Below are 141,915 nucleotides of genomic sequence, written 5' to 3' on the forward strand. Positions count from 1 at the left end.
CCTTGACGAAACAAAATTTATTGCAAGCAAAATTTAAATAGCAAATCTTATAAGAAAGCTTTTTCTTGGTATTAGACCTCCTTGGTTCTGGCTTTCGTGCGTGGACGCGTTTTTAAAATGTCAATTGGTATTATTAGTTGACTGCCACGTAGTATATGATGGGCATACGGCGTCTTTTTCATTGTGAAACTGTGTTTTCTTATTGGCATGAATCGCACTGAAGGCCTAGACTGAAAATGCATGGGCTGCGGCTGCTTAAACCTCTGTATGCTGAAGTAGTTCAATTTTGGAGGAATACAATTTACATAAGTTGCCTAAACAACCATGCATTTACACTAGAGCAACCAAGTCACGTCTTATACACCGATGAGCCAAAACATTATGACCACTCACAGGTGAAGCGAATAAAGTTTATCATCTCCTAACAAGGCCACATGTCAAGGTCTGGGTAGATTAGATGGTAAGCGAACAATAAGTTCTCATAGTCAACGTGTTGAATGCAGGAGAAATGGGCAGGAGTTAAAGACCTGAGTGACTTTGACAAGGGCCAAATTGTTATGATGAAACGACTGAGTCAGAGCATCTCTGAAATGGCAAGGCTTGTGGGGTGCTCCTGGTCAGCAGTTGTGAGTACCTAACGACAGTGGTCCGAGGAGGGACAAACCACAAACCAGCGACAGGGTGTTGGGTACCCAATGTTTTATCAATGCGTGAGGGCAATGAAGGCTATCCCGTCTGGTTTGAACCGACAGAAGGTCTCCTGTGGCAAAAGACAGAAAATGTTGTCAATTTGACACGTGCCACCTACCTAAACATCGTTGCAGACCATGTACACGCCTTCATGGCAATAGTATTCCCTGATGGCAGTGGCCTCTTTCAGCAGGATAATACGCCCTGCCACACTGCACACATTGTTCGGTAATGGACTGAGGAACATAATGAAGAGTTCAAGGTGTTGCCCTGGCCTCCAAATTCCCCGGATCTCAATTCGATTGAGCATCTGTGGGATGTGCTGGATCAATTAGTCTGATCCACGGCAGCTCCACCTCACCACTTACAGGACTTGAAGGATCTGCTGCTCATGTCTTGGTGCCAGATACCACAGGACGCCTTCAGGGGTCTTGTAGAGTCCATACCTCGACAGATCAGCACTGTTTTGGCGGCACGCAGAGGACCAACAATATATTAGAAAGGTGTTCATAATATTTTAGCTCATCAGTGTATGTCTCGGATTACTATCAGTCTCAAAAACATCTAGGAGTGCATTTACGCTTGGTCTTTTCATGATTGAATAGCTATCCAATCAGTAAAATCACACTGAGTGACCAAATGTAAATACCTCCTTACAGAAAGATAGAGAGGATGTGATTGGATGTTGATGACGTCATGCATTTCTTCCACACAACATATATAATCAAATCATTAATTACAGTAATGGGTTTCATGCTGACCGGATCACCAACTAGTTATAAATTAGGTACAGCAAGTCTCCACCATTTTTATTATAAGAAATGTTTCTTGAAAACAAACACAGACAGAAAGTGGATCCAAGTAGCTAAAATACAGGAAACAGCACCATCTGAGCCTCCTCCGACTGGTCTTCTGGCTCCTGACCACAGCTGTCTATTAGTTTCTGAGCAATCTCATCTGCCTCTCCCTTCTGATTATGGTCCACTCCTCTAGTTTTCTTGGTTTTACAAACAGTAAAATACTGAACAATTTTAAAACAGATAGCAAATTGTTTAAATAGTGCAGCTACAGTAAGAACACAAACTCTTACACTAGAACAACTTGTCCAATTTTTAAGTTGAGTTTAGGAAATAAACCAAAGCAAATGTAGTACAGAATGCAAGGCAGAACTAATGTCAAAAACTCTCAGTGATCATGTGACATTTAGCATGCATATTGCTTAACAAGTTTATTATTGCTTAACAAGTATAATGCATTTGAGGACAGGATTGTGTCTTGGATCAAAAGGAAACACTGATTTATATCAAACTAAGAGTGATCATTTGATAGATTAAAACTACGTATATAGGCCAACATTAGCTTGAGAAATGATGTAACGGAAATATTCATAGCATATTAGAACCATTAACAGCACTTCCTTTAAAGAAAGATAAATGCACAGAGAGAGGGAGGAGGACAGCAGCTCTCCTTGACTGCATTTCAAGATGACCAATGCCTTCAAACATGTTAGTTGTTGATGATTCATAAAATGGACGATCTGTGGTGACTTGGATTGATGCCAAATGGGGGTTACTTCCATGTCAAACAGTAAAGCCTCCAGTGAGGACCAAGGCACAAGAGAATGTGAGTGTTTTGACATTTCCTTCTAAGTGAAACCATGAAACAAACCAAAAAACAAGAACAGTGGAGGAATGTTCCATCTAACTCTACTAGTGTCTTTGCTCATCCACAGCGACGGAAGTTCTCCTCAGAATGCACAGATGAGAAGTTTTGACATGTTTATTTACTCAAGTTCCACGAGTAGATCTCCCTCTCCAACTGTATCTCCAGCTTTACAGTGCACACTCTTCACCTGAACAAGAAGACACATCACATGAGAAAGTTCCAAGCCTTTTGCATATTAAAAATACTAGGGGTGGGTAAAAACACAGATTTTACGATGCATCGCGATCTTCATTTCTTAATATGAACTAAGTAATTAAAGTAAATTACTTAAATCCCAAGATTGATCTTTTACTCTATGTGCAACCCTCTACTACAATGAAAGAAAATCACTCGCATTTTTTCGTATTTGGCAACTTGCAGGTAAATGTTAGATATAACTCACCAGTGATTGTGTAGGTGAGTGGTGAAGTATTCTACACACTACAACGTGAAGATGGCTTTTTAATTTATCCACTTGGGAGAGCGTTTTCGAAAAGCACCGTTTTTGCTGTCAAAAACGCCCTCTCAATGTGGATAGAAGGCCAAAACGTAGAGAAAAAGATGTGTTTTCAAACGTATTAGTGTGAACGTGGCCTGCGTTTTGAGAGTAAAAGTTGTTCCGTGTAATGTGTGTCCAAAAGATATCCATGCAACCCATTTGTCATTGAATATGATCTCTTTTAATACCCTTCCTGTTCTTTACAGTCAGTTGTTGATAAAAAAAAAAAAAAACACATCTAAATCTAATCATGCATAGCACGGATGAGGTTGAGCTGTTCAAGACTCATTAACATGCTGTCATCTACAAATGCTTTTTACAGAAAGGCCGGTTTTGTTAAAGAGACAGTACCAGTTTTTAGCACGTGTTTCAGCAAATCAATGTAAATACCTGTATATAGTACAAATTATGCAATTAAACAATGAACATGTAACAAAAAATAATATATGCAATATAATATTGTATTTACTGATTTAATACATGGATTTGTTTATTTTTTTTAAATAAAAATCTGACCAAAATGATAAACTAATAAAATATAATTAGTAAAATTAATATATTTTCATAATTTACCTAGTTAGAAGGTCCCCTGTATAATTAACAGTATTAGCTGGGAGAGAATTTCTTTCATATGTAAAAGGGAAATATACCCGTATGAATAGATATCGAATCGATCTTGTGAATCGGAATCGAATCAGGAAATCAATGGAGAAAGTATTTTGAAAAGAAATGAATGCTTTTAACAACAAGCAAAACTGCTCTGAAGAACTACTCTACCCATGATCCAGAAGAGAAAAATCCACCGATCAGAAAATCACGACAAACAAAGTGCACCAAATGAGCCCGGCAGCAACCACCTACTTCCATGACGCACTGTGAATGATGCAATCGAGTCGGGCTCCCTACACTCACAAACTACTTAAATATTTGCATATATGCAAATATCTTGCCATAAACTTAACATATTGTTTCTGTACTTATAATCAACAACTTTAAATCACTAGTATTATATTTTCCCACCATTTTTAATACGATTACTTCGCTCGTAATGCTTCATGAGACTGCAGTTCATGCCCTCAGTATAGAAGTACACCGTCTTGTATCTCCAGTCAGAATTCTGTCTTGTCCGATTTCCAAATAACCTCTTGCTTCAAATCAAAGTTTGTAATGTTGTGATTTACCTCAGAGCTGGTTTATTTGGTTCATGGCTTAGAACTCTGTAATGAAGAATTTTATGATAACCCTATGGGAAAAATGAATGGGAAAAATACTTCCAAGATGGCTGAAAAAGTGGGTGGGCACTGTTGCGGTCTATAGACAACCCCACATATTTCTGGCCTTGTAGTGTTTATGAGCCTTTGCAATGAGCATTTGAGCACAGAATAGCAAAGGACATTTATACTCTGACCCATAAAAAAATATATTTTTGTACTTCACATTGAGTGGATTTTATTATCCATAAAAATGACCACAATCTGGTTTTAGACTTCTGACAAGGGAAAGGAGAGACTTCTTCACAGTAGCTAAGTGGTCTATTCAGAATACAAGTGTGGGTAATAGACCAAGGCCCCTCGCGGTCTCGCTCTCTCTCTCTCTCTCTCTCTCTCGTGGTGTTAGGTACTGTAATGTAGCTGAGGTATGTGGAAGAGTGTGTTCTTTGTCATAGATTTATGATGTACAGGGTAGTGAGGGGGATTATATATCAATGTATGTGTGCGAGTGTGTGAGCTCACCTTGGCTGTCCTAGCAGCAGTCATGCTGTTCTGCATCTTCATGGCTTCAATCACACAGATCTCCTGTCCCTCGGCAACCTTCAGAACACACACCGATACATAAACAAATCACAACAGGTACTTACTGATAATGCCCTGAACTGCATGACTTGCAGAAAATATTTACTTCAAATATTCAATTCAGATACAGCTGCACACTGCAAAAACATATTTTCTTAATCTTGTTTTATCATAAATATATCTAAAAAAAATTAAAACAACCTACATTTTCTTAGCAGAAAAAAAAAAAAAAAAAAAAAAACTAAATATTAAGAAGAGAGTATATCTAGAACACATTTTAGGTAGTTTTTTTTACTCCACTGGCAAATAGTTTTTCTTGTTTTAAGAATAAACAATAAAATTCAGCAAGTTTTATGTTTAAACCAAGAAAACAAAAATTGCCAGTGTGTTAAGAAAAAAGAAAATAAAAAAAGTTTTAATATCTTTATTTTTCTTATAAGTGTATCTTGTTTTTAAGAATATTTAAATATTTTGATAATGATTAGGTTCTATTTGTTAACATTAGTAAATGCCTAAGGCATCATGAACTAACAATGACCAATATTTCATTACAGCATTTATTAATATTGTTATGCATTAATATAATGCATTAATTTTAATGTATACATTTCATTTTAAAGATGTATATTTTAAAATTAACATTAAGATTAAGTGCTGTAAAAGTATTGCTCATTGTTAGTTTGTTAACTAATGTTAATGAATAACACCTTATTTTAAAATGTTCTGTAAACTGTACATTTTTATTTATATTTTTTATTATATTTACTTTTTAATTGCATTACAGGATAAAGTATGTGCACCCTTGTATTTTCCATGGATTTCTGCATAAATGTGCATCACAAAATCATAAAATTGCATTTGATCTGTCACAATCGCATACACACACACAGTTTGCTTAAACACATTTTAGATATACATTTGTTACCATTTCCAGCTTTAAGCAACACAATTAGTTGTTGTGAGATTTTTTTTCTCTCAAGGAATGGTTCACATCTGGCAGTGCTTGTTGTGAATAACACACTCAAAATTTGTGAGTGTATTTTCATAGGGCAGGGCGGCTCTGACCAACACCTCCAGTCTCGTCTCATTGATTGGACTCCAGGTTAACTAAAACCTGGAACTCTATTTATTAACTTCATAGACTCATGTAGGTGTTGTAAATTAAAGCACTTTATCTCAGAGAATACTGTAATATTTAATAAGGGCACATACATTAGAAAAGTAATAACGGTTAACAAATGCACAATGCTCAAAATCAATAAAAGAAATCTCTGTTTATATCTATGAAGTACTTCCATTAGTGAAATGGATTATGGAAATAAGTGCACACTGAGGACTTTCTCCCCCCCCCAACCCAATCCACAATGACTAATTTCAGCCTTATTTATACAGAAGTGCAGAAATCAGGTGGTGTGCCTGTCACTACTGTGTGCGTGTTGTGACTAATCAGTGTGAGAGCTCTTCATTGTAGTGCTCTGTGTGTGTGTGTGTGTGTGTGTGTGTGTGTGTGTGTGTGTGTGTGTGTGTGTGTGTGTGTTGCTGAGTAAATTAGATGTTTTACTGGAAGGGCTCATATGTATTAGCCGGAGCCAGTTGGTCTGTGCCTTATATACAAGTCATTAACAGACCGAGTGAGGACTCATTCAATTCAACTTGACAGCCACACACGCAGGCACACAGAGACATTTTGTCTAACAGAAGTGCACTGTCAGCTCTACAAATTATGTCATCCTGATCCAAACCACATTACTTAAAGGAGAAGTTTTTGTTTAGCACATTAGCAGTTTATTTAACTCTATGAAACCTGGCGTATCATATTTGATACATGATTTCCTAAAGCCTCTAAACATCAACATGATGAATCCTTTGCTGAAAAACCTGTTGTATGCAATGTACTAGATGTCTACTGCCTCCTAGTGAAAGTTTCTGTGCTCTTCTGGAAGTAGAAGACCTTGTAATATTTCAAAAGCACTTGTCTTTTTGCTCTGAAATCTTTGCTGGTTTTGATAAAGTAAAAGTAACAATAACTTTTATATTGGTACTGATATTTCAAAAAGAGTATTTGCTGAATTAAAGCAACTTGTGCTTGCTTATAATTTTGTAAAACTTTTTTATCGAAAAATCACATTGAAATGTGCGTATCAAATATATGATACAATAGGCTTTTAGGAGGTATGTCTCTCAATCCTCAGAAGTTTTACTTTACACATCAGCATTGTTTAGCAGATGAAATATATTATGATAGAGTGGATCATACAAAAACGTACTGTACTGTGCAAATGTTTTAGGCACTTGTGAAAAATGTTGCACAGTGAGGTTGTCAAAAAAATAATGACATAAATAGTTTTCATTTACCAATTAACATCATACAAAGTCCAGTAAACATAAAAAAAAAATTAAAAAAAATTACATTAATATTTGGTGTGTCTACATTTGCCTTCAAAACAGCACCAATTCTCCTAGGTACACACTTCTTGGTTGTTGGCATATAGAATGTTCCAAGCTTCTTGGAGAATTCACCACAGTTCTTCTATCTATTTAGGCTGTCTCAATTGTTCTGTCTCTTCATGTAAACCCAGACTGACTCAATGTTCAGTGGGGGGCTCTGTGAGGGCCATGCCATCTGTTGCAGAGCTTCCTGTTCTTCTATTCTATTCTATTTGCAAAAGGAATGTTTGGGAGTCTAAAATGTATATGTCCTATTGACACACTAAAGTTGAAGATATAAATAACCATTTTAAGACAAAAGTTATGTGCTAAGACTTTTGCATATTACTGTATATACTCTATGATTTCCATGATTTGCATGACAGGGGAACCCTCTTTATTATGAAGTTAGAAGTAATAACTTGTTGACATGTTGAGCTGTGGTGACAAGTCCTAATCCAAATTCCTCTATCTCTAATAACTTTCTAACACTCTGTATCTACTATATATCTGTCCAATAAAATGGGCAAAAAAAAAAACACATGAAGATAAATCGCTTTTACATTTTGTCTGTTGCTACAATCAATCTACTCCACGTCATCATGTTTTGGAGAATAATGGGCATTTGGCTTCTGTCTGCCTTTAATATTCTATAGGCTCAGACACATTTCCATTTGCACTGCGAAATGTTATGGGTGAAATACAGTCATGTCAATGGGAATAACTGTAATCAGGAACTGTGCCTGATGGACTTGTAGAATTTCCCTATGCAAATTTTGTGTGGGGTTTAAGTTCGGTGAACTTCAAATGCAAATTTTCAGCATTGACCAATAGGAAGTTTCTTGGTTTGGCAGTGACCTCTGTTTGAACAGTGTTTCCATGTACAGTAACTACTGAATATTCACAATGGACGAGCAAATCATTTTAGCAGTAAGTTTCTTTATAACCTCACTCTCGCAGAGAATAAAATGCAGCTTAAAAAAATATGCTGCTTGGCGAGTAGTTTTTGTTAGTTTCACACTCTCTCAAAGGGATAGTTCACTCAAAAATGAAAATTCTCATCATTTACTCACCCTCATGCCATATCAGATTTTTAGAGGAATATTTCAGCTCTGTAGGTCCATACAATGCAAGTGAATGGTGACCAAAATTTTGAAGCTTCAAAGGACATAAAGACAGCATAAAAGTAATCCATATGACTCCATGTCATATGAAATCCATGTCTTCTGAAGCTATATGATAAGTGTGGATGAGAAACAGATCAATATTTAAGTCCTTTTTTAATGACCAATCTCCACTTTCACTTTCACATTCTTCTTCATTTGTTTTTGGGGATTTGCATTCTTCGTGCATATCCACCTACTAGGCAGGGAGGAGAATTTATAGTAAAATGGACTTAAATATTGATCTGTTTCTTACCCATCATATCGCTTCTGAAGTAATAGATTAAACCATTGGAGTCGTATGGATTACTTTTTTTATATTTTTATGTCCTTTAGGAGCTTTAAATTTTTGGTCACCATTCACTTGCATTGTATGGACCTACAGAGCTTAAATATTCTTCTAAAAATCTGTGTGTGTGTTCAGCAGAAGAAAGAAAGTCATACACATCTGGACTGGCATGAGGGTGAGTAAATGATGAGAATTTTGGTTTTTGTGTGACTTTCCATTTAACATCTGCCCACGCCTTTACCTGAGGAACTTCGCAATACAAAGGTAGATGTGTCCAAGCCTTAATATTTAAGAGTTAATTCAGCTTTATTTAAACTTAATTTTTATCACTTGCAACATTTCAACCAGAGACCTTTAAAGAATTTAGACTGAATTTTAATCCATATGTTGAGTAGGGAAATTGAGAATAAGTCAATGGTTATACTAATTGTTTAGTAGTGTATTAATGTACTAATGTATTTTAGTCACTTACCGTATCCCCTGGTTTAACGGACACAGCTACCACAGATCCTGGCATGGGAGAGCGGAGGAGACTGCTGGTGTCTTCCGGAACCTTCTCTGGCATATGCTTACTGAGAGACGCAGCTAGTTTACTCAACACACGCAACTTAAACTGAGCACAGAAAAAAAACACAAACAGAAAGAAAATCAGGCATGAGTACACAGATACCACAATAAACTAAATACAGCACCCACTGATAATACAAATAAAAGGACCAAATCTCCATGATACCAACTAACAGACCCACACACACAGAAACACCCATAACAGACACCACCTTAAAAATAAAAAATAAAAACTAATTTCACCCAGTTGATGAAAGATGCTCAAAGTCTAGCAAGATTGTTAAGACAAGTAAAGTTGTGGCCAGTATTCCAGCCATCCCAAAGTTATAAGTAGCAATTACTTCAAGGATAGCCTATAACTCTGAAAACAAAGCAGAACATACAGTTGATGGATATGTCATTTATTTGCTACTAACTGATATAAAAAATTAAAAAAAAAGTTTGCTTCTTGGCAGAATCTTAAAACATATGCATCTCAATGAAGCTGTTAAGCAGTCAGTCATTCAGATGGCAACTGGTAATTTACCAGCCTTTGCCATTTTTCTCTGCAATATGAGGATTGTAACAACCATACACATTCACACCCCCCCAAATATCCAGATTAGTGTTCAATATGTCTGTTTTTTTCCCCCATCATTCCCCCCCATTTTCCATCATTCTGTGACTGAGAATAGGCTGAACTCTTCTTTTCAGAAGTCTCATTTATTTTCCTGAGCTACTCATCTACACCTTTAGATGGCAGCACAGTTCTGCACCCACTCACATACACCCTTTATTTTCTTCATGTGTATCAGAGAGATGAAAGGCTGTAACTGTAACTCTGTAACTCCCCAACTTAATTCAATTACCAGATGAGTGAAGTCTGGCCCTCCACACCATGCACAGGTCATAAAATGAAAAGCAGTTCTGTCAGTTTGACTATTACAAACTCACAAACTCTTTCATACACACAGTTGCAGCCCCATGACAAGTGCATTAGCCCCCTGCTCTCTGTACAGACACTAATGGAGAGTCATTGGCTCATAACAGTCAGCAGAGAAAATGAAGAGCTAATTAATAGTCACATACGGAGCAGGAGACTGGCACTACATGACTATGGGGGGATGAGATAGTGAGAATGACAAAGCAAGAGAGGGAAGTGACACAGAGATTTGGGTGCAAAGAGGGTCATTTTTCCAAGGCCATTTTCAGAGTATTTTCAACAAATATCAGCATAATTTTATTTGAAATGTAAATTGTTCACTTGTATAATTATAGCATACCCTTGACAAGACACAACCTACCCCTAAAGTTGTCACAGGTAAACTTGCATTTTTGAAGAGTCAAATTTCTATGGTGCTATCTTACAGATGCTTTCTTCTAATTTCAGTTGATAACAGATATTCTGAAATAAAAATAAGCATATTATTTTTACTAGAAGACAACTCAAGTTTAAAGTGGTACAGCTTACCGTACTATGCCCTATGTAAAAAGTTTCTATAAACCTTTGAATGCTTTGACGACTGTCTGTCATTAAAAAAAAAAAAAAAAGAGCCAGATACTTTAGTTTACTATTTTCTTAAAATGTCTTACCCCTAGTGCCACTTCCTGACAAATATGTCATTTTAAAGGCCCTGTTTACTACTGTTGGTGTCATTTCTGTGCTATCTTTAGCAAAAAGGAAAAGGTGACTCGTTAATCATTGGAAACCTCTCTGAAGGGAATATAGCTGCTTTCCAGGAATTCAACAAAAGAAGCCTTACATTATTGTGGTAAACTGAGGTCACACATGGTCACATTAATGGTGATGATTCTGTGAGCATGGTCCACTCACTACATATCTGAGATACAAGCTAAAGACACAACTAGAGAAATTTAGAGGTCACCAAGTCAAGTTTGCATGGACTCCACAAGTTGCAAAACCTGATGATCCATGTTATTCCAGCACAGTTTTAGAGGGTTTCAAAGAGTGCCTTGTGAGTTTGAACGGAAGCAAGAAAATCTTGACATTTCGTACACAAGCTAAAATGGTCAATGTTACAAATTTGCTCAAATTTGTTCTTTTTTTTTTTTTTTTTTGGCAACATAATCTTTTCTTGTTTTAAATGTTTTTACCGATTCGATAAAGAAAAACCGAAATATTGTAAAAAAAACAAAAACCTGCAAATAAAGCAGCGTTTCCATCTGTCACTTCTGGGGAAATTGGCGTGAGATAGATATGAAAATGGACCCTTTTCACAGACCTGTTATGATGCGTTTCCACCTTCTTTAACAACGTAAATGTAGCAAACATTTTTATATTTCCAATTTTAAAAATATTTATTGTAAATTTATAACATTGTACTTTGTATTATATTACTCTGGAATAAGCTTTAAAAAAAAATCAGTTACCACAGCTGCAATGAGGCTTCTAACAATTTTTTCTTTTGCTGTTGGAGCAAATGGGTAAGCAAAAATTGTATTTGCTGCGGTCCCCCATTAACCGCTATTCAAGTTTAACCAACTATGACGACTTCCGCTTTGCGAATGTGGACATGTGAAAAGGGTCCATGGAAGTTGAAGCCACTGTGGCTCTTCTAACTTTGACAAACTTTATGTGTACTAGCATTCAGAGGCAGATTCATTATGTGTGGGAGCGAATGCATGTCAGAGAGTCCTGGGTGGTAATAGTAGCCAATCATTGTAATGACAGGCTTTGGTCCTATGAAAGGCCAAATTATCTTTTAATGTTCCATGCGCTACTCGTCATAATTAAATTTTTACTAGTAAAAATTCCAATTACAGAGCTCTATAATTGAATTTTTAAAAGAATTTCAATTACAGAGCTTTCTAACTGAATTTTTAGTAGTAACAATTCCAAATAGAGAGCTGTATATCTGCATTTTACTAGTTAAAATCTACAGTTGAATATTTAATTGTCATGTTTCCTTTTACTGCCATTTATTTTTAAATTGCAGAGCTCTTAAATCAAATTTTTACTAGAAAGAATTCCAACTAGAGAAATCTACAATTGAATATTTACTAGTAAGAGTTCCGACTAGAGAGATCTACAATAAGAGAGCAACACAATTCAATTTTTACTAGTTAAAAAAATAAAAAAAAATAATATATATATATATATATATATATATATATATATATATATATATATATATATATATATATATATATATATTAAACATGTTTAGCTCTGTAATTGAATCAGAGCTCTGCAACTAAATTCTTACTAGTAAGAATACAATTGCAGAGCTCTGAAATGATCTGATGTCCTTTTAGTGATCCTGATCTTAACATTTGGAAAGAATATTGTTGCAGCTGTTTGACCAAAATCATGGTCCTTTGAATCATCTTTAAATATCTGAATCATGGATAATTAGCCTAGAGCTAGCTCAGATAATGTTGCATCACTACAAAATTACATAATAGAAACACATTTCTCTCTATCATTAATCTTGTCTAACAACTAGAGGGCAACTTTGGCATTATAAATAACTATGTAGGTGTGATTGGGACTGCCACTGTAGGGCTGATATCAATCCTTGCCAGTCCCATAAACTCAGCTTCTTTTTTCTTTGCAGTTCAACCAAAGCTACTATGAACCATACATATACGTTTTTCTAACGTGTAAAAAACATCTTCGAACTCATAGTTACAGTACTGAAGTATTACAGTATTATTTAAAAATGACTCTAGCATATTGTTTTAATATATTTTATTATCATATTTTATACATTTTATTATAGCCAGTGTTACTTGGTGTGTACTTGGTTCATTTCTCTTAAATATTTTTCAAGAGTATAAAGAGGTGTATTAATATAATGATTACATATTATATTAATATATCCTTAAAAAACAAAGTATACAGTTGAAGTCAGAAGTTCACATACACTTAGGCTGAAGACATTAAAACTAATTTTTTTGACCACTCCACAGATTTAATATTAGCAAACTATAGTTTTGGCATGTCATTTAGGACATCTACTTTGTGCATGACACAAGTAATTTTTCCAACAATTGTTTCACTTTTAATTGACTATATCACAATTCCATTGGGTCAGAAGTTTACATACACTAAGTTAACTGTGCCTTTAAGCAGCTTGGAAAATTCCAGAAAAGGATGTCAAGCCTTTAGACAACTAACCAATTAGCTTCTGAAAGGAGGTGTACCGAATTGGAGGTGTACCCGTGGATGTATTTTAAGGCCTATTTTCAAACTTGCTTGACGTCATGGGAAAATCAAAAGAAATCAGCCAAGACCTCAGAAAAAAATTGTGGACCTCCACAAGTCTGGTTCATCCTTGGGAGCAATTTCCAAACGCCTGAAAGTACCACGTTCATCTGTACAAACAATAGTACGCAAATATAAACACCATGGGACCATGCAGCTATCATACCGCTCAGGAAGGAGACGCATTCTGTCTCCTGGAGATGAACGTAGTTCGGTGTGAAAAGTGCAAATCAATCCCAGAACAACAGCAAAGGACCTTGTGAAGATGCTGGAGGAAACAGGTAGACAAGTATATATATCCACAGTAAAACGAGTCCTATATCGACATAACCTGAAAGGCTGCTCAGCAAGAAAAAAGCCACTGCTCCAAAACCACCATAAAAAACCAGACTACAGTTTGCAAGTACACATGGGGACAAAGATCTTGAAACAAAAATCGAACTGTTTGGCCATAATGACCATCGTTATGTTTAGAGGAAAAAGGGTAAGGCTTGCAAGCCGAAGAACACCATCCCAACCGTGAAGCATGAGGGTGGCAGCATCATGTTTTGAGGGTGCTTTGTTGCAGGAGGGACTGGTGCACTTCACAAAATAGATGGCATCATGAGGAAGGAAAATTGTGTGGATATATTGAAGCAACATCTCAAGACATCAGCCAGGATGTTAAAGCTCAGTCACAAATGGGTCTTCCAAATGGACAATGACCCCAATCATATCTCCAAAGTTGTGGCAAAATGGCTTAAGGACAACAAAGTCAAGGTATTGGAGTGGCCATCACAAAGCCCTGACCTCAATCCAAAAGAAAATTTGTGGGTAGATCTGAAAAAGCATGTGCAAGCAAGGAGGCCTACAAACCTGACTGTTACACCAGTTCTGTCTGGAGGAATGGGCCGAAATTCCAGCAACTTATTGTGAGAAGCTTGTGGAAGGCTACCCAAAACATTTGACCCAAGTTAAACAATTTAAAGGCAATGCTACCAAATACTAACAAAGTGTAAACTTCTGACCCATTGGGAATGTGATGAATAAAAGCTGAAATAAATCATTGTCTCTACTATTATTCTGACATTCATATTCTTAAAATAAAGTAGTGATCCTAACTGACCTAAGACAGGGAATGTTTTCTATGATTAAATGTCAGGAATTGTGAAAAACTGAGTTTAAATGTATTTGGCTAAGGTGTATGTAAACTTCTGACTTCAACTGTATACGATTTGACACTATGTGAATGCAATCAATATGTGTGCTAAATAAGCTTGTAAATATATTTAATGCTAATATCCAACCACGCCACACATGGCCTTTATTTTAAAATGTAGCCTACCTCAGGCAGGATTTGGAAAGGGAAATGGGTTTAATTGCAGAGGGGATATCGGAGTTACCGTAGCCTTTCTGTCAGCCTGAACCATTCTGGCCATTCTCCGTTGAACTCTCTCATCAACAAGGCATTTCCATCTGCAGAACTGACGCTCACTGGATATTTTTTGTTTTTGGCACCATTCTCTATACACTCTAGAGACTGTTGCAAGTGAAAATCACAGGAGATCAGCAGTTAAAGAAATCCTCAAACCAGCCCGTCTGGCACTAACAATCATGCCATGGTTGAAATCACTGAGATCACATTTTTCCCCATTCTGATGGTTGATGTGAACATTAACTGAAGCTCCTGACCTGTATCTGCATGATTTTATGCATTTCACTAATGCCACATGATTGGCTGATTAGATAATCTCATGAATAAGTAGGTGTACAGTTGTTCCTAATAAAGTTGGTGAGTGTATATTCTTATATAAATTCTACAAGAATATATTCGGAAAATGTTTTTATTGTAGTTTATGCACATATCTTCTTACCGACTAAAAAAGATTTTTATGTGGATTTTGGATTTTTTCCCCCCCACATCTTTTCTTCCAGCATTTTTCTTGCAATATGCCAAAATTCTGGAGTCCCCCCCCCCCCAAAAAAAATCCAAAAATAGTGAGATCAGGATAAATGCATGGCACTGTTTCTGGGAAACACTAATGGCTAACCATAAGATGAATTTCAATGCCATTATAGAAATTCACTATTCACAGTCAGCCATAATTAACTTAATTCATGAGTAAATGTTCCAATAATAGACCATTTAGTGAAATTAAGTGAGTAGTATTCAGCTGTTCATGTGATTCTAACATGGCAACCCCCATTAGGGGACCCCCTCCATGTAGAATAAAACAGCATTTATAAGGTTGTGAGTGGTATGTGAGTGCTCATGATTTTATACATATGTTTCAAACTTACAATTCATTTCTTTAAGAGTAAAACTTTTTAAATGAGAAAAAATTACTGAGTGCACATTTAAGGTTACCTTTGTGAGGGTGATATGAGGTGTAATGTGCTCTACTAATGGTCTCACAGCATCTTTGAGTGTTATTCATGAGGAGAAACATCCATATTACTCTTGTGACAGGAGTATGAAAATCTTGTCAAACCTTGTTTTCTGCTGGGCCTGACAGGGAAACGGACAGGCACTGAAACCACAGCCCCACTGACCTGTTAACATAGAATGAACGGAAGGCATCCCATAATAGCTGTGACCCCAGGGAAACTTTTAAACAAATCGCCTCTCAGCCCCAGGTCTTTGAAGCAAAGACCCCCCACGTAGCACACGCGTGTGCAGTGTGGAAGCCAGCATTTCCTCTTCTTTTAAAGAGTTACTGTGTTTTTAACCTTGTTTGTTTGTTTAAGCTGGCGAAACGTTGATGCTGATTGTTTAGGTGCCTTTGGGTCAACAAAGATGGGACAGCTTGATTTGATTTGTAGTTACACCTGTGCATTGCTTTAACTTTGACTGCGGCAAGGGGTGTGAGTCTCTGTGTGTTTGCGTGTGTTTGGTGGATCGACTGGAGTGTAAAGACAGGATAAACGCCCCAGTGAGTGACACAATATAGCATATATAACCCAGCATAAGACACACAGAAAATCACCAGTGTACACAAGAATACACACATACATAGAGTCTAGGTCACTGACATATACACATTAGACATCATTGTATGGTTCAAAGAAATACAGAATATAGAACACAGAAATATCTAAGGGGCAGTTTATACAGGACATGTTTTTGAATTCGTCAGAGGTGGGTTTTTTTAGTCGTTTTTTTGTAAACATCCACTGCAACAGTTAAACAGGCATCCTCCACATCTCGCAACATGATTGGAATATTTTTGAAACACCGTGTCAAATTAAAAGAAGTTCTTAACTTTTAAAAATGTGTCTCAAAACACCAGCATTCTGTTCCATTATGTTGCTCTGTGTCTAGCTGTTTTCGGACGCAAGAACACTCTTTTTGTTAACGGCCCCTAAGAGTAACTAGAGAACTTTCTACTATAATAAAATGATGTTAAGTCTCCCAATTCTCTTTATTCTGAATCAGACTGAAAAGGATATAGCATTCAATTTATTTATTTTCTCTTTTTTTTTTATCCCCTTTTCTCCCAATTTGGAATGACCAATTCCCACTACTTAGTATGTCCTCGTGGTGGCGCGGTTACTCACCTCAATCCGGGTGGCGGAGGACAAGTCTCAGTTGCCTCCGCTTCTGAGACGGTCAATCCGCGCATCTTATCACGTGGTTTGCTGTACATGACACCACAGAGACTCCGCATGTGTAGGCTCATGCTATTCTCCGTGATCCACGCACAACTTACCACATGCCCCACTGAGATCGAGAGCCACTAATCGCGACCACACGGAGGTTATCCCATGTGACTCTACCCTTGCTAGCAACCGGGCCAATTTGGTTGCTTAGGAGACCTGGCTGGAGTCACTCAGCACACCCTGGATTCGAACTCGTGACTCCAGGGGTGGTAGTCAGTGTAAATACTCGCTGAGCTAACCAAGCCCCCAGCATTCAGTTTATTTCTTCATGCCACTGGCTTTAAAATTAATACTGAGCAAGGAGAAGCTCTGTAAAGAAGAACCTGGGTCTATTGTCATTTAACTCTAAGGTGCTTGTTTAGAGACTTACTGAAGTGCCCAGATACTGCAGGGTGATTTCTCCAGCCGCTGTCCGTAAGAGGCACTGCATTCAGAGGGAATACAAAGAGTAAGACATGATGTGTGTTACAGTGTCGGTACATGTATAATGTTGTGTGCTTATACAACAATACTGTTGATTTCTTCATTTTGATTGGCTGATACACATTCTAAGGGTTTTGATTAATTTTCCAGAAATGCATGGCTATGAATTAGCTTGTTGTTGTAGTTCGTTGACCATATTCCAGTTGAATATCACTTCGCCACATTCTTTTTTAAAGCTGAAGTATGTAATTTCTGAGCCACTAGCGCCACCAAACGGAATTTCTAAAATAACTTTTTTTTAAACAGCTTTCTGAATACGCCTCATAGTGCATATGTTATCAAACACAGCTTTTGATTTTAAATCTATTACTATATGTTAAAATTAACATTAACTAAGATTAATAAATGCTGTAAAAGTATTGTTCATTGTTAGTTCATGTTAACTAATGTTAACAAATGGAACCTTATTGTAAAGTTTTACCAGATTAACCTATAAATGGCTTACTATAAGTTGTCTCTGTATGTTAAGCTGGGATAGTAGCAAGTATTTTAAAAAGTTACATACTTCAGCTTTAATTGTTAAAGTTTTGAAATATTAACAGCTGTTTCGAAGCAAGATATAAAACAGAGTTCTGACTGATTGGATGAGCCATGTTCAAACCAGTTGTAAAAGGCTGAAAAATACACACCTGTCATTGCACATTCTATGTTAATGAACATTAATTGGCAACTGTAAAAAGCCATCAGTTAGGCTAATAAACTATATTACTTGGCAGAAGATTTATTAATATCAATACTGGTGTCTTTTCATATTGTTGATGCAGACATTTATAAAAACTTTGGGATAATGATCAGCTAAAATAAATGAATGGACATTGCATGATAATTTGTACTTAGAACAATGGTCAATCATATTTTGCTGTCATTATACAAAATCATTGGAACACACAATGCCACAATTAATCAGTCAGAATCAAGTATTCCAGAGAGCCGTGTAATAAGTGGAATAATTGACTTTGGATCATTGTATTACTGAAAATTATTCACTGGGGCGTTGAATTATTAAAAATATGACAGTTGAAGTCAGAAGTTTACATACACCTTAGCCAAATACATTTAAACTCAGTTTTTCACAATTCCTGACATTTAATTGTAGAAAACATTCCTTGTCTTAGGTCAGTTAGGATCACTACTATATTTTAAGAATGTAAAATGTCAGGATAATAGAAGAGACAATGATTTATTTCAGCTTTTATTTATATCATCACATTCCCAGTGGGTCAGAAGTTTACACTTTGTTAGTATTTGGTAGCATTGCCTTTAAATTGTTTAACTTGGGTCAAATGTTTTGGGTAGCCTTCCACAAGCTTCTCACAATAAGTTGCTGGAATTGTGGCCCATTCCTCCAGACAGAACTGGTGTAACTGAGTCAGGTTTGTAGGCCTCCTTGCTCGCACATGCTTTTTCAGTTCTGCCCACAAATTTTCTATCCGATTGAGGTTAGGGCTTTGTGATGGCCACTCCAATACCGTGACTTTGTTGTCCTTAAGCCATTTTGCCACAACTTTGGAGGTATGCTTGGGGTCATTGTCCATTTGGAAGACCCAATTGCAACCAAGCTTTAACTTCCTGGCTGATGTCTTGAGATTTTGCTTCAATATATCCACATAAATTTCCTTCCTCATGATGCCATCTATTTTGTGAAGTGCACCGGTCCCTCCTGCAGCAAAGCAGCCCCACAACATGATGCTGCCACCTCCATGCTTCACGGTTGGGATGGTGTTCTTCGGCTTGCAAGCCTAACCTTTTTTTCCTCCAAACATAACGATGGTCATTATGGCCAAACAGTTAATATTTTGTTTCATTAGACCAGAGGACATTTCTCCAAAAAGTAAGATATTTGTCACCATGTGCACTTGCAAACTGTAGTCTGGATTTTTTATGGTTATTTTGGAGTAGTGGCTTCTTCCTTGCTGAGCAGCCTTTCAGGTTATGTTGATATAGGACTCGTTTTACTGTTGATATAGATACTTGTCTACCTGTTTCCTCCAGCATCTTCACAAGGTCCTTTGCTGTTGTTCTGGGATTGAGTTGCACTTTTCGCACCAAACTACATTCATTTCTAGGAGACAGAATGCGTCTCCTTCCTGAGCAGTATGACGGCTGCATGGTCCCATGGTGTTTATACTTGCATACTATTGTTTGTACAGATGAATGTGGTACCTTCAGACATTTGGAAATTGCTCCCAAGGATGAACCAGACTTATGGAGGTCCACAATGTTTTTTCTGAGGTCTTGGCTGATTTATTTTTATTTTCCCATGATGTCAAGTAAAGAGGCACTGAGTTTGAAGGTAGGCCTAAAAATACATCCACAGGTATTCATAAAATTCAGTACACCTTCTATCAGAAGCTAATTGTCTAAAGGCTTGACATTTTCTGGAATATTCCAAGCTGCTTAAAGGCACAGTTAACTTAGTGTATGTAAACTTCTGACCCACTGGAATTGTGATATAGTCAATTAAAAGTGAAACAATCTGTCTGTAAACAATTGTTGGAAAAATTACTCATATCATGCACAAAGTAAATGTCCTAAACGACTTGCATAAACTACAATTTGCTAATAATAAGTGGTTAAAAAATGAGTTTTAATTACTTAACCTAATAGTATGTAAACTTCTGACTTAAACTGTACACCCAAGGTGGTAATGGTTACAACTTAGGTGTACGACTTTTCAATAATTCAATGGGCTAGATAAATTTCCTATATATAGTTGCATGTGTGTGTGCAAGTGTGAACCTGGAGAGTCCTGTGTTTGCCGTTGACGCTGATGGGCAGCAGTCCTGAGGCCAGGTTCCATTCTCCAGACACCTCAACCTTCTCTCCATCTATCTCCACCTACACCAACAAACACACAGATGTTAGAAGTTAGGAGGAGGACAACAAAATATTTTTGTAACATATCACTAGACTGAGGTGTACGATCCGTGTGTGATTGTGTGTGTGCATGTACTTAGCTACAGTTTGGGGGAAAATAGTGAGAAAAGTGAGAAAAAAATCCAACCAATCCTTTGGGGACATTCAGGGATGTCAATTTTCCTCAATTGGAAAATCGATTCATAAATACAGCAATTACTGTTTTTAAATTAGCCTCTAAAATGAGTTAAAGGTTATTTCATATGAATTCTAACAGCTTATGTAGAAACAATAGAGGACTATGGTATGCCCACATTTGGACTGCCATATAAACATACTGTATTTTGTGTGGGTGTGCGTGCACACATATGTAAGAGTAACAGCGAGACAAATTAATTCAGAACCCCTCTAAGGTCAGTCAGTAAATTCTGCTCCCAAATCCACCTGATGCCTGAAAGGGGAGGTGGGGGTGTATCATGTTAGTCTTGTTTTTAAAGCCATGTCTCTGGTCAAGCTGATCACCCTCAGCCCTCAAACACTTGTCTAAACAACAGTTCTGAATAATCAGTTACATTCCCAAAGCATGCTGGGACACTGGAACCTCCAGGACCCTCTCTAGAGTCGGGGGTCCGGTTTGATGTGCAGTTCTGGGAGAGCACCAGATATCCACCCCTCAGCTTCAAGAAAGAGAGAGAGAGAGAGAGAGAGAGAGAGAGAGAGAGATAGAGAGTCCACTGAAATCAGGTGAGGCCCCTGATCCCTGGAGGCTTCTTTTATCCCTAACTGAAGGACCACAGGTGTATAAACACACACAGTTTGTGAGTGACGTCTCAGTTAAAGTGTGAGAGCTGGAGAGAGCTGCTGCTCTGTGAGGGCCTTTCAGTAACAGAAGACGACGACACACAAAGAATGTAAAGTGATTTAGACTTGGAGCGGAGGGATTGATTTCAACGCAAATACAATTACAAACAGAGAGAACGTGGAAGGATCGCTCACTGGAACAGAAGCAGAGAACAGACCTTCTCACAGAAGTCAACTGGACAGACAGGCTAAGTTATGACAAAGTAAAACTTGAAGTTTTGTGGTTGTTAGTCTATAGCCCCTTTCACACATACAGCTTTTTTCCAGAAAATTCACTGCAATTTTCAGGATAGAGGTCATGTGTGAACGTGACCCTTTTGAAAATACTGGTCAATTTTGCTCTGTCAATTTCCCTAAATGCGAAGTTGTATCATTAGTACCTATAAATGTCCATTTTGATGGTATGTCTGAACAGTACGTGGTACATTTTCCAGTAAAGGCAACCCAACGATTTTCCTGTAATTTACTTGGTTGCATGTGTGAAAGGGGCTTATGTCTATTAGCTTTGAGGCCATCTATATGCTAGTGAACTCCAAAAAGTTGACAAAGTTAATCAAATGCTCTTTAGCATGAGAATGTCCCTCCTTCTATTGACAATCAATAGTAAATAGAAAATCATGGTTCACAACTGTGACATAAACTACTGTAAATGCCATAGAGCACATCAGTGCCTGCCCACTTATTCAGACATCTGGGTTCAGCAAGTATTTTTCCCATAGACTTTTCATAAAATCCTTCATAAAAAAAAGTTAAGCCTGTTTGGTTCATACCAAACCAACCAGCTCCGAGGTGAATCACAACATCTCAAACTTTGTTTTGAGGGAAAAAAGTATTTGAAAACCAGACAAACAGACAAATGTACAAGACTGTGTACTTAACGTCTTTCATTGAATAAAAAACAATGGAAATATATAAAACTATTGATTTTAGGTTGATGATAAGTATAGAAACAATATAGTTTATGTTAATAGCAAAATATTCCAATATGTACAAATAGATAAGTAGTTTAAGGGTGAAGAGAAACTAACTCAATTACATATTTCACAGTGTGTCATGGGAGTGGACGGTCGCTCCGAGGCATGTTTCACGGGCTTGGTTGGTCACGGTTCTTCAACTGTTGAAACTTTCTCTGCTTAATGGGTAATGTAGTTGTTTACCATGAATTCTGCTATCAAACAAGATTTTTTAATTTTTAAGGTTGAAATAATCCATCTTCAATGGAAGCATCGATGTACAACCTTGGGGCTCAAGGTAGGTCTGTCTTTAAGGGTTTATAAGTTATCGTTGAAAATCAATCTGCCTACGGAAAAAAAATGAATGGGATTTTTACTTCCAGGACCATACTGTTGCACTCTATTGGCTATAAGAAAAAAAGAGAGATTAGGATATGTCTCAGACCAAACTTCCTGTTTCAACAGGAATTACATCAACACAGGAAAGAAAAATCACATTCGTCAAGCATTTTCATGTGGTCTTTATTAATGACAATAATTATTGTTCTATAAAAGTCAAAGGCTTAAATTTTTAGGACTGTGGTGCAAATGTTACATCATAAAACATCGTTTTTTATTATTATTATTTTGGTGCTTTTTTTTTCTTTATTAGACAGAAAGAGTGGAGAGTGACAGGACATGTTGGGGAGAGAAAAGGAATGGGATCAAGACATGTTGCATGCCAGAACCGAACCCTGACACCTGCATGAGCATTTGTCAAAAACACATGTGCTAACTCTTGCACCACTGCTCTGGCATGTCGACCATAAATTGAGATATAATAAGAAATTAAATATTTTGAAAATGAAAGACAATTTTCACTCACTGTATATTTGTTTTCAGAGTGAAACACGCCCAGCATGTGAACACCTTTATCAAGCTCCACACACAACTCCCATTGTCTTCTCTCCGGAGGAACGCTGGACACCCTGGAACACAAAGATGCAGAATGTTCATCATATGTCAAACCAGGTGTAAGAAATACACTCTTCTTACAGTCTATAAGGAGGTCTCTCTTTGCAATTATTTTAAATTATAAAGCTTTCTCTCCTTTACAGATGAGCTCAAACACAACACACACACACACACACACACACACACACACTCACTCTAACCACCTGGTCACTGGTTGTTTGACTGACAGCTCCTCTGCTAGGAGACCTAAAGTAAATGTATTAGGAGGAATGCAGTGTTTTTCCCACCGTGGTGGGCTGCATTTACTACAAAGAGAAAGCCTACCCCCCACCAATAACTTTTGGAACACATAAAAAAGAGAAAAGAAAGAGAAGGTGGAGGGGGAAACTGGAGAGATGTTTAGACAGATGGCCTCTGCATCTTTTTTCAAGTGTAAATTGGTCTTCTTTTCCAGATGAAGAGTATTGACTGATTCAATTGCAATGTCTGTGATGTACATTCACAAACAATTAATATTTATAACTAAAGGACTATTCCATTTGAAATATAACACACTCCACATGTAATGTTTAAGTTTTATGGTTTAACTTGAAAACAGTGTGGTAGTAGCATATTTAAAGCTTAAGAGTATAATTCCTGCGCCGCTACCATCACTAAATGGAACTTCAAAAATAATGAGTAATGGTTTCCCAAACACTGTCCCCATCTGCCACTGAGGGACAAGTCTAAATTATTGTCTGTGGCAACTGACAGCTACAGATGCAGTCGATACTTTACCTTGTATTTAACCTGGAATATTATTTTTCTTTTAATGTTTGAAAATTAAAACATTAATGGAACTGTTATGTTGTGAAGTGAAGTGAAACCGTGACTCTTTGAGATACAAGTTTTACATTTCAATGACTTTAAGTCACAGAGTGACTGGACAAATGGCCAAATGTATTAAGTGTGGAAGGATAGAGAAGGTAGAAGGGAGATTTACACAGACAGAGGAAAATAGGGAGGAAACTGTTAATATGGAACATGGTGCAGCCTCAATGCTTAAGTTCTCTCTCTCACACATAAAAATTGGTCTGCAGCAGATGTTTGATACTTTGTCCTAAACAGCTGTATGGAGGGAAGAACGTGTTTCAATTGGGCCTCATAATCATTTAAACTTACAAAACACAGCTATATTATTTATTACTACAACCATAAGAAACAGAATCTCCACTAAAGGAGACACATCACGGAGAACAGCATTTTCTATTCTCCTTGTTCTATGCAGACAAAGCTCTCTCCCAGTCCAACAAGAATATTTATAAAAACAAAGATGCAAAAATGAGCTATGATGTCACTCACTAGGAGCACTAGTGAAAGACCAATATATCGGTAAGTTTAAATTAAATGTGTTAATTTCTGCAAATAATAGTTGACTGTTTAACGCGTAAAATTAACGCAGCTAAACCAGTATCCTTTTTTTTTCACTTTCTGAAAATTCACTAATGTTTTTCCCCACATCCTGTGGTTAAAATTGGCATATGTAAATTTCTAGGAGGTACACGCTTGACTCGACTGCGCATCCTAGCACAGAAACTGTTTGTGTAGAGCAGTGTCGCTTATTCATTATGCACAGTGCATGAACCGGGCATAATAAACACGGGAGCGGATTTACTGTATGGAGAATGGAGACCTCACCCGCAAACATTGAGCCAGGAGTGGGAGAGATACAGTATGGACAAGCTGCCATATCTCTTCACATCGCCTGAAAACGCTCACTCACTGTCATCTGAACCAGTGTCAAAAGCGAAACCGCATGAGAGACTCAGCGTGTGCGCGATAGACTGAATGGCTGCTAGAGAAAAATATATTTTTGAGAATTTAAACTTAAGCATTCAATTTGTTTATATCTATAGTGTCTAATAATGCATTGGCAATGTACATTTAAGTTTATCTTGCCAATAAAGCTTAATATCAATTGAATCTGCCCATTTCATACTATTATTTAAAAAGTCCACCACAAAAAAACACCAGATTTTGCCCAACTTCTAATTACAGCATGTCCACTGATTTTATGGCATGTAACCATATATTTGTATCAAAGATTTATATCTGTAAAAATGTGTCAATGTTGATATATTATAAACAGGCTGATTAATCGGCAAAAATTTGTTTATGTTGATATATCGACTAGGCTGATTAATCGGACAATATTAGTAAATGTTGATATATAATATCAGTCAGGCTGATTAATCAGCCAAAATTAGTTTATTTTGATATATCAGCTAGGATGATTAATCAGCCAATTTTTTTTATGTTGATATATTATATCGGCTAGGCTGATTAATCGGCCAATATTAGTATATGTTGATATATAATATTGGCCAGTATATGTTGATATATAACATAGGCCAGGCTGATCAATCGGACAAAATTAGTTTGTTGATATATTATATCGGCTAGACTGATTAATTGGCTAATATTTATCTTGATATATAATATCGGCAAGCCTGATTAATCAGCCAAAAAATTTTTATGTTGATATATTATATCATCTAGGCTGATTAATCGGCCATTATTTGCATTTGTTGATATATAAAATGTTGAGATTATCAGCATTGGCCGTAAACTGTGACCTCTCAAATATTGTGTAAAATAAGTGCTCATTTCAATTCTACAATTTTGAATACATCTTTATTGCTTCTATTATATTGTTTATATTAGCATTATATACAGCTATTGGTCACCCTGCTACCTAGATATTGGTTACAGCATCGGCCATTAAAAAACCATTTCAGTCGAGCTAATCAGGACATTAACATATGACCACCCATGTTTACATATTAATGCCTATTCAGTATTCAGCAATTTGGCAAGAGTCGTTATTGCTCATTTAGCAAGCAAAAAAGGTTAGCCAATAACAACAGTAGTCAATTACATTTAGAAGGTTTAAAGATACAGTTGCAAAAATAGCTCATTGCAATTCTAAGTGCAGAGAGAAGGTGAAAAATGTAAAACTAAACTACCACTATTTCTAATGCAATCCTTGACTAAGATTATAAGTGAGATTGAGGGGACAAGATAAAGTGCTACAAGTGTAGAATATGGCCCATGACCGAACACTAAACAATGGTAACTAGTAGGTGCGAGCATGTGTAATCCAGATGCCCACCTCAGATCTCCCAGGAACTTCTGAGAGCGGAGCTGTGCTGCTACATACAGCGCTGCAGCCGTGGCCAGCAGCTCTCGCTTCTCTCCTGCTGTTAACAAGTGACCTTTGAACCCATCAGGATACACCTCTGGGAGAAACTTAGTGCTGATATCACCAGACACAAACCGAGGGTGAACAATGATCTCTCTCAGTAGAGGAATATTGTGAGTCACACCTGAAGGAATAAGAGAATGAGAAATAAATATCTACAAATTTAAAATTGTGTGCATACTTTATGCAATTTACCTCTGATGACGTAATTATCAAGTGCTTCCTCCATTTTCTTCAGAGCTTCTGCTCGTGTGTTACCATACGTGACCAGCTATTCAACAGCAAGAACAACAAATCAGTTGACTGGTCTGACATTTCCAATCAAATGAGACTGTTGGGACAGTCTGAAAATTTCTTTTACCTTAGAAATCATGGGATCATAGTAGATACTGATGTCACTTCCTTCTTGAATTCCACTGTCCACACGAACCTTCAACAGAAAAGCAAAATAATCATTCTAAAATGCAATTCGTAAATATTTAATGCATGATCTAAACTGTTGATGTGTTACAGTATTTGAAATATGAAAATAATTTCTGAAATATTATTTGAAATATGATAATTACCGATTTTGAATATACTCCCTTCCTAGTCTACAAAGAGACAATATTTGGCTAGTTGTGTCCTGCATTTCACGTGATTCTTGACAAAAATAAATTCTCAAAACAAATCTATTTAAAGTCAGAAATTACCGGAACACAAAACTATTAATAATCACTAAAAGACATCACACAATGTTTTCTTTTTGGGCCTGCCTATAAATGAACAGATAATGTAAATATCCTCAATGATGTTTGCTTTCTCTAGACATTTAAACATCATCTGTGCGTGTGTTTGTGTTTCTGAAGTCAAAACATTTTACATCCTGTTCTGATTAGATAGCAGAAACCGATGGGCGTTCAATTGAAGAGGAGCCATTTGTGCTTCCTGTATTGAGTTAATAACCTTAAAAACAGATACATCTACTGTCACGTCAATATACTAAAATATTTGATCCAGCAGAGAGCACACGCACAAACACACACAGGATACCTGCTTTAGTGACTTACATCTATTATATTTTTACATAAGACGTAGAGAACTGGTCAAAAGGGAGGCAGCAGCACTCTACACTTTAAAAACATCTACGGGTAGGGATTTCAAAGTATTACAATACTGTATCAATATTTTCATGCCAAGAATCACTATTTTTAGTTGCATTTTTCACATTATTATTTCTGGGAAAATGGAGACTGCCCAAAATTCAGAGCAAGTCTCTGAGAAGGTAAAGCATTTTTTAGTACATTTACATGCACATTTATAATTGAGCTGCAGCCTTTTTTGTTTTCGAGCTACAGAACAGTCTTCATCTATTTGTCCATATATACATAAAACCAGGGCTTGACATTAACTTTTTGGCTCACCGGCCACTGTGGCTAGTGGTATTCCAAAGTCACTCGCCGCCAAAATCCCCCGCCCCACAAAAAGTGATAAAAACAACTGGAGACTGTAACTGCATGCATTTTTTGGCCTAATGATTTAAGTCATCTTTAGAATATCTGAAGGCAAACATGGCCAGTTGAAACAGGAGTAGGATAGAAAAACAGGAAAACTTTGTCAATAATTTATAAATTTTTCAATGGAAGTCCAGATTTTACCCCCTTTAACTTTTTCTAAATTGTACTTGCCTTCATGAAAGTTTACCATATTCTTTCCATTTTTTAACAGCGGCATTTGTAATAATAAAGGCAATAACTACATGTCAAACCATGAATGGCTCCACATTACAGTGGTTAGGCTAATGTAGATAGTCTATAAACTATAGTATTTGATATGAAAATCTAATGGCCTAAACACATTCAGAAACCTTTAACTACAACTTTTACAGTTAATAATTCCATGGAGTACAAAAGGAGATTTTGGGTAGATTAAACTCAGTCACCATTTGCTTTCATTGCATCTTTTTCCACAAATGGAAAAATACATTAATCTTTTTTTCATTCATGGAAGAAAGAGAATTCTGTGGCTTTGGATCAAAATAAAGGTAAGTGAATGATGACAGAATAATTATTATTAATAAAAGTGAAGTTTTATAGACTCGACCTAATCAATTTAATATGCATCTATACCAGATACCAGTTAGTGTTACTGCAGTTAAAATGTTTAGTTTGGACGATGATGTATATTTTAAAAACCTTGAAATTAATGTTGTTGATGCGTTTCACACTGTTGTCTCTTTACCTCGTCTCTGCTGTTTATAATGTCAGGGCTGTCTAGCAGTTTAAGATTTTCTAATTCCTTTACATAGCGCTTTTTACTAGAACGTTCTCTTTAGAACTCAAATGTGTCACATAATTTTTGTGGTCTCCACCAACCGCCGCGATATAGAGTGAAGCCTGACTGAATAACGCACATTTTTCTCTGCACTTTGACTGTCCTAGAGCTTTGGCTCTATCTCTGGAGCACGCTGATATGCACTGTGCTGGTTTGCACAAAACCACGCTGTGTTCGCCCCGCACAGATTCGTGTGTCAGATATGGGAAACATATTTACTGCTTATAAAACGCTGAACTCGAGATGAATACAATAAAATTTGCTTCAGCTGCGGCCTTCCACCAAAGTGGCTAATAAGAGTGACGAAGTTACCCGCCACTGCCAATTTCTACCCGCATTTGGCGGGTGTTAATGTCAAGCCCTGCATGACACAATATGTAATTAAATATTTGAAGGAAGGACATCAGCTGAAGTGAAGCTTATCCAAAATCTCCACAGGTGGGTACATGACTGGATTGTAGCCGCTCCTTCCATTCATCTTCTTTGCCCTGTAATAGCTCTGTTTGAGATGCTTCCATCATACACATCTCGAAATAAAAAAATCTCTCAACTTTTTTTTTGTTGCACGTGACTGTCTTTCAAAGCATGCATGCTCACAACCCAGAGACCAAGGGCCCTATTTTAAGAGCGCTAGCGCTAAGCGCCTTCATGCGGTCTTTGCACGTAGCGCTGCGCATATCGCGCTAATGAAAATAGAGTCCCAAATGTGGTCCATTTAACGTGTATACATGCTGAATGAAGCCTAGCTAAAAATGCATTATCTTCTGTAGGTCTGATCATCTGACTTCACAAAAAAAAAAAAGCATTTACATGACGTACAGGTATTTACAAGTGTGGAAAAATTAGGTCAATCCACGCTGAATTACCCCTTTTCAACCAAAATCCAAACTCAGAATGAATTAAGCTTATAATAGCGCAAAGCAGTGAAGTTTAATGCAGATGAAAGAGAAACTATCGTATAGTTATTGAAAAATGTGATACATTCTTACACACAATTAAAGCATTGCAATATTGGATCAGGACTCAGATACCAATAAAATATTGTATTGACAGGTCCCTGCTGATTCCCAGAAACTGAGAAACATACCACCTCAAGACACGCTCATTTAAAATGCAAAAAAAATAAAAAAATAAAAAATAAAAATAAAAAATAATAGTACTGACATTAGCCAAGTCAAGCGGCTCCTGGTACTGAGACAGTCGACCAATGGAGGGGAGACCAAATGATTTATATGGATCCTGAGACAGAGAGAGACAGAGAAAGAGAGAGGAAATATTAGTTCTCAAATAAAACACAGGAAACAAGAGGTCAAGTGCTGCTCCTCAAAGCATGAGTCTCAACCATGAGTTCAAACTGCAGGCCCAATTAAGCTGGGTTAACAAGAGTCGCTATCTATCTCATCTTCAGCTGCCACAGACATTTCAGTCATCCAGGCTGGGTCAGGTTGGCATCTTTCAGCATGATCAGATAAGAGAGAAAACCCAGACTGAATTCAATATTATCATCATATGAATAGCTGTTATTCAGGCTTATAAAAATGTTTGACTACAATAATCCTAAACACAAAAAGAAACAGTTTGTCAGATTAAGGTGAGTCCAGGATTAAACAGCTCTGTAGAAGGAGTGAAAATGCTCAGAATCCCACTTAATCTTTTAATAATCCATCATGAAGACAAACCCTTTAATAGGGCAGGACATGCCCCATGGTTTGGTACCTTTCACAGATTATTTTATGTGGGTGAATCTCACAAAAACTGTCAAGAACATGTCTAGGTCACATTTCACTAAACAGAACTTAATGATAGTAAATAAGAAATAAGCAAAAATGCTAAAATTAAATAGAAATTTATGTCACATTATTTATTCATTGAAGAATATTCAAGAAAAAAGTAAATTAGCATTATAGTATATACTGCGTGCCCAATTATTAGGCAAGTGGGTATTCTGATCTTATCATTATTTCCATGCTCATTTTCCAACTCCAAACCATATAAACTTGAATGCTTACTGGATTCAATCATTTTCAGGTGGTATGTTTTTGTGTAATGAGGGAGGATGTGGCGAAAGTGACTAACACGTTATATCAAGGTGTGCAGAATTATTAGGCAGCTTCATTACCTCAGGTAAAATGGGCCAAAAAAGAGATTTAACTGACACTGAAAAGCCAAAAATTGTAAAATGCCTTTCAGACGGATGCAACACTCCTGAAATAGCTAAACTATTGAGGCGTGACCACCGGACAATCAAACATTTTGTTGCGAATAGTCAACTGGGGCGCAAAAAACGCATGGAGAAGAAAAGGCGCAAATTAACTGCAAAAGACTTGAGAAGAATTAAACGTGACGCTACCAGAAACCCATTATCCTCCAATGCTACCATATTCCAGAACCGCAACCTACCTGGAGTGTCCAGAAGTACAAGGTCCCAAGTGCTCAGAGAAACGGCCAAGGTCAAGAAGGCTGAAACACGACCACCACTGAATATATTCACAAGTTGAAGCGTCAAGATTGGGCAAAGAAATACATGAAGACAGATTTTTCAAAGGTTTTATGGACAGATGAAATGAGAGTGACTCTTGATGGACAAGATGGATGGGCCCGTGGCTGGATCACTAATGGACACAGGGCACCACTTCGAGTTTGAAAACTGACAGACTCCATGGATGGAAGGCTCATAGCAGTTACTGAAAAGAAGGGTGGCTATATTGGTCACTGAATATTTTTGAAAGGCCAAAAATGTTAATTCATTGTCATTCTGTGTTACTTATTTGTTGCACCTACTCTAATTGTAAATTGAGAATAAACAATTGAGTTGGGAGAAATTATTTTTGTAATTTAGTTGCCTAATAATCGTGCACACTAGTAGTTGCCTAATAATTGTGCACAGTTATATATTCCCATGAGAAAGACAAAACTCACTTTTCCTTTGTTAAACATTCAGGTTTGAGGTTCAATAACATTTTGGATTGACTGAGAGCATTGTGTTTGTTCAACAATAAAATTAATCCTGAGGAATACAATTTGCCTAATAATTGGGTTCGCAGTGTATATTATTATAGATTGCCATATTCCCTATTCTATGACATTCAAAGTTGAAGTATGTAACTTTTTCTGTTAAAATATTTTCTTCTATCCCAGATTAATATGCAGAGACAACTATTAGTAAGCCATTTATAGGTTAATTTTCTTGAAAACTGTAAACACTGTGTTTCTGTTGTGCTTTGAAAATTGCTGTTTGTTGAGAGACCTGTTTAGACCTGCCCCAACAATTTTACTCAACCAATGGCATGAGTTGGGGGCGGGACCATCTCTCTGTTCGAACAACAGCAGATGGGGGCATATTCAAAAAGCTGTTTTTAAAACAATGTTTATTTTTGCAATTCTCTTTGCTGGTGCAGAAATTATTTGATAAGCTTTAAAGTCATTTTAATGTACTAGATTTTAGTTTTCGAGACTAGGATTAAAAATAATTTTATAGAGATTGCCTTCACAAAGAGCAATTTTTAGCCAATAAAATACTGAGCATGAGCTGAGCATTAACTTTTATTATCACTATAGAAATTTTCAAGACTTCTCCATTTCCATGACTTCTTCAGGCCTGTAAATCACAGTTTTAAAATTCCCTGATATTCCCAGGTTTTCCATGACCATGGGAACCCTCGTTATTCATTGACCAGGCTGCAACTGTATGCTGAAGCACTTCATTTGCAATGCTAGTACAATTATTGGACAATTAATCACCCTGACTGAAATATTGGTTCATTCTCAATGTAATAATAACAAAATTCATTGTATTACGAATTTGTTTGTTAGTTTATTTGTTGGTTTACCTCAGCATACACCCTGCTCTCGATGGCCCAGCCATTTATGGGTACATCTGATTGTTTGTGCTGCAGTTTATAACCCTTTGCGATACGGATCATCTGTTGCACCAGATCCAGTCCTGTTATACACTCCGTGATGGGGTGTTCCACCTGAGAGAGAGACACACACACACACACACACACTAACATCATACAATAATACATGTACAAATAGCTGCCTTGCAGTTACAAATGTAACTGTACATGTTTCTCCAATCTCGTACTGAAATACGTACAGGAATCAATAACCCAGAAAAAAATAAAATGCAAGAGTAATGCTTTAAAACATCTCAAACCACTCAGCAACATCCTATTAGACACAAACATTAACATGGGTGTTTAAGAGACTCTCGTTAACCAGACAGTCCCCTTAAGAACTAGTCATTAGCCCAGAGCGGAAATATTAAATCCTTTCCTGCCCAAAGCAGAACTGCCCCTCCCTCTCTGCCCGTCTCCATTTGGGAGGTCCAACCTAATGAGCTTTATAGACACTTTGATCTGGAACCAGTGGCGAGTCATGGTGCCCTATTTGGCTCAGTGTTCTAGTGAGGTGGCAAGTGAAGTGGTGTTAAAAAGCCATTTGTGTTATAGCTGTGGACTAACGGTTAGTGTATTTGCTCTGATACACTGAGCTGAGGTGCTCACGGAGGGACACAAGTTTGAGTTTCTTGCTACCCTTTAAGTTTTGTTCTCGCCAAGCAAACCCCATCTCATCCACCTAAGCATTAACATTTCCATAAAAAAATGTTTTGGGGGAAAAAAAATCATATTTCCTAGAGGAATTCCTGTTGTTTTTCTAATTATTTTCACACACAAATGAAGAAAAAAATAGGGATGCACCAGTATGAAATCGTTTGGCAGATACAAATCCGATTTAAAAAACAAAAAAACAATATGCCGATAACCATACCGATATTTTGCAACTTACCTTATTTTGTCATCAGATAACGGTTTTACTAAATTAAAAAAAAAAAAAAAAAAAAAAAAGAAAAAAGCTTTTTCACTGTTCTAACAATAAATCATTTCCATTGAATATTGGATCTGTTGAACACATGACAAGCCAAAATGTTAAAGAGAGCCACAGTGAATGATACACACAACATAAAAATATAAAATAAAAAGATACAAAAATGTTGTAAAAAGATACAAAAATGACTAAACATGATGATTCATATGAAAAAAAAAATTGTACTTACATTTTTTTTTTTTAATGTGTAGTAATCACACAAAGCCATATCATAATATCAATCTTAATTCAATCAATCATGCAGCATTAATGGATATAATACAGATATCTCAGAAGTCAAAGTCTGCTGGTTTCAAAGCGTTATGGATGGTTTCATTGTTATAATGTAGCTGTTAGGTAAGCACCGCTTTCACAACTGTCACGTCTATTTATGGCTTTTTTTTCAGCATTAACGTGAGAACGAGACAGAATAAAAATTAAATATCAGATGTTCTTAGGAGTGCCAACCCTTCTAGATATTGTGGAAATGATTATTTTTGGATTATGCATTTGAATTCACAGAGTTTTTACAAAGTGTTACTAATTAATAATAAATAAACCATCGGTTTTTCATAACGGCATTTTCATGCTTATTACAGATATGCCGATGGTTTTAATTTGGTCACTAATTGGCTGATAAAAATCAGCAGCCGATACATCGGTGCATCCCTAAAAAGAAACTGTCATCACAAAAATCGCAAACATAACAACGCATGGCCTCTGTGGACTTCCATAATAGATATTTTGAACTTGAAATACCTGTACCAAACTTTCATTCTCACTGAGGCTGAATGAGTTTCCAATCTCTACCTGATCTTGTTAGACCAACATAGTTCTCAATAAACAGCTAAAGACACACTTCTTCCACAAGCACTTAATCCATAAACATAAATAAAGTCACTTCTCTCTACTTTTTCCAGTTACACTTTTGTACTATTGTTAAAATTTTTGTACTGCTCCGGATTACTCTTAATAATTTGCTTGTGCTTTTCCTCATTTGTCCAAAATGATTTAATGTACATGTAATGAGCAAAACTTGTATATGCTTTTTAAAGTAGGACAAACACACTCCTGCACATACAAACCTGTAGACGTGTGTTCATCTCCAAGAAGTAGAAGTTCTTCTTGGAATCGACAAGAAACTCCACAGTGCCAGCTGAGGAATATTGCACTGCTTTAGCCAGAGACACGGCCTGCTCTCCCATCGCTCTCCGAGTGTCTGGGTCCAAAAAGGTGCTAAACAGACACAACAAACACACACACACACACACTTAGCTCTCATTGATAAGTGGTACATTGAGTGGCGGATCCTGGCATAGGCAATATATACAGTCGCCTTGGGCAGCAGCGCTCTGTCCATTCACAGCTCAAAGCAAAATCTACTTCTCTATTTCTCATCCATGTCAGTTTCACAAGACTGCAACCTGTCTTGATCTGAGGAAAAAAAAACTCTAACAAACCTGGGTGCCTCCTCCACCACTTTCTGGTTTCTTCGCTGGATAGAGCACTCCCTCTCATTCAGCCACAGAGCATTGCCATGCTTGTCTGCCAACACCTGCAGACACCATACACAGAATGGAAACCTTTAGCATAAATATCCATACTGTGGCCCCTCAAAAAAACAAAAAACAAATCACATGACAGTGCAGTGAACAATCTATTTGGAAGAGAAAGATACAGCAGTTACAAACATCAGATTTGACAATCAGCCACTGGGAACTCATACGTATGGTTTAAAACCCTCCAGACAGCCTCTATTTCAAAAGCAGCTCCACACCAGAGTAAATAATGTTCTGAAGAGAGGAATTACATTAGAATCCCATGAGCACCCAAAATTACCACACATCCAGTTAATCTCATCCACAAAATCACTGATGAAAATGTAAATCGTCAATGGTAACAAATACAAGATGAAACAGACACATCATGATGATAATTAAATGATTTTATTAAAGCATACAGTTTACGAAAAGATGATGAGAAAAAAAAAGATATTGCAAGATATTAACAGTGAAAGATATAAACAGAAGAAGAAACATCTAGAGAAACATCTGTTTATAGAAGAAAATATTAAATATTGTTAATCTAATCCTATTTATACATTAGATTATATATTTATACGTAATTTGTGTTGTGAATACGCGGTTTACGTAAAAAAAAAAAATGCACTACACTCAATGCAATATTCTAAACTGGCTAAAACACAGAAAATTAAAGGGATAGTTCACCCAAAAATGAACATTCAGTCATTGTTTACTCAGCCCTGTGTTGGGGGCAGCATAACTGATGTTCTCGTGCAGACTCATTAACGCACATAGGACAGCAACAGTCGGTCAAGGGTTACAACACAAAGACAGTGTTGGGAGAGCGTTTTCGAAAAGCTCAGTTTTTGCTGTTAAAAATGCCTTCTCAGTGTGGACAGAAGGACAAAACATAGAGAAAAAGATACATTTTTGTTTTTGAATTTTTCTCCAGAATTTTGAATGCCCAATTCCCAATGCGCTCTAAATCCTCGTGGTGGTGTAGTGACTCACCTCAATCCGGGTGGAGGAGGACAAATCTCAATTGCCTCCACGTCTGAGACTGTCAATCCGCACATTTTATCACATGGCTTGAGCACGTTACCGCGGAGACGTAGCGCATGTGGAGGCTCACGCTATTCTCCGCGGCATCCATGCACAACTCACCACGTGCCCCACTGAGAGCGAGAACCACATTATAGTGACTTAACCCATAAGGAGGTTAACCCAATGTGACTCTACCCACACTAGCAACCGGGCCAATTGGCTGCTTAGGAAGCCTGACTGGATTCACTCAGCATGCCATGGATTTGAACTTGTGACTCCAGATGTGGTAGTCAGCATCTTTGCTTGCTAAGCTACCCAGTCCCCTCAAAAAGACGCATTAATGAGAAAAAAAAGGATGAAAATGTATTAATGTGGATGTGGCCCGAATTTTCATTTTTGAATGAACTTTTCCTATTATAACAGTCTTTAAAGCATGAAGAACTCAGAATATAGTAACTTCTAAAGAGTAGCTAATACTTCAGTATATTTATTATATGCTATTATTTCAGGAGATCAGGTTTTCACAATAAGGACAGTTGTACAGTATTATGTATGTAGCTTTTTTCTATGTTTTATACATGTTTAAATTAAGAAAAAGTTAAATGTTTGAATATTTGATGAAAGTTTGGTCTGTTACAGTTTGACACCTTTTTTTAATTTTTCACATTTTCTAAAAGATATTTTCGTTGACTTAATCTGACTAAAGTGAATATGACATGATGAAATATTGACTAATTTTAAAGGACATTTTCATCAAAAGATTAAAACTATCACTAAAACAAAAAACTGTGTAAAAAATGTAAACTGTACATATATATTCCATAAGACTACTTTCTAGCTTTAGAATCTAGAAAAGAATTGAATCAAGAATATGAATGTATAGTCAGAAAACCAGAACTGGTGCCATAAACTTACAGAGAAATGAAGTGCTCAATAGCAATAACTCATCCTTTTTTTTTTCTTTTTTTGTTTTGAACCAGCAACCTGCCAGTTACCAGCCCTGAGCCTTGACCACTTCAATAAATATGGTTAAAAAAATATCAGGAAATACTACTCAAAAAAAAGAATCTGTTTTAATCCGTTCAATTATATTCATACCACCGATTTACACTACAGACATTTTTCCACCAACGGACCGAAAGGTTTTCGTTGTGGTACCATGTCATTCTGTAATGATCCGTGTTATGGTTTCTTATTTCACTGTGGTGCTGCTAAATCAGGATTAGAATGGACTGACTGGGCAACTGACCAATCATGAGTCGCCACATCAGTAAAGCCACCACCAGTTCTCTGTCCTGAGTATAAGACTTGCAGATGGCACCCTGCTCACACTTAACGACTCACAGTCTTCTGTTTTCGGTCATGGTGGTGTTCACACTCCATGATTGGGTGTATCAAATACATGAACATACGTCCCCGACTAAAGCCAGGTTTTAGTTAACTGTGCTGACAACTGCGGGCCAGGAATGGTTTGTAATGTTAGTGTACTGAACCGTGCTCAAGTGGAAATGCTACTGGAACCATTACTCACATGCTCAAGAAGCATTTGGCCAGATGGTGGAAAAGCGGCTTCCTAGACAAAAGTTTGGACACACCTGACTGAATTTATGTTTCCCCTGACCTTAAAAACCTGTGGATCTAAAAGGCTGAAATTATTGAAATTACAAAAACAAATATAAATTGTTCCCATGTATGAATTTCTTTACAAAACTATTTTAATTTGAATGGATGAATTGGCCAACAAGTGTCCTGTATATATGGGGGAATTCCTTAAAGACTATTAGAAAAGGTGGATAACCCATTAAGGGTGAAGGATGGCTACTTGAAGCCACAATGCAAGATAGATTTGAGTACCATTTTTTGGTCACTACATAATTCCCATACATCCATTTGTCTTATTTTATCGTATTGACTTTACTATTATACTAACTAAAACATGCAAAATAGTAATAACAAAAAAGTACACAGTTGTGTTTAAACTGCTATGGTATATGACCAACAATACAGATTTGTATAAAGTGTACAGAAGTGAGGTGGGCTTAACTGGCAAATACCTGAATCTCAATATGTCTGGGGTTATCTATGAACTTTTCAATCAGCAGACGGTCATCTCCAAAACTGGATGCTGCCTCCTGAGAGGAGAAACGAAAGCCTTCCCTGAAACAACACATAACAAAAATCTAAATTTTCTAAAACTTTGTATACACGCACACACACACACACACAAACAGGGTTGGGCTGTAACGGAATACATGTAACAAAAATTAAGTAACTGTATTCGGCCCCCGTACGTTTTCAAGCACCTGTATTCAGAATACAGTTTACACTTTTATAGAATTCTGTTACAATACTTTCAGAATACTTCTCTCACAATGCCTGCAATATAAGGCAGAAAGAAAAAAATATTGTCAATCAAGGAAGAAACTTGATTGCTTTTCTGAACAGTTTTTCTGAACAGCGCAGATGCAGGTGGCACACTTGTCCTTTGCTTGAGCAGTGTTGACAGGGTTTTTATGCCAAATTGTGCTAATTAGAAAAAAAAAAGAAAAAGAAATTGCAGCATCACAGGTTACGGTTATTGGGATGCATTAAAAATGGAGCACATTCACCATATAGTTTGATGGTAGACACTAGATAATGAAAACACAATGTCTTATTCATGTAGAATGATTCTGGAATTGAATATCTGGCAACCGCACTGGAATGTTCTTGCCATAATCAGCCTGCTGTCAGCTGTGCACCACAATCAAAACAGCCACATTTTTACACAAATGTTACATTAGAGTGCATGATACATTGTTTTCCGTGATTGTAATTGCTCTGTAAATACATTTAACATATCATACTAACTGATTCTCAAAAAAAATAAAAAAATAAATCTTATCTAAAATTAACAATTAAAATCAAAGGAGTAAAAGAATTAAAAGCAACCAAAAATTAAGTGTCAGTAATAAAAGAAGTAGAAAATACAAATAATAAATAGGCCTAAATATGGAAGCAAGCCTAGTTAGAATCATTCATATACTACATTGTTGTCACAGGACCTCACTTTTTTGCATGTTTAATATCTGCAAGTGGCATTCAGTTATCTCAAAAATATGGTTAATTTGCATTTTGTATCCAATTTTGTGTCAAAATGTATTAATCTTTGTCAGTCCAAACAAATAATGGGTTAAGAAGAAAAGTAAAATACCAAAAATGTTTTTATAAAACATTCACAAACAACCCTGCTTTGGTATCTACAATGTAACAGCTAGGGGCTTTTGGGTCTTGGAGGTACAGGCAGCATTATACTTGTTGGAAAGTTGACAAGATATTGTAGTTAACCGCAAACTACCTTCTGTTTGCCATCTGCCTTCTATAAAGAAAAACACCAGCAACCAACTCCACATCTAATTTAAAGAAACCAAGGTAGTGCTAAGTTCATGTAATTTGCGATTTGCAATTTGAAAACTTTGGACAAATTAATTGTACTCCACTCCAGCGTATTGATAAATGAGAAAATACTGTGAACTACCAGGGGATTCTCTGATTGGCTAAACACCCTGGAAGTCAGTTCAAGTGACTGTTGTAAGAGAACTTGTCATTTGTGGCAAGAGACTTCCACTTGGCAGATAACTATCTCTTAGCCCGAGGACTCACTCTCTCTCTCTCTCTCTCTCTCTGTGTCATATCCACTGAATTGCTCTCAGCGACTGTTTTGCCTCTCCAGATAAATCCAATTAGAGCTAAAGCAAAAGCCTATATTCAGCCTACAGCTACAAAAGAAGCAATTAACAGCAACATGTTCCACTGAAGTTTTAATTAATATTCGCAAGAACAGAGAGAGATAAGAGAAGGAGAAAAAAAAGAGGGACTTGGAGTGCTTCATTTGTAAATGGTAAGATGTGTTTGTAGGAGTGCATCCAGGCTACTGTATATATATATATATATATATATATATATATATATATATATATATATATATACACACAATGTACATTGCATTGTAAATTGTATTATAATACATCTTGTGTTTATCGTAATGTACATTATCGTGTTTTATATCACATATCACATCGTGTTTATCGTATATTGCATTGTATTTTTCTTCTGCTGTTTTTATTTAGCATGTTGTTTATGTCAATCTTTGTATTTAATATGTTCGTTGATTGTTACCATTACTGTTGTTTGTGTGTTAACTGTTGATGCTACCATAACTTCATCCTATAAATTTCATTTGTTTAATTTGTGGAGTAAACGTGTTCATTGAAGTTCACAGAACTAAAAAAGGCACTAAAAATAGGTCAATCAAAAGCTTTTCTACCGTTTATATACTGTTTATGGTGTGTTTGTGTTCTTGTAGCACCAGTTCAAATTCCTTTAAAGTGCAACTTGAGACTGATTCTCTCCAAAGAAAACATGCTCACTCTGGGTGTCAGGTCCTGTCTAGAGATCTGTCTGTGACACAACAGTATGAAACGGATCCCAGAGTCTGCACTTCTCACCTGGTTTCCTCATCATTCCAAGCGATCCTCATGCCTTTGCCACCTCCACCAGCAGAAGCTTTGATCATTACAGGGTAGCCTACAAGAAAGACACACAAATCATTTCTAAAAAAATAAAAATAAAATATTAAAATTTGGAAATATTTCTGTATTGCAGTTCATGATAGTGTGTAACACTGCAGGACAAATCTTACATTTATTTGAAATAGCAAAAAACAAAAACACAAATTTTTTTTTTTTTTTTAATTACTGAATAGATCACTTTATGTTTATGGACAAAATCTGTGTTCTTTGCTGTCCAGCCAAATTATGAAAGTATACGAGACAAATTATTGGCCTTTTCTGAGGACAGTAACATTTCCATCTTCCCAGATACAAAATGGCAGATTAAAACATATCTGAATTCAATATTTCTTACCGATCTCCCCTGCAATTTTCACAGCATCCTCTGCATTCTGAAATAAAAAAAATAAGCCATTACATCTTGCTCAGTAAATACTGCTTGTGTAATTTGGCCCACAGAAAGTTCAGTTCCTCATCTTTACCAGCAGGGGGAGCAACATTGCAGCACAGTTACGAGTACCCTGACAATTCATAGCTTCCTGTAATTCAAGATTACAGGACCAGACAGAACAGAATGAGAAGACACTTCTTTAAGCAGCCATATTTATGATAATTAGGGCCCAAGCACTGAAAGTGCGGAGGACCTATTGTTCTTCTAAGGATTATTATTATTAGGGCCCAAGCACTGAAAGTGCGGAGAGGCTCTGTAGTGCCCCTTGAAAATGGGCATGTAAGGGGGGCTCTGTAGCACCCCCATTTTCACCTGTAGTCACTAAAATTGGTACATATATAGTCCTCATCAAGCCGAAAAAATTTTATACTCACAGTCATTAGCTCCTCCCAACAGGAAGTCAGCCATTTTGGATTTCCTGAAAATCGCAGGCTCCGAACTTTTAAATACTCCTCCTAGGGGATTCATGTGACTGGCACCAAATTTGTGCAAAAAATATTTTGAGTTGTGTCGCCATGGGGAAACAGGCAGTTCCTTATATCTTCTGTGTGCATTGTGTGATTTTGATGAAAATTCAGCTGTATGTTTGGTAATGGGGGCTGATCACATTTATGTGGCTATTATGGATCACGGTCATAGCGCCACCAACTAGTAGCAGGAAGTATGGCACTTTTAACAGACTTTGAAATAGCCCTCTTAAGTTAACATCAAAATTCTTTAGAATAATGTCAAGACACTGCTGATGTAAATTTGTAAAGGGATGTTTGATATCTTATACTGTAGCTATGGCAACGCATTATTTATTATTCCTTTCTTCCTATTTGGGTGTTTTTTTGGCATGCTTAAAATTTCATTACATTTTGCACACACAAAGTCGTTGGCCATTAGGGCTGGGAAAAAGTTCACGCATGGATGTGTAGGGGGGGGCTCTGTAACGCCCCCCTTTAAAATGGCCATGTAAGAGCCTCTGTAGCACCCCCATTTCCACCTACAGCCACTAAAATAGGTACATGTATAGTTCTCATCAAGCCGGACAACTTTCATAATTATAATTATTAGCTCCGCCCAACAGGAAGTCAGCCATTTTGGATTTTTTTGAATATTGCAGTCTCTGACCTTTTAAATACTCCTTGGGGATTCATGAGACTGTCACCATATTTAGACAACATTATGCCAAGACACTGAAGATGCTAAATTGTGAACATATTTTTGATATATTGAACGGTGTTGCCATGGCGAGGCATTAAATTAATGGTAAAAAATGGGAAAGAAGATGTGTCTCATATCTTCTTTCTTCTGCTGATCACAAGATTTTTAGAAGAGTATCTCAGCTCTGCTGGTCCATACAATGGAAATGAATGGTGGCTAGAACTTTGAAGGTCCAAAAAGCACATAATGGCAGCATAAAAGTAATCCACAAGACTCCACTGGTTAAATCCATGTCTTCAGAAGTGATATGATAGGTGTGGGTGAGAAACAGATCAATATTTAAGTCCTTTTTTACTATCAATCTCCACTTTCACTTTCTTCTTTTGTTCTTGGCAAATCACATTTTTGTGCATATCACCACCTACTTGGCAGTGAGGAGAATTTCTAGTTAAAAAAGTTCTAAAAAAAAACAAAACATTTTGATCACCATTCACTTGCACTGTATGGACCTACACAGCTGAGATATTCTTCTAAAAAAATATTTGTGTTCAGCAGAAAAAAGTCATACACATCTGGGACAGCATGAGGGTGAGTGCATGATGATACAATTTTAATTTTTGGGTGAACTGTCCCTTTAATAAAAATGCAATATACAGTCCAACAACTTTAACCATCAAAAACCAAAGCATTATTATTTTCTTTTTCCCCCTTGAAAGTGTTTTAATGATCCACTGGAATAGTACCTGAAAATGCATACTTAGGCAGAGGCCTACAGTGCATCTGCTTTGACTTTTATGAAAGCCATCACACTAGGCTAGAAGACTGGAACTTCAATATGTTTATCTCAGAATCATTTGGAACAGTTTAACATCTATGATTGTTTCAATAATGTTTAAGTTTTTCTATCATTAAACATGGTATTATGTTATATTTTTTACAGGTCAAGTAGTTACTAAGAAGATTGCTATATTTGATCCATGTCAGCATACAGTATGATGTCATATATAAATCATAAATGTTAAAATGTGATTGCTGTGATTCATTTCAGAGTGTGAGCTTACAACTGAATTAGTTTTCACTAATTTGCAAATGGTGACAAAAATCATTGTTTACAATTGTGAAACAACTATTAAATGGTTTACACCACATACAGTGGAACACCTATCTCACCAGACGTCAAAATACATTAACAGCTTTGTCCTACACGTGCATTCAATGAAGTTAAGTTGAGAAATCCAGCAGAAGGGACTAAAGGAGAGATTTTTGCGTGTGTGTGAGAGAGAGTCAGACTGTGATCAGTGTGCTGATGTTATCATGGTCATTGGGAAGTGTTCACAGATGGTAATGCTCATACAATCGGAGTGTTATACGGCACATCTCTGCTTTATAGAGCCCTATCAGCTCAGGATGTGTCAAAACAGCCACTACATACGGCTATTAAAGGCCATTTAAAACAGCATGGAGGAGGAGGAGGGGATGGAGGGGGAGGGGGAAAGAGGAATACAGAGAAGAGAGGTAATTTAAAAGTACTGTGTGTTCTCTAGTTTTGAAGGACTGGTAGTATAAATGGCTTGATTGTGGTTGAGTTTTTTGTGGGGTCTGCAACTTTGCGAAAGTTACACACAGTGATTGTCCAAAGAAGTATTTGGACACCTAAGCCAGACTTAAAGTATGAATGTCTTTGCATTATTTAACTAAATATTAAACCAAGTGGCATTTATTTTAAAGAAATATTGCAGAAACACACTTTAAGCAAAACATCTTTTTTTTTTTTTTTTTTTAATGATACAACAATAGATATATTGTTCAAATTTATGACAATGATGCTTTAACACTTTTCTGTCACCCACCTGAGGAACTGGCTTTGTAGCTTCATCAAAAATCACCTTGGGAGCAGTTGATAAAAGTAATAGAAAAATGGCTTAGGAAAGTGTAGTTAGTTCTGAGAAAAGGTCCAGCATCATTTGTTTGCAGATGTTTCTTTTCTAATGCAAAATGCATATTTTGTTTCTAATGTAATAAAAAAATAAGTGTCAAAAAGTGTCCAATTACTTTTTGGTGCCACTGTATATACATAAGTGACATTATAATAGTTAAATAGAGCTTGTTTTTTACTTTGTTAATAGTGGATGCAAATAATTAATACGTTTACATGGACACCAGAAAGCAGCTTATGGCGAGAAAGCAGTGTTCCCGTTTATATGCACTGTATAAGTGGTGTACTCTTTACTCCCATATCCATATGGATGAGTCAATAAGCAGCTTTCTTAGTCACTGCAACAGAGTTGCAATTTTATTGCTGTGTTTGGAATCTAAAATTCTATTGCGACCTGCAGCGGAATTGTGCTTCAATAGTGGGGTTTCCCTCTTACATAAAACACTGGGATTCTCCCAGTTTAGCAGTAAATATCCTCGAAAGTGATGGACCGTCAATATTTTACATTGCTGTGTATAAATGGGTATAGTTTATATGGGTATATGTGCTTTTCCCACTGTACACCCAGAATTGTTGAATTCTTGTTGGGCTCCATCCCATGTTTGTTATCCAGTCTGTTCAAGCACATGCGCACTTCTCAAAAACCTGTTAGAACACCGCTTGTGTTTACATGACCGCATAAGCCGTGTTCTCTGGGAGAAACCTAGGTGTGTTAAACCGCTTTCTCTTAATCCATTAAACAGCATAAGGAAATCTGCATTCTTGTTTACATGACATTTCAGAATACAGCTTACTGCAAAAACCCTGGAACAAACAGTTTTCTTAAGTGCATGTACACAGGCGGCCAAAAGTTTGGAATAATGTACAGATTTTGCTGTTTCAGAAGGTAATTGTTACTTTAATTCACCAAAGTGGCATTCAACTGATCACAATGTATTGTCAGGACATTACTGATGTAAAAAACAGCACCATCACTATTTGAAAAATATAATTTTTTTATCACATCTAGACAGATCCCATTACCAGCAGCCATCACTCCAATACCTTATCCTTGAGTAATCATGCTAAATTGCTAATTTGGTACTAGAAAATCACTTGCTATTATATCAAACACAGTTGAAAGCTATTTGGTTTGTTAAATGAAGCTTAACATTGTATTTGTTTTTGAGTTGCCACAGTATGCAATAGACAGGCATGTCTTAAGGTCAATATTAGGTCAAAAATGGCAACTAAAAGACCGCTTTCTCTAGAAACGCATCAGACATTCATTGTTTTGAGGATTGAAGGCTATACAATGCTTGAAATGGCTAAAAAACTGAAGATTTCATACAAAGGTGTACACTACAGTCTTCAAAGACAAAGGTCTACTGGCTCTAACAAGGACAGAAAGAGATGCACTACATAGTGCACAACATTGCACTATTTCACATTCATATGCATACTTTGTAGATACAGTATATATTTCTTCTTTCTCCTATTTTATTGTGTAATTTTTTGTGTTGTAAATTGTGTTTTTTTTTTTACTTCTATTTCTACTCCTTATCTATATATATATATATATATATATATATATATATATTTCAGTAATTCAACTCAAATTGTGAAACTCGTGTATTAAATAAATTCAATGCACACAGACTGAAATAGTTTAAGTCTTTGGTTCTTTTAATTGTGATGATTTTGGCTCACATTTAACAAAAACCCACCAATTCACTATCTCAGAAAATTAGAATACATCATAAGACCAATAAAAAAAACATTTTTAGTGAATTGTTGGCCTTCTGGAAAGTATGTTCATTTACTGTATATGTACTCAATACTTGGTAGGGGCTCCTTTTGCTTTAATTACTGCCTCAATTCGGCGTGGCATGGAGGTGATCAGTTTGTGGCACTGCTGAGGTGGTATGGAAGCCCAGGTTTCTTTGACAGTGGCCTTCAGCTCATCTGCATTTTTTGGTCTCTTGTTTCTCATTTTCCTCTTGACAATACCCCATAGATTCTCTATGGGGTTCAGGTCTGGTGAGTTTGCTGGCCAGTCAAGCACACCAACACCATGGTCATTTAACCAACTTTTGGTGCTTTTGGCAGTGTGGGCAGGTGCCAAATCCTGCTGGAAAATGAAATCAGCATCTTTAAAAAGCTGGTCAGCAGAAGGAAGCATGAAGTGCTCCAAAATGTCTTGGTAAACGGGTGCAGTGACTTTGGTTTTCAAAAAACACAATGGACCAACACCAGCAGATGACATTGCACCCCAAATCATCACAGACTGTGGAAACTTAACACTGGACTTCAAGCAACTTGGGCTATGAGCTTCTCCACCCTTCCTCCAGACTCTAGGACCTTGGTTTCCAAATGAAATACAAAACTTGCTCTCATCTGAAAAGAGGACTTTGGACCACTGGGCAACAGTCCAGTTCTTCTTCTTCTTAGCCCAGGTAAGATGCCTCTGACATTGTCTGTGGTTCAGGAGTGGCTTAACAAGAGGAATACGACAACTGTAGCCAAATTCCTTGACACGTCTGTGTGTGATGGCTCTTGATGCCTTGACCCCAGCCTCAGTCCATTCCTTGTGAAGTTCACCCAAATTCTTGAATCGATTTTGCCTGACAGTCCTCATAAGGCTGCGGTTCTCTCGGTTGGTTGTGCACCTTTTTCTTCCACACTTTTTCCTTCCACTCAACTTTCTGTTAACATGCTTGGATACAGCACTCTGTGAACAGCCAGCTTCTTTGGCAATGAATGTTTGTGGCTTACCCTCTTTGTGAAGGGTGTCAATGATTGTCTTCTGGACAACTGTCAGATCAGCGGTCTTCCCCATGATTGTGTAGCCTAGTGAACCAAACTGAGAGACCATTTTGAAGGCTCAGGAAACCTTTGCAGGTGTTTTGACTTGATTAGCTGATTGGCATTTCAAAATATTCAAATTTTTTGAGATAGTGAATTGGTGGGTTTTTGTTAAATGTGAGCCAAAATCATCACAATTAAAAGAACCAAAGACTTAAACTACTTCAGTCTGTGTGCATTGAATTGATTTAATACACGAGTTTAACAATTTGAGTTGAATTACTGAAATAAATGAACTTTTCCACGACATTCTAATTTATTGAGATGCACCTGTATATATATATATATATATATATATATATATATATATATATATATATATATATATATATATATATATATATATATATATATATATATAATTTTATCGTAAACTGTGGGGAGAAAAGTCGTACCAAGAATTTCACTACGTCATACTGTGTATGGTTATGTATGACCAATAAAACTTGAAACGGAAACCGAGATGTGGAAGGCCAGATGTACAACTAAACAAGAGGATAAGTACATCAGAGTCTCTTGTTTGAGAAATAGACGCCTCACATGTCCTCCGTTGACAGCTTCATTGAATTCTACCCACTCAACACCAGTTTCACGTACAACAGTAAAGAGAAGACTCAGGGGTGCAGGCCTTATGGGAAGAATTGCAAAGAAAAAGCCACTTTTGAAACAGAAAAACAAAAAGAAAAGGTTAGAGTGGACAAAGAAACACAGACATTGGACAACAGATAATTGGAATAGTGTGTTATGGATCTTAACCCCATTGAACATTTGTGGGATCATCTAGACTGTAAGGTGCATGAGAAGTGCCCGACAAGACAGCCACATCTGTGGCAAGTGCTACAGGAAGTGTGGGGTGAAATGTCACCTGCATATCTAGACAAACTGACAGCAAGAATGCCAAGGATCTGCAAAGCTGTCATTGCTGCACGTGGAGGATTTTTTGATGAGAACTCTTTGAAGTAGTTTAAGAAGTTCTGAACATTTTCTTTTTTTTTTTTTCAAATTGTAATAGCAATTTTCACATTATTAATGTCTTGACTGTACACTGTGATCAGCTGAATGCCACTTTGGTGAATAAAAGTACCAATTTCTTTCCATAAGAGCAAAATCTGTACATTATTCCAAACTTTTGGCCACCAGTGTAAACATGGTCAATGTTCCAGGCCACATAGTATAATCTCCAATTCGAGTTTCATAAAGTAAGAAATAAATATAAAAATAAATATAACAGTATGTACTTTTAAAACAACTGTCCCTGTCTGATTGTTTTCCTTTATTCTTTGGGTCCAGCACTAGTCAAGCTCAGGAAAATGATCAAAATAGGCACAGATAATCACAGAAGCTCCAATAAAATTTTACTAAACAGTAAGATTTCTTCATTCTGAGATCACTGCAATCCTGTTATATTACTATGGGTGTCAAAATGTTGGGCTGTTCTGTACTAGACCCAATGTTGATAGCTTATTCCTTCATAATTACCATATTGACTACATAATTACCTGACGAAATAAATGCCTGTCTTGAACATACAAATTCTGTATTTGAAGTGTTTATACTTTTATCCAAAGTGTATAAATTCTATAGGCAAGTAGCTTGTACAGTGGTGTTCAAAAGACCACTTGTGAAAATGCTTCTATTTTGCATTTTTCTAATTGAATACAGTGCATTCATTATTTCCTTACAAATTATAGTATCAGCATTAACATGAATTCCATTATTCTTTGTATCTTAGATGATCGATGTTATCCCAGGATGATTTGGTGCTTCAATAGAGGCAATGAAATTGTAACTTTCGTACAAAGGAGTTAACATGCTCAATGTCACATATTTGCTTATTTGATTAGTGATTTAGAAATAACACAGAATCTTAAATATTTCTTCTGCATTTTACATCATAACGTTTCTTTGCTTTAAATTTTTCCAAATCTAGAAACTTTGATTATTTAGTGTTTAAAATAGATAATGAATATCAAATTTTCATTGTGGACTCTACTGTATCAATTTGCATTACATAGACATACAATATACAATACATTTGACTTGGAAAAACTACACACCACAGCAACTCACAGATCGGGCAACCAGCTGGACCTCATCTTTACACGTAACTGTACCAACTCAAATATTCTTGTTACTCCTTTACATGTCTCTGATCACTACTTTGTTCAATTCAACATGACACTCCCATCTACATTAAAACAGACTCCACCATTGGTTTCCTTTCGCCGTAACCTCCGTTCCTTCTCACCCTCTCGCCTTTCCACTGCTGTCTCTACATCTCTTCCTACACAAAATATATTTACCACGCTTAATGTAAAGACTGCCACAGACACACTAAGCTCTACTTTAACAACCTGTCTAGACAACATCTGTCCAAACTCCACTAGGCTAGCACATGCTACACCACCCAGCCCATGGCTGTCTGATGTCCTTCGTGAACATCAGACTGACCTCGGGGCAGCTGAGAGGAGATGGCGGAAATCTAAAGATCCAGCAGATCTAGGTAAATATCAGTCCCTGCTTGCAACTTTTTCAGATAATGTCAAATCTGCAAAAACCTATTACCAGAACAAGATCAACAGCACCACAGACACTCGCAGCTTGTTTAGAACATTCAACACACTTCTCTGCCCTCCCCCTCCACCGCCTGACACATCACTGACAGCAGATGTCTTCGCCACATTTTTTACTAATAAGGTTGCAGCCATCAGCAATACATTCTCAGCACCACACCTTGTCAAACACCTGTCTCCTGTATGCAACTCTTCTGTCTCCATGTTCTCTCCTCTGACTGACACTGAGGTCTCTAAACTCCTCCTATCCAACCACCCCACCACCTGTTCCCTTGACTCCATTCCTTCCCACCTTCTCCAGGCCATTTCTCCGTCCATCCTACATGCACTCACACACATAATTAACACATCTCTACTTACAGGCACTTTTCCCACTACATTTAAGCAGGCTCGAGTAACCCCGCTGCTGAAGAAACCCGCACTTAATCCCACACAAATAGAACACTACAGACCAATCTCTCTCATACCATTCATGGCAAAAACACTTGAAAGGGCAGTTTTCAATCAAATCTCTGCCTCTCTCACACAGAACAAGCTGCTGGATGACAATCAGTCAGGCTTTAAAAGTGGACACTCCACCGAGACCGCCCTGCTGTCTGTCACCGAGTCCCTGAGATGTGCGAAAGCTGAATCCAGATCATCAGTCCTGATTCTGCTGGACCTTTCTGCAGCCTTTGACACAGTCAACCATCAGATATTACTCTCTACCCTTTCCTCGCTGGGCATCACAGGAACTGTGCTTGACTGGTTTAATTCCTATCTCTCAGGTAGTTCCTTCAAGGTAGCCTGGAGAGGTGAGGTATCCAAGCCACATCAGCTACTTACTGGGGTACCTCAGGGATCAGTGCTTGGGCCACTTCTCTTCTCTATATACACAACATCACTGGGACCCATCATTCAAGCACATGGTTTCTCTTACCACTGTTACGCTGATGACATGCAACTCTACTTGTCTTTCCAGCCCAACGACACCACAGTGACTGCTCGAATTTCTGCCTGCCTGGCGGACATCTCGGCCTGGATGAAGGAGCACCACCTGCAACTCAACCCAGCCAAGACTGAACTCCTTGTCTTTCTAGCCAACCCTGATGTTGAACACAACATCACCGTGCAGTTGGGTGCAACTACAGTAACGCCTTCCAAATCGGTCAGAAATCTAGGGGTAACCATCGACAACAGATTAAATTTCACAGACCACATCTCAAAGACTGCAAGTTCATGTAGATTTACACTCTACAATATCAGGAAGATAAGACCCTTCTTCTCTGAACATGCCACACAACTGCTTGTCCAGTCACTTGTCATAACTAGACTGGACTACTGTAACGCTCTCATTGCAGGCCTCCCTGCATGTGCAACTAGACCCCTCCAAATGATCCAGAATGCAGCAGCACGTCTGGTCTTTAATGAACCAAAGAGAGCACGTTACACCACTCCTTGTCTCTCTCCACTGGCTAACGGTTGATGCACGTATCAAATTCAAGGCTCTGATGCTGGCATACAGAACTGTTACTGGGTCTGCTCCAGCATACCTAAAATCATTTATGCAGAGCTACGCGCCCACTAGAAGTCTGCGGTCGGCTAAGGAACGTCGCCTTGTTGTACCAACACAAAGAGGCACCAAAACACTTTCCCGGACTTTCAGCTTCATCATACCATGTTGGTGGAATGACCTTCCCAACTACATCCGTGAAGCTGACTCACTCTCTGTCTTCAAAAAACGACTAAAAACACATCTTTTCCATGAGCACTTAACCAGTCATTAAAAAAATAAAAATAAAAAAATAAAAAAAAATTCTGTTGCACTTTATTCTATTTTGAATACTATTATGATGCTAGTGATACTTTGTAATACAGCACTTTTTATACCACTGTCTCCTAAGATGATTCGCTTATGTTTTCCTCTCTTGTAAGTCGCTTTGGATAAAAGCGTCTGCCAAATGAATAAATGTAAATGTAAATGTAAATATAACATACAATATTACATGTATATTGTTAGCTTTATGTACCACATATGTACCATACTGCTGTTTATTATTTAGATGCTCTTTGTTTTGCTCAGCTTGAATAGGATTTCAGTAAAATGGTTAAGGTAAATCGCTGATCTGGGTGGCTGTGCTGGGGTAAACACTATTTACACCATGTGTAAAACCAAAACAAAACAAAAAGTTTTGTTTAGGATGCTTTTATCAAGTGAACAGCACATGGCTATGTAAAGTGAGGGATTCTTTGGAAGATTCTGAAGATGTTGATCTGACCTTGACAACACCATCAAAGCCTGGGATGGTGTTGACTTTGGCAGCTTTGGCGATGAGTTTGCTCTCGATCTTATCCCCCATGGCCTGGATGGCATGTGTGTCAGGACCAATGAAGGTCACCCCCTCAGCTGCCTGTAGAAAAATAATTTATAATAAGGCACATTTATATCAGTGGTTCTCAATTGGTGTGTCACAACCCAAAACTCTATCTCAGGTACAGTCTGATAGGTTCATGGACAGCAGGGAGAAAACAATGCAAAATGTACAAAATAAAATGCAACTAACTATATAGTCATAGACTAAAAAAAACAAACAAAAAAACAATTAAAACTATAAGCTTTAAAAGGCTTTATAATTCCCATATCTTTTGTTGTCTATATTGTAGGGCTGAGCTATATGCTAATATTTTTTAATATTTTCACAATATGTAAGCATTTCACTTCAACCAGTCAATTTTGCTTTACAAATTTAATTCATTTATTGAAAAACTTAAACCAAAGATATTTCTAAATTCATATTGCTATTCAAACAAAATAAAAAAAATCAATTAAAATAATGAAGTGGTTAAAAAAAACAAAACAAAAAAAAACAATTGTATCCTTAAATCCAAACATTTACATTCTCCAACAGCCCCATTTGCCATCACACAAGTATCTGTCTATAACAACAGATGGGAAATTACCAATATGGATAAGATCTAAAGACAATTATTAATGTAAACATAATAATAATAATGATGATAATAATAATAATAGAAATAGAAATAAACCATTACCTCTGGAAAGTTCAATATAAGTCACAATTTCTACTTTCATAAAACGAATACAACAGTTTATTTTCTTCACTTAGTCTGTGCCTAAACAAATAGAAAACACCAGTTTTCCTCTCAAGTGTAAGCCTTAAAAATTCCCGTTTTCCCCAATTAATGCTGCCTAATAATTTCCATTGTGTTCTTATCAAATTTGTGTTTGTTTTGTTTCGTTAATGCAGTTAAAGGGATAGTTCACCCAAAAATGAAAATTCATTGCCCAGTAGGTGGCAATATGCACAAAGAATGTGAATCATCCAAAAACAAAAGAATGAAAGTAAAAGTGTAGATTTATGATTTTTAAAAAAAAGACAAACATTGATCTGTTTCTCACCCATGCTAATTATATCGACATTAAAAATAGATTTAACCATTGGAGTCGTATGGATTAATTTATGCTGCCTTTATGTGCTTTTTGGACCTTCCAAGTTCTGGTCACCATTCACTTGCATTGTATGGACCTACAGAGCTGAGATTGTCTTTTAAAAATCTTAATTTGTGTTCAGCAGAAGAAAGAAAATCATGCACATCTGGGATGGCATGAGGGTGAGTAAATGAGAGAATTTAAATTTTGGGGTGAACTACTCCTTTAATGTGGCCTAAAGGAAAATGAAATCAAACTCAATTTTAAGTTCAAGGTGAACATGATTTTGTATTATTTTATGATTTAATCAATTTCATCTTTGTTTCTTAAACAGCGCATTCCCTAAGAAAATTGTATGGTTGTTTAATGGGGCCTATATGCACGTCATAATTTTATTTAAAAATTAAACTTTAATTCCAAGACCTGCAAAATAAAAACTTTTATGGAGTGGATGATGAAAACAAGTTGATGTCACACAGCAATGTGTTTCGAATACATTTTGAATAAAAAAAAATTTCATAAAGGCAGCAATGTTTCATCACTCTCATTATTTTCAATAAATTAACATTTCATAATAATCTTTATCTACAGGCTGTATTTCCTTAATAATGAAATTTCTAATATATGTAGTGTTTTTATCTAGTTGCTAAACCATAGCATATTTGTTACAAGCCATGCCTGAGTCTAGAGAGTAGATTATAACTGGAAAATGTTTCATGCTACTCAGAGAACATGTCGGTGGTGAAAATGGACACAACACCACATGGTTTTATCATTTCTGATATTGTCGATCATTGTCTGTGAATTACTGTCGCAATCGGCATCGGGATATTTGTCAGATATCCGATTACATCGTCCTATCACCCGGTCCTAGTATTTTGTTACAAATTCATCTGCCACTTGGTAGAAGCTATAGTAAAATCAGCCGAATGCCAAAATGGACAAGTTTGATAACATACCTTGAAAACCATAAACAAAACTATGCAAGTAATAAAAAATATGAACCAACTACAATCACATACAGGTTCACTCGCATCAAGGATAAACCCACAATGTGGGTAAGCCCACAACAGTGAATTATTAGCTGCCAAGACCATAAAACCATCAACATTTAAAGGTGCATTCAGTAACTTTTGTCTTTGTGTCATCTTGGACTTACACTGACACCTAGCCGCTTGGATGCAGCATATTTTAAAATCGATAGTTTTCAATTTCAGATGCCATTGTAGAAATGTAGTATTCACAGTCAGCCATGATTACTTTAATCAGTGAGTGAAAGTGTCAAATAACAGGACGGTTACTGAGATTAAGCGAGTAGTATTCGGCTGATCATATGATTCTAACGGACCCTCTCCATGTAGAATAAAACAGCTTTTATAAGATTACTGTTATGACTGGAGTCTTCCTTTTAATGTGAGTGGTCATGATTTCCTACATACAGTTGTGCTCAAAAGTTTGCATACCCTGGCAGAAATTGTGAAATTTTGGCATTGATTTTGAAAATATGACTGATCATGCAAAAAAAACTGTCTTTTATTTAAGGATAGTGATCATATGAAGCCATTTATTATCACATAGTTGTCTAGCTCCTTTTTAAATCAAAATGGTAACAGAAATCACCCAAATGGCCCTGATCAAAAGTTTACATACCCTTGAATGTTTGGCCTTGTTACAGACACACAAGGTGACACACACAGGTTTAGATGGCAATTAAAGGTTAATTTCCCACACCTGTGGCTTTTTAAATTGCAATTAGTGTCTGTGTATAAATAGTCAATGAGTTTGTTAACTCTCACGTGGATGCACTGAGCAGGCTAGATACTGAGCCATGGGGAGCAGAAAATAACTGTCAAAAGACCTGGGTAACAAGGTAATGGAACTTTATAAAGATGGAAAAGGATATAAAAAGATATACAAAGCCTTGAAAATGCCAGTCAGTACTGTTCAGTCACTTACTAAGAAGTGGAAAATTCAGGGATCTCTTGATACCAAGCCAAGGTCAGGTAGACCAAGAAAGATTTCAGCCACAACTGCCAGAAGAATTGTTCAGGATACAAAGGAAAACCCACAGGTAACCTCAGGAGAAATACAGGCTGCTCTGGAAAAAGACGGTGTGGTTGTTTCAAGGAGCACAATACTTGTTGACCCCTCTCCAAACATAGCGCTTATGGTTGTGACCATAAAGCTCAATTTTGGTCTCGTCACTCCAAATTACAGTGTGCCAGAGCTGTGAGGCATGTCAAGGTGATGTCGGGCATATTGTAACTGGGCTTTTTTGTGGAATTGGCTTCTTTCTGGCAACTCGACCATGCAGCTAATTTTTGTTCAAGTATTGTTGTATTGTGCTCCTTGAAACAACCACACCATCTTTTTCCAGAGCAGCCTGTATTTCTCCTAGGTTACCTGTGGGTTTTTCTTTGTATCCCGAACAATTCTTCTGGCAGTTGTGGCTGAAATCTTTCTTGGTCTTGGTATCAAGAGATCCCTGAATTTTCTACTTCTTAATAAGTGATTGAACAGTACTGACTGGCATTTTCAAGGCTTTGGATATATTTTTATATCCTTTTACATCTTTATAAAGTTCCATTACCTTGTTACCCAGGTCTTTTGACAGTTCTTTCTGCTCCCCGTGGCTCAGTATCTAGCCTGCTCAGTGCATCCACGTGAGAGTTAACAAACTCATTGGCTATTTATACACAGACACTTATTGCAATTTAAAAAGCCACAGGTGTGGGAAATTAACCTTTAATTGCCATTTAAACCTGTGTGTGTCACCTTGTGTGTCTGTAACAAGGCCAAACATTCAAGGGTATGTAAACTTTTGATCAGGGCTATTTGGGTGATTTCTGTTACCATTATGATTTAAAAAGGAGCCAAACAACTATGTGATAATAAATGGCTTCATATGATCACTATCTTTAAATGAAAGACAGTTTTTTTGCATGATCAGTCATATTTTCAAAATCAAATGCCAAAATTTCACAATTTCTGCCAGGGTATGCAAACTTTTGAGCACAACTGTATATTGCAAAAAGATATGAATTGTAATAAGGAGTTTTAAAAAAATGTAATGAGGAAAAAATTACTGAGTGCACCTTTAAGAGACATTAAGAAACCAAATTATCAAACTACTACAGGGTTGCTGCAGAGTTTTTAAAATCAAATTTAAGACTTTTTAAAATCTTTTTCAAGACCTGAACAAATAAAATTAATACCGTATCCCCATACCAAAACAATCTCAAAATAAACCATGTATCACAGACTCTTACTTAAACAGGCAGGGGCACACATTCAACATGGCCGTAACATTGCTTATCAGTAAAACAGGGTAGGCTATATGCAAGTTTAAAATACTCGAGACATATTTTCCACATTTATGACACTAAAATTGGTTAAATGTAACATTATATAAATAGATACAAATTAGAGGTCGACCGATATTGGATTGAGCTGATTCAATAATGTGTTGAAATAATAATCTGCCAATAGTTTTTTAAAATTGGTAGCCTATATTAAATGTTCTTAGTCTTTTCTTCCTGTGATGGGGAGGGCCAGACAGAGGCTACAAGAGTCCAAATTTATTAAAATTCCAGATGCACTTAATGGTTGGGGGCGTGGGTTGCAGATTTGATTCATAGCATGGAACTTAACTTTAAAGGCACTGTAACTTTGAAATACACCAGGGACTCTTATTTTGAAATACTTGCGCTTCACTGCTTACAGCTGCTCATTCAAACAAATAAGGGATATAAAATGTGCACTCCTACAATAATCTACATTTTACAATAAACAAAAGTAAACCCTGTCATATTTCGTCAACACTATATCATCATCATCAACAGTTGATTATTTGTGATTGTTTGTCATAAATTTCCGATATGGCTTAATGATTGTGAACTGCTCCACAAAAGCTGGTAGGGCTGCCCCCGACCAAAGATTTTCCAGGTCGACTGGTAGGAGTTAATTTAAGCCATTAGTGGACTAGTTGCACGTTTATTATATTAATTACTTGAATATATTTTTGGGGGGGGACATCAGAAAATGGTTTGAGTTCCAGGACTGAGAAAGAATGTTATAAGTAACATTGCTAACACTGTTCTACATTACAGAAAAATACTAAAACTATATACATTTTACAAGCACACGCAAGAAGCGAGCCGCAGCGACACCGGCAAAAGTGGTAATGATCCTGAATGTGTCGGAAAAACCAGCAAGGAGACTGTCTGAACATTTTGTTAATTTATAGAGAGAAATGCACATTAGGGTTGTGCCGACACGATGATCTCGGGGATCGACAATGGTCAGAGTGATCGCCAATAGCTGATGCCTTTGACGATGTCAAGATGATATTTGGCTCATTTTCCCATGTATTAAATTATTATTATTAGGCTATTATTATCAAATTAATATTAATTTAAAATAATTTGCCCGTAGACACACAGACACACGCTTGAAGAAACACTTTATTATATTAGTAAGAACAGATGACAGAAAAGACATCTATGCACATGTATGATGCGCTGATATGGAGGCGTGCAGTCACGTGGGACACACTCATGTAAAAGGTTCTCACTCTTTCAGTTTGTCTTCTGATTTTTTTTCTTTTTTTGTTTTTTTCTTTTTTTTTTGTTTTTTTCCGCAAGAACAGTATCGTCTATGAGTGCTGCAAATGACCTCAGACATCTCAACTCAGGAGGTGTTTTGAGTTCAGTTCACTTTATTTCCACAGAGCAGTTCATTGTGACCACAACTCTGCAGCCTATACATCTGTGATTAAAACATAAAATAATACAAAAACACATTCACCTCGAACCATGATTTATATTTCAGTGATTATTATCATCATTGTAATTATTATTTTTACATTTATAATTGTTTTATGTCTTCATTTGTGTAAGTAATTTTCTGCCATGATGTTAAGACGGATTCTTGCCTGATGGTAAATGGAAAGGTGTAATATATATATATTTACATTTACATTTATGCATTTGGCAGATGCTTTTATCCAAAGCGACTTACAGTGCCCTTATTACAGGGACAATCCCCCTGGAGCAACCTGGAGTTAAGTGCCTTGCTCAAGGACACAATGGTGGTGGCTGTGGGGACTGAACCAACAACCTTTTGCTTACCAGTTCAGTGCTTTAGTCCACTATTCTTTTATCACTTCATTATTTTAATTGCTTTTTTGTATTGTTTGGAGTGCAATTTGAATTTAGAAATGTATTTGATTTAAGTTTTTCGTTTTTTAAATAAATTAATTTAATTTTTCAATGCAAAATCACTAAAGCAAGAATATTCACCGATCCCTCAGCCCAGGGATTGCCGATGTAACTGGATATTGCAATATATATATATATCGTGAAGGAGGGAACAAAATGAATTTATTCACACACATGATGTATTTTCCCAGACAACGAAATACCCGACCGGTAGAGAATGCACAGATGAAGAATGTTCGTTTCCAAAGAGATGTTGCCCTTCACAACTGTTGTAAAACCATCTTTCAAAAAGTTGAATACTTATTATTATTTTTTTTTTTTTCCAGTTTCATTTGAATTTTTAGTTAAAATAAATAAAAAAATAAAGTTCTAAGTTTGAAATCAAGGTGTCTTGCTTTATTGTTTAGGCTTAACCCTAACCCTGCTTAATGAAAATTACCCCATAGTACCACCTAGCATCCAACCAGCGCTAATAACGGTGTTCATCGTTTTTATGTGGAGTTGTTTCTCTGACTAACCGACCAATCAAATCTTGGTTGCCCAAGACTCTTCTCATCGACTAACCTTTGGTCGACTATCAGGGGGCAGCCCTAAAAAGGCTTGGAGAAAATACAACAAAAATACTTTTCACTCTGATGGACGCAGTGTATGCATTTATTTAATTCAATCGTATTCTTCTGAAGTTTGATAATCACATTAGGTCATATCACGAATCTTGTCTTTCCGCTCACAAATTTAAGACCTCTTTAAATAAAAATTAAGACTTTTGTTGTATAATTTAAGATGTTTAAGACTTTAAGACCTTAAATTTTGGAAAACTGAATTCAAGACATTTTAAAGATCCATGGGAACCCTGTTCTAGGCTGTTGACATTTACTCGTTAATACTAATATTAACAAATTAATTAAATTATTATTAATAATGTAATATTACATTAATAAATGTTTAGGTTTAAGGGCATTTTTGTTTACTTCAGTACAATAAACAATTCTGGTACTGTATCGAGTCACCACTTGATGTCCATTGTAAAATCTGGGTCCTGAAGCAAAACCAGTTGCGATCCACTGATCTACATTATTTATTCTAACTTACAAATGACCAAAGGCATCAAATCTGTAATTAAACGACCATCTCAGCCCAATCTGATTCTGCATCATCATAACCCAAGCCACCAGTTTACATTCCTACGTACAGATTAAAGCTCAACACACCTGTACATCAGCAGCTGTTTTCTTCTGGCCACAAACAACACTGTGAATCATCTGATACAAGATACTATGGTTCAGTGTTTACAGTACAAGTCAAAGGTCTGACCGCACCTGACAAAATGTATGTGTTTCATGGTCCTAAAGACCTTTTGATCTAAATGCTTATGCTTGATTGCTATAAATCAGTTTTGTAGACAAATACTGTATAAATACTGTACATTTTTTTCTTTTTCTTTTTCTTTTTTTTAAATGGACAAGCTGGACAGATACACCCAAAATCATGTAAACTTCTTCATTAATAATAAACTTGTAATTATTTACTACTACTTGGAAAACATGTAGTTATTAAGAGTATCTTCAGTGCACTGGTCACGCATGGCATTCAAAAATCTTGCATCCTTTTGAAACTTTACAGTTCACTACTTTAAAAATGGTAAGCTAACATACCACTGTTGCCAGGGCAACCAAATCCCTTCACACACAAAAAAAGAACCCCAGGGTATGTAGCTTCAGGTAATGTCCGCAGAAACATACATATAAATAACGAAGCCAGAAAAAAAAACAACGGGAAAATGAGATCTGTTCTTTTCTTTGTTAGGGTCAGGAATCAGGAGGCTATTGCTTCCTGGCCAATATACTACAGATAGTATGCCTAAGGCGTGCAGAACCCATGGAGCTCTGTATTTAAAAGAGGGATTTGACCCCATGACTCTTACAGCTCCGACTGGACCCATGGTGTTATGAGATAAAGGATAAATCTAAATGAGGCCAAAAAAATACCAAGGTATCAACAAACTGAACTTTTACAATCACTTAAAGTTCATTAACCATCGCTAAAATGAAGAAGTGAAGAAATACTGTAAGAGTTATTTTTTCACTGTAACGAGTTCACATGCAAAAAGAGTTTCCCAATTCTCTCCTTTGTTTGTTGTCAATACATGATTTGCTCCGTAAAAAGTATTGGAACAAATTATGCAAATTATTTCCTTAGACTTACTAACGACCCTTTATTACTCTAACAAGTCTGGAAAAATGCAACAAATAAAATAAAAACATAATGAAATTAATCAAAGTTTATTCTTTGATATGTGGTGGAAAATCGGAATGGCCCCATTCACGCTGAAAACCTCTCACTCTAACCCTTGTCTGTGTCTGTTGCATTCCAGAAAATTAAATCCAATAAAGTGCTTCTGCCCATTCAGATGTCAGTCACTCTTTCCACTCCTTGTGTCCATTTTTGCACTGCCCGTGTGTGTGTGTGTGTGTGTGTGTGCGCGCGCGCATGTGGTACAATGAAAAGGCTAATCAACCAGCAAGCTCCTACAAAAACAGTAAAATGAGTGTGATCCACTAAAGTTAAGGGCGTGTGAGAGAGGATGTATAGAAGTGTCTAGAACTTGTGTACAACAGCGGACGTGAGAAAACACTAGGATAATGACAACATCTTATGCAAGACTGCATCCAAAGAATGAAAAGGCATGAAAACACATACACACACATATGTTGGTGTGGCAATCCTTATGAGGACTCTCCATAGACATAATAATTTTTATATTATACGAACTATATATTCTATCCCCTAACACTACCCCTAAACCTAACCCTCACAAAAAAAACAAAACAACTTTCTGCATTTTTACATTTTCAAAAAAACATAGTTTAGTATGTTTTAAGCGATTTGAATTATGGGGACACTAGAAATGTCCTCATAAACCACATTTATAGCATAATACCTTTGTAATTACCAGTTTGTAACCTAAAATAAATTCCTCGTAAACCATCCAAACCCACACACACACACACAGACTCCTCTCAAACTCAATCTCCTCTCTCCTATTGAAAAGCACTTCTCTTTTAACATGCTAAAGAGGCTGTAGAGGTAATCCTAACAGAGCTGAATCTGCGCATGCCCACAGGCTCTGGCCAATCGTTTGCGCTGTGTTTAACTGTACTAACAGTTGAGCAGAGGGGGCAGCTATTCAGGATGGGGGGTTCATTCACCTCTTATTCATGTGAGAGGGGTAGCACTATTCAACTGCTAATGTAATGACATCTTCATTTCCACACACACACACAGAAGGCAGTGGATGGCCCACTCATCTGAGTGTGTGTGTGTGCGCGCGCATGTGTGTTTTGGGTGGGGGGAGGGGCGGGGTTGTAAAAGAGGTATTGGGGGATGGAAAGGTGGAGGGAGCTGGAGAGGTACAGGTTTGGTTTTGACATGAAATAAACAATTATTTATTCATTTAGTAGATGCTTTTATCCAAAGCAATAACTATATAGAGTAAATCTGCGAGAAAAACTGCAAATAAGATGGAAAATCTGGGGAAATAAGAAATAAAATGAAAAATACATATGGTTTACATTAATTAGTTATGCTCATAACATGACATGAACAAATAAAATTAATACCGTATCCCCATACCAAACCAACACAATCTCAAAATAAACCATGTATCACAGACTCTTACATAAACAGGCAGGGGCACACATTCAACATAGCCTTAACATTGCTTATCAGTAAAACAGGGTAGGCTATATGCAAGTTTAAAATACTTGAGACATATTTTCCACATAAATATCACACTAAAATTGGTTAAATGTAACATTATATAAATAGATACAAATTAGAGGTCGACCAATATTGGATTGTACTGATTCGACAATGTGTTGAAATTATAATCTGCCAATAGTTTTTTTCAAATTGGTAGCCTATATTAAATGTTCTTAGTATTTTCTTCCTGTGATGGGGAGGGGCAGACAGAGGCTATAAGAGTCCAAATGTAATTAAATTCAGGATGCACTTTATGGCTGGGGGGGGGGGGGGTGTTGCAGATTTGATTCATAGCATGGAACTTTTAACTTTAAAGCACTTTAACTTTGAAATACACCAGGGACTCTTGTTTTGAAATGCTTGCACTTCTTGCGCAGCTGCTCATTCAAACAAACAAGGGATATAAAATGTGCACTCCTACAATAATCTACATTTTACAATAAACAATTAAAAGTAAACACTGTCATATTTCATCAACACTATATCATAATCATCAACAGTTGATCATTAGTGATCGCTTGTCATAAATTTCCAATATGGCTTAATGACTGTGAATTGCTCCGCAAAAGCTGGAAACACTCACAAGCCCCCGCATGCTTGGAGAAACTACAACAGTGCTGCGTTTTCAGTCTGAGGGACGAAGCGCATGCATTTATTTAATTAAATTGTATTCTTTTGAAGTTTGATAATCACATTAGGTCATATCACGATTCTTGTCTTTCCGCTCCCAAATTTAAGACCTCTTTAAATAAAAATTAAGAATTTTGTTGTATCATTTATGATTTTAAGACTTTTTAAGACCTTAAATTTTGGAAAACTGAATTCAAGACATTTTAAAGATCCACGGGAACCCTGTTCTAGGCTGTTGACATTTACTCTTTAATACTAATATTAACAAATTAATTAAATTATTATTAATAATGTAATATTACTTTAATAAATGTTTAGGTTTAAGGGCATTTTTGTTTACTTCAGTACAATAAACAATTCTGGTACTGTATCGAGTCACCACTTGATGTCCATTGTAAAATCTGGGTCCTGAAGCAAAACCAGTTGCGATCCACTGATCTACATTATTTATTCTAACTTACAAATGACCAAAGGCATCAAATCTGTAATTAAACGACCATCTCAGCCCAATCTGATTCTACATCATCATAACCCAAGCCACCAGTTTACATTCCTACGTACAGATTAAACCTCAACACACCTGTACATCAGCAGCTGGCCATAAACAACACTGTGAATCTAAATAAGCTGGGAAATCTGGGGAAATAAGAGATAAAACGAAAAATACATATGGTCATTACTTATGCTCATAAAATTTTCTGTGTGAATCACTGTGTTTACTATTTTCTGTAAGTGATGCAATGCTTCAACACTCCTGTGTTATATTAAAGCCCACACAGATTTTTTCTGCACCAGTTGTGGGAAAAAAATTTGCAAACTGGATTTAAACATGGTAAAATGGAGATGGAGAATTCAGATTTACTGTTATAAAAAAAAAAAAAAAAAAAAAACTGGCAGCTGTATTTGACTTAAGTTCACCGTAAAAAAAAAAAAAATACAGTGTCCATGTTTCAGGAATTACGGAAATGTAATTTTGGTGCCTTTATATTTTAAGGATCACTATCGTATATATCATTAAATGATATAATGTTAATATAGTCAACCAACCTACTGGAGCTACAAAAATCTGCTTTGCACTTTTAAATGGACTGTTTACCACCATAGTAACACAAGGGGTAAAACAAAAAGCCGTATCAGGACTTACATTTTATAAAGAGTTTCACCTCCGAGAGCATTGGCTAATATGTATAGACAGAGGACAGATTCTGTGTTTTCCATTTTATTTTTTCTGAATGCCGTGTTTTAACTTTTAATTACAATTTATCATCAAAAAAGTCTAATCAAATGAATTCATAGAATTTTAATCAAATGAAAAACAGAACAATTACTTTTCAATATAGCATTACATTATTTTTATCAAATGAAGTGCTTCAATACAGGTCCTCACAGCACAATCCAAAACACAACACTGGAGTTGTTGTTTTGTTATTTGTCATATACAGTGCTGCACAGCAGAGCATCACAGTATTAATGAAAGCATCAATGAAAACTTTTATTCTGCAAAACAGCACTCTTACTTGCGAGATATTGCTTAAATATAAAATGTAATTATTATTGATATATTGGGGTCTATTTTCGTGCAGTGCTAAGCACAACAACGATGTGCTGCGTCTTATCCAATTTTCGTGAGAGCGCTAATTCTAGGTGCAATTTTCATGCCAGCGCAAAGTGGCCATGGGTGGGAGTGTAGGGTACGGCTATCTGTGGGAGTATGCGTGCAAACTGTGGGTGTATTGTATGTAAATGAAGTGGCAAACACAATTTACTATTTTCCTAAGAAATAGTTCATTGCCCTAAGACGTTTGAGAATTAAGTCTAATCTCAGCGCAAAGTCTAAACTCAGTGCCTGCATTTGCAGTTTGGATATTCCACCAGCAGGTGATATCAAAGAGCTATTGATCACTTTTCACTCAGCACACCCTGGATTTGAACTGACGACTCCAGGTGTGGTAGTCAGTGTCTTTACTTGCTGAGCTACCTAGCCCCCCGCCCACTATTGATCACTTTTAATAATATCCATGATGTGTGTCAGTAGATCAATGATTAATAAAAATAATGTTTATTTTCTATAGCGCCTTTCCAAACTCAAAGAAGCTGTATAGAAATTAAACACAAAACATTAAACTGAGAAACATATAACAAATATACATTACAAAAAAAATTAACAATGGGAGAGAAGCAAAGCTTATTTCAAGCAGGTGAGACATGAGCAAGCAGGACGAGAGCCAACAGTCCCAGAGAGGTTGACAGAGAACATACAACACATACACTACCGGTCAAAACTTTTGAAACACTTGACTGAAATGTTTCTCATGATCTTAAAAATCTTTTAATCTGAAGGCGTATGCTTAAATATTTGAAATTAGTTTTGTAGACAAAAATATAATTTTGCCACCATATTAACTTATTTCATTACAAAACTAAAATGTAATTTAATTAAAAAAAAAGCTTTTGAAATTGATGACTTGGACCAAATAATAAAAGCAGCCAATAAGTGCCCAACATAGATGGGAACTCCTTCAATACTGTTTAAAAAGCATCCCAGAGTGATACCTCAAGAAGTTGGTTAAGAAAATGTCAAAGAGTACATGTCTGCAAATTCTAGGCAAAGGGTGACTACTTTGAAGATGCTAAAATATAACACAGTTTTTATTTATTTTGGATTTTGTTTAGTCACAACATAATTCCCATAGTTCCATTTATGTTATTCCATAGTTTTGATGACTTTACTATTATTCTAAAATGTGAAGAAAAAAATTAGAATAAAGAATCAAAACTTTTGACCGGTAGTGTACAAGGTGGTCCGGAGCAACGCAGGTGGCAAAACAGAGTAATAGAGCAAGGGAAGCATTGCATACAGTCCATTTACAATACTGTAGGCAAAGGATTGGCTTATGTTTAATAATTTGGGGAAAAAAAACTATTTATTGGATTCGAAAGTCACTTTTTGTGCTGTCTTATCAATGCTTTATCTGCCGTAATGTAATGCATTTTAATTCTCTCTCTCTCTCTCTCTCTCTCTCTCTCTCTCTCTCTCTCTCTCTCTATATATATAAATTTGTAATAATTTATAATCATTACATCATTAAATATAAAATTATTTTTATTTTAGGGGCTTTCTCCACAAATATTTATATATGCGATTCAATTAATCAGCATACCATGTAATTAATTTGATAAAAAAATTGTAATCGATTAACAGCCCTAATAAATAAATAGTCTGCATGTGCTGCACATTTTAAGGTTAATGTGCGCTCTGCTGTCTGTCATCTATTACAAACACAGAGCGCACGTGATGCTTATGATGAGGTGTTAGTGTTTGAGTGGCCAGCTTCATACATTCCCTTTGAAGCATGCAGCACATTTCTTTATTTAATTAAACCTCAGACTTTCGGGGTTTAATCATAACACATATTACGATTTTAATTTGATAAATGTATCATTAATTATTCATTTTAACCTTAATATGTCAAATTCCATGACATTTCACTCTTTATAGCTAATTCCTTTTTATCACTAGATTCTGTCCATGTTTCTTCGCATCGTGGAAATCATAGGGCTCTACACAGTCACTCACACAAACACAAAACAACATCAGGGTAACACCCTTGACACTAAAATAATGCAATAAACATTAACGAAACAACATAAAATGTAATCATTTATTAAAAATATTAATAAACTAATATTACAATTACATTTAATCAATGTGATGGTCATGCAGGGAAGCACAATGATTGTTTTCACCGTAATTTTAACATTATTTTACTGTAAAAGTAGGCTACACATATTGTCTTGTTAAACACAATATAAAATTTCACTGTTAACTACAGGTGCATCTCAATAAATTAGAATGTCGTGGAAAAGTTCATTTATTTCAGTAATTCAACTCAAATTGTGAAACTCGTGTATTAAATAAATTCAATGCACACAGACTGAAGTAGTTTAAGTCTTTGGTTCTTTTAATTGTGATGATTTTGGCTCACATTTAACAAAAACCCACCAATTCACTATCTCAGAAAATTAGAATACATCATAAGACCAATAAAAAAAACATTTTTAGTGAATTGTTGGCCTTCTGGAAAGTATGTTCATTTACTGTGTATGTACTCAATACTTGGTAGGGGCTCCTTTTGCTTTAATTACTGCCTCAATTCGGCGTGGCATGGAGGTGATCAGTTTGTGGCAATGCTGAGGTGGTATGGAAGCCCAAGTTTCTTTGACATTGGCCTTCAGCTCATCTGCATTTTTTGTTCTCTTGTTTCTCATTTTCCTCTTGACAATACCCCATAGATTCTCTATGGGGTTCAGGTCTGGTGAGTTTGCTGGCCAGTCAAGCACACCAACACCATGGTCATTTAACCAACTTTTGGTGCTTTTGGCAGTGTGGGCAGGTGCCAAATCCTGCTGGAAAATGAAATCAGCATCTTTAAAAAGCTGGTCAGCAGAAGGAAGCATGAAGTGCTCCAAAATGTCTTGGTAAACGGGTGCAGTGACTTTGGTTTTCAAAAAATACAATGGACCAACACCAGCAGATGACATTGCATCCCAAATCATCACTGACTGTGGAAACTTAACCCTGGACTTCAAGCAACTTGGGCTATGAGCTTCTCCACCCTTCCTCCAGACTCTAGGACCTTGGTTTCCAAATGAAATACAAAACTTGCTCTCATCTGAAAAGAGGACTTTGGACCACTGGGCAACAGTCCAGTTCTTCTTCTCCTTAGCCCAGGTAAGACGCCTCTGATGTTGTCTGTGGTTCAGGAGTGGCTTAACAAGAGGAATACGACAACTGTAGCCAAATTCCTTGACACGTCTGTGTGTGGTGGCTCTTGATGCCTTGACCCCAGCCTCAGTCCATTCCTTGTGAAGTTCACCCAAATTCTTGAATCAATTTTGCTTGACAATTCTCATAAGGCTGTGGTTCTCTCGGTTGGTTGTGCATCTTTTTCTTCCACACTTTTTCCTTCCACTCAACTTTCTGTTAACATGCTTGGATACAGCACTCTGTGAACAGCCAGCTTCTTTGGCAATGAATGTTTGTGGCTTACCCTCCTTGTGAAGGGTGTCAATGATTGTCTTCTGGACAACTGTCAGATCAGCAGTCTTCCCCATGATTGTGTAGCCTAGTGAACCAAACTGAGAGACCATTTTGAAGGCTCAGGAAACCTTTGCAGGTGTTTTGAGTTGATTAGCTGATTGGCATGTCACCATATTCTAATTTTTTTGAGATAGTGAATTGGTGGGTTTTTGTTAAATGTGAGCCAAAATCATCACAATTAAAAGAACCAAAGACTTAAACTACTTCAGTCTGTGTGCATTGAATTTATTTAATACATGAGTTTCACAATTTGAGTTGAATTACTGAAATAAATGAACTTTTCCACGACATTCTAATTTATTGAGATGCACCTGTATAAGGTAAATCTTTTTACTTATAAAAAACATTAACATTTTTTTACCGTAAATTACATTTACCATAGTTAATTGTCACTGTACATGGTAAGATGAACTAATTAACAGTTTCTTACTGTACGAAGTGTTCTATTCTCTTTATTTGTAGCTGGAAGACATTGATTGAAAACGATTTCAAAATACAATTATATTTAAAGTTGTAAGTTGTAACTGTGTAATTTCTGTGCCACTAGCAGCAACAAACAGGTTTCAAACAATTTACCACTGTCAGGCACTATTCACATTTATCAGAATTCTGCAGGCCTACTGTAATTCTAAGGACTATGAAAAATCCCTCAAAAAACTGTTTGTACAATCAAAAGTTTCTATGCAGATTTTAATTTCCCTAATAAAGTCGATGTATAAAAAAAAAGAAAAAAGTGGTTTGCGATTCATTCACCGCAGAATAAAATGGTTAAAGTGCAAAATTTCCTCCACACTGAAGTCGACGACCTTGAAGAGACATAAAACAAATCTGGGTTCAGCCGAGTTGCTGCAGGTCCCCGACAGCTTAACATTTAACACTTATTTTGACATGATGAATTTTTAACAGACTCTCACTGTTGATTAACATTATGATGCTCTGCCGAGATTGTTGGTTTGTTCAAGGTGAAGTATGAGCCAAAGTACAGTGTTGAAATAGTGGCAGCTGCAGCAAATTGTATTTTTCAGGCACCAGGATCTCTTTCTCCACCAACATGGGTCGCAACTTACGACAAACAAGTCACCCCTTTTTAATCACTCCTTGCGAACAGCATTGGGGTACTGAGGATCTATTTTACTCTGGATCCTTACAGAGAGATGAAGGATGGTATTAGCACATCTAGATGGAGAAGGCGTGTGCAAAAGGTATAATCAAGAAAGTTGTAACCTCATGAGGGGGGCTCAAGGGTTGTTCTCTCTTGCCCAAGGAGAAGATCCTAGTACTACGGAGCGAAGAAGCACGCCACTGTTCTTTTCACGAGCTACCACCAAGAAGATGGGTCTCGTGCCGTACCCGGGATGCTCTGCCGAGAAAAGCCTTAAAACTGCACCAGAAATGCTCATTCATTTTAGATTTGTATCTAAAAATTTGATTTACCAACTAGTGGTCGACCGATATATCGGACAATATTCTGACTTTTTTCATTATCGGCATCAGTCGATACATTTTCCTGTTTGGCCGATTTGTTTCTTGAGGGCGCCAAGAATCGCCTGCTTGCACGTGTAGTGACTGAGACAAGTAAACGACCAGTCACGGTTTGTTTTGTTATTACATGCCATCGTGTTACTACAATAATAGACCGGTGTGCAACACAGTGTCATTTAAATCAGTGTTTCCCAACCTTTTTCTGCCACGGCACACTTTTTACAACGAAAAAATTATACGGAACACCACTATCCCACATAGGCTATCCATTGTCAATATTTTTCCTTTTCAAGAACTTGTCCATGTTTTCTGTCCATCTTAGTAGCGTGTTTACTTGTAATGTTTGAAATTCGGCTATGCAAAAAAAACAAAAAACAAGTCACATAGGTAGGCTACGCTGTGCGAGGTCACAGGTGGAAAGAGCGCTAAATGGGTAATGAAAAACAACAAATTTGCTTCTTTTCTAATTTGTAGGTTTGTTCGTGCAATGCCACAACAAATTACAGGGATGCAAACTCATGAGGGGCTAAAAAGGTAAGACAATCACTGGTCCACAAAAATTTTTTCTGGGGATATTTTTTTTTTTTTTTAAAGAATATGCTAAAAGCACCAGTTCCAGCTATTTTAGTGATTCAAGTTTATTCAAGTTTACAATTGTGCAGAATTAGCTGCAAAATAAAGAGTATTTTGGTGAGGCTTGCTTCTGTTCCACAAATTTGTTCAATTTTATTAACTGATTAGTTCAGTGACCCCTTCTGAAAATGTCACTAGGTGGCGACAAATGAGCATCTTATGTGCTATGAGTGAGTCAGTGAATCATTTTGAGTCGTTCATGACCGAAATCTACCAAGAGACTTTATAGTGTTTAAGCATTAAAAGAACAAAGCAGATCTATAGTCTTCCTTCAGTCTGAGCATTATTTTTCATCCAAAAAGACAACAATAATAGTCTAATAATAGTGAGTTTCAATAACGTCCTTACCTTCTCCTTTATTAAAACTTGCATGGCTACAAATCTACTGACTTCAGTATAAGAATTATAAATACAAAGCAGATCTATGGTATCATTTTCCTACAGTAGCCTATTTAAACTGCTGAGCATGGCTATTATCAGAAAAGACCACAATAATAGACAAATAATAATAATTTTGAGTTTCAATTATGTTCTTTCGTCATTGTAAAATCGCATTTCACATAAGTTGAGGCATCAACGCTCTGTTCATTGCCAGCGTCAAGCGGCGCATTGCCCTCCACATGACAAGAGTTGCAGAAAGCGTCACAGGAGCGATTTTACAAGTCTGCCATGTAAAAAAGCAGGAGGAATCCACAATAAACATTGAAAACATGTATTTGGAAGAGAGAAAAAAAGCTTGCAGTTGCTTTGATAGCAGATAGTAATAAAAGGACTCGTTTATGTTTAGGTCAAAGCATTTCTTGGTGAATTTAAATTAGTTCAATAACTGGTGTCTCTGATATTCATAAACGATAAGGTAATATTTAATTAAAAGAAATTATGAGACATTCAATGTCTCTTCACAAATTTGAACAGTTTTTAAATATTTCTTGTTGTTTAGTTCTCTCAAAGACATTACTGAAGCAAAAACGTGTATGTAAAAACACTTGGGTGTAAAGTGGCGTCACTTCATAAACTTCAATGTACTTTGCAGCGCTGACGCGAGTCATGTGAAAGACCCTTAACGTGTATAAATATCAGTCACTTTTGCACATTAATCATTGTTCTTCACAATCACAAAAGTGACCGATTATGGTTTCAAAACGGTGAATTTCTCTGAAAGGTGAGGAGTTTGGATCCCTGAAATTATATATTTTTTTCATGCATTTATTTATTTTGTGGAATTTGATAACACTAGTGTGCCGCAGCACAGTGGAGGGTCCGCATATCAGAGCCGCGGCAGATGCATAATGATAATGTGCTCGCCTGTTTCATTCTCCCTCTCTCCTCAAAAGTTCCCTATAACTTTTAAATGTCTTGTCCAATGATAAAAAGGCAAATATAAATAAAACGAATATCATATACCGTCTGCAAATATGCACATATCTCGTTTAAACAGATGTAATAACCCAACCTCACACAACTTCAGCAGATCCAGCATCCTGTGGAGCGCTCATAAATCTTCCTCTGAAGCACATATTCTAATAGTCTTTCCTCAACAGTTCCCTGTAACTTTTAACTTTCTTTTCTAATAATAAAGGCAAATATCAATAAAACTTCTATTATATACCATTTGCAAATATGCAGATATCTCATTTAAACAGATGTAATTCACGAAGCTCACGAAAGTCGAGTGCTCATCTAACATCTTCCTCTGAAGCGCGTATTCCATCAGCCAGAATCAAAAACTTCAGGATTAGGATCAAAAGTTCCTCTGATACACAAATCGTGATGGTCACTCCGTAACAATCCAAGCAGGCGATCCAGGCCGTTTAAACAGTCAGGAGATTGAGTCTCGTGGTGGACCCGCACGAGCACGTGAGTAAAAGTCTTTTTCACCATCACTGTATGTACACTTGGTTTGATTCTGTATTTTTTGAGTAAATGTGATTGCTAATGTGGACATGCCATCCATGGCTGCTGGACTACTGTGTGTACTGTTATTTCCTTCTTCCTAATGTATTAATTTCTTCATGTGCAAATATATTACTGAAATTTGAGGACTAAACAGAAATCTGAAGAAACTGCTATCTACCATTTAAAATATAATATTTTTTAGTTTTGTGTGAAAATTTTATAGTGGTAAATAAGAGTTTATATATTTTTTTTTTTACAATTTTAATGTTTGTTATTTACAATATTAAATTGGGTGATACTGTATATCAGCCAATCGGCCACCCTGCTCTCTGGATTTCGGCATCGGCCATTAAAAAACTCATATCGGACAACCACTATCTACAACTACATCTAGGCAACTGATCAATGTGAGTCCGTAGTTGCTGTGACGACGTCCCTTTATGTATTTCCCTCCTGCCTGCATGCAAATTATTTCAAAGGAGAATCTGCGCAGCTGACAGAAACTGTGCCAGTAGTCTCTCACGCTGCATATACTACACTGCAGAGTGTAAGACAGTACACAGATGATATACGCACCAGAGCGGATGGGATTGTTTTAAGCTGCGTTGATGTGCTTTCACAAATCTCCTCATTATATAATTATATATTATATTATATGGAGATATACAGTAAATCACAATAGACTATGCATCCGGAAAGTATTCACAGCGCTTCACTTTTTCCACATTTTGTTATGTTACAGCCTTATTCCAAAATGGATTAAATTTATTATTTTCCTCAAAATTCTACAAACAATACCCCATAATGACAACGTGAAAGAAGTTTGTTTGAAATCTTTGCAAATTTATTAAAAATAAAAAACGAAGAAAAAAAAAAAAAAAAAAATCACATGTACATAAGTATTCACAGCCTTTGCTCAATACTTTGTTGAAGCACATTTGGCACCAATTACAGCCTCAAGTCTTTTTGAGTATGATGCTACAAGCTTGGCACACCTATTTTTGGGCAGTTTCTCCCATTCTTCTTTGCAGGACCTATCAAGCACCATCAGGTTGGATGGGGAGCGTCGGTGCACAGCCATTTTCAGATCTCTCTAGAGATGTTCAATCAGGTTCAAGTCTGGGCTCTGACTGGGCCACTCAAGGACATTCACAGAGTTGTCCCGGAGCCACTCCTTTGTTATCTTGGCTGTGTGCTTAGGGTTGTTGACCTGTTGGAAGATGAACCTTCGCCCCAGTCTGAGGTCCAGAGCGCTCTGGAGCAGGTTTTCATCAAGGATGTCTCTGTACATTGCTGCATTCATCTTTCCCTCGATCCTGACTAGTCTGCCAGTTCCTGCCGCTGAAAAACATCCCCACAGCATGATGCTGCCACCACCATGCTTCACTGTAGGGATGGTATTGGCCAGGTGATGAGCGGTGCCTGGTTTCCTCCAGACATGACGCTTGCCATTCAGGCCAAAGAGTTCAATCTTTGTTTCATCAGACCAGAGAATTTTGTTTCTCATGGTCTGAGAGTCCTTCAGGTGCCTTTTGGCAAACTCCAGGCAGGCTGTCATGTGCCTTTTACTGAGGAGTGGCTTCCGTCTGGCCACTCTACCATACAGGCCTGATTGGTGGAGTGCTGCAGAGATGGTTGTTCTTCTGGAAGATTCTCCTCTCTCCACAGAGAAATGCTGGAGCTCTGTCAGAGTGACCATCGGGTTCTTGGTCACCTCCCTGACTAAGGCCCTTCTCCCCCGATCGCTCAGTTTGGCCAGGCGGCCAGCTCTAAGAAGAGTCCTGGTGGTTCCAAACTTCTTCCATTTACAGATGATGGAGGCCACTGTGCTCATTGGGACCTTCAATGCTGCAGAAATGTTTCTGTACCCTTCCCCAGATCTGTGCCTCGATACAATCCTGTCTCGGAGGTCTACAGACAATTCCTTGGACTTCATGGCTTGGTTTGTGCTCTGACATGTACTGTTAACTGTGGGACCTTATTTAGACAGGTGTGTGCCTTTCCAAATCATGTCCAATCAACTGAATTTACCACAGGTGGACTCCAATCAAGTTGTAGAAACATCTCAAGGATGATCAGTGGAAACAGGATGCACCTAAGCTCAATTTTGAGTGTCAAGCCAAAGGCTGTGAATACTTATGTACATGTCATTTTTTTCGTTTTTTATTTTTAATAAATTTGCAAAGATTTCAAACAAACTTCTTTCACATTGTCATTATGGGGTATTGTTTGTAGAATTTTGAGGAAAATAATGAATTTAATCCATTTTGGAATAAGGCTGTAACATAACAAAATGTGGAAAAAGTGAAGCGCTGTGAATACTTCCCTGATGCACTGTATATATTGTTGCATAGAAAGGAAGTAGCCAAATAAGATTGGGTTTACCAAATGAAAAAGTTTGAAAATCAGCCATTGAAGAATCCATACTGACTGACCACTAACCACTAATTTTGGAACATGCATATATGTCTATGGTGGTTTCAACCAAGTTGTATTTTACAAAAAATAAGCATGACAGTGGAGCAGATAAAGGAGAGAGAGATGCCTTCTCATCTCATGTTATTTTCGTTTGCCTCTATTCTAAAACTGCTGTCTGTTCCTCCTTGCTCTGTTCTTTAACACGGAAAACTCAGCAAAGTGTAACAACAGAGAGGAGAAGAAATTTGGCATCCCAAAAGCAAAACATATCTAGATCAAAAACAGAGAGTTGCGGCCCCATGTGAGCTCTCAGAGTGTGTTTGAGGCCTGCACCGACACTGAGCATGTCCTTATTTAGTCACAATCAATTGAAAGGGTTAAAAAAAGATGTTCGCTTCTGAGTATAGTTGCCATGACAACGCTGAGGCTCAGCTGGAGGTTGGCACTTGTACTTGTTAGTACTGAAGAGCTTAGCTTGTGTATTTTGGGGTACAGGGGTTGAGATTATTAAATATCGAGCTTTAACCCTAAACAACAACTTTATTACATTCAATATTTTATTAATGAACTGGTACCTTACAGCACAAGCCATGTCATAAGAAATACTGCACTGTCCTTCAATATACAAGAAAGCTAAAAGAATATGGTGGTGTAGTGGAACTGGAACTCTTTATCAAATGACCCTTTTGGCCTTTTCCCCTTTATCTGGGTTGCAAATAATCTTCTCACCTCAGAACTCACACCTTTAATTAAATTACTACTGGGGGGTCTGAACTGTTAATTACAAAAACTGTGTGTGTGTGTGTGTGTGGGAGGGACACTGGCTGTTGGAGAACAATAAATGAAATGGTTCTCTCCCCCAACTCTAACACAGTCATTTAAATATTCAGCAATTCATTTTCCAAACTTCTTTCATTCTTTCTCTTGTAATGAAAAGGCAGACTCACCAGTCTCCTCGCAAATTCTTTATTTTCTGACAGGAATCCATAGCCTGGATGAACCTTTTCGAGAGAGAGAGGTAACCTTTTACAAAACAATTTAAATTATTTTCTAATCTAATTCTTTATTGAAAAGCATTATTCAGCAACAGCCCCACTGTATCACTCAGTTATGTTTATGGATAATAACTTAACCAGTGTACCAAGTTGATCATAAATAGCATTGTTTACACTATCCTGGATTAGGCTCAAACTTTGCTGGAGTGCCCTATGATGTACTTAATGCATATATGTTTTACAGACACACACACACTTACAGCTTGAGCACCAGTCTTCCGGATGGCGTTTATGAGAGCATCCATGTTCAGGTAACTTTGACTAGTAGGGGCAGGACCAACACACACAGCCTCGTCAGCCATCTTCACATGAATCTGAGGGAATTGAAGAACACATTCACACAAGTTATATTAGTGAGGACCTCTCATGGACACAATGGTTTTCCTACTTAGATATGATATTTGGGCCAATTTTTTTGGATCTGGATCTATTAAGTTATTCAAAATGCAATTCACATAAGACAATTACTTTTACAATTGCACCTCTACTATGATGAAGATTTTTTCAATTTCTGAGTGTGAAATCATTTTGATATTTTTTCTGGGGCTTGAAGTCCAGAGACAGTAAAATACTAATAAATCTTATTAAAAGCTCAAAATCTTTTTTTTCTCTCCCTTTTTCTCCCCAATTTGGCATTCCCAATGCACTCTAGGTCCATGTGGTGGCGTTGTGACTTGCCTCAATCTGGGTGGCGGAGGACGAATCTCAGTTGCCTCCATGTCTGAGACAGTCAATCACGTGGCTTGTAGAGCGTTACCGCAGAGACGTAGCGCATGTGGAGGCTCGCGCTATTCTTCGCGGCATCCACGCACAACTCACCACGTGCCCCACCGATAGCGAGAACCACATTATAGCGACCACAAGGAGGTTAACCCAACGTGACTCTACCCACCCTAGTAACCAGGCCAAATGGTTGCTTAGGAAGCCTGACTGGAGTCACTCAGCACGCCCTGGATTCGAACTTGCGACTCCAGGTGTGGCAGTCAGCATCTTTACTTGCTGAGCTACCCAGACCCCCCCAAAAACTCAAATTCTTGAAAAAGATTCATGTTGGCAGAAGTTTAAAAAAAAAAAAAAAAAAAAGAGGAAAAACACGCTGTCAAAATTAACTCGTTAACACATACGATTAATTCAAAAAGTTTAACTCGTTAATTTTTCTTAATACCGATTATGCATTTACTGTTAATACAGCATAAACACAGGTAGGAAAGATGGAACCTTTGCGATGTGTCTGGCTGGAGTCACTAACCTGATGCACACCACAAACACACATAGCAGTGATCCAGTGTCAGTGATAAAGTGATGGAAAAAGGAGCACTTAACGCTATTTGTTGTACAAAACAAGCCTAGATGGAACTTGTGACAGGAATCAAGTATTTTTCAACCTAATTAAGGCACATTTTAATTACCACAGAGGCACGGCAAGTCTTAACTATCACCAAAATGTAGAATCAGAAGTTTTTCTGTAAGCACTTTTCATGTGGAGTTCAAAGCAGCGCTGATGCCAATCATGAACACAGCTTCACAATTGCTGTAACAAAGAGGATAGCCACAGTCTGCCAGGTGATTAATATTGAGAAGTAGAGTCCTGCACAGGCCTTAAAATGAAACCCGAACCCGACATGTACTCGAGACCATGTGGCCCGACCCTACCCGGCCTGAACAATACCATCAGATTTTAAGCCGGAACCCGGCCCGAACCCGAAATCGCTTACTATCTAATTTTTTCTCCTAGCAAGTACTGTTGCAATAGGCTGTATTTTATGTAAGCATATAGGCAACATTTGTAACAGTACTGAAACAGTAAACATTTACATTACACAGTTTTAACATGGCACAGTAGCCCCTTAGTACACTAGAGCAGAGGGGAAAAAAGCATTGCCTCACCATTTATTTGCTGAAACATCACTTGGTACAGAACAATCTGGAATAATATGAAACACTGCAACAGTCCCCTCTACGCAGCCTGAACTTGTTCAGATTGTTGAGTCTTTGTTTTTAGCACAGTTGTCACAATTTAGACACAGAGCAAAGAATGAAACAGAGCGCAGGTGTCTCAACATGCATTTTTGTAACTTGACATGGTGTTTAAAATGTGCCGGTCCTGCGCGTGACACTGAAGAAAAAGAGACGCAGTGCAAATGTCAAAGACATTCATTCAGCATGTGTTTACATAGGAAAACAATGGGAAAACAGAACAGACTTGCGCAAAAACACGTTAGTGTGAACGGCCCCTAACTCGTCCATTCGCGCGTATCTTTGAGCGAGAGCGCGTGTGCGAAACAAGTTCGGCAAGCATGTTTATTTTTTCATTCATACAAACCCGAACTGCACCCAAAGTCCTAATTGAAAAATTGACCCGGTTCTCGGGTCCTGTCGGGCCCGATTGCAGAGGAGAATGAGAGTTTAACAGATTTAATGCTCATTGCAATGAATATGTAACCTATGTGAGGACTAGTTCTTTCAGTTAGTCAAACTCCCACTTAAGACTTTGCGAAGCATTTAATATTCCTTAAATTGGTGCTGTTTTAGTGCATTTTTATCTTTAAACTATGGAAGGCTTTGTTTGGAAAATGTTAATGAAGCATTATATCGTTAAATATTGTTTTGTTTTCTTTCCTAAGGAGGAAATAAATGCAATTTGACAGGAAAATAAGTATATTTAGAGTCAAATTTCAGCAGTTCCAAATTCCAGCGATTAACTACGAAAAGATGATGCAATAAATCACAATTAAAATGTATCGACTGGACAGCACTATTACGGATATTTGGAAGGGAACAAACTTTTGTTCACCAAATCAAAGTGTAACCAACATGTAGGTAGCCATCCTGTTGTCTGACAGAAAAACAAGAGAGGACGCTTTGAGACCCTTATGACTGTGAAATAAAAAATAAAAAAAATAAGATATTTCGATATTTTTATGAAAAGGCACATTTTGTTTAGGTGAAATGGAGTGAAACTTCTTGATATTTGTGACCCAAATTTTTTTTCCCTTGAGAACGGTTTGAAAAATTACTGATTAAGTTATGTACATGTATGTGTATTCAATGTGCGAGGGAGGTATTGTAATACCTTGTACCTGATACACCACTCAAATTTTCAAGACATTAAATTGTTTATTTTTTTGTAGAAAATTATATAAATGTATTAAAAAAAATTATGAAAACAACATGGACACAAAGATGAAATTTCTACGAACGTGACATTTTAAACTATTTCTAATTTTATCCTTTCTTACAACCTTAAAGCGTGATGCATACTGTGTGTGAGACGTAGCAGATCACTGAAAACTGAAGCATACTTTGGCCATTATCTGTAAATGACCCATTTATATAATGATATTTACTATACCCTAGCCCTAAACCTAACAGAAACCCGTTGACATTAGATTTGATGCAAAACATGATTTGGTTGATTTATTAGCATTTCAAGTAGTGAGGACCATTTTAAAATGTCATAATATTTTTGACGACATGTTCAAAATCTTGGCCCTCACAAGTATAACCAAACCTGTACACCCACCCACATAAAAACATTCTCCAGTTCAAATTTACCTGTCATTTATAATATTATCTAAATTAACTCATTTTTATTACTGACAATGACAGCGTGTTCATCGGAGAATGCACAAATACATTTCAACGTCTGTGTGGCCAAGTTCTCACCAAATAAACACGGCATGAGGCAACTGTGACTGTGAGCTGATGAAGTGGCAGACCTCACTCCGGGGAAGCATTAATATTGACAACTGCATCAACAGGGGAGGTTTGGAAAAGACCCGCTAACCAACTGCTGTTTCTCTGCTAATGTTTTCCACACATGCGTAAAGAGGGAGACGTGAAGTCGTCTTTTCTCACTTTTAATGAAGGTGACGCAAACCAGGGTTGACTGTAGGAGCTCCGTCAAACATCTGGAGTGCTTGTTGGACATTCAAATGAGCCCAATAAGGTTGTCTGAGGTGATTAAAAAGAAAAATCTTAAAAATCTAGTTTAAAACACGTGTTTATTTCGTAGATTTGTAGCATTTTCTGAAAAACAAATTATGACTTTAAAAATGACTTTTAAACAGTCGTGTACGGTTTTAAAATCCTGGTCTTGCACCTTGAATGACACGTGAGTTCACTCCATTTGACCTGAACAAAAAGTGTCTTTTCACAAAAATCTAAATATCGGATATTTTTAAAGACTTTAGACACAGTCATGAGGATTTTTCTGTGTTTTATGGGGGTGTTTTTGACATGACAACAGAATGGCTACCCGCACTTTAACTCGGTGGACAAGGTTTTTCAAATATTAATAGTATTTCAAAACAAAATTGTTCCATTTTTAAACATTACGCCACTATTTCTTTTAATGAGACTTTTTTTTTTTTCTTTTTTTTTTAACTGTCTCCAGACGGTTGCACCACTTTAAGCCCCATCAAAATAATATTGAACTCAGAAATTGTGTTCATGTTCATCATAGTAGAGGTGTATTCAAGTGATTGTTTTGTGTTAATTGCATTTTTTTATTTATATCTGAATAACTTATTATTTGATAAACTGACCTCTCTGTTTTCAATAATATTATGGATAAATGAATATTTGATCATTGCTAATTTAATTAACTACTCAGATTACCTACCTTTAAATTTAAAAAATATTAACACTACAAAAAGTTCTGATTTAGGTTTTGAAAACAAGCTTTATATACCACATATCTCCAGAGATGCTTCCATCTTTATCGTTAATGATTTTAATGAGCATTTAAAACAGTTACAGCACTTTGTCTGGGACCTTTAAGGAGATGCAAAACTTAACTGCTTCCCAACATTTGCTTCAGAAGCCTATTAAACTACTTGTTTATGTCAGCACCTACCCTGCTAACCAGAGAGGACATGAAACAGCCTATAGGCCCAGTTCCACTACCTGTGATGAAACACTTACTTGAAATTACACACTAAATCAATTACTTCATGATGTTATAGAAAAATACATAAGAATTAAAAGAGTAATGGGGGCTGGAAAAAGATCCTATGTAAGGAACATCTTTGTAAAATATTTAAACATCAATCCTGAGGTCAGTATATGGACTTCTGACATCAATTTGTTCCCCCATACGGAGTCCAGATTATCCCCCACTGCTCTGTTTAAACATCTTCATTTAGATGCTCTTTAGATGCTGCAAATCAAATGCAAACGATCCCCACCTCCAACCCCCCATCACTCCCCAATGCAGCACAGAACACAGCAGGGGCACAGAGTCGAGTTTAAAACACTGCCTCCATCAAACTCTCATGCATATGGAATAGGGGAGGTGATAACTGACAGCTATCAATCATGGGGACAGAGGATTACACTCCATGCAAAGATAAAGATGAGAGATGCAAAAGCTTTGGTTTATCTTGCAATGCTTGTAAAAGTGCAGTGGGGTCTTATTTAGAAATTAGTAACAGATTGCCTCCAGATTACTGGTCTGCTTCAGCTAATCTATTTAATCATTTCAAATGATTTGTAATACACCTATACTGCATTACAGTCACTTAATTTATTTGATTTTAGTATGGAGTGATGTGGAAGTTTTTGATGGACAGGGTTCCCATACATTTTTATCAATGAATTTTCAAGATTTTCAATGACTTTTTGTGACTACCGATTCTGAAATTTTTTAAATAATCTTATCGAGATTGCACTCAAGTTTCAAGTTGATATTATATATTAAATATTTTAGAGCCAAGTATACCTATTGAAACATTTAAATTTACTCTTTAATTTCTTGATACTTCCAGGTTTTCCATGAACATAAGGATCCTGAAATTACCAATACCAATATATTTTCCTATATTTCCAAATTTATGGTATTTTTAAATATGTATTATTCTCACCGCACTTGAATCCACATCACTGTGAACTGCAACTGTCTTGATGCCCATCTTCTTGCATGTTTTAATCACCTATGTATGGAAATGAAGAGAATTAAAAGGAATATTCAGGGTTCAAGTTAATCTTCAGCATTTGTGGTATAATGTTAACACAAAAATCGATTTCCATTGCAAGTGCCTCACTGTAACCTTAATTTTTGCTTTTTTTAAAGAAAAGAAGAGATGAGTCAAAATTAATTTATGTGGTAATCAACATTACGCCACAAATGCTGTTGATTGAGCTTTACTGGTATTAAACACGAAATACTCCTGGAGCATCACAGAACATCATACTTTGACTTCTCGCTCACTAGATTTCCACACACCAGACATTTGTAGTCACACATGCAGGACTTCACCCATCCACTGATTTCAAATGAAAATTACGTAAAGACAAATCTAATGTTTTACCTAAAGAAAAACACTGATAGGAGCTTTCGTATTGAAGAACACACACACACTTACCCTGCAGGCGATCTCGCCTCTGTTTGCAATGAGGATTTTATCAAAGGTCTGTGGAAATGAAAAGGGAACAGGGTGATTAAGACATTTGTTTTGTCAACACTCGGATTTGTCCACAGTGTGTGCTCTAAACAACAGCTTCAAACCTCAACCCGTTCAGCTGTAAGTGAAAGCTGTTTAACACAACACACGCCACTTTTTAGATGACACATACCAGAAGAGATAAAGAAAGACAATTGCATGTTCAGCCCAAACTCTGTAAGGGATTGAACAAAATCTGTTTGGATGTCTATCATAATTAAACTGTATCAAATGCAAGACCACAAATACTAAATCAGTCAGTACATGCGCATTTATAATCAAGCTAAAGTGGGTTTTTGTGTTGTCGAGCTACAATCTTCATCTGTCTGTTCAAGTACATGTATGACGTCAGCTGAGGAAGTCATGTAGACATTTTCCGGATGACCTTTTGCATCATATTAGGGCACAAAACCAAATAAAAGAAGTCAGTTTGAATTAAAGGCTTGGCAAAGCATCTCAAAAGGACAATACTAAGAGTTTGGTGACATCAGTGGGTGGCAGACTCACTGCTGTTATTGCATGCAAGAAATTTGCAACTAAATATCTTTTATACTTTCACATTTGCTTTAAGTTAAACTGCGAGTGATGCGATAAAACTATTGCTCCCATTTATAATCAACAAAGCGGTCTTCATAGCAAGCGCGCAACATTGGAAAGATCTAATTTTGTCTCATCACATCGTGGCGCTCCCTCATAATACAGCAAGAAAGGCAGAAATTGCAAAAACGCTTTGTGTAATAATACCATCTGTAGAGTGAAGAGAAGCGCTTAAAACAAACTTATGCATCCGTTACATCTCTCATCTTTCTAGAGCTCTATCTAATGCATGTATCCGAGGTATTTTCTCTGCCATGTGAATCAGCCAATTTGAATAAGTATATAATAATATACATTGTAATAATATTAAAACTATAATGCAGTCAGCATGGAATTGCATCATATCCTGCAACATCTGGACGGACCAGGGACATATGCAAGGATCCTTTTTGTGGCCTTCAGTTCGGCTTTCAACACCATCATCCCAGCTCTCCTATGGAATAAATTAACCCAGCTTGCTGTTCCCACATCTGTCTGTCAGTGACGGACAGGCAGCAGCTAGTGAGACTGGGGAAATTCATTTCCAGCACATGTACGATCAGCACTGGTGCCCCCCAGGGATGTGTGCTCTCCCCACTTCTCTTCTCCCTGTATACCAACGACTGCACCGCCAATGACCCATCTGTCAAGCTCCTGAAGTTTGCAGACGACACTACATTCATCAGCATCATCCAAGATGACAATGAGTCTGCATACAGAAGGGAGGTTGAACAGCTGGCTCACTGATGCAGTCATAGCAACCTGGAGTTCAACACACTCAAAACAGTGGAGATGATTGTGGACTTTAGGAGGAACACACTAACATTTATCCCACTCACAATTCTAAACACCACTGTGGCAGCAGTGGAGTCATTCAGGTTCCTGGGCACTACCATCTCACAGGACCTGAAGTGGGAGACCCACATTGACTCAGCAGAGGTTGTACTTCCTTCGCCAGTTGAGGAAGTTTACTTGCCACAGGTGCTGCTAATCCAGTTCTACTCAGCAGACATTGAGTCTGTCCTCTGCACTACAATAACTGTCTGGTTTGGTTCAGCTATGAAATCGGACATCAGAAGACTACAAAGGACAGTTCAGACTGCTGAGTTGATTATTGGTTGCCCCTTGCCCTCCCTTCAAGAACTGTACACTTCCAGAGTGAGGAAAAGGGCTGGTAAAATCACTCTGGACTAGGGATGTGCTGAACGACTACTTTCACTGACGTTTAAAAGGAAATTTTGAAGTCGACTAGTCCACTAGTCTAAAAAGGAACCAACCTTCAGAAAACAGTCAAAAAAAACTTTGTTTATGCAACCCATTTAAAATACTTAATCTATTTCAAATCCAAAGCTAATTTCCACTAAAAAGGGGCATTTATCTACGATGTGCTCGCCTTGGATTATGATCATTGTACATTATAGAACATGACACTCATTCACTGAATCAATGTTAGCGAATATTTAACAGGCATATTTATTGAAAACAATTGAATGAATAGTGCAGGACCAATAGAGCAACCCAGCCTGTTCTAAACATAATTCACCACTTAACATATTAAAGCAGTCAGGGGGGCCTGGGTAGCTCAGTGAGTAAAGACGCTGACTACCACTCCTGGAGTCGCGAGTTCAAATCCAGGGCATGCTGAGTGACTCCAGCCAGGTCTCCTAAGCAACCAAATTGGCCCGGTTGCTAGGGAGGGTAGAGTCTCATGGGGCAACCTCCTCATGGTCGCAATAATGCGATTCGCTCTCGGTGGGGCGTGTGGCAAGTTGTGCGTGGATGCTGCGGAGAATAGCATGAAGCCTCCACATGCGCTATGTCTCCGCGGTAACGTGCTCAACAAGCTACGTGATAAGATGCGCAGATTGACGGTCTCAGACGCGGAGGCAACTGAGATTCGTCCTCCGCCACCCGGATTGAGGTGAGTCACTACGCCACCATGAGGACTTAGAGCACAATGGGAATTGGGCATTCCCAAATTGGAGAGAAAAAGACAGTCAGGACACTGTTGAAAATAATGAACAGGTAGACCAAGCCAAATCTACGACAGAAAAAAAAATTAAAAATGCGCTGAAAAGTTGTGTTATTTCACAACGTCATTAGCCACTGATCTAATATGACAGCTGTTCGGTAAAGAACGTTAACCAATAAGTTACGATGTAAAAAAAAAAGTAGCTATAGGATAGAAAAAATAGGCCTGTGATGTAGCCTACAATAAACCTAAATTTTTCTAAACATGACATGCACACAGAATAAAAGATAGTTTAACCCGTTAAAGTTGGCTCCACGTTGAAAATAAAGTCATTTTCTAGGCTACTTACTCAAAAGCATACATTTTGTGATGAGCAAAATTAACACGTCAACATGGTCTGGTGAAAGCCAGGATTTGACTCACCTGAGGCTGATATCCTGCACTTGAAAAAGTTATGTACAAGCATGTACAGATGTAAAGAAGACTCAAATGTGAAAACATCCATAGGGACTTACAAACGTTTGGAAATCCGACTCTTGCACCACCACCGAAGTGATTTCATAACTCCTTTGCTGAGTTTGCTTGTCTAGTGAGAGGACATTTGTGTGCACGCGCCGCGAGTGAGAGAGGGAAGAAGTATGCGCAGCCTGAGGTGAAATGAAACTTTTTCTTTTTAAAATAATATTTGTATTATTAATTCTATTTAAAATATGTAAAATTAATATGACAGCAATTTAAGCGCAGCCTCTGTAAAAAAATATAAAGCCAAATGTAAATGTGTAAAAATGATGATCAGTTTAAAGGGGGGAAATATTAACCGATTAGTAATTCCAGTGTCGACTAGCAGCATCAGAACCGTTTAGACGACTAGTCTCGCACATCCCTACCCTGGACCCCACTCACCCAGCCCACTACCTTTTTGAACTGTTGCCTTCTGGCCGACGCTACAGAGCACTGAGCACCAGAACCGTCAGTCACAAGAACAGTTTTTTCCCTCAGGCTATCCATCTCATGAACAATTAAAAACGATACTATAATTACATGCAATACACAGCCTAGTCAATTATATTACTTAACATATCCTCTTCTGCATTACATTCCCTTGCACTGTATGTAACAGATTTGTATTTGTACATACTTGTAACAGGTAAAGGATGGGCAAGGAGGAGGTGGGAACCGGCTGAACAGTAAACGTAAGTTTTAATGTCAAACTCAACATAAAACAAACACAAACAAACACACACACATGCAGTGCGGTGCATGCGTCTCTCTCTCTCTCTCTCGAACTGGAGTCTGTGGCTCCCCTTTATCTCCCTCTCCCACTGATCAGCTGATTCAGTGTCGGCCGTGTACCCTCACGGCCTGGCCACTCCCTCCTCCTCGTCACACTACTATATATTTTTTGGTCTTATTGTGTATTTCTATATATACTTATATTTCTAATCGCTTTTTATTTTTATTATATTTTTTTATTATTATCTCTGTCTTGTTGTTGTATTGTTTGTGCACTGTAAGCTTCTGTCAACAAGAAAAATTCCTTGTATGTGGAAGCTCTTTCTGATTCTGATTAATAAATTACACACAATGAAAACATTATCTATCTTAAAATGCATATCTGTTTTGAATATACAACATAACTGATTTTGCAGCAAGGTTCTCAGGATTTTATCTATTAACATTTTCATTGCATTTTGTCAAAATGAAACAGCTGTTTTTAATGCAACTGGTGAGAATTGACTTGAATACTCTCAAAGAGATGATTTACCCAAAAATGAAAATTTGGTAACACTTTCCATTTGTTAACGTTAGTTAAGTACATCAATTAACATGAACTAACAATAAACACCAGTTTTATATAATTTATTAAGCTTGGTTGATGATAATTCCAACATATAGCATATTAACACATTTTCATACATTTAAATAAAAATTTGTATATGTTAACATTAGTTCATGCACTATGAACTAACAATGAACAATAGTGGGTTTTTTTTTTTTTAGTAACTAACATTAACTAAGATTGATAAATGCTGTAAAATACTATGGAAGCTTACTGTAAAGTGTTACCAAAAATTATGTCATCATTACTCGCCTTTTGTTGTTCAAAACCTGTCTGACTTTCTATCTTCCGTGGAACTCAAAAGGAGAAAAAAAAGGATGACAGTGACTAACATTCTGACAAAAATATAATTTTGTGTTCCTCAGAAGAGAGAAATTCATACAGGCTTGAGGGTGAGTAATGATTTACCGTCTTTCTGCACTGTGTTCTTACTCCCTATTAGGTGTAAATAATGACGATATAGACTTTTCTTTTTCTTTTTTTTTTTAAGTCCTTTCTTTTGTTTTTGTCTCTGGACAAGTAATTTTTTTACTCGGACAAGTGAATGACCAATTTACTTGTCCGAAGGACAAGCACATGACAATGCTTAATGTCGAGCCCTGATGCTGGATTATGCAAAGCTACAATTGCATTACCAAGGTCTGTTAGTATGAATTTGCTAAAATCAGACTGGTATGATTTCAGTCTGAATAAAGCGTTCACAAGACATTTTAAAATTAGGAGAAAAAAAAATTCGTTTGACTGAAATCAAACTTCTAAAGTGCATGTAAATGTGAGTGAGTGTTATCTTATCCAGGAAGTGCATAAACATTCACAAGATCTAATGGGGAAAAAACTAGAGTATTCCTACTGCTTTAGGTGGAAGTTAGTGTGCCTAAAAATCAAAGCAATAGACTTTGCTCATGTTGTCTGCCACGTGTAAACAATTTATGGAAAAACTGAAGGGAGTGACTGCCTATAAACCATGTGTCAAGATGGGCCTAGGGCAAAAGTGTATCACACGTTTTTCCGTCTCTTTCACCAGAACGCATTCCTAAACTCAAAGCATATTTCCCATTTGCTCTTATTACTTGCTACTACCCTAACCCCACAACACACAACACACGCACACCCCCTCCAGGCATAGGCTGATTGTTGGATAATGGCAGAACAAAGCTACATGGATGCAACAGGCTGTTTTTAAAGGGGGTATGATAAGAAATGATAGGAAAGGAGAATATGTGGCCAAGAGAATTCAGAGTCTGATACATGAACACCAAACACTCAGATTACAGGACTTACCTTCTCATTTGGGTCATAAACTGTAGAGTACCGGCAGATTAAAACACTGCATCTCGGCATTAGACAGACATGCTAAAAGACAAAGAGACTGTGTTGTAACCACTGAATGGGACTGTTTACTTCATTAATGACTATCCAGGGTTTAACAAGAAGGATGGTCCGATGGCCCAGGGCAAGTGTGAGATTTGGGCCAGCTGACAAAACTGTCACTTGCTTAATAGCAGCCAGTGCTGCGATGACACTATATCTTACGTTTGCTGATTATATACATGTCTCATTATGCCTAAGAAACACTTGTTTTTCTATAATGTATTTAAATATTTAAAAAATTACATCACGATTGACACAATTGATTTACAATTCTAACAACAAATCAGTGTTTTGCATTGTATGTTTTACAGAAAATGCATGTGTATTTATTTATAGCTGTCATGGAGTTACATTATAGTTTTCCAGCTATTATTCTAAATTAAAAACTTAATTAAGTTGTAAATGTTTTATTTTTTTTATTATTTTTTTGTTGAAGAAAACAATGTTAAATTAAAAATAAATAAATAAATAAATAAAAATCTTTCATGAAAATGTTTCAAAAATAAAATCCATAATTTTTTGTGAAGGGCCAATGAAAATGTTGTCAGCTTCAGGTTGGCAGGTTGATCTGGCCAGAAATAATCCTTTTTTTTAGCCCTGCTATGACAGCTGGCACTGAATGTGTTTTCTGTCTCAATTTTGAAACATTAAAAGTGTCACCATCAAAACTTTCAAAACCATAAAAGAATTTATAAAAACACTGAAACTTTTTATAAAGTAACATGTGTACTTACCCCATCAGGTTGACCAAAAATGACTTTCAAAAACACACCATCAGTTTGAATTAAACTTTTAAACTCCCCACAACAAGAACATAGCTCAGACAGGCAAAAGTTTTAAATGAATACTTGATCTAACAAGGTTTCTGATTTAGAATTTGCAACAGTGTACAGCAAAGAGATTCAGACTGCCTGTCTGTCATAAAAACAGAAACTGGCCGCAAAGATCTAGTCTAAACGGCATTAAAATAATAATAATAAAAATAATATTTAAATATTAACCTCGTTTCAATATCAAAATGTAAGAATATTTTACAGCTACATATTCGTCGCACATATGTGCTATTTTGTTAAAACGTGTTAAATGCCCAGAGGACAAATAAGTTCAAGACAGCTGCATCAGCAAGCGAGAACAATACATGAGAACATTTTGACAGTCATTTGTGAAAAGGGAATATTTTCCTAGTTCTTTCTGACAACAATGAAGGTCACCTAATGCAATTAAGGCGCAAGTGACGTTTCATAAACAATACGTTGGACAGTTACCAATCAATGAAACTGTCCATGCAGAATGACAAGTCAAGGGAACATTCTCGCTGATCTCTAGGACAATGCAGACCACTATGGCAGATAACGTGTAAATGCTATGAACATAATTCTGTCAAGTGTTCAGGTTCGTTATATGAAATACTTTCCATCATGTACCGACTTCAGATATTAAACGCTCACCTTAGCCGCATGCAAAACTCTTAAAAAGCCTGCAGTGCTTCTGTAAGCCGCCATAATGGTTGGAACTGCTGAGACTGTGTGGCGCGCACATATGACATAACAGACAGACGTGTGGGTGTTTCCCCTCTCGACCAATCAGAGCTCAGCTGTGTCAGAGACTGAAATGTGTCAAGGAGAGCAGAAAAAAACTGAAAGTGGCACGACAGGTTCCTGATGAAAACCGTGACCTTGAACGCGGATGTATTTCTATTTATTGAAATCTGCGTGAACGAATGTATGACCATGCGTTAAAGGTTGTTTTGAATATTTTAATCAAATGGGTCGTCTCGTGAAACTTATGACTTGTTGGATTGTTTTAAAATTGCTTCCATGTGCGATTAGATAAAATTATCCAATTCAGTTATCCATCACATTATTAATTATTTCCTTATTTTGTATTGAGACACATCCTGGAAAATAGCTAATAGTGCAAAGGATGCTGAAAATGGCCGTTTATTCGTTTTTTAAATTTGAAAAAGGGTACAACGGGTGCTATATATATATATATATATATATATTCTCCCATAACATTAAACAGCTAAAAGGAAGAAACTCCAACAAAATTTGAATGCAAGCAATTGAAGACAATATTTACAACATGGAAGCACTAACTTTTTCCATTGAGACAGTGTACTGATAACATTTCGTCACACTGGGGAAAATGGTTAAGAGACAAAAGGAGTAATGTATGATTTTATACAATAGAGAGGAAGATGGAAATTATTTAAGTGATATCTGTTTTGTTTTTGGACCAAATACAAAAAAGCTTTATTATGGGATCTGTGTGGCCTGAAAACCACACAGATCTATGCGATTTGTCTGATACCTGTATGTAAACCTTAACACAACTTGAACTGACAAACACTGAATTCTAAACATAAATTTTTTAGATTAGATTAGATTAAACTTTATTGTCATTGTGCAGACTACAGGTACAGAGCCAATGAAATGCAGTTAGCGTCTAACCAGAAGTGCAAATAGCAATATGTATATATATAAAAACAAACAATATATATATATATATATATATATATATATATATATATATGCATATTCTTACATATCTTACATATATATATATATATATATATATATATATATATATATATATATATATATATATATATAAGATATGTAAGAATACATGAATGTAAGATAAACAATATAGTATAATTTAGGGTGACCATTTGTTCTAAGTTTGTTTTTGTTTTTTTGTGTGTGGGGGGTGGGGGGGTTCTGTAAATCTTGGTAATCCTTATAAAAATAAAGTATTAAAAAACACTAAACAACAACAAATACTAACACAGTACTTTCCTTAACACCTGGTTGTCACTTTACACTGCAATATTCCTGATCCATGAGAACATTGCATGCAATGTATAAAGTTTGATTTTGAGGTAATCTGATCTAATATTTAGCCTAGTAATTTTTGAAATTTTGCAAATGTAACTAATGAGAATCCCTGAAATTATCACATTTATTTTGAGACAAAATACTTATTTATTTTTTCAGTTTTGTTCAAGGTGATTAAATAAATAAATAAAATAATAATAACTGTCCAATAAGTGAAAGGATTGTATTTGGGGTAAAAAATAAAAATAAAAACAATAATAATTATGGGGCTAAAGGCCCCCATAAAACACATCGTTTTTCTTAAGTGGGGTGAATAGATATATGTTAAGAAAAATGTTCAGAGTGGTTTCACATTGACTGATCCAATCACAATGGAGATTAATTTGTTTATAGAATACTTGAGATGTTATGAAATGCCAAATGCAATTGAAATTAACAGAACTTGCTTAACTCTTTTCTGAAGTGGTTATATTATCTTAATTTATTTCTCAAAAAAGCATCTTGATGTCTCAAAAGTATTTGCTTATTGACACATTTTGACCAATAACTATGTCCCTATATGTCCATGATATACTTTAAACCCCCTAGGGGCCTTTTACCACAAGTGTGGGGTTTAGGGCTCCCTCGCCACTTTTTATTATTATTATTACTAATTTTAACCAAAACAACTTTCCTTTATTATTTCTTTTCACACAAATGATGTTGCTCTATCAATATTTAAAAAACAGTTTTTTCCTTAAGGTGAGCATTTAGCCAATTGTAGACTATCTTAAATATAGCAACAACAACAATTTTTTTTAAATGTAAATAAACTGCATTGTCTACGTCGCAGTCTGATATATATTATTAAAAAAAGAAAGAAAGAAAAAATGGGGTTCTATGGACACCAAATCTTTACAAAAATCTAATTGGAACGGTCGCAACAAGGACTGCAAAGAAATCATTAGGCCTACTACTTTATCCCAAAGCAACCTATTTCCTGTCACTTTTCAGTTGATTGCTTTAAAATGTAAGAAATTAAATAATAATAATTTTATATCTAGGAAAAGCTTAGACGAAGTACCGTGGACGGGATGTGCTTGCTATGTGAAATGTAACATGAACTGAAATCAATTTCAAAGAAAATAATAAAAAATATAGACTATATGGTTATGTCATTATTAAATAATCTCAGTTTCACACTTTTTGAATTAACGAATGAGACTTGTTTGTTTGATTTTTGGTTTTATTGTCTTTATATATTTTTCGTTCATTTTACCGTTTGGCATGTTATTACAAAGAATTATATCTTAAAACTGAAAACAATTTACAAACACGTTAAAGTCAACAATTCTGTACAGATATTAATCAAGAAGTTTTCCATTAATATTTGTATTTTTAACAAGTAGGCTATACGCTACACCATAATTTAAAAACAAGAGGTTTCACAATCAACGCAGTGGATGTTTTATAAAAAATTACATCTATAACATATATATGTTATGGAAATATAATTTTAAAAAATACATTCACAAAATTGTGTCCATTTTAACATACTTTTGACTTCGGCACTTAGGGTCCCAGTTAATACATATATGGTAAGACAATCATTTAACGTCAAATAGCTCTATAGTTTATTCAAACATTGTAACTTGACACGACATTACTGTAAAACAATTCTACAGTTAAACAAAAAAAAAAATATCATTCTTCGTCTTTGGAGAAAATGTACCAAAGGACATTTAATTCTTCATATGAGAGAACAGCCTTCATTTATAAATCATTTGTATTGCTTATATTCCTCAGCTTACATCAGCCACAGTGCAACACTGAATCTTAGGCATGCTGATAACATAAACCTTCATTTACTATGTACAAATAATATTTTCTTTTTATTTGTCACTTTTGGCGGAGTCCTCAAACGTACCACTCGCTAAAACTGGACGTTAAGCTGCTATGCCCGCTGCCGTTGAGCGCAGCAGAGTCGGGCGACATGGTGCTGTGAGTCTCCGAGCATGGAGAGATCAAACTGGAGGGGGTCGACGACTCGTACCCGGAGCTTCCAGTAGGAGAGGATTCGTTTACCGGACCTTGATCCTCATGAACCTACAAAAGACATCAAACAATTATAGTTAATTCCATCTAAACTCTGATTTGCGAGGAAGGATTTGTCGGCAAACTGTCCAATTGTTCGGCTATAAGGAATCGATTCTCACCTTCATGTGCTTTCTTAAAGAGCTGGGATGTGTGTAGGATTTGTCGCACAGTTTGCACAAATATGGCTTGTCAGACGTGTGAACGTGCATGTGCTTCTTCCGGTCACTGCTGTTGGCGAAGCGTCTGTCGCAGCCGTCAAATTCACACAGGAATGGTTTTTCTCCTGAAAGACAAGACAGGTTCTATATAAAGATTTATTTGTTTTACGACTTTGGATAATACAAAAGAACACATTTACAATTAATGTCCTTAAGCAGTGGTGTATATAGGCTGCTACTACTTCAATCAATCTCTCATGAAGTGAGTTAACTTTGATGGCCAAAAAGGAAGCAGATGTGATGGGCCTACATCAGAATACACTGAGCTTGCCCCTCATATAGGCTACCAGTAAACCCGATTTACACATTGCAATTAAAGACCAATTCACACTTACAAAAGCATCAGCAATGAATTATGAGTTTTCACCGGATGTTTAACAAACATAGGACAAATGCTGATTGACATTATTGAAGAGCAAGGCCAAAAAACAAAACAAAACAAAAAAAGCTAAATTAATACCATTTACAGTTTGAATTTCGACGATAGAAAGTCTCACAGTTTGTAACGAAATGTAAACACTTTTAATGTATTGCCTAATTGAATTTAAAGGAATATTTTATATAGACTAAGCTCCTGAAATTACCTGTGTGTGTCCGTTTGTGTATTTTCAAATTCTCCGAACGCGCAAAAACCTTTCCACATCCCGGGAACGGACATGCGAAGGGTTTCTCTCCCGTGTGCACGCGGATATGATTTACTAGTTTGTATTTTGCCTTGAACGGCTTGCTTTCCCTTGGGCATTCCTCCCAAAAACAGACGTGGTTACACTGCTCTGGCCCGCCGACATGCTCCGTGGACACATGAGTGACCAGCTCGTGCATAGTGCTGAATGTTTTGCTGCAGCATTTTTTGGGGTCACCAAGCTGCTCTGGGTCGATCCATTTACAAATGAGCTCTTGTTTGATGCACTGTTGTCGCATGTAGCGGAAGAAAGCGCCGGGATGGTGCGTCATGTTCATACTCATATTTAGGCCATATTGACTGTAGGGATCGGCCCGCGCATTGGACACTTGCTGATATTGATCCGTTCGCCCGAAAACCTCACCGGGTAATCCGAGGCGGCCATTCAGGATGTTTGGAGAGCTATGGTGGGACCCGTGCTGTTCGTGGATTGCGGGGAAAAGTAGGTGACCCTGACCCTCTGGATGAGAGTGATGGAGAGGCCCCGCTGTGGCGCTGAAGATGGGGTGCTGACCGCCGCCCGGAGTCGAATCCCCAAACCCTCGGCTGCGCAAGAGGAACTCCCTGGTAGAGTTGAAAGTGGAGCTGGCGTACGAAGCAGCGTGCGCTGCTGCATGCGCCCCAAGAGCCGCCGCAGAATAGCTGGTTGCTTGGGGGGCAAAACCTGCGCTCTGGCCCGGGGACAGATCGGGGTGGTTCAGTTTGAACGCACCCATGTGTGCCGATTCCATGAAACTCATATCTCGTTCCTGCGCCTCGCTCACATTCGAGTGATGCCTTGTGAACGTGCCAACCCCTAAGCCGGAGATCTGGTGGCCTGCATCCAGTAACATCACCCCGGTTTCTGATTAATGGATGCGTAAAGAGGCGACACTCGTGCGTAAAAAGAAAAGGGAAAAAAAGTATACACAAAAAGTGAGTTGTTAAAGAAAAGTCATATCACGTGATGAAATTAGAGTCAAATATAATAAATCCCTTTGACACGACAGATCTGAATATGGAAATAAAGTATAGAAATCTAACACTGCGCCTTGGACTGATGAACAATTAGGTACTGCGCCAAAGTTTAACCAGTAACGACTGCGCAGACCCTCTACTCTAGAAGTACCAAGTACTGTGTGTGGTTTTGTTTTTTGCGCTCCTGACTGCGTTTATCTCTAGGGTCTCTCCCGGGCACCCCACGCCCCCTTACGACAGTAGCCCCGTTACTCAAATCTAGGAAACTCATTGGATTGTGGAACTCCCAAATTCGTCCAATCGCACATTCACTCACTATTAGTAATCAGGGATGACGGTTCTTGTTGCTCCGCCCAGTTTTATGCGTTTTCAAGAGAAGAGTCTGCGTGATGTGAGAAATAAATCAACGAAACATAAACAATGTAGTAAAAAAAAACTATTTTTCGGCATAACTTTGTTTGAATTCAGTAACTGTGTTATACACCTTGATTTTGAAAGTTATAACCTCAATTTGTAGGTTTATCTCCATTAAATATGTCAAATACAATGACTGCAGATTCGATCAATCGCTTACTTCTGTAGCCTACACAAATGCATAAAACAGCAGAGTTAGAGTGGGCATTAGAGTGGGCTCACAAATGAAACTCTAATTACACAATACATAACAAAATCGGTTTATCACAAATATTCTAAATCAAATATCTGATGAAAATGTCTGACCCATATTAGACCTTTAGATCTTTTAGACTAGCCACTTGCTGGTAACATGAAATATGAACTGTATGAAATGAAGAATTATGTAACATTTTTCTGAGAGATGTAAAGCTTACACTGTAAACACTAATAAATTAGCAGAAAAAAAAAACAAAAAAACAATTAGACTATCAGACAGTTACATCAAATCTTTTTATTTAACAAACTCCCAAGTTTGTTAATAGAACTTTCAGATTTTAGTTGTGTACTACAAATGCAAGTTTATGCTCTTAACTTGAAATATTGAGTAAGATAACATTCTGATGGCACTTGATTTAAAATTAACATGTAATCTCAATTTAAATATTTTAAGTAGAGCTAACCTAACTAGCTAGTACTAGCTAATATGCTAGCATGCTGAAAGCACGCTAGTTGGTAACACTGCTTTGATTAGCATAGCAATTGTTTAATGAGTTAAACAATATAGAACTTTCTTAACTTGTACCTGTCCTCAACCTAAGATCCTCAACTATTCACCAGTAAAAGGAGCACTCAGTAATTTTTTCCTCATTAAAAAAGTTTAATTCCTAGAGACATTAACTGTAATTTCGCAATATATGTAGGAAATGATGACCACTCAATTAAAATGAAGAATCCAGTCATATCAGTAACCTTATAAAAGCTGTTTTATTCTACTTGCGAGGGTCCGCACATGGGGGATGCCATGTTAGAATCACATGACCAGCCTACTACTTGCTTAATCTCAGTAACCATCCTGTTATTTGACACTTGCACTCACTGATTAAAGTAATCATGGCTGACTGTGAATACCAATTTCTACAATGGCATCATAAACTGAAAACAATTGATTTTAAATTATGCTGCATCCAAGCTGCTAGGTGTCAATGTAAATCCAAGATGACACAAAGACAAAAGTTACTAAATTTAAGTTCCTGTAAATTTCAAGAGAAAAGTTCATTTATCTCAAAACAAACAAAACAATTCAGGTTACTAAAAATGTGTCAGTTTTGTGAACATAAAAGCATGAGAAAGTTCTTAATACTCATCAAGGTTAATTTATTTGAACTAATTTGTATGATAAAAGTGTTCCATACTCAAAATAATGAATTATTTTGAGCAGTAGGGTTTATAGTGCGAAGCATGCTGTTACAAATGAATGAATTTTATTTTTAATCTTGCACTGTGTCCATAAGTATTCAAAATAATGATATTTTTTGCTTCGACCTTTAAACCAAACCATTTTTCCAACGTTTTACTCGCATCATCGGTGACAGAATTGTGTTAATGGGAAAACACACTCTCCTTCTGTCTAACGTCCCCGAAAACCAACACTTTTGTCTATAGGTTATTTGGACATGGGCATATGCCTTCAGTCTCAGAATGAGCAGTCAAATAAAAGGAAGAGGGAGGACATGACAGTGTTGTAAAGAAGTAAGTCACCAGCTTTGAACTGAAACTTATTATGGAGACAGACTGATACCGCTTGGGTTGTCCTGACAACGGCGGTGAGATGGGAAGTCTCTCCATTGTGGACGAGTTGTTCCTCCAAAGACAATATCTAACCTTTAGACACATATTTATGTGCTGAGGCTTGAATTGGTGACATACACAGACGAAGAGACGCCGCTGTGCTATGAGTGTAAAATCAAGAGTGTCAATAGGTTAAAATGGCCCTTTTCACCTTTTCTGAAGAACACAAAACAACTTCATATAATTATTTCAAAAACATTGACTCCGCTAGTCAATGAAAGATCTGGGGTATGAATGTACGATATGAATGTTAGACATTCATACATTTAAAAAAAGAGGAAAGAACATTTTACAAAAACTTAAAACGTTTTAAAACCCATTCGAAACGGGGTGGTTTATTTTGCACGCATCCCCTCGGCCTGACACCTGCAAGGAAATAGCATATGTTCAACAAAGCTTTATTATGTAGATCCAGTCTTATTTCTCAAGATGCATGTTCTCAATGGACATCCTTATGATAAAAAAAAGTGAGCAAGCTTAACAATTGACCTGTAAATGAATTCAAAATTGTTTAATTAAATCAATTACCTTGAGCACATCATAATCTTTTGCTCTTTGAACAATTATGAACATTGTATATATTATATTTTACAAATTTGCAAATTCATTTCACAATTTTTCATTGACCTGGCACCGGTGTCTTGAAGTATAATTTGAATAGTTTACATCAGAATATATTCATTTACATCATTTTAAAATCATTATCAGATTGCTTCATTGCTTCAAAAATGAATTAAGCCATGCAAATTGGAAAACGTGTTAAGCCTTAAGACACTTTTTCATTCAAAACAGGCAATTCTACCATGAGAATGTTTACCAAGTTAATAGGCTAATGCCAAATTGTGATGGACACTAGCTAGATGAATTTAAACTAAATATCATGAATGTGATCTGAACGATCTGCAACATAACACACACACACACACACACACACACACAAACTAAACTGTATTTTGATTTTCGTAGATATCTGAAGAGAGCTTATTTCAGAAAAAAAAAAATGTTGTGTGTGAATGTAGAATGATTTAAGCATGTGAAGTGCTACCCATCCTGATATTGAATAATAGGTGCAAAATGCCCCAGTATGCGATGTTTGAACAATATGTGTGAATGCACAAACACAAAAACAAGCGTGCATACACATTTGCAAAGCTGGGAGTGCAGTGCAAAATTACTGTGTGTGTGCATGTGTGTAAATGAGCTCATCATTTAGGGGGCAAGTCCTTTCATACAAAACACAGATGCACTAATGAACTGTGTCATGATCCATCTCTGTCTGCCCTTCTGTCCCTGTCTGTTTTCTGTTTGTGTGTGTTTGTCATGTGTATGTGCAACTGGCTGTGTCTGTGTTTGTGTTAGCCATAGTCTTCCCTGACCACGCATCCTTGTTACCCTCATCACACTCCCTGTTTAGCCCTTGTTATGTTAATTGCCGTCACCTGTTCCTCATGTGTTTTTCCTCTATATATTGTGCCCTTTTCCTTCTTTTATTTGTCCGAGACTTTTATTAGCTAGTTTGTTTGTGCCTTTTCCAGTGTTGTCCCTATTTCCAGTCATTTTTTGTGAGTTTTGTTACTAGTTAGCCTGTTCCTGGTCTTTCTTAGTTATTATACTTTGTCTAGTTTATGTTTTAATTTGTTTTCTCTCCCCTGTGAGTTTTGTGTTACCTGTTCTGTTTTCAGTTGTCTTAATAAAATAGTTTTTATTTTAACTCATTCCTGCATTTGGGTCCTCATTCCTCACTCATTCCGTGACAAAGATCTGACCAACCTGGACCCAGTAGGAATGAGTTTTACTTTTTGTTCACCACTTCCCTCCACACACCGCAGAGGCAAGCAGGCCAGGAAACTCTTCCGACTCCGTCAGAAAGACAAGTCGGTGAGGGCGTATGCGTTGGAGATTTTGGTGCTGTCCTCGGGTCTGGGTCACAATCACAGCAGCCTTATGCAATTGTTTAGGGCTGGCCTGAATAAGCCCATCAGGTCTTGTGTCCCAGAGACAGGTGAAGGGGGAAGTGTTGCTGCTACAATCAAGTTTGCCTTGAAATGATATGGGTTTATCTCAGCCTGTGCCTCGGAGGGCTTCCTTCATCCCAGCCTGAGGTCAACGATACTCCACTGCCGACCGCGGGGAGGCCATTCTTACTGCTGTTTCTGTGTTTCAGACTGTTCGGAGAAGAAGGAAGCCGAGTAAGGCGCCTGATCCCCAGTCGCTGCCAGCACTCACAGCCATGGAGGCCATTCCCCAGTCGCTGCCAGCGTCCCCGACCACAGCGGCCGCCGAGTTCCCTGAGGCTGTTGACGATCTTATCCAGTTCCCTGAAGTCATCGAGCCCGTCCAGTCCCCCGTGGCAGTCGACGAGCCCGTCCAGTCCCCCGTGGCAGTCGACGAGCCCGTCCAGTCCCCCGTGGCAGTCGACGAGCCCGTCCAATCCCCCGAGGCTGTCGGCGAGCCTGTCCAGTCACCAGCGGTCACATCCAGTCTGCCCAGCCTCCTGCAGCTGCCAAAGACTAGCTTGCTCTGTCTGCTGTGGACCATCAGGAGGCGGAGGACCCCGCTGCTCTTTCCACCCACAAGGAGGAGGAGCTGCCGCCCAGCCTGACCCTTCGCCTGCAGCTGTCCGGTCAGACCCCTGTCCAGCGGCTGCCCACATTCAGTCAGTCTCCCCCACCCACCCTCACTGGTCTGTCATCTGTCCCTCAGTCTGGCCCATTCCTTTCCCCTGGCCTCCACCTCCTTAATCTGGTTTCTGCCCTCCTGGTCCTCTGCCCACTCCCTGGGCCAACCCTTCAGTTCTGTCTGGTGTGGACACCGAGAGATGTCCACTGAGGGGGGGTACTGTCATGATCCTTCTCTGTCTGCCCTTCTGTCCCTGTCTGTTTTCTGTTTGTGTATGTTTGTCGTGTATATGTGCAATTGTCTGTGTTTGTGTTAGCCATGTTCTTCCCTGACCCCGCCTCATTACCCTCATCACTCTCCCTCGTTTAGCCCTTGTTAATTGCCTACACCTGTTCCTTGTGTGCTTTTCCTCTATATATTGTGCCCTCTTCCCTCTTGTATTTGTCAGATCGCTTTGTTAACTAGTTCGTTTGCTCCTGTTCCAATGTTGTTCCTGTTTCCAGTCAGTTTTTGTGAGTTGTTACTAGTCAGTCTGTTCCTGTCTTTGTTCCTGTTCCCGGTCGGTCTTATAGTTTATGTTTTGATTAGTTTTCTCTCCCTGTGAGTTTTGTTACCTGTTCTGTTTTCAGTTGTTTTAATAAAATAGTTTTTATTTTAACTCATTCCTGCATTTGGGTCCTCATTCCTGACTCATTCTGTGACAGAGCTGAATCAACCATATGCTGTTTAAAGGGATAGTTCATCCAAAAACGAAAATTCTCTCATTTACTCACCCTCATGCCATCCCAGATGTGTATGACTTTTTTCTTCTAAAGAACACAAAGATTTTTAGAAGAATATCTCATCTCTGTAGGTCCATACAATGCAAGTGAATGGTGATCAGGGCTTTGAAGCTCCAAAAAGGAGATAAAGTCAGCATAAAAGTAGTCCATAAGGCTCCAGTAGTTTAATCAGTGTCTTCTGAAGTGATCCAGTTGGCTATATGTGAGAACAGACCAAAATATAACTCTTTTTTTCACTGTACATCTTGACAGCAGTCTTCTTGGCGATCATGATCTCAAGTTTGATTACACTTCCTATAGTGCCATCTAGTGCTCTGCCAGAGATATTCTATACTGAGATAACCTCTGCACTTTTACCATAGGAGAGAGCATAACGGTCAACTAGCATGTTACAACAGTATGCCACCGTTTGCTGATACTATACAAATGAATCTTCCGTGACTTCTCTTATAAAACAACAATTTTAGTGGAGTAAACTCCACTCATATTTAACTCCAAAAGAATTGTTTAATGTAAAACATGTTGAAGATTGGCAGACAGATGGTCAGTTCATTAAGTGATGAACTGTCTTGTGTTGTAGTAGTGACCAAAGAGGTGGGCATACTGTGAATTTTTATGTTTAGCAGGCTAACAGCAAAGTAAATATACAGCACAAATAATGGTGACTCCAGTGCAATTCACTCAATGGTGCTGCAGCATCACCTCAGTAGACTGAAAAGTTATGTGTCAAGAGCCTAGTCGTTGCTCTGGTGGCCATATGTGTCATCACTCATTTTAGGTGAGCATATACAAAATCCAAAGAAAGTTGGGTGGGCATATAGCATATGCCTGCACTTGCCCTAGACTACACTACTGGTGTCCTCACAAAAGCAGTTTATTCAGCACACTGAAGCATCTCCTTCATAGACATCCATTCAAAAAGAATGGCCTCATGTCTCCTTGCCAGTGTACCACGCATAGAATGTCTATGGGCTCGCTTCGTTATGCTATTCTATGCTAACCTTGTATGCGCCCCCTTTAGATGGGGTCTGGCTCTGCGCATACAAAGCACTAGGATGTGTAATCTAGTTTGAAATCATGATCTTGCCTAGAGACAGCAATGACGAGATGTACAGTGAAAAAGGTGTTACATTTTGGTCTGTTCTCATCCAGAACAAACTTTATTGCTTCAGAAGACATTGATGAAACCACTGGAGTCTTATGGATTACTTTTATGCTGACTTTATCTTGTTTTTTGAGCTTCAAATGCCTGGTCACCAATCACTTTTTTTTTCACAATTGTTTGAACCTACAGAGCTGAGATATTGTTCTAAACATCTTCGTTTGTGTTCTGCAGAAGAAAGTGATACACATCTTAGATGGCAGGAGGGTGATTAAATGATGAGAAATTATTTTATTTTTGTGTGAACTAAACCTTTAATGTTTCTGCACTGTCAACCAGTACTCTAACTCTCTCTCAGATATGTGTGGATGAAATCAGAGGGGGAAACCCTTTACAGTTCTGAAATTCTGCCATTTGGAAATATAAAAGCCCTTTTTATTCACTTCTTGGGTTGGAGATTTATCTTCAAAGTGAGTGAAGATGAACAGAAAAGAAGAAGGGATGGGGTGGCTGTTAATGTTGCCCACAGTTCCTCTCCCCTTAGATTTTCAGACATAACAGATAAGGAAAATCACAACAGCTAAAAATGTGTGGGGGTAAACGTACAAATCTTCCCTCAGCTATATCAACCCAAGCTTATTCAAACCTAGATTGCAACAAAGTGTGTGCTGATTCTGGCTTACATTTGGCAATTCTGGTTTACTTCTGGCAGAGATTGTAACATCAGACTGAAATGAGTTTGGTCAACAGAAAAGATGACCAGTCTGTTGAAATCTGGGGTGGTTTTGTTAAGCCAAAAACTGGAACTGATGATCTGGCCGAGGAAGCTCCTAAGAGGCTAAAGGTCAGGGAACAATGCCTATAGAGAGAAGGGTTACCAAGATGGACGGCACATGGCCTTAGGCCATCCACATCAGAGGAGGCCCTCACCCACTGGGCATCTATGGACAACAGGTGATGGAGTATAATACAATAGTGTTTCATAGGGTTTAGTTCAGCATTCATATAACTGCAAGACTAATGCTGGAGCCAGAGGCTAAGAGGCAACTAATATAGTCTCTTGCTGTGAAGATTGTTTCAGGTCATAAATGCCAATTTCTTCCCATGTTGTTATGGGTTTGCTCCCTTCACAGTCCAAGCTAGGATAAGGTTATTTTAAATATCTGGTTCACTGTAAAGCACAAGCTTTCTTGCTGTTTTGCCTCAAAACATTGAAAAGAGAGTTTGTCAAGAATGATCATATCAAACCAAATGCATTTATTTTAAGGCATATAGCACAAAAATGCACACTTTGAGCAAATAATTTCTCAGTTTTTCAAGACACAAGAACATGGAGGGAAACATGAAATCACATGACCAAGGAAACAGGAACAAACATGGCATGGAAACAGGAAATAACATGACATGAAACCACATGACCTGAACAGGAACAGGAACTAAAATTTAAAATAAATGACATGACCACAAAACATGAACAAAAACACATCTAGATGTGACAGTCATTAGTAGAACATGTCCATATTTAATGTTGTGAATTACATGTTTACTTTGTGAACTTGAGGGGAACTGGCTTCGTACATCCACAAAAAAAATCACTTTGGGAGCAGTTGGTTAAAAAAATATAGCTGCAAGCAGTGATGACGGGCCCAAGCACCATGGGTCAATTTCCACCCGGTGACTTTAAGGAAACAATGCAAGGTGGACACATGCATTTCAATCATTTAATCAATCAATCATTTATTTATATAGCATAAATAAAAACAACACTGGTTGACCATTGTGCTGTACAACATCAGCAAAAATAACATAATTACTTAAAACTATTATTTAAGACTATCAATATAAAACACACAAAGAGATGAGAAAGACATCCCATCACATGATACGTCGACCAAGGATTGACTCTGAGATTATTTGTAAACCAGCTCAAAAAGGTATGTTTTTAATTTATATTAAAATTCTTTCTTGGTCTCAATACAGTGACATGCAAAAGTTTGGGCACCCCTGATTAAAATTTCTGTTGCTGTGAATAGCTAAGCGAGCAAAAGATGGCCTGATTTCCAAAAGGCTTAAAGTTTATGACACATTTCTTTTATATTTTAAGCAGTTTTACTTTTTTATATTCATCATTTATAGTTTCAAAACAACAAAAAAGGAAAAGGGCCCAAAGCAAAAGTTTGGGCACCCTGCATGGTCAGTACTTAGTAACACCCCCTGGCAAGTATCACAGCTTGTAAAAGCTTTTTGTAGCCAGCTAAGTGTCTTTAAATTTTTGTTTGGGGGATTTTGACCCATTCTTCCTTGCAAAAGTCTTCTAGTTCTGTGAGATTCTTGGTCCATTTTGCATGCACTGCACTTTTGAGGTCTATCCACAGATTTTCGATGATGTTTAGGTCAGGGGACTATGAGAGCCATTGCAAAACCTTCAGCTTGCGCCTCTTGAAGTAGTCCATTGTGGATTTTGAGGCGTGTTTACGATCATTATCCTGTTGTAGAAGCAATCCTCTTTTCATCTTCAGCTTTTTAACAGATGGTGTGATGTTTGCTTCCAGAATTTGCTGGTATTTAATTTAATCCATTCTTTCCTCTACCAGTGAACTGTTCCCCTGTGCCACTGGCATCAACACAAGCCCAAAGCATGATCGATCCACCCCCGTGCTTAACAGTTGGAGAGGTGTTCTTTTCATTAAATTCTGCACCCTTTTTTCTCCAAACATACCTTTGCTCATTGCGGCCAAAAAGTTATATTTGAACTTCATCAGTCTGCAGGACTTGTTTCCAAAATGCATCAGGCTTGTTTAGATGTTCATTTGCAAACTTCTGATGCAGAAATTTGTGGTGAGAATGCAAGAAAGGTTTTCTTCTCATGACTCTTCCATGAAGGTCATATTTGTGCAGGTGTCGCTGCATAGTAGAACTGTGCACCACTTCTCCAAAGTCTGCTAAATCTTCCTTAAGATCTTTTGCAGTCAGTTTTGATTTGCCTTTCTAACAATCCTACGAGGAGTTCTCTCTGAAAGTTTTCTTGGTCTTCCAGACCTCAACTTGAACTCCACTGTTCCTGTTAACTGTCATTTCTTAATTACATTATGAACTGAGGAAACGGCTACCTGAAAACGCTTTGCTATCTTCTTATAGCCTTCCCCTGCTTTGTGGGCATCAGTTATTTTAATTTTCAGAGTGCTAGGCAGCTGCTTAGAGGAGCCCATGGCTACTGATTGTTGGGACAAGACTTGAGGAGTCAGAGTATGTATAAAGCTTTGAAATTTGCATCACCTGGCCTACCCAAATGATGATTGTGAACAAGCCATAGCCCTAACAAGCTAATTAAGGTCTGAGACCTTGGTAAAAGTTATCTGAGAGCTCAAATTTCTTGGGGTGCCCAAACTTTTGCATGGTGCTCCTTTCCTTTTTTTCACTCTAAAATTGTACAAAATAAAAATAATACACTAATATTGCTTAAAATGTTGAGAAGAATGTTTCATGTATAACTTTATGCCTTTTGGAGATCAGTTCATCTTCTACTCACTTAACTAATCACAGCAACAGAAATTTTGACCAGGGGTGCCCAAACTTTTGCATGCCACTGTATTTGTAAGATATACTGGCAGACTGTTCCATAGTTTTGGACCTACAACTGCAAAAGCGTGATCACCCCTTGACTTCAGTCTTGATTTAGGGACCATCAAGAGTTTCTTGTGTGACGATCTCAGGCATCTAGGCTGTGAACTAATGTTCAGGAGAGTCAGGAGATCAGAAAGATAAATCGGTGGCAATCTGTTTAAGGCTTTAAAAATGAATAACAACATTTTCTAAAATCAATTCTGTAACTGTAACCAGTGCAAAGAAAGTAGAACAGGGGTGATATGTTCATATTTCCGAGTGCAAGTTAAGTCTAGCAGCGCCATTTTGAACAATTTGTAGCTGAGTAATGTAAGATGTGTTTATTCCTGTGCATAGTGAATTGCAGTAGTCAAGACGAGAGGAAACAAAAGCATGTATTAGTCTCTCAAACTCTCTCAGAATATCATTAGAACACTTTAGCAAAGCAGATTCAGTGCTATGATGTTTCCTGAACCCAGACTGAATCACTTCAAATATTCTATTTAGCTCTAAAAAACCTCTGTAGTTGAGTTAGAACAACTTTCTCTAAAACTTTAGAAATAAAAGGTAAATTAGAAATAGGTCTAAAGTTAGCTAAAACGGTGGGTCCAAATTTGTTTTTTTAAGCAAAGGTTTAACAATTGCATGTTTAAAATATTCTGGAGCTGTCCCTGTAAGGAGACACTTGTTTATTATTGCTAGGATGCTTGGTTCAACAATGTCAATAACCTGGATAAGAAAGCATTTGGGAATGATCTCATGTGGAGACATAGCAGGTTTCAATTGCTTGATTATTTCTTGTAATGAATTAAGAGAAACCAATTCAAATTCATTAAAAAAAGAGGTGCCAGTGGGAGGTTTAGAAGGGTCATAATTTGAAAATACAATGCCCTGTCTAAAATCTAAGAAAGCATTCACATACAGTAGTAGAAGCCTCAAGTTGTACAGTGACAGGGATATTTAGCACAGAGTTTATAGTGGCAAAGAGTGTCCTCGGTCTGTGGTGGTTTTTCGCTACAATGTCTGAAAGGTACTTGGATGGAGTCACACGATGTCATGCGAGGTTCGGAACGGGAAACGGCGAGCTCTGCGCACTTTTTAACACTATTAATGACATAAACCAGTGAGATTCGATACACTCTGTTCCATAACTGTTCTAAGAGGACAATATATCAAAGAATTCAAAATCCTCGGGCTCTGGAGACATTAAAAGACACTTATGTGCTCAAGCTAACACCCCCGAGAAGGCCCCGAGCCAGGGAGCCGATTTGGTCAGAGAAATGAGGGAAATTTGGCGAGAGATGTTGAACATGTCGGCAATGCTGACGAAGGTCATTGCTGACTTGGTGGATCTTGCTGTAATACATCGATCGATCACTGCCATGGAGACAAAATTCTCTGAGGTGGTTACAAGAGTGGGGGATGTCAAGAAACGGATCGATTATCTGGAGTCATCGTAGAAAGAATAATTATCTGCTAATCCGCTAGTGACCAAGGTGGATTTGGAGTGTGTCTGGGAGAAGTTGGAGGACTAAAGATGGCCGTAAAACATTCACATGCCCACAGCAAGCGATGTCCTTCATAAAGTCAATGGTGTGAGTAAGTTATTTTGTGGTACTCAAATTGCAGCCGAGTGGACCAACTCACTGAACATTCACTTGACTGTTCAAGGAAACTGAGCGCCTTTTTGTTTCTTTTTGTTCTGGTTCCACCTAGCAGCTGGAGTTTGTTTTGTGGAGTATTTCATGCAAGACACTGGAGTGATTAGGTTATTTATTCCACCTATTGGCTGGAGTTTGTTTTATAGATTATCTTTTGTTGTGCAATTCTCAAACACTGGATTTGAGCAACCTGACAGCAAAGTTATGGCGGGGGCTCTCGCAGGCGTACATGGACTGTTTGAGTTTAGAGGGATGGACGCCAGTTAGCGCTGTCGTGCACAAAATCAAATAAAAAAATCAAATCACTTTTATTGTCACACAACCATATACACAAGTGCAATAGTGTGTGAAATTCTTGGGTGCAGTTCCCGAGCAACATAGCAGTCGTGACAGTGATGAGACATATACCAATTTACAGTAAATTTCAGATTTACACAACACAATTTAAAATCTAATATACACATAATTACACACAACACAATATACAATAATAACATACAATGTACATTATACAATACACACAATATAGAATACACATTATACAATAAAAAATAGTATATATAGTATATATATATAAAATGTACAGTAGGTTGTATTGTACTGTATTGACTTTCAGGCTGTCGGTTGATAGTCAGTTGCCAGTGTGTTGTTAAGAGAGATATAATTATGACAGTCCAGTGTGAGATAATAAGATTAATAAAATGCAGTGCTGATGTATATTGATCGTGAGAGATCAAGAGTTCAAAAGTCTGATTGCTTGGGGGAAGAAGCTGTCATGAAGTCAGCTGGTGCGGGTCCTGATGCTGCGATACCGCCTGCCTGATGATAGCAGTGAGAGCATCCCATGGCTCGGGTGGCTGGAGCCTCTGATGATCCTCCGAGCTTTTTTCACACACCGCCTGGTATATATGTCCTGGAGGGAGGGAAGCTCACCTCCGATGATGTGTCTGGCAGTTCGCTCCACCCTTTTCAGGACTTTGCAGTTGTGGGCGGTGCTGTTGCCGTACCAGGCGGAGATGTAGCCAGTCAGGACGCTTGTCCCATCTCTACGGTGCTGTTGTAGAACCGTGTGAGGATGTGGCGGTTCATTCCAAACTTCCTCAGCCATCTCAGGAAGAAGAGGCGCTGATGAGCCTTTTTCACAATGGCCTCAGTGTGGACAGACCATGTGAGTTCCTCAGTGATGTGGACAGCCAGGAACTTGAAGCTGCTGACTCTCTCCACTGGTGCTCCATTGATGGTGATGGGGCTGTGTTCTCTTTCTCTTCTCCTGTAGTCCACCATGAGCTCCTTTGTCTTACTGACGTTGAGGGAGAGGTTGTGCTCTTGAAATCAGCGTGTCAGATTGTGCACCTCCTCTCTGTAGGCTGTTTCATCATTTTCAGTGATCAGATCTACCATCGTCGTATCATCAGCAAACTTAATGATGGCATCGGAGTCATGTGTGTACAGGGAGTACAGGAGTGGGCTGAGAACACAGCCCTGTGGGGCTCGTTACTGCCCATTCTAACCACCTGGCATCTGCTTGACAGGAAGTCCAGGATCCAGCTACACAGCGAGCTGTTTAAGCCCAGAGCCTGGAGTTTCTCATCAAGCTTGGAGGGCACTATGGTGTTGAATGCTGAGCTGTAGTCTACAACAGCATTCTCACATAAGTGTTCCTTTTTTCCAGGTGGGAGAGAGCAGTGTGTATTGTAGATGCAATGGCATCATCAGTGGAGCGGTTGTTGTGGTAAGCAAACTGCAATGGGTCCAGTGATGGAGGCAGCACAGAGCAGATGTAATCTCTGATTAGTCTCTCAAAGAATTTGCTGATGATGGGGGTCAAAGCAACAGGACGCCAGTCATTTAAGCAAGTGATTTTGAATTGCTTTGGTACAGGCACAGTGGTGGATGTTTTAAAGCATGTGGGGACTACAGACAAAGAGAGAGAAAGGTTGAAAATGTCCGTAAAAACACCAGCCAGTTGGTTCGCGCACGCTCTGATGACGCGGCCCGGAATGCCGTCTGGACCCGCGGCTTTACGGATATTCACCTGTCAGAAGGATCGGGTTACATCCGCTACAAAGATGGAGAGTGAACTAACCCCTGTAGCTTCGGCCGCGAGAGCTTTCTCCGCAAGGGCGGTGTTATTTCCCTCAAAATGTGCATAAAATATATTTAGCTCATCTGGGAGAGAGGCAGCAGTGTTCAGAGCGGAGTTTTTATTCCCTTTAAAGGATATTAATTCTCTGCCACATGCTTCTAGAGTTGGTGGTGTTAAACTGTCCTTCAATCTTGTTCCTGTACTGGCGTTTTGCTGCTCTGATTGTTTTTTCGGAGGGCATAACTGGCTTGTTTATGCTCCTCCACTTCCCTCATCTCTCGTTGGAAAGAGATCCGCACTCTCAGATCGCAGAACTTGTTGTCCAGAGACTGAACATTTGCCAGTAGAATACTGGGTAGCGGGGGTCGATTTGTGCGACGTCTTACTCTGATGAGAACGGTGGCTCTGTTTCCCCTTTTCCTTCTGCGTTTCCGCAGCCGGGCTGCCCAGACAAAGGGCTCCACTGGTGTGTTTGTAAACAGCGGGTCGGCATTGAGGAATTTGAAGTCCGGTTTACGGTGTGTAATTGCAGAACCAATGTCCAAAAGTGTTTGTCTGTCGTAGACAATAAGGCAGACAACATCCAAGACAAAAAACATAAGAATTGTAAACAAAACAAACAAAAAACTACAATGTTGTGTCGGAGCTCGCAACGCAGCAGCCATACTCGGCGCCATCTGCATACTCTGCACAGTGTTAATGCGCATGTTTTTTTTTTATTTGTTTAGTTCTGGGGGAAGTTCGGGGTTTGACTGTTGCACTAATGTTGTAATGTGGTCTTTATAATTTAGTTTTTGACACACAATCTATTTTTTCTCATATGTCAAAATGTCAAATGTTAATATGAGTGGTTTGTCTCTCTCCACGTGGAATGTTAATGGGTTGAGGCACCCCATAAAAAGGAAGGTTATTTCTCTTCTTAATCGTAAGAAATAAGATATAGTGTTTCTTCAAGAAATGCATCTTTCCCCTCAGGAAGCTCAAAATTTTGGGAAGATAAGGGGTGGACATCTTTTCTTTAGTGCTGGCTCAAGTAAGAGCAGAGAAGTCATTACACTGATAAATAAGCATCTACAATTCAAATGTCTCAAACAGATTAAAGATAAATTAGGAAGAGTCATTGTTTTAGCAGAAATTCAGGGGAAAAGGCTTATTTTGGCTAATATTTACACACTTAACGTTGATGATCAGGGCTTTTTTATAGATCTTGAAGGGATGTTGCAAGCCGCTGACACCTCTCATTATATAATATTGGGAGGAGACTTTAATCTTTTGATGGACTCAGTCCTTGATAATATTGAAGCAAAAGTGTGCAAGTCCCCTAGTGCAACACTGACACTTCACAGGATGTGTAAAAATCTTGGTCTCATAGATATTTGAAGACATTTGAACCCATCTGGTAGGGACTCTACATTTTTTCTATCAGTCCATAAGATTTATTCTAGAATAGATTTTTTTTATATCTAAGTCCCTCATTTCATCTGTTGTTGATTGCGCAATTGGAAACATTTTAGTTTCAGATAATGCCCTGGTGAGTTTAGAGGTGTTGCCACATATGGAGAAAAGGAAATCATATAGTTGCCGCTTTAATGTATCCCTTTTGTAAAATCCTGAATTCCAACAAAATGTTAAAGGCTGAAATCAATGTTTATATGGAGACCAACTGGTACTCAGTATCCTCTGTGGGCATGGCTTGGGAGACACTTAAGGTGGTTCTTAGGGGACGGATCATACAGTATGCCTCATTCACCAAAAAATCAAAAGCACGAGAACTTGTGGAGTTGGAAGGGAATATTAAAAGTGCAGAGGCAGAGCTGAAGCGCCGAATGTCATCTGACGGCCTCAGAGAATTGACCCGATTGATAAAGATATAATACTATTTTGTCACGGAAGGTGGAATTTTGGCTATTCAGGGCAAGACAGTCATACTTTGAGTCAGGGGACAAGGCAGGAAACTTCTGGCTAGATATATCAATATATACACTTGTGTATATGTTACACAGGTCTTTTGACAGTTCTTTTCTGCTCCCCATGGCTCAGTATCTAGCCTGCTCAGTGCATCCACGTGAGAGCTAACAAACTCATTGGCTATTTATACACAGACACTAATTGCAATTTAAAAAGCCACAGGTGTGGGAAATTAACCTTTAATTGCCATTTAAACCTGTATGTGTCACCTTGTGTGTCTGTAACAAGGCCAAACATTCAAGGATATGTAAATTTTTGATCAGGGCCATTTGGGTGATTTCTGTTATCATTATGATTTAAAAAGGAGCCAAAAACTATATGATAATAAATGGTTTCATATGATCACTATCCTTAAATAAAAGACAGTTTTTTGCATGATCAGTCATATTTTCAAAATCAATGCCAAAATTTCACAATTTCTGCCAGGGTGTGCAAACTTTTGAGCACAACTGTAGATATATACCATTCCCTCAGTAAAATCTGCTGGTGGTGAAATATTTACCTCAGCCATTGATATTAATAATGCTTTTAAATAATTTTATCTTGATCACTATAGTTCCACGTCTTCGTCTACTGATGAGGATATTAGAAACTTTGTGGAACCATTAGAACTTCCTAAACTGATGGATGAGCAAAAAAATTCACTTGATTCTGAGATAACCTTGGATGAGCTTGGCAAGGTAATTAAGGCCTTGCCTACAGGCAAGGCTCCGGGGCCAGATGGCTTTGCCGCTGAGTTTTTTTAGATCATATGCTACAGAATTGGCTCCACTTTTGCTAGAATTTATATGGAATCATTATAGAATGGAAAGCTTCCACCAACCATGACGCAAGCCCGGATCAGTCTGATTCTTAAAAAGGACAAAGATCCAAGCAAGTGTAAGAGTTACTGTCCAATTTCCCTGATCCAGCTAGATGTTAAAATATTGTCAAAAATTTTGGCTAACCGATTTATGACATCTCTTATACATATAGATCAGGTGGGGTTTATTCGGGGCTGTAGCTCTTCTGATAACAGTAGGCATTTCATCAATATCTTGTGGTCAGTGGCGAATGATCAGACTCCGGTCGCTGCCATCTCACTTGACGCCGAAAAGGCGTTTGATATGGTAGAATGGGATTATCTTTTTAAGATTTTGGAAATATATGGGTTCGGGAATACTTTCATCAGTTGGATTAAGTTACTTTATAGACACACGGTAGCAACGGTACAAATGAAATGATTAATTTCATATTATTTTACTCTGGATAGGGGCACCCGGCAGGATTGCCCTCTTTCTCAATTATTGTTCTGTCTTGCTCTGGAAAAATTGGCAGCCGCAATAAGTAAGAAGGATGATTTTCCAGGGGTGGTGGTGGGAGGTGTGGCGCATAAGCTTTTGCTTTATGCAGATTATATTTTATTATTCATCTCCGACCCTACTAGATCTATGCCTTGCCTCCACAGAATTATTAATTCCTTTTCTAAGTTCTCAGGATACAGAGTTAATTGGTCTAAATCCGAAGCTTTGGCTCTGACAGCATACTGCCCGGTAACGGCTTTTCAGCCGGGCGCCTTCCTGTGGCCCAAACAGGGCATTAAATATTTGGGTATTTTATTCACAGCAAATTTGTGTGATTTAGTTAGAGTTCATTTTGACCCTTTAATAAATAGGTTTTTGAGCGAGGTGTGCAGGTGGGCTTCATTACATTTATCTATGATTGGGAAGGTTAATGTTATTAAAATGAATTGTATTCCCAAATTCAACTACCTGCTACAGTCTCTCCCTATAGATGTCCCCCTCTCTTATTTCAAGCAATTTGATAGCATAGCGAAGTCCTTCATTTAGAATGGTAAACGTCCCAGATTACATTTCAGTAAGTTGCATAGGTCAATTGACAAAGGCCTACCCAAGATTTTGTTTTATTATTATGCATTCGGTCTCAGACATTTGGCTCACTGGTCACTTCCACCTCAGGGAGCCCCTACCTGGTTTTGTATTGAACAGGAAGTTCTTGCCCCTATTTCACCATTGCAAAGCCTTTCTATCAAACTAATTGGAGAAGTTAAGTTATACCCCTTTATCTCACATTTGCACTCGGTATGGACAAAAGTGTCCAGAGTGTTTAATTCAGACATTTATTTAAATGTTGCCTCGAGCATATGGCTGACCCAAAATTATGTATTAATAAGTCCCGTTTCTGCTGGTCAGAGTTGATTGTGAGGGAGTTTAATACACTCTGTGATCTATATGAGAGTGGAGTGTTGAGATCCTTTGAAAATTTCATTCAAAATTTTGGGATTCCCAGATCTCAGTTCTTTAGGTATTTACAGCTGCGCCACCTGCTCTGTGCTATTTTTGGGAGTAGCATACACACCCCTAAATTGGCAGATACTCTGGGAGTGGTGAATACTGCTTCTGGAAAAGGTCATGAGGCATCAGTGTATTACTCCCTGATAATTCAGAGTCTGGGGGATGGAGCTTTAACTTCTATTAAGGGATTCTGGGAGAAAGATTTAAACTTGATATTGGAGGAGAGAGTGTGGGCTAGGATTCTAAAAAACATCAAGTCTGCATCTAGAGATGTAAGGGTGCACCTTATGCAATTCAAGATTTTACATCAATTCTATCGGACCCCCTCTAGATTGTATAGGCTTGGTCTTACAGACACACCAACCTGCTGGCGATGCCAGTCAGAAGATGGAGACACAACCCATGTTTTTTGGTGGTGTGTTAAGATCCAAGAATTTTTGTTGAAGGTTCAGAGTTTTATGTGTGACGTATTGGGCACTCAAATGTCATTATGCCCCAGACTGTATTTTAGGTGATGGGGCAGTCATCAATACAGGGCATAAACACATAAACAATTGGCTCCTAACCAGTGTTATGATTAGCAGACAGATTGTTTTAAGGGGGATGGAAGTCGGCTGGAGCACCCTCATTTCAAGAGTGGTGCACAGAGATGGGGAGGGTGGCGGCTTTTGAGGAAGTGTCATCTAGAAGGCTGGGGAACTTGGATTCATTTGATGGGAAATGGGGCAGCTATTTGCCATTCTTGGATGGCTCTTGGGGAGGGGCATTGGAGAGAGAAGTATAGTAATAAATGTGTGTGATTATGATATTTTGTGTGTGTGTGTGTGTGTGTGTATACTCATGTGTGACCACAGGGGTGTTTGTTGAGGGTCATGGTGGGGTTGGGGATTGGGAGGGGGAGGGGTAATAGTGGGGGTTAAATGTTTGATTCTGTGAATATACAGTACTGTGCAGTACAGAAACATTTGTCTTTACATGGTTATTTTTATCTTCTGCTTTAGTGTGTTAATATATAATATATATTTTAGATTCCCAAACATCTCTTTTGCAAATAGAACAGAATAGAATAGAGGAACAAGGAGCCCTGCAGCAGATGGCATGGGCCCCCACAGAGCCCCTCACTGAACATCGAGTCAGTCTGGGATTACATGAAGAAACAGAAGCAACTGAGACAGCCTAAACACATGGAAGATCTGTGGTGAATTATCCAAGATGCTTGAAACATCCTATCTGCTAAGAACCTTAAAAAACTTTGTCCAGGTATACCTAGGAGAATTGGTGCTGTTTTGATGACAAGGGTGGTCACACAAAATATTAATTTAGCTTTTTTTGTTTACTGCACTTTGTACAACATTAATTGATCAGTTAAAACCATTTATGGAATTACTTTTGAAAATATTTTCACTATACAACATTTTTCACAAGTGCCTAAAACTTTTGCGCAGTACTGTTTTGCTTTTCTTTGTTAACTGTATGAATCAATAAAAAATTTTAATCAGAAAAGTACTTGGACCTGGAAACTTTCACTGCTCTCTGATAATTTTTTAAAGAGTCCTGCAGAATTTCAAAAGAAACTTGTAGTTTGTCCTTTTTCCACTTCTGTTCAGCTCTTCTGCATGCCCGTCTTAGAGCCTGTGTATTACAATTTAACCAAGGTTCAGATTTTGGTTTTTGTCTTTTTATCCTCAGAGGAGCTACAGAGTCTAAGATGTAATTGCAGGTGGAATTGAATTGCATAAGATGTTTTTCTGCATCCAAATTATTTAAAAGACAATCAATAGCGTAAAATTTGCAAGCTTTCTTGAATAGGACAGAAAACTCATTACAAGATGCAGGATTAAGCATACGAGACCGGTGTGCCGGCTTGTTAGTCTGTGTGATTTTATCTAAGAAAGAACACGTAAACACAACTGGCCTATAATCCGAAAAGCTTAAGTCACCAATAGGGATGCACTGATACCACTTTTTCTCTTCCGATCCGATTCCGATATTGGAAATCTCAGTATCGGCCGATACCGATCCCCATCCGATACCAGTGATGTTTATTTGTATAATCAGTTTAGAATATCTTTACATTATTGTGTGGAACTAATTGGGTGTACTCTTTAATATGTAAAGAAACACAAACCTCTAAGTACACATTATTTCAATATAAATGTATAGCATAAGAAAAACTTTATTGTTAATTAGTATACTGGATAATGTAGCAGCAAAATTAACACTAATTCCAGTATAAGTCATCAGTAGAAAAGAAGCCGTTTTTTATTTTATTTATTTATTATTATTTTTATTTTTTATTTTTTTTCAACTTGTATCTGGACTTTAAATGATTCAGATCTCTTTTTTGTTCAAGTTGTAAGATATCAGCTCACTTTTCATTCACAGTTATTTTTTGGAACCCATTCAACTTAAATATTATTATAATTTGTAAACAAATGATAATAATAATAATATGTTATAATAGTAATATATAGTACATTCTTTTGTCACGAATCCACCGGTCTCTCTTTCATCCTCACTGCCATAAGTGCTCACTCTCCCCTGAGCGCTGATTGCATGCACCTGCATATCATTAGTGGCTAATCAAGGACTGCATATATACCCCGCTTTCAAACGCACTCTTCGTCTGTTCTCACTGATAGTATCTCTGAGATTCTACACCTTTTGATTATGGCAAACATACCGTTGTCTTCATTATTGCCTGCAAGTATCATAAGACTTTTGTGAGTTATCTGTTCATCATTTCTATACCCTGTCTGGATATTAATCACCTGCTGTTTGCCACTCTGCTCAACTGGATTTACTCAGTGTTTACATCACTGTTTCAATCATCTGTTCAGTAAACCCCGCTACTGAGTTCATATCTCTGCCTCCGTGAGTCTCTCCATGACACCTTTAACTTTTAAATCCTCATGCTTTTATTTTGACATTCTGAACTCTCCAGGAATTCCTGTATGTGTCTGTTCGTAGGAAAGTTCACAATAGTTTAATTCGCTTCGTATTCAAATTCTGATAAAAATCCACCTCTGGTGCCATTCTAAATGCATATAAGTGAACCAAACTATTGAGCATCTACATCTGAGATGTTGTTCGTGAGTAGTGCTCAAATATTGCGCACCGCTGTGAAGGCTAAAAATAGCTGCGTGTATGTGTGTGAACAGAGTAGTGCCATTCAATAACTCACTGGAGCTGTACATGCATTTTATATATTTACTTATAAAACACAGCCTTTTGTGATTCACAGAGCTATCGCACGTCTTTAAGTGGCTTTGAATAAAATGCAGTCTTATGAACTACTTTGTGTTTTTAATGGTTCTTTTGTCTTTTTTTTTTTTTTTTTAGCTTGACAGTAACGAACATTACTAACACGGTATCGGATTTGGATCAGGCTCGTCGGACCGATACCCAATCAGTTTAAAACGTCAGTATCGGAGCCAATACTGATCCAGATATCGGATCAGTGCATCCCTAGTCACCAATTTCAAGATCACATAGAAAGTCTGGATAAGGTCAAAAGAATCAATGAGACTAATAAAATCCATTGCCAGGGTGTTTGACTCACAACACACATGGATATTAAAATACCCAACAATTAAAAGTCTATCATATTTAAGAACTACTCCTAGGAAGTTTGAGAATTAGTTTAAGAAGTTGATTTTGGTGGACGATAAACCACCGCAATTGCTAAAGCTTGATCCTTGTCCAGGTGAAACAGTAACACTTCAAAACTAGAGTATAACTCAGTTTTTTGTGACGACAGCAGAAATTGTCTTATAAAACAGCTGCTAGCCCTCCACCCCTACCAGTGGTTCTAGGGCAATTAAAAAATTTACAGTGAGTGGGTACAAGTTCAGAAAAGGCACTCATATTGCTGTCACTCAGCCAAGTTTCCATCACAAATAGAAAATCCAAATCCACACAGAAGATATGAAACACTTCCCGTTTCTCATTTTCTCATCATAAATTTAATGCCACGCCATGGAAACACCCTGCAATAAATCAAAAATATGTTCACAATTTAGTATCTTCAATGTCTTGGCATAACGTTGTCTAAATGTGGTGACAGTCTCATGAATTCCCTAGGAGAAGTATTTAAAAGTTCAGAGACTGCAATATTAAAAAAATCCAAAATGGCTGATTTCATGTTGGGCGGAACTAATAACTATAATTATGAAAGTTGTCCGGCTTGATGAGAACTATATATGTACCAATTTTGGTGACTGTAGGTGAAAATGGGGGTGCTACAAAGGCCGTCTTACACGCACATTTTAAATGGGGTGTTACAGGTCCCCCCTACACACCCATGCGTGAACTTTTGCCCAACTTAACAACTTTGATGTGTGTGAAAATTATATGACATTTTAAGCATGCCAAGTGCCTCAAAAACACCTAAATATAAGAAGGAATAATAACAATTAATGTGTTGCCATGGCAACACTAAGATATTAAATATCCCTTATAAGCACTGTCTTGACATTATTTTAAAGAATTTTGAAGCAATTCATGTAAACATATTAGGGTTATTTCAAAGTCTGTTAAAAGTGCCATACTTCCTGCTGCCAGTTGGTGGCGCTAAGACCATGACCCATAATAGCCGCATCCATGTGATCAGCTCCCATTACCAAGCATACTGCTCAAGTTTGATCTAAATCTGTCAATACACACAGAAGATATGAGACACTTCCTATTTCCCGTTCGAGATATCAAAAATCTGTTCGCAATTTAGTATCTACAATATCTTGGCATCACATTGAGCAAATTTGTTGAGAATCGCATGAATCTCCTAGGAGTATTTAAAAGTTCAGGGCCTGCAATTTTCAAAAACATTGCACATTCAATCCAAAATGGGCGACTTCCTGTTGGGCAGAGCTAATGACTGTAATATTGAAAGTTGTCCGGCTTGATGAGAACAATATATGTAGCAAGTTTGGTGACCGTAGAAGAAACTCACCCCACCACTTTTGTCAAAAGGTGGTGCTACAAAGCTCCCCAGCCACAACCATGTGTTAACTTTTCCCAAGGCCTAATGGCCGACAACTCTGATGTGTGTGCAAAATATCATGAAAATTTAAGCATGTCAAGTACCTCAAAACATGTGAATATGCATAAAAAGGAATAATGACATTTAATACGTTGCCATGGCAACACTTTAAGATATCAAGAATCCCTTCAGAATTTTAAATCTACACTGTCTTGACATTATTCTAAAAAAATTGAAGCAGTTGAGGAAAACATAAGAGGGATATTTCAGTCTGTGAAAAGTGCCACACTTCCATCCGCCAGTTGGTGGCACTACGACCGTGACCCACAATAGCCACATCGATGTGATCAGCCCACAAGTCCAAACATATGGCTCAATTTTGATGTAAATCACACGATGCACGCAGAAGATATGAGACACTTCCTGTTTCCCATTTTTTATGTTATTTTATCGCGTTGCCATGGCAACACTGTTCGATATATCAAAAAATCAGTTTGAATTCCACTTCAATTACTTTAGAGGAAGAGAGAGATAACAGCAAGTGTGGGTTGTGTAAGCAGTTCCCATTAAAGTTGGCATGTGCTTACACTGTACACAAAGTGCAAAGATTAACTGTCAATGATGCACTCATATCACTAAAAAAGATTTTTGCAGCTGGACAGGCGTATGTTGCTTTAAGTCGAGTCAAGACTTTAAGTGGGTTGATCATTCAAAATTTTGCTGATAAAGCAATTTATTGCAAAAACAACATCCAAGAATGTATCAACACAATGCCACAGTTTGAACTTTATAATGTTTCACCACATAACACCAACAAATCTTTTTCAATTTTCCTAATGAATGTTCAGGGTTTACACTGCCATTTGCTAGATTTAACGGCTTCAATCAAATCCTATAATTATAGCTGTATAGCTGTAACAGAGACATGGCTGCCTGCAGACATATCAAGTGAATCCACTTGCATTGAATGTTACCACTTTCACAGTGCTCCACGTTGTTTTGCTTACAACCCTTTATTAAACTCAATTCGATACAAAAAACATGGTGGTGTTGCCATATACTATAGAACTAATAATGATTACAATATTTTGGACATTCGCAATGTTAACAGAGAGTGCATAATATGTCAACTCAACAAACTTGATATAATCATAGTTGTTATTTACAAGCCACCACAATATCGCTTATCTTTGTTTCAAAAATATATTATCAAACTCTGCAATACATTAAACAATATGTCAGATAATATCTTGTTAATTGGTGATTGGAACCATGCTTCTAGCAGAATTAAAACTAATAAATGTATTCAGAGCTGAATAGTGTTTGTTCACTTGCGAAAAAACGTGGAATAATTTCACGGCTCCCAAAATGTCAGTGTACTTTTGCATCCATTCTTTTTTACTTTTTAAACCCAAAAATGAAAAACAAAAAATGCGGTTTCTTCTTTATTGATTTTAACAATGATGAATAGAATAAGCAGATACAAAATTATTTTCTGTTGATTTTCATTTTCTATTTAAAATGGAATAAAGAGAAAGTGGGGAAATGGCTCAATTTCCATTTTCTTTCATTGTTTAATTTTTTTATTTATGGCTTGAATATTTGATATGCATGTGAGCGACACTGAAACGCACCTTTCATCTGATTGTTCAACTTGCCCCGTCGTCTGTAACCTACTGCCTTAATCCCATAAACTAGAATTAGAGTTGGGATCGCTCTGCAAATTTGTCTAAATTTTCATGAAATATTGTCCCGAACCACCACTAACTGTAAACTATGCATACCATATGTATTAGAGTATTGCTACTGGGCACGTCATGGTATTGATGCAAGGTGCCTCTAATGGACGACACGTGAGAGATCGCAAGCCACATCACATGGCATGCTGACTGGGTGTTGGTCTATTATATATTATATTTATTTTTATTAACATTGTATGATTTTGTAGTACCTGTGTATTCATGTCCCATTGATAAATATAATGTAAAAAAGAGTTCTGTTGCTTTGGATAAAAGCAAATGATAAATTAACATTTAGGCATCATGAACATGGATTGGAGTGGACATAAAATTCGAATAGCTAAGATTCGGACACAAGGCGTCCCGACTGTAATGGGGCTTTTCCACTGCATGGTATAGTTCGACTCGACTCTGCTCGCTTTTTGGGGGTTTTCCACTGTGGATAGTACCTGGTACCTGATACTTTTTTTAGTACCACCTCGGTCGAGGTTCCAAGCGAGCCAAGCCAATACTAAATGTGACGTCAAAGCTCTGCAGATCACTGATTGGTCAGAGAGAATCGTCACTACCAGCGTCACTGGATTTGCGACACGGGACATCAACCTGCTAGTTTTAAAGTTAGCAACAGCGACAGCAATATCATTTGTTCACACGACTTTCGAATTGTAAAAAGAAATGGCTGTGCGCAAAACCACGCTGTGGTTAATAAACGAGGTGCAGATGTTCCTCTCGTCAGCGATGAACAAAACAATGTGAAACGAAAAAGTCTTTCAGTAAGTGTCTCAGCTGTTGGCCGCACATGGCTACTACCGGACCTACCAACAGTGTAGGGGAAAGTTAAAAAAACGTAAAAGTGACTACAGAACCATCAAGGACCACAACAGCCAGAGTGGTTCAAACGGAAGTGGTTCGACCAAATGGACGCTAACTATGGCAATAGACCAGCGAGCAATGGGAGGGAGAGTGCCCTGGACTTGGCGTTGTTGGAGTCCACGATGGAGGATGGTACGTTTTGTTACGTTAACTATATTCTGCTTGAAAGCTTCACTTTATTTAGTTGACCAGCTACTGGAAAGCTTGCTTCTAAAACAACCAGTCCAATTTAACTGTTACACATGTGTAAAATCACCATGCAACAACTGCTTTATGCAGCACAATGAGCTAGTAGCTAACAGTTAGCTGTCCTGTTATTGTTTATGGTCAGTAATGTTTGTGTCGCATTTAAGATGATGTCATGTCAGTAGAGGTGGCGCAACTATGACCATCAGCCTATAATCCCACCCAAATTGAGGCGGCACTAAACTGCAGTGGAAAAGCAAGCTCAGAAAAGTAAAGCGAGCAGAGTCCAGTCGAGTTGAACTGTAACGTGCCGTGGAAAATTGCCATAAGTCCATTGGGAAGTGGGACACGGCATGTAAAATCAGGACTGTCCCTGTTATTGGGATGTCTAGTCACCCTATCTCCATAAGTGCAATGTTAATTTTTGAAAGCCGTAGATTGCTGATAGAGTGTGCTGCTGACGTAATTGCCTCAGCTTGGATGAACATTTAGTAAATATATTATTAAATGTCAAAAATAAAATAAAACTTGTGGGGCTTTTATACAAAGTGACGCAACTTTTTAAATTATATTTATCAATGGGACGCAGCACTACAGTTGCTACAAAATCATACAATGTTATTAAAAATAAAAATAATATAATAGACCAACTCCCAGTCAGCAAGACAAGTGATGTGGCTTGCGATATCTCCCGCGTCGACCATTAGAGGCATCTCGCAACAACACCATGATGTGCCAAGCAGCAATATTGTAAAACATATGGCATGCATAGTTTACAGTTAGTGGTGGTTTGGGACAATATTTAATGAAAACTGAGATAAATTTGCAGAGCGATCCCAACTCTAATTCTAGTTGATGGGATTAAGGCAGTAGGTTACAGACGATGGGGAAAGTTGTCCAATCAGGTAAAAGGTGCGTTTTAGTGTCGCTCACATGTGCATATCAAATATTCAAGCCGTAAACTAATTTTTAAACACTGAAGGAATTTCTTTTAAGCCTTTTCCTCCAATCTCTTTATTCCTTTTTAAATAGAAAATGAAATGGTCAACAGGAAATGAGTTTGTATCTGCTTATTTTATTAATCAGTGTTAAAACCAATAAAGAAAAACACACAATTTTAGTTTTTCATTTTTGGGTTAAAAAAAGAAAAAGTAATGGACGCAAAAGTTCACGGACCCCAAAAGCTATCTTGTTAAATACAAAGAAATGAATGTGTTATGTTTCTTTTAACAGCACAAATGACAAATGTATTTATTAGGCATGTTATGCCAGAAAAGAAGGCTTAGCTGGCCCTGAGAAATCGCCACTGGCCATATACGAACAAATACAATTAGAGTTCATATATTTGAGCATTTATGTACACATTTAAATTCCAGTTTTTACATATATGAAAAAGGTCATTTTTGTCATATTGTCATATTCTGTATATTGCATATACCTACTATATATAATTGACATTTTTATATCAGTAAAAACATTTATGAACACTTACTTTCAGCATACAAATGTTCAGCATATGTTGCCATTTTCAGATTCGTAGCCTACTGAATTAATAGCATTTCAAATTCTAATCACATTTTATTACACAACTAATGGGGATTTTAAGTGATATAGGGATTCTTTGTATAAATGCAGGTTTTGTGTCTCATTCTCAGCTCGCACAATCATCATAACATATTCCTTTCTTTGTATTTAACAAGTATTTAAACCACATGTCAATCACTCTCACCTGTCTTCCTCATTTGTGCTCACTTCCTGTTTGTGCCATGTTTGGTATCGTTGAAGCATTAATTTTTGGCAAAGATTTAATCTTTCACCACATCAAACTCAAACACATCTCTATGAAGTTGACTGAGAAAATGAACTGTGTGCAGAGCTGGAATAATTTGTTTCTGATTTAATTTGTTTTGGTCCGCATAATTTCAATATTTTTGTGTTACTTATTAGTTTTGATGATGTTACTAAAATCTCGTTTAACAAATATTAAAGAATAGACAAGTGTGATCAAACTTTTCTACAGACTTCTAGTCTTACACTGATGGTCCATTCACATTGAGCACGTTTATGTGTCCGTCCACGCTGTTTTATAAATTATTTCTAAGTAAACGTGCGCTAGATAGATGTCTTTGATGGCTTGTTCGTGTTTTAGACGCCATGTCAAGTTAAAAAGAACTTAAACTGTTAAACGTCTCGAGTTGAGACACATACGTTTTGCTCTTTTGTGCCGCTGCATGTAATTTTAGCGCAAAAACAAATGCATTCAAGCATGTGAACGGCACGTAACATGATTTCAAACATTGTGCTGAAATTTCAAAGAAATATTTTGAATATTAGCTTATATATAAGACTATGGCATTACACAAACACCGTCAACACAAGTCGTGCCAGCTTCTAGCAGAATTAAAATTAATAAACGTATTCAGAGCTGAATAGCCTACTACACAACTGAATAAAACAGGTTGCATGACACTGATAAATCATTACTGCCAGAGTAACATTCACATACAGGTGTAAGGGACTTCAACATTTTACAAATATGGATTATCGCATGCAAGGTTGCCAGACTGCATAAATTAAGTATGACAAAAGGCAAAATATTTCCTATTTGTGCAAGTATAAATCTCTGCTTGGGGTGTTTTGCACTATTATCTGGCATCCCTGTGCATATTACAAGCTTGTGGATGCGCGATAGGTACCAAAGCCAGATAAATGAAAGATCTAATAAAAACGTTCATGATAATTCGACCCGCGGGCAGTAGTTTGCCCTGGTTTGCAATTGAGGGTGTTGTGAGTAAGTAAAGCTTTATTTACGGTTGTGCTCAAAAGTTTGCATACCCTGGCAGAAATTGTGAAATTTTGACATTGATTTTGAAAATATGACTGATCATGCAAAAAAATCTTTTATTTAAGGATAGTGATCATATGAAGCCATTTATTATCACATAGTTGTTTGGCTCCTTTTTAAATCATAATGATAACAGAAATCACCCAAATGGCCCTGATCAAAAGTTTACATACCCTTGAATGTTTGGCCTTGTTACAGACACACAAGGTGACACACACAGATTTAAATGCCATTTAAAGGTTAATTTACCACACCTGTGGCTTTTAAAATTGCAATTAGTGTCTATGTATAAATAGTCAATGAGTTTGTTAGCTCTCACGTGGATGCACTGAGCAGGCTAGATACTGAGCCATGGGGAGCAGAAAAGAACTGTCAAAAGACCTGCGTAACAAGGTAATGGAACTTTATAAAGATGGAAAAGGATATAAAAAGATATCCAAATCTTGAAAATGCCAGTCAGTACTGTTCAATCACTTATTAAGAAGTGGAAAATTCGGGGATCTCTTGATACCAAACCAAGGTCAGGTAGACCAAGAAAGATTTCAGCCATAACTGCCAGAAGAATTGTTCGGGATACAAAGAAAAACCCACAGGTAACCTCAGGAGAAATACAGGCTGCTGGCCCAAGCATCATGGGTCCATTTCCACTTGGTGGCTTTTGTCTAAACAATTCTGAAGCAATTTGGGTAAAAGTGCCACACTTCCTGTTGCCAGTTGGTGGCGCTATGACTGTGACCCACAATAGCCACATCCATGTGATTAACTCCCAAGAAAAAAACATACAAACCTATTTTGATCTAAATCACACAATGCATGCGGAAGATATGAGAAAATCCTTATTTTTGCCATTAATTTAGTGAATCACCATAGCAACATTCGATATTTAAAAATCTCTATTCAGAGAATCTATCTATCTACCTACCTACCTATCTATCTATTTTTAATTGTAATTGTAAATTGTTTTGCTAACTGATTAATTTTACATTTTTGCTATAATTTAATGTAATTCTTTATTGAAAAAAATATGTAGATCTAAAGATTATATTGAAATGAAGTAATTTACCATATTTATTTATCCTTAAAATGGCTTTAAATTATATTAATATATGTAATTCAAAGCATTAGGTGTTAAGATAGTCTAAGTAGATTTTAATATGAGCACAGAAGTAATTTAGGCTTGAAATTTTGATGTAATTCTGTAGCAATAGTTTTCAAATTATTTTACTGTTGCATTTTTCTCTGTTCACTGTCAAAATAAATGAAGAACATTACATTTGAGTCTGCATTCATTATTCATATGCACAACTGTTTAAATAGCCTCAGTTATTGTTAACTGTCATGTTAACTGTGCTCTCTTGTGTAGTTGGAGCATGCTCGTGTGTCTGTTGGCTGCCCCTCTGTAGAGGTGCGGTTACCTTCCTGTTTGAAATCGCCCTCGTCAGTTCTGTGCCCAGTTCATGTGGTGGAGGATTCCTCGGTCTGTGCCCGCGTCTTGGGAAATATATTATCTGGGCTTTGCTTCGCACCACACCAGCTTCAACTGTCTCTCTTCAGATTGTTCCTGACTTCCACAAAGCACACTTATACGAACACACCCTTCACTAGCCCATTGCGGCTCGCTGGATTTCAGCCTTCTGCAGCCGGCACCAGGTGCGCCTTACCTTGACATTGAGAACTTTATTAATAAAACCATTGAACTGTCATCTCTGCTTTTGGTTCCTTTGTCGCCCCCGTGACACTACTGATCCACAACCATGCCACAAGTCATCATGACGGACTGGCACTGTTCCAAAGTTACGTTGTGCCAACAAATACAAGAATTTAACTTTTCCAGTTGTTACAACGTAATCACACTACATTGCCACAACTAAAGTTTGGTCATCAAATTATGGTGTAGTTAGGAAGTGGCCATGTAATTTGGCTAGCTGGGATTACAAAATGGCTGAATTTGCTGCTGCTTTTCGCAAATTTTGCAATGGAATTTGCTGCATTTTTTGGGTTGTTTTGCAGAGAAAACTCACAAATCATCATTATATACCTCTGTAATTGTGCTAATTACATTTTAAATGCAATTATTTGTCAATATTTTAGTGAATAATAAATAAATATGCAGTTAGCAATCAAAAAATTAAATTAAAATGCACACAAAAATAGCATACATTTAAGTGAAAGCTGTGGGTATTGAAAGAACACAAAAATAATTAAGGATATAATTATAAATTCCTTCTCAATTTAGCATTGTCAATGTCTTGGCATGATGTTGCCCACATTTGGTACCTGTAACATGAAATCCCTCTGAGGAGTATATCAAATTCCAGAGCATGCATTTTTCAAACAATCCAAAATGGCCAACTTCCTTTTGGGCAGAGCTTATGACTGTCAGCATGAAAGTTGTCCGGCTTGATGAGCCCTACATGTGTACAAAGTTTGGTGACTGTAGCTCAAAAGGGATGTGCTACAGAGCCCCCCGAACAGGCCCATGTTCAAGGTGGTGCTGCAGTGCCCCCTCCTGCATGACCCCCCCCACTCAACTTTTCCACGCCATAATGGCCAGTGATTCTGATGTGTGTGCAAACTTTCAAGAGTTTTCACGCATGTTATGTACCCCAAAAGTACCGAAAACCTTGAAAAGAAGCATAATAATAATAAAAAATATAGCAAGCAGCAATGACGGGCCCAAGCACCATGGGTCCATTTCCACTCTACGGCTTTCGGAAAACAAAACATGATGCACACAGCAACAACTCAACATTAATGTAAACTTGGACCCTAATCATACAATGAATAATAGATAAATGCCATCATTCCAGTTTGACTGCAGCTTCACAAAATTTTCCATCAGCAGTGTTTAAACAGTTTAAGCAATTGGGGTAAATGTAAATGAATTTTTTTCAAATCTGTTGTAAGTGCCACTCTTCCTGCTGCCAGTTGGTGGTGCTATGACTGTGACCCACAATAGCCACATCCATGTGATTAGCCCCCAAGAAAAAACATACAACTCAATTTTAATCTAAATCAGACAATGCACTATCTATTTTTAATTGTCATTTTAAATTTTTTGCTAACTGATTAATTTGATATTTTTGCTATAATTTAATATAATTCTTTATTGAAAAAAATATGTAGATCTAAAGATTATATTGTAATGAAGTTATTTACCTTTTTTATTAATCCATAAACCGGCTTTAAATTAAATTAACAAATGTAATTCATGGCACTAGGTGTTAAGGTAGTCTAAGTAGATTTTAACATGAGCACAGAAGTCATTTAGGTTTGTAATTTCGTTGCAATTCTGTTGTTGCATTTTTTTTCTCTGTGCACTGTCAAAATATATTAAGTACATTAACTTTGAGTCTGCATTCATTATTCATATGCACAACTGTTTAAATAGCCTCTAAATTAATGTAGGGCAAATGAGGACATAAATTATTTTAGAATACTACATGTTCGCCCATAGAATAATTATTCAAAGCATAAATTACCAACTGGTTACCAACAAACAACTATTTGTCACAGTTCCAGCATTTGTGCTGGCTGATACTGTTGTTTGTTTTTCTCTCCCTCATGTCTCACAGGTGGAGCTGGCATGCGATCAGCGTTTCCATGGGAACGGTGATCGATCTCATGAAGATGCTGATCTCAGCAATGATTTACTCGCCTGTTACCATCTGCTTCACTCTGATTGCACTCCCTACTTATTCCTTGTGTGTCACCTCGTTATTTGCCTGTTTATGGTTAACTGTCATGTTAACTGTGCTCTCTCGTGTAGTTGGAGCATGCTTGTGTGTCTGTTGGTTGCGCCTCTGTAGAGGTGCAGTTACCTTCCTGCTTGCCATCACCCTCGCCAGTTCTGTGCGCAGTTCATGTGGAGGAGGATTCCTCGGTGTCTGCCCGCATCTCGGGGACTATATCTTCTGGGCTTTGCTTCGCAACACACCAACTTCAACGGATTTTCTTCGGATTGTTCCTGACTTCCACAAAGCACACTTATCATACGAACACACCCTTCACTAGCCCATTGCGGCTCGCTGAATTTCAGCCTTCTGCAGCCGGCGCCATGTTCACCTTATCTTGACATTGAGAACTTTGTTAATAAAACCATTGAACCGTCATCTCTGCTTTTGTGTCCTTTGTCCCCTCCATGACACTATTGAACCACAACCTTGCCACAACGTCGTCATGACGGACTGGCACCGCTCCAAAGTTACGTTGTGGCAACGAATACAGAAATTTTACTTTTCCGGTTGTCACAACGTAATCAGTTACATTGCCACAACTAAAATTTGTTCAACAAATTACGGTGTAGTTAGGAAATGGCCATGTAATTTGGCTAGCTGGAATTACAAAATGGCTGAATTTGCTGCTGCTTTTCTCAAATTTTTTTAATGCAATTTTTTTGCACATTTTTGGGGTTGTTTTGCAATGAAAACTCACAAATCATCATTATGTACCTATGTAATTGTGTTAATTACATTTTAAATGCAATTACATGTAAATATTTTAGTGCATAATAACTGAATATGCAGTTAGCAACCAAAAAAAAAAAAAATGCACACAAAAATAGCATACATTTAAGTGAAAGCTGTGGGTATTGAAATACCCTTAATTATTTTTGTATTACAATTTTCTGCCTCAGAGAATGCAATAAAACTTGTCTAGACCTTCAGTGCAATTCATGCCATTAAGAAAACACAGTTTCACAATGAATAAGACACCGTATGCTCATCATACATTACGTGGCAGTCAACTAATAATACTAATTGACATTTTAAAAACACGTCGACGCACGAAAGCCAGAACCAAGGAGCTCTAATACAAAGAAAAAGCTCTCTAATAATATTTGCGATTTCAATTTTGTTTGTAATAAATTTTGTTTCGTCAGGGTACACGGTTACTTTTCAAAACTTGATCCGACACTGAATGCTCAAGCAGCCTAATTTACACTTAGAAAACTCCTGATGTTGCTATAACAATGCAAAAAGCACTTACCAATTTTCTTGAAGTGAAAATGTGCAGTAACAAATAACAAAGAATAGGCAAGTGTGATCAAACTTTTCTACAGAGTTCTAGTCTTACACTGAGGGGCCTTTCACATTGAGTGCGTTTTTGTCCATCTGCGCTGTTTTATAAATGATTTCAATGTAAATGTGCACTAAACAGACTTGTTTGTGTTTTTAGATGCCATGTCAAGTTAAAAAGTACTTAAACTGTTAAACGTCTCGAGTTGAGACACATACGTTTTGCTCTTTGTGGTGCTGCGTATAATTTTAGTGCAAAAACAAACGCATTCAAGCATGCATCCGCACCTCAGTTGATGTATATAATGTTTGGGACACATTTGCTTGCATTTTTCTATGGGATTTGATTGGAAAAGAGCTCAAACTCAAACGTGGGTTTAGTTGTCACACACGTGGTTTAAACGTTTCTACACACACTGGTAAGACGAATCTTAATTTGTTTACTTGATGCCATATCAACTCCGCTCCGGGAATTTGCGTGAGAGCACCGGTGACAAGATGGCACAGCTCACGAACCCCCATGGCACAACAGAGCCATGAAACACTCGATTTATATAGTGTTTACTAAAACACACTGCATGCCGGCGCTGCACATTAACAATCAGATCACCTGGTTACCCCACACATGAGAGTGATTAAGAGAGAGAGAGAGAGAGAGAGAGAGAGACAAAACACATGCTCTACGTACACACAAACAATACGGCCGAGAAGGCAATCACAATGGTGGACATATTTCGCTTTTCTATTTCCTGGAAAAGAGCTTGAGCTGCAGAAAAAATTGCTGACACTAAACGACATTGATAACAGCCAAAACAAACATTTATCATAAATTCAAAATAACAAATTCCAGCGCCGGATCAGCAATCAAAACATACACAGATCACATCAAACAAACTCCAACTCAAGAACTGGAGATGTTTAACACATGAAATGAGAAATATAGTTAACTGAAGAACGTAGTTACACATACTTCATATACATAACGTACGAAAGAGGGATCCCTTTTAGACACCACACGAAATATCATCTGTGTTATTTTGGGAATCATTCATGGAGCTTGGATGCCCTCTATTGGACATTTCTTGTAATTGCCACTCAGACCTGGGTTACATTTATGACATGGTTTTCTATTATTTTTACATTTCAGTTGATATTTTTATTATATTTTATTTATAGAAAAATTAAGACACATGTTAATTAACAATAAACTTTAAAAACCAAGCTTGCCAAATTCCTCAAACCATGTGAATATGCACAAAAAGGAATGATGACATTTAATGTATTGCCATGGCAACAGTATTTAAGATATCAAGAATCCTTTCAGAATTTGCATCTTGACATTATTCAATTTTTTAAGCAATACAGGTTAACATAATAAGGATATTTCAAAGTCTGTTAAAAGTGACACACTTGCTTCTGCCAGTCGGAGGCACCACATCAATGTGATCAGCCTGCAAGGACAAACATTTGGCTAAATTTTCTTGTAAATCTCACCATGCATGCAGAAGATATGAGACATTTCCTTATTCCAATTTTTTGACATTAATTTATCGCTTCGCCATGGCAACACCGTTCGATATATCAAAAATCCTTTCGCAATTTAGCATCATCAATGTCTTGGTATGATGTCGCCCACATTTGGTACCTGTAACATGAAATCCCTCTGAGGAGTATATCAAATTCCAGAGCATGCATTTTTCAAATAATCCAAAATGGCCAACTTCCTTTTGTGCAGAGCTTATGACTGTCAGCACGAAAGTTGTTCGGCATGATGAGATCTATATGTGTACAAAGTTTGGTGACTGTAGCTCAAAAGGGATGTGCTACAGAGCCCCCCGAACAGGCCCATGTTCTAGGTGATTCTGCAGAGCCCCCCTACATGACCCCCCCTGCAACTTTGCCAAGCCCTAATGGCCAGCGACTCTGATGTGTGTGCAAACTTTCAAGAGTTTTCATGCATGTTATGTACCCCAAAAGTACTGAAAACCTTGAAAATAATAATAATAATAATAATAATAATAATACAAATTATAATAATCCTTAGAAGAACAATAGGGTCTTCGCACTTTCAGTGCTTGGGCCCTAATAATCCTTAGAAGAACAATAGGGCTCCGCACTTTCAGTGCTTGGGCCCTAATAATCCTTAGAAGAACAATAGGGTCTCGCACTTTCAGTGCTTGGGCCCTAAATAATCTTTAGAAGAACAAAAGGGCTCCGCACTTTCAGTGCTTGGGCCCTAATAATAATAATACTTGTGAAAAAACATTCCAAAAACAACAGGGCTTTAGCACCCCCCCCCCCCCAATGAGGGGTCCCCCGTGACGGGGACGTAGGACCCTCGCAAAATGTATTCAGGGCAAACTGGCAAACATGTGAGATGTGTCCTGAGCAGGAGTCAGAGTGCTTGGAATGTCAACAAGAAATTAGAGATTCATCAAAAGAACTTGATGAGCATGTTGATATAATTCCTGATCTGTCCATTCAAAAGGAAAGAAGCAATCGATCTGAATCTAGTTTGAATGTCTTGTGTAGATCAGATGCTCTCAATCTACTTAAGTCTCTGAACTCCAAACAAAAAGATATTTTCTATCAAGTAAGACAGTGGTGCTTAGTGAAAGTTAGAGGTAAAAAGCCAGAGCCTTTCCATGTATTTGTTACTGGAGGTGCAGGAACAGGAAAGACACATTTAATCAGAGCTATTTATTTTGAAGTGACCAGATTATTATCCCAAATTGCAACTGCACCAGACAAAGTTTCTGTTCTATTGACAGCACCTACTGGAATTGCTGCTTTCAACTTGGGTGCTAAGACCATCCATAGTACATTTTCAGTCGGGACAGATGTAAAATTGCCTTACCTTTAGGAGAAGAAAAATAAATACAATGCGTGTGGTATTTAGTGACTTGCATATACTGACTATAGATAAAATTTCTATGGTAAACCACAGCCTTCTAGCCTGTGTCCATGGTAGGCTTAGACAAATAAAGCAGAGAGTGCTACTCTCCATTTGGTAAAGTTAGTATAATTGCTGTGGGAGATTTTTTCCTGTTGCCACCTGTGAGAGGAAAACCATTGTATTTGCAAAATGTTCCATTGGATTTGTGGAACAGCTCATTTGCACTGTCAGAATTAACAATCATCGTTAGACAAAAAGACTCAGCTTTTGCTGAAATATTGAATAGACTGCGTACACGTAGCAAAAGTTCCCCACTATCACTTAATGACAAAGCCAACATGCTGAGCTACTATTTAAGCTTATTATTATGTTCGCTTGACAAAGATGGGGTTACCCTAGCAACCAAGTAACAAATCACATATCTCTGCAACAGAAAATCGTAGAGACTTTCGGGTTGACTTATTTCCCTCAAGATGGCAAGTAGCCATGTTAAGTATCACCTTGGTAACTGCCTAGCAACCAGATGGGGTTACCCTAGCAACAAAGTAACAAATCACATATCTTTCCACCAGAAAATCGTACAGACTTCCAAGTTGACTTATTTCACTCAGGATGGCAAGGAGCCATGTTAAGTATCACCTTGGTAACTGCCTAGCAACCATTTGGGGTTACCCTAGCAACCAAGTAACAAATCACATATCTTTGCACCAGAACATCGTAGAGAATTCCGGGTTGACTTATTTCACTCAGGATAGCAAGGAGCCTTGTTAAGTATCACCCTGGTAACTGCATAGCAACCAGATGGGTTACCCTAGCAACTATGGAAAAACACCAATATCTCTGCAAAAGAACATCCTACTGTCATGGGGTGGCCTCTTTCAACTTGGGACATTTGGTGAGACATCGTGGTGAGAAATGTTGCCACGGCAAGCACCACTCACATTTTCTTCAGGAAATGTACCTATCTAGTTCTTCTTCTTCTTCTTCTTCTTCTTCTGAACCAAAATATAAACTGTATCTCCTCCTGGAGCTTTAAAGCTACAAACACCAAACTCGGTGTTCCGAACAGGACTGATTTTAAATTGACTCCATTCAAGGTGTGAAAACTTTTCCCTGTAATAAATCCTTTAGAGGATTCAATCTACTTACCATCACTCCACCACTCATACTTTCTATCTACCACTCCATCACTCTCTTTTCTATCTTTCCATCACTCCACTCTCTTTATTCTTTCTTTCACTCCATCACTTTAACACCCTAGCAACTGCATACAACCTAGCAACCATTTAGTACACCCTAGCAACCAAAAACCATTGACTGCCATTCAAAATGGCTTAGATGGATATCTCCTGATCAGAATGTCCTACAGACATAAGAGTTGGCTTGTTTGAATTGGGTGAGCAATCAGTCTTCAAGTATCATCACGGAAACTACTTTGCCACGCCCTAGTAACCATTTAGAGCACCCTAGCAACCAAACCCCATTGACTTCCATTTAAAATCGCTTAGATGGGTATCTCAGGATCAGAATGTCGTAGAGACTTCATTGTTGGCTTGTATGACTCAGAACAGCAAGCAGCCTTCTTGGTATCACCTTGGTAACTGCCTAGCAACCAGATGGGGTTACCCTAGCAACCAAGTAACAAATCACATATCTCTGAACCAGAACATCATAGAGACTTTGGGTTTCTTTCATTTGACTCAGGGTAGCAAGGAAACTTTTGAGTATCACCTTGGTAACTGTCTATCAACCAAATGATCTATCTATCTGTCTATCTATCTGTCTGTCTGTCTGTCTGTCTGTCTGTCTGATAGGCTGAATGGTCTTATAATCTTTAAACTTTGAACTTTTAAAACTAGTACTTAAACTTGTAACTACTTCAAACTTAGAACCTTCAAACTTCAAGCTTTCACAACTACTTCAACTTTCAGGCTAGGCTTTCTCAAGCCAACATCAAAGTTTGTCTTGACGAACTTTTTTATCTAGTTCTTCTTCTGAGCCAAAATTCTAACTGTATCTCCTCCTAGAGCTTTAAAGCTACAACCACCAAACTTGTCACAGACCTTGGGACTGTTCTGAAGTTTGTTGCTTTATCTTTTCTACCTGATCGGACTTCAGGTATTCCCGTATCGGACTTCCGAACAGGACTGATTTTAAATTGACTCCCGTTCAAGGTGTGAAAACTTTTCCCTGTAATAACTCCTTTAGAGGATTCAATCTACTTCCTATCACTCCACCACTCATACTTTCTATCACTCCATCACTCTCTTTTCTATCTTTCCATCACTCCACTCTTTTTATTCTTTCTTTCACTCCATCACTTTAACACCCTAGCAACTGCATACAACCTAGCAACCATTTAGTGCACCCTAGCAACCAAAACCCATTGACTGCAATTCAAAATGGCTTAGATGGATATCTCCTGATCAGAATGTCATAGAGTCTTCAGGTTTGACTCATTACACTCAGTCCAGCAAGTTGCCTTTTTAGGATCAGCCTAACAACTTCCTAGCAATCAGATGGACTTACCCTAGCAATCGTATAGCAAAACACATATCTCTGCACCACAACATCGTAGAGACTTCAACTTTGGCTTATTTGATTCAGACCAGCAAGGAGCCTTTAAATATCATGCTGGACAATACTTAGCCACACCCTAACAACCATTTAGTGCACCCTAGCAACCAAAACCAATTGACTTCCATTAAATTGAGCTTAGATGGATATCTCCGGATCAGAATATCATAGAGACTTCATTGTTGGCTCGAATGACTCAGGCCAGGAAGCAGCCTTGTTAGTATCACCCTGGAAACTGCCTAGCAACCAATTGAGCTCACCCTAGCAACCAAGTAACAAAACATATATCTCTGCACCAGAACATTGCAGACACTTCCAGTTTCATTCACTGGACTCAGGGTAGCAAAGAGCCTTTTGAGTATCACCTTGGTAACTGCCTAGCAACCAGATGGGTTTACCCTAGCAACCAAGTAACAAATCACATATCTCTGCATCAGAACATCATAGAGAATTCTGGGTTTCTTCAATTGACTCAGGATATCAAGACTTTTGAGTATCACCTTGGTAACTGCCTAGCAACCAGATGTGGTTACCCTAGCAACCACGTAACAAATCACATTTCTCTGCACCAGAACACTGTAGAGACTTCTGGTTTTGTTCATTTGACTCAGGGTAGCAAGGAGCCTTTTGAGTATCACTTTGGTAACTGCCTAGTAACCAGATGGGGTTACCCTGGCAACCAAGTAACAAATCACATTTCTCTGCACCAGAACACTGTAGAGACTTCTGGTTTCATTCATTTGACTCAGGGTAGCAAGGAGCCTTTTCAGTATCACCTTGGTAACTGCCTAGCAACCAAATGGGGTTACCTATCAACCAATTTTCATTCAGAAAAACAAGAAAGGGGTAGGGTTGCATAGAACTTCTTGCAGCTGGCTGTCTATCTGTATGATATTCCTTCTGCCTGTCTGACTGTAAAACCTTCAAACTTCCAACTCTTCAAACTATTTTAAACTTTCAGACAAGGCTTTGTCAAGCCAACATAAAGTTTGTCTTCAAAATGTACTATCTAGTTAAGAATACTGATGTCGCTGATGGGCTTGTAAATGGTGTCTGTGGTACTGTAACAGACATGGCCCTTAACACAAACAACACAATTGTCAATGTAGTATTTGTTCAGTTTGGTGATGATAAAGTTAGGAATACCACTTGAAAGCGTACACCACCACCTAGAAACATCATGAATTCCACTCCAATTATTTTACAGGAAGAACGAGTTAACAGCAAGGGAGGGTTTTGTAAGCGGTTTCCATTAAAGATGGCATGTCAGGGCTCCAGACTACAACTAAAATGGTTGCAAATGTGACCAAAAATAATTTATTGATACAGTCATTTAAATTCTAGTCACCATTGGCGACAGTAGGGTTGTGTGTGCTCATATGCAGTTTCGCCAGTGTGTCTCGTGCCGCTTTTCAGCCATTCTGTTGTGCAAGCTCGCTGCACCGTATGCAACAACAAACCCAGTGCAAGAGAGTCATGACCAAATTACTCTTTTAAACCGGATCTTTTTCATGAATCACCCGAAAAGAACTGAGGGTTTGACATCAGGAGCTCAGGTTAGCAGTTTGAATCAGATTCACTTTCTCAGCGAATCAGCCATCAGTGAGCTCACAACTGGGAGTGCAGATATTTCAAAATAAGAGTCCCATGTGTATTTGGGGCTTCTTGATAATTAAAATCCCATATTGTATACCACTTTTTTTTTCCTTCTGGTAATTATTGATTATGATTGGAGTAGCACAATAAAATGCATCTGGGATTTCATTCAATTTGCATTATTTTTGTCTCTGTGTCTGGGCATCTGGTAACAGTAAAGAAAGAGGAAGGCAATATTTTAAAACAATTTAAATGACTAAACAAAATCCAAAATAAATCAAAACTGTATTATATTTTTGCATCTTCAAAGTAGTCACCCTTTGCCTAGAATTTGCAGACATGTACTCTTGACATTTTCTCAACCAGCTTCTTGAGGTATCACCCTGGGATGCTTTTTAAACAGTTTTGAAGGAGTTCCCATCTATGTTGGGCACTTATTGGCTGCTTTTCTTTATTATTTGGTCCAAGTCATCAATTTCAAAAACTTTTTTTTTAATTATATTTTAGTTTTATAATGAAATAAATTAATATGATGGCACAATTATATTTTTGTCTACAAAACTAATTTCAAACATTTAAGCATACGCCTTCAGATCAAAAGATTTTTAAGATCATGAGAAACATTTCTGTCAAGTGTCAAGTGTCAAAACTTTTGACCGGTAGTGTATATGCATACATACACACACACACACACAGATCAGCCACAACACTAAAACCACCTGCCTAATATTGTGTAGGTCCCCCTCGTGCCCCAAAAAAGCACAAACCCGCATCACAGAATAGCATTCTGAGATGATATTTTTCTCACCACAATTTTACAGAGCAGTTATCTGAGTTACCATAGACTTTGTCAGTTTGAACCAGTCTGGCCATTCTCTGTTGACCTCTCTCATCGATGTTTTTTTGGTTTTGGCACCATTCGGAGTAAATTCTAGAGACTGTTGTGTGTGAAAATCCCAGGAGATCAGCAGTTACAGAAATACTCAAACCAGCCCGTATGGCACCAACAATCATCCATGCAATTATCTAATCAGCCAATCATGTGTCAGCAGTGAAGTGCATAAAATCATGCAGATACGGGTCAGAAGCTTCAGTTAATGTTCACATCAACCATCAGAATGGAGAAAAAATTTGATCTCAGTGATCTGGACCATGGCATGATTGTTGGTGCCAGATGGGCTTGTTTGAGTATTTCTGTCACTGTTGATCTCCCGGGATTTTCACGCAAAACAGTCTCTAGAGTTTATTGTATTTATGGTTCGAACTGAAAGTCTACGGTCTACGGTAACTCGGATAACCACTCTGTACAATTGTGGTGAGAAGAATATCATCTCAGAATGCTATTCTGAGATGCGGGTTGGCACAGTTTTTGCGGCACGAGGGAGACCTACACAATATTAGGCAGGTGGTTTTAATGTTGTGACTGATCTGTGTATATATATAAAATCAAGCTTTTGACACTTAGGACAATTGAGGGACTTGCACATAACTATTACACAAGGTGCAAACATTCATTGATGCTTAAGAAGACAACACACTACTACATACATACTATACTTTATGTGAATATCTGTAATATAGATTCTGAAGAGCAGTACTAAATAAAAAAATATTTTATCTCTTATATTTGTATAAATTATGAAAGGGGTGTGAACATTTATGAGACAAAAGGGAATGCAAACTTATCTTCTCAACTATATATCCTGTTTATTAAACCTTTGATTAATGGGTTATCAGCTGTCTTCATTTTCTTTGGCTGTCTATTTTGTTTCTGAACAGCAATCTAAATTGAGCAATTCTGTGATTTGGTGACTAAAAACAGCCATTTGGCTCCTTCATATTTCAGTTTAGGAGCCAATGGCTCCTAAGTCATTTTTTTTTCCGTCTGGAGCCATGCATGTGCTTGCATTGTACACAAAGTGCAAGGATTAACTGTCATAAGCAGTCATATCACTAAAAAAGAATTTTTGCAGCTGGACAGGCATATGTTGCTTTAAGTCGAGTCAAGACTTTAAGTGGGTTGATTATTCAAGATTTTGCAGATAAAGCAATTTATTGCAAAAACAACACCCAAGAATGTATCAACACAATGCCACAGTTTGAACTTTATAATATTTCACCACATAACACCAACAAATCTTTTTCAATTCTCCTAATGAATGATCAGGGTTTACACTGCCATTTGCTAGATTTAATGGCTTCAATCCAATCCTATAATTATAGCTGTAAAAGAGACATGGCTGCCTGCAAACAAATCAAGTGAATCCACTTGCATTGAAGGCTACCACTTTCACAGTGCTCCACATTGTTTTGCTTACAGTACAGACAACCATCTGTTAAACTCAATTCAACACAAAAAACATGGTGGTGTTGGCATATACTGTAGAACTAATAATGACTACAATATTTTGGACATTCCCAATGTTAACATAGAGTGCATAATATATCAACTCAACAAACTTGATATAATCATAGTTGTTATTTACAGGCCACCACAATATCGCTTATCTTTGCTTAAAAAATATATTACCAAACTCTGCAGTACATTAAACAATATGTCAGATAATATCTTTTTAATTGGTGATTGGAACCATGATGAATTGAAAACACACACAATATCTACATTGATGGCAAACCTATGCTATGTTCAGTGTGTCAAAGAACCTACCACTGAAAGTGGAACATTGATTGATCATATGTGCGAGAAAATGACATCTAAATATACTACCATTGCACAAGTTATGCCAGTATATTTCAGTACACATGAAGCAATTCATTGTACATTTTCACAAACATAACCGTGTTTCTATAACATATAAAATTGTGTAACTGAATACAGCATCTGCCTCGTAATTTCCATGTTGGTGTAAACAAGAATGGCCCATTGGTAACCATTCACAATTTAAAGCTGATCAGACCAAGCATGACCAAGTTATACCCACTTCTTGGCCGACTTCCTGTTGGGAGGAGCTTAAGACTGTCAGCGCGAAGTTGTCCAGCTTGATGAGATCTATATATGTACCAAGTTTAGAGACTGTAGCTGGAAAAAAGGTGTGCTACAGAGCATCCCAAAAATGCATATTTTACAGGGGCAAAACAGAGCCCCCCCACGACTCCCACATGTAAAATTTTTCCCAGCCCTAATGGTTAACAACTCTGATGTGTGTGCCAAATGTCATGTAAATTTAAGCATTCCAAGTGCCTCAAAACACACCTAATATAAAAAGAAAGGAATAATAACGTTCAATGTGTTGCCATGGCAACATTATAAAAGATATCAATAAATCCTTACCAATTTCACATCAGCGTTGTCCTGACATTATTTTAAAAAAGTTTGAAGCAATTCAGGTAAAAATGAGAGTGCTATTCCAAAGTCTGTAAAAAGTGCCACACTTCATGCTGCCAGTTGGTGGCACTATGAGCGTGCCCCACAATAGTCACATCCATGTTATCAGCCCCCAATACCAAATATAAATCTCAATTTTGATCTAAATCACACAATGCATGCCGAAGATATGAGCTCTTCCTGTTTCTCATTTTTCACCATAAATTTAATCGCCTCGCCATGGCAACACCATTCGATCTATCAAAAATCAGTTCGCAATTTAGCATCTTCAATGTCTTGGCATGATGTTGGCAATGTTTGGAGCCTGTCACATAAATCCCCTAGGAGGAGTGTTTCAAATTTCAGAGCATGCATTTTACAAACAAACCAAAATGGCCAACTTCCTGTTGGGCAGAGCTAATACAAGCCAATGCAAAATATGTCTGGCATGGTGAGAACAATGTCCTCACCAAAACTTGTGAATATCAGACAAACTCTGTGGCAACCACAGCGATAAACTCATTCAAAATTTTAGGGGGTGCTATGGAGTCCACTGGCCACACCCAAGACAAATGACAAAAGAATTATAAAATCTTGCCAAACTTTGACGGGTATGCCAAGATTCAATAGTTTTGAAAAATGTAATAAGCATTTACGAACTAGGGGGCACTGTGACACCAATGAGGCACATCTATGCTGAATTGCAATATCAAATCAAAAGATGTCCTAAGACAAATGTATGTGTAAACTTTCATACGTTTTTAGCCATCATAAGCCCCTCAAAACACAGCGGGAAAATTTGAAAATCCCACATTCTATCCAACATGACTGACTTTCTGTTGGGCAGAGGCAAATACAACCAAGTGAACTTTGTCTTGTATGATGAGAGCAGTAACCATACCAAATCTTGTGCACATCTGAGCAACTTCATCCCAACCATTGCCTGCGTTTGGAGGCGCTGTAGAGCTCCTCGACCACACCCAAGCCTAAACACTACATAACTTTTTGATTTTACGCAGGTCTGATGTGTGTGCCAAGTTTCTTGAGTTTTCAAGCATGATGAATGCCATTTAAATGGGTGAATGCGTTAAGAGAAAAATAATGTGAAAAAACATTCCAAAAACAATAGGGCTTTAGCACCTTTCAGCTCGGGCCCTAATAATAATAATAATTGTGAAAAAACATTCCAAAAACAATAGGGCTTTAGCACCTCCAGTGCAGGCCTCTCGGCCTACACCTTCGGTGCTCGGGCCCTAATAATCCTTAGAAGAACAATAGGGTTCCGCACTTTCAGTGCTTGGGCCCTAATAATAATAATTGTGGAAAAACATTCCAAAAACAATAGGGATTTAGCACCTCCAGTGCAGGCCTCTTGGCCTGCACCTTCGGTGCTCGGGCCCTAATAATTGTGAAAAAACATTCCAAAAAAAATAGGGCTTTAGCACCTTCGGTGCTTGGGCCCTAAAAATACAAATAATCATTAGAAGAACAATAGGCCCTTCGCACTTTTAGTTCTTGGGCCCTAATAATAATAATATTCCTTAGAAGAACAATAGGGCCTTCGCACTTTCAGTGCTAGGGCCCTAATAATAATAATAATCTTTAGAAGAACAACAGGGCTCTGCACTTTTAGTGCTTGCGCCCTAATAAAAATAATAATAATCCTTAGAAGAACAATAGGGTCTTCGCACTTTCAGTGCTTGGGCGCTAATAATCTTTAGAAGAACAATTGGGCTCCGCACTTCAGTGCTTGGGCCCTAATAATCTTTAGAAGAACAATAGGGCTCCACACTTTCAGTGCTTGGGCCCTAATAATAATCCTTAGAAGAACAATAGGGCTCCGCACTTTCAGTGCTTGGGCCTTAATAATAATCCTTAGAAGAACAATAGGGCTCTGCACTTTTAGTGCTTGGGCCTTAATAATAATCCTTAGAAGAACAATAGGGCTTCGCACTTTCAGTGCTTGGGCCCTAATAATAATAATCCTCAGAAGAACAGTAGGGCTCTCACACTTTCAGTGCTTGGGCCCTAATAATTGTGAAAAAACTTTCCAAAACAATAGGGCTTTAGCACCTCCGGTGCTCGGACCCTAATACTAATCATTAGAAGAACAATAGGGTCTCTGCACTTTCAGTGCTTGGGCCCTAATAATCCTTAGAAGAACAATAAGGCCTCTGCACTTTCAGTGCTTGGGACCTAATAATAATAATAATTATCCTTAGAAGAACAATAAGGTCTCCACTCTTTCAGTGCTTGGGCAATAATAATAATCCTTAGAATAACAATAGGGTCTCTGTACTTTCAATGCTTGCCAAGCACTGCTTGGGCCCTAATTAGGCTTGGGATTAATGCTGCTCTTTGCACAATAGTCTTTTCAAACATATTTCTTAACACAACTTTGGTAAACTGTGAGCGGCAGGATTAATTAAAGTGGCTCATGCACCAGATGCATCTGGCAGATGACATCGTGCATTCTAAAATTTGAAACAATTATTTTCTATAAAGGTACGTACGCACACACCGCGAATTTGCCGTATCCGAAGGCTGCTTAAAATTCTGCAGCGCCACAGAACTCAACTCGCATAGTTTTCCATTAAATTCAACCCAAATCATTATCAAAGGACATAGATTATTTACTGTAGTCATTACTGGATTATATATTGTGTATATGTTTCTTTCATATAGCCAACACAATGTATTTTCAGTTACGGGTGTGTATTTTTGGGGTTTGACAGCTCAAATGAAAGACCTATTCAAGGCTACATACAGAGAAATTGCACAATAAACATTGCCATTTCTAATTGTTCAAGTGTGCACAGTTACACCAGTTTCATACACTAACCTGAAAACTCATCAACGTCACACTTTGTTCATTCTTGAAGTACAAAAACCTTCGTAACTTTGGACTGCCATCAACTCGTAATGTGTAACGAAGGTCGTTGCAGACTTGGAGGATCTTGCTGTAATACGTCGGTCGATCACTTCCATGGAGATTCATTTCTCTGAGTTGGTTACAAGATTGTCAGACGTCAAGAGACGAATCGATAATCTGGAGTCATCGGAGAGGGAATTAGCTGCTAATACGCTAGTGACAAAGATAGATTTGGAACACATTTGGGAAAAATTGGGAGACCTTGAAAATCGTAATCGGCAAAATAACGTCCGAATTGTTGGAAATCCTAAGCATGAAGAAGGCCGAGATATGGTGAAATTCCTAGATGGGCTTTTCCCAAGTCTGCTCGACATAACAGGCCATAAGCTGGAAATCGAGCAAGCTCACCGAGTTCCGGCTCGGAGATCAACAGAGGGAGACAGGCCCCGATCAATTCTGGCCAAGTTTC

At 37.6% G+C, this 141,915-nt stretch overlaps 2 protein-coding genes across 2 annotated transcripts; both read right to left on the reverse strand.

The window, feature by feature from the left end:
- Positions 1 to 1,463: 1,463 nt before the first annotated feature.
- pcca (propionyl-CoA carboxylase subunit alpha) lies at positions 1,464 to 88,935 on the reverse strand. The gene is made up of 23 exons (XM_051702486.1): positions 88,855 to 88,935; positions 87,317 to 87,388; positions 81,570 to 81,617; positions 81,069 to 81,137; positions 75,405 to 75,518; positions 75,097 to 75,150; positions 51,837 to 51,968; positions 40,981 to 41,017; positions 40,563 to 40,641; positions 38,130 to 38,232; positions 34,969 to 35,063; positions 34,594 to 34,744; positions 32,470 to 32,613; positions 29,804 to 29,878; positions 26,688 to 26,756; positions 26,522 to 26,597; positions 26,237 to 26,450; positions 22,997 to 23,099; positions 20,201 to 20,299; positions 17,349 to 17,402; positions 9,038 to 9,178; positions 4,627 to 4,704; positions 1,464 to 2,542 (listed from the first exon to the last, which is right to left on the reverse strand). The coding sequence occupies exons 1-23, from the start codon at positions 88,906 to 88,908 to the stop codon at positions 2,474 to 2,476; spliced, it is 2,130 nt and encodes a 709-aa protein (XP_051558446.1). The 5' UTR covers positions 88,909 to 88,935; the 3' UTR covers positions 1,464 to 2,473.
- Positions 88,936 to 91,806: 2,871 nt separating this feature from the next.
- Positions 91,807 to 94,301, reverse strand: zic2b (zic family member 2 (odd-paired homolog, Drosophila) b). Its single transcript, XM_051702533.1, has 3 exons — positions 93,125 to 94,301; positions 92,442 to 92,605; positions 91,807 to 92,331 (listed from the first exon to the last, which is right to left on the reverse strand). Exons 1-3 carry the CDS (start codon positions 94,053 to 94,055, stop codon positions 92,143 to 92,145), a joined length of 1,284 nt encoding a protein of 427 aa, XP_051558493.1. The 5' UTR covers positions 94,056 to 94,301; the 3' UTR covers positions 91,807 to 92,142.
- Positions 94,302 to 141,915: the final 47,614 nt, after the last annotated feature.

This window comes from Myxocyprinus asiaticus, chromosome 7 (assembly GCF_019703515.2).
Source record: "Myxocyprinus asiaticus isolate MX2 ecotype Aquarium Trade chromosome 7, UBuf_Myxa_2, whole genome shotgun sequence".
NCBI classification, from domain to species: domain Eukaryota; kingdom Metazoa; phylum Chordata; class Actinopteri; order Cypriniformes; family Catostomidae; genus Myxocyprinus; species Myxocyprinus asiaticus.

Bases quoted from the DNA above. Each gene is read 5' to 3' on its own strand.
- pcca (XM_051702486.1), bottom strand. From the start codon at position 88,908: ATGGCGGCTTACAGAAGCACTGCAGGCTTTTTAAGAGTTTTGCATGCG. The intron at 75,519-81,068 runs GTGAGAATAATA...CAATTCCCTCAG, and splicing joins GTGATGTGGATTCAAGTGCG to ATTCATGTGAAGATGGCTGA. The intron at 26,598-26,687 runs GTAAAAGAAATT...GCTGTTGAATAG, and splicing joins ATGATCCCATGATTTCTAAG to CTGGTCACGTATGGTAACAC.
- zic2b (XM_051702533.1), bottom strand. From the start codon at position 94,055: ATGTTACTGGATGCAGGCCACCAGATCTCCGGCTTAGGGGTTGGCACG. The intron at 92,606-93,124 runs GTAATTTCAGGA...CTTGTCTTTCAG, and splicing joins ACACAAACGGACACACACAG to GAGAAAAACCATTCCTGTGT. The intron at 92,332-92,441 runs GTGAGAATCGAT...TGTCTTTTGTAG, and splicing joins CTTTAAGAAAGCACATGAAG to GTTCATGAGGATCAAGGTCC.